General features: G+C 57.4%; 4 protein-coding genes and 1 long non-coding RNA gene across 15 annotated transcripts; 3 read left to right on the forward strand and 2 right to left on the reverse strand.

Moving 5' to 3' along the window:
- Positions 1-1041: 1041 nt before the first annotated feature.
- On the forward strand, positions 1042-58167 carry LOC122471728 (coronin-7). Its single transcript, XM_043560688.1, has 28 exons — positions 1042-1205; positions 3764-3860; positions 4629-4703; positions 8407-8477; positions 8920-9103; positions 11744-11820; positions 23097-23147; positions 29339-29425; positions 29874-29956; positions 50056-50110; positions 50487-50544; positions 50663-50808; positions 50891-50983; positions 51140-51271; positions 51725-51851; positions 52068-52243; positions 52756-52864; positions 52973-53059; positions 53139-53281; positions 53359-53463; positions 53543-53628; positions 54374-54515; positions 54610-54699; positions 55532-55648; positions 56158-56293; positions 56721-56812; positions 57342-57428; positions 57541-58167. The coding sequence occupies exons 1-28, from the start codon at positions 1146-1148 to the stop codon at positions 57544-57546; spliced, it is 2772 nt and encodes a 923-aa protein (XP_043416623.1). The 5' UTR covers positions 1042-1145; the 3' UTR covers positions 57547-58167.
- On the reverse strand, positions 34345-45569 carry VASN (vasorin). Of its 2 annotated transcripts, none has more exons than XM_043560689.1 (2): positions 45428-45569; positions 34345-37016 (listed from the first exon to the last, which is right to left on the reverse strand). In XM_043560689.1, exon 2 carries the CDS (start codon positions 37004-37006, stop codon positions 34973-34975), a length of 2034 nt encoding a protein of 677 aa, XP_043416624.1. In that variant the 5' UTR covers positions 37007-37016; positions 45428-45569; the 3' UTR covers positions 34345-34972. The 2 variants fall into 2 exon arrangements, with proteins under 2 accessions (XP_043416624.1, XP_043416625.1); XM_043560690.1 differs by lacking the exon at positions 45428-45569 and adding an exon at positions 38962-40344.
- Positions 58168-59867: 1700 nt separating the features above from the next.
- PAM16 (presequence translocase associated motor 16) lies at positions 59868-69151 on the forward strand. 4 transcript variants are annotated; one of them, XM_043560702.1, is made up of 6 exons: positions 60035-60170; positions 65452-65536; positions 66389-66525; positions 66921-66986; positions 67452-67587; positions 68401-69151. In XM_043560702.1, exons 1-5 carry the CDS (start codon positions 60168-60170, stop codon positions 67536-67538), a joined length of 378 nt encoding a protein of 125 aa, XP_043416637.1. In that variant the 5' UTR covers positions 60035-60167; the 3' UTR covers positions 67539-67587; positions 68401-69151. The 4 variants fall into 4 exon arrangements, with proteins under 4 accessions (XP_043416638.1, XP_043416637.1, XP_043416636.1 ...); XM_043560701.1 differs by lacking the exon at positions 60035-60170 and adding an exon at positions 62317-62405; XM_043560703.1 differs by lacking the exon at positions 68401-69151 and having other exon boundaries at positions 59868-60170; positions 67452-67608.
- GLIS2 (GLIS family zinc finger 2) lies at positions 68287-89193 on the reverse strand. Of its 7 annotated transcripts, none has more exons than XM_043560695.1 (8): positions 89116-89193; positions 74170-74412; positions 73189-73361; positions 72479-72655; positions 72264-72397; positions 72033-72154; positions 71203-71403; positions 68287-71092 (listed from the first exon to the last, which is right to left on the reverse strand). In XM_043560695.1, the coding sequence occupies exons 2-8, from the start codon at positions 74339-74341 to the stop codon at positions 70293-70295; spliced, it is 1779 nt and encodes a 592-aa protein (XP_043416630.1). In that variant the 5' UTR covers positions 74342-74412; positions 89116-89193; the 3' UTR covers positions 68287-70292. The 7 variants fall into 7 exon arrangements, with proteins under 7 accessions (XP_043416630.1, XP_043416629.1, XP_043416627.1 ...); XM_043560694.1 differs by lacking the exon at positions 89116-89193 and adding an exon at positions 77886-78347 and having other exon boundaries at positions 71203-71400; XM_043560692.1 differs by lacking the exon at positions 89116-89193 and adding an exon at positions 77886-78347.
- Positions 89194-91440: 2247 nt separating this feature from the next.
- On the forward strand, positions 91441-92640 carry LOC122471733. The gene is made up of 2 exons (XR_006294255.1): positions 91441-91519; positions 92187-92640. It is a non-coding gene; the product is annotated as an uncharacterized LOC122471733 (long non-coding RNA).
- Positions 92641-111636: the final 18996 nt, after the last annotated feature.

Genomic DNA, 111636 nt, shown 5'->3' on the forward strand with positions numbered 1-111636 from the left:
CGTGGCTCTTTAACTCCCTTGGTAGGATACAGGGAAGTAGCCTTTTAGTCCTCATAGTTTACCTGTAAACACCGTAAAAAGGAACTTGCATTTGTGGGGTCCATTGGTGCCCTCCACCAGGCCAAGCCTTCAGAATCACCCTGTAGGCCTGTAACTCCAGCTAGGCAGCTAGGCCGTTCTCTAACATGGGCTTAGGAAAGGTTTTTTTCGCGGCAATCATTCACATTCCTCAGATCAAAGTCCCTTTTCCAGACACGCCTGAGCAGGTGTTCTGTCTGTTAGCAAGCAGAAAGCGTGTTCTGGAATCATGGACTCGATTTTCAAAGCGCAAACAAATGCTTGTGGAATGAATGGCCCCAGGTGGAATGAAGCTTGTTCTCTTTTCTTCCTGAATGACCCGGGGACTAAGCAAGCCGCCGGTGGGGTGCATGTGCTATTAAAGGTATTCCCCATTTCCCTCATCTTTCTCCCTTTGGGTTTATTTGTAAATCATACATTGATTTCCTTGCAGGGGTCAGTCCTGCCCCGTCGCGCCCTGCAGCCAAGACGTGCCCTAACTGCCGGGACGCTGAAGGCCCCAGCCCGGCCTTCAAGTCCACCCGGCCTAGAGAGGGCCCCGCGGCTGGGATATGCCTCAGACCCGGGTTCCCGTTCCTCCCCCAACTGCCACTAGTTAGCTGTGTGACCGCGGCCAACGCCTGCTCTGTCCTGAGCACGGTCCCAGTATCCGAAATGGAGCTGGTCCACGTCTGCCACCTCTCCGCCCCGGCCGCGCCCCGCATACCCCGGAGCCTCCCGTGACAAACCCCTGACTGCAAAACCTGGACGCTGCCCCCCGCCTGGGAGCACGCCCCGCAGAGCCGGGGACGACCAGACCCGCACGCGGCACGTGACCTTCTCGCCCGCGCGGCTAGCCCGCCGGCATCGGGGCGTGGCCTCACAGGGCAGCTCTGCGGCGATTGGTCGGGGGCGGGGCCAGGCGGGCCGGAGCGGGCTGTGATTGGCCGGGGGCGTTTCAGGGCGTGGCCGCGAGAGGGGTGGCCGCGGGCGGGGCGGGAGGCGGCGGGAGTCACGGCTGGCTGTCCGTGCACCTGAGAGCCGACGCCCGGGTCTTCGAAGCTGCGCCCGCCGCCGTCCCCGTCGCCATGAGCCGCTTCAAGGTGTCCAAGTTCCGGCACATGGAGGCCCGGCCGTCCCGACGCGAGGTGAGCCCTGCCCGCAGGACCCGCGCCCCTGCCCCTCCCCCTCCCCAGACCCGCGCGGGGACCCCCGAGCCCTCCTGCCCCGGGGCGCCCCCTTCAGGCCTGGGCCCGGCGTCCGGGTTGTTCCGTCGCACCCGGAGGGCAGAGTCCGGCGCTGCCTGACCCGGTGTCTCTCTCTCTCCTCTCGAGAGACCCGCGGTTCGCCAGCTCCCCCGCCTCGCCCTGGGACCCCCAACTGGTGTAACCAGCCCGACCCGGCGGAGGCCTGAGGCCTGCGAGGCTGCCTGCCTTCTCCGCTTCCGGTCGGCCTCACTGGGGAGCCGCGGCCGGGCGCTGCTGGCACCAGCTCCTCCCTGCCGCCCCGATCGGCCCTGCCCGGGGCTGGGGTGTGGAAGGGATGCCTCTCTCCCCTGGCCTCCGCGAGTCCGGGTGTGTCAGCTGAAGAACAGGAGCCCCTCAGACAGAGGCGCGCCCCTCCCTCGGGCTTCCGCCGGCGCTTCCTTCTCTCGTGGCTGGCGCAAGAGCAGCTCTTCTCTTACTGGGGTGATGCTGCCAGGGGCTGGGTGGGGTCTGGAGAAGCCCAAGGAGGTGGAGCCCAGAGGAAGAGCTGAGCCAGGTGTTAGGGGGCGTCTCAGACCCCCGGAAGGGCAGCCGGCTTGATGAGAGGTATGCTTTAGAGATGATGCCAGTCCTGGTCTGCTGCTCCCAATGTTATTTGGAAGGCTTAGGAACTGACCTCTAGTAACCCCATCAGGAGCAAAAGCACAGCAGGGTAGCCTGGGGCAGAAGCCCAGTTTTCATCCTCTGGACGATATTTCCTCTGTACTTCCCCTCTGCTCCTGAAACCACCACTGTGAACACGACCGCACTTTCCTTCCTCTGTACTGCCTACACCCCTGTGAGGGAGACAGCCAGCAAGCAGACAGGCCTTCAAGGGCTCTGCAAGTTGTAGTAAGTGCCCTGAAGAACACAGGAGCTAAATGGCCACGTGGAGGTCATTCTCAGTACAGTGGTCAGGGTCAGCTGCAGGGAGGAGGTGACATTTAAGCTGAGACCAGAAGGGTGAGAAGCAGCCAGATACAAGAAAAGTAGGGTGGAATAGAGCCTAGCAGAGGAATGGAAGGTGAGCCCTGGGTGGATGGGGGGCAGTGTTGGGGAAGCAGGATGTGTCACATGAGTCCAGAGCCGTCCTGCAGAGCTCAAGGACCACAGGAAGAAGTTGGATGGTTTTCTTTAAAAAAAAAAAAAAAAAAAGCTTTTAAAAACGTTTATTCGTTTTTGAGAGAGAGAGGCAGAACACAGGTGGGGGAGGGGCAGAGAGTGGGAGACACAGAATCTGAAGCAGGCTTCAGGCTCTGAGCCTGACGCGGGGCTCGAACCCACGAACCGTGAGATCATGGCCTGAGTCAAAGTCAGATGCTTAACCGACTGAGCCACCCAGGCCCCCCCAGTTGGGTGTTTTCTGAGTGCGGTTGGGAGCCATTAAAAGGTTGAAAGTGGAGAGCATTGGGTAGAGATTGGCTCAGATTTGCATTAATACCGTCTTTCTGAGTGCCATCAGCGCTCCTTGAAAGGGTCTCGAGTATACTTGATGGGCCTTGGGGCTTGTCCCAGGTGGGCCTTAGTCCAGCAATGTAAACAGTCAAGCATGGGACCAGGGATTACAGAGAAAGCTTTAAACACTTTAGGTTAGGGAGAGGGGAGGACAGGTGATCTGTTCTCCTTTTCAGAGATATTCCCCATCACTCTGAACAGTAAACATGAATCAGGAGGAAAAAATAATGCAAGAAGGTAATGTTCTACCCACGGCAGGTGAACACTGAAATAGAAACTTACACGATGGGGGTGGTTTCCGGCATGCTGTGGGTGGGTGGGCTGGAAAACAAGGCCGCTCGGGTGTCAGGAAGCAGGCAGGAGTGTTGTACAGTGCTCTGATACCAACAGAGAAAACATGTGGGCCTTGTTGGTCTTAGTTTCAGAAAAAGTGCTCCTCTGCCCCCCGTTTGTGGGGGTGTTAACATTATCATCTTTTCGTGGAGGTGCATTGCTCACCTTTCTATGAGACTTTGTGGAGAGGCCTTGGTTCTTCCCCTTTCTGAGCTTGAGTGTTATCTCCTGGGGCTCGTAGGAGACACCCCCTGTACTTGGTGGAGGCCTTCAGCAGTGCCCTGGAGGAAGTTGAGTCTATCTTCTGTCTTAGGTGCTCACTTCTGCTTTCTCTGCTTCTGTCTCTCCCTTTTAACAGAAACAGTCCCCTGACCACACACACTGTTCAGTTGGCTTCTTGACTTCATTTAGCCTGAGGTCACTTCTGACAGCCTTCTCACCCTTATTAGAGATTTGATTTAATAGACAAAATTGTTCCTTCCATGACTTAGGTTATTATTTCAGGAACATTTTGAATATTCTAAGGGAGTGCGTGAATGGGGACAGGGTTGGATCTAAAGGAATGCATTTCTAGTGGTGCAGCTTTAAGGTCGAGTTCCCTGCATTATAACCCACCCCCTGCTTTAGTTACGATCAGAGTCCTGTCCATCCCAATTCTTATTCTTTATTTTCAGGCCTGGATCGGTGACATTCGAGCAGGAACCACACCCTCGTGTGGGAACCATATCAAATCCAGCTGCCACTTGATTGCGTTTAACTCTGACCGTCCAGGTAGGAAGGTGGACATAGATTCATACATTGTCATCCTAATTAGAATGGGGCAGAAGGGCAGACTCATTTCAGGTTGGAGGCTTAGGGGATCCTCATGGGGCTCAGAGGTCAGCACCATGAAGGGCCTTAGACCCCTACAAACTGGTCAAGTGCAGTAATCAGATTGATTTTGATTAGGGCATGTGTGTATACTTTGTATAAACTACACTGGCTGTGGGTTTGTTTTTGTTTGTTTGTTTTCCCCCTGGCTGTGGTTTTTAAGAGATTGGCCAGGAAGACACCGAGGGGACTGTCCCCTTTGTTTTTTGTTGCTAGTGTTAACTCAGACCTCAAACTGACAAAAATCGGGTACCTCTTTAGCTCATATAAGTAAAAGGTCCAGAGGCTTCTCTAGAGGCTCACATATGCTATTGGCCCTGACCTGTGTCCTGTCTTTTGGCCCCGGTGCCCTTGAGTGATAGCTTCTTTCTCAGGTAAAGCTGGGAAAAGGGGCAACCGGTGGCCCTAAGCTGGCCTCGTATGACCCACAATGCTAAAAAGACCACCTTTTCCCCAGTGTCTTCTGTACATCTGATGTCACAGAAGGTTCTTGTAGGGGGTAAGAACCTAACTTTGGACTGACTGTGTCCAGAGGGTTATGATCTTTTGATTGGTGGAGGCTCTGGGAAGGTCCAAGGCTGAGCTTTGGGTCTCATGTCCTCTGGGAGCCCTGGGCAGCAGACAGTTCCCATCAGGCCTGATGTCGGAGCCTCCATGTGTGTTTGACAGGTGTGCTGGGTATTGTGCCTCTGGATGGCCAAGGAGAGGACAAGAGACAGGTGGCCCACCTGGGCTGCCATTCAGGTGAGTGGAAACTGGACCCAGGAGGTCTGGAACTTGCTCCTCCCTCCCTGGGTGCAGGGACTCCTACGGTCCCATGGGTTCCCAGTCCCTCTTGCTGTCTTCACTGTGCATTTGTGCAGATGGTGTCCATATTGGAAGGCTGGGTCCTGGCTGGGAATTCCACTTGGGTGGAGAGAAGGGAAGCTGAGTGCTGCAAGTGGTTAAGCTGAGAAAGGGGGTTATGCACTGGCCGGCCCAGGCTCCAGGCTGATGCTGGCTCCCAGTCACTATAGAGGACTCAACCCTGTGGAGTTCTTAGCCCCTTGTGCTCTCCTGGAACCCAGGAGGCCACCCCTCAGCACCAGCCATCCTCCCCAGCAGGGCTGCTTGGGGCCCTTCAGGGAGGGGTCTGGCTGGGCTGCAGGGCTGCAGACAGGCCCTCACAAAGAGAGCTTTTGTCTGCTGCAGCTGCTTCTGGGGGCGCCCGGCAGCCCGCCTGGCAGTCCGCCCACTCCAAGAGAACGGCTTGCTCTCCCCGGGCTGCGGCAGCCCTGGCCCAGCTGCCTCCTCTGTCCCTCTGCAGCTGCGGCGGAGGCTGTGGGCCAGTCCCTCTGGCTTGCTGACGTTCCTGGCCGCCTGGCCGGCGACCTCGGCTGACAGAATGGGGCTGACCCTGGCTCCCCAGTCTGAGTGTGCAGCTCAGCATAGAGGTCCAGACGATGATGACGGCAGCTAACAGAGTGACGGTGGCCAAGATGGGTCAGGAGCCGTCTATGCACTAAGAACCTCGTCCATGTTTTCTCATCTAATTCTTTCTTAAAGCTCTTTACAACTTTACTGAGGTATCATTTATATTCCATTGATATTACTTGTTTTCAGTTAATAGTGTGATTACTTTTATTAAAGTTACAGAGGTAGGGGCGCCTGGGTGGCTTGGTCGGTTAAGCGTCCGACTTCTGCTCAGGTCATGATCTCATGGTCCGTGAGTTCGAGCCCCGCGTCGGGCTCTGTGCTGACAGCTCAGAGCCTGGAGCCTGTTTCAGATTCTGTGTCTACCTCTCTCTCTGCTCCTCCCCTGTTCATGTTCTATCTCTCTGTCTCAAAAATAAATAAACATTAAAAAAATAATAATAAAAAAATAAAGTTACAGAGGTAGGTATCTGTAACCCAGTGTTAGGACGTTTCCGCAAAGGGTCCTCGTGCCCCTTTGCAGTTACTTCATTTCCACCTCTGGTGCCAGTGGATCCTCTTCCTGCCCCTGCTGCCAGGGTCTTGGAGCTCCCTCCGCTGCCCGGCCAGCTGCTGTCTTTGTAAATAGTCTTGTGAGGACGTGGTCACGCCTCTTCATTGACATTCAGCCTGTGACTGCTTTCTCCCAGCAACTACACAATTGAGTAGTTGTGACAGAGACCGTCTGGCCCTCAAACCCTGAGATAGTTACTGCCTCCCCCTTTGCAGAAGACGTTCGCCAGCTTTTGCTCTACAGCGCAGCCTTTTCTGGACACTTGACATAAATGGAATTACACCACACGTAGTCTTTAAAATCTGGCCTCTTTCACTGAGTTTCGTGATTTGAGGTTCGTCTGTGTTGTAACACGTGGAAGAAGTCTGCTTTCTCATCCACTCTTACACCTTTTTGAAGTAGATTTTTAACCGTTTTTTAGCTAAGAAAACTGAGGCTTGAAGAGATCGGGAACCTGCCAACACCGGCACCGCGGTTGGCTGAGCCAGACTCGGAACCGGGTCTTGTGAGACCCCCGTGTGCTTGGTCCACTTGACCCATGGGGGAACTGCCCCGGGCTGCTGGTGTCTGTAGGTTGTAAGGCCCCGTTACTGGGAGGGCTTTGAGGAGAAGCTGGACCAAGCCTCTTCTGAGGGCTGGTAGCCTCACCACGGCCTCAACTGTTGACCTTGCTGGCACACTGCTCCCGGGATAACTTTGGCTCCTGAGAACCTGCTTTGGAGACAGTGGCACACTCTGTCCTCTTAGGTGCGGTGGTGGGGGGCACTGTGGTGGGCTGGCCTCTGGCTGCCTCCCTGCCTTTGGGGGTGCTTTCTGCCTCCTGGCTCAAGGCCAAGCGGCCTTCCAGGAGAGCAGACGGCTGGGAAGCGCTGAGAGAGTAGTCCTGCGTTCTGGGCTGTGGGGCGGCTGGGTGCTTGCTCCGATTTGGGAGAGGCAGTGCGGTGGTATGCTGAGGATGTAGGTTCTGAAACCAAACTGCCCTCACAACCACGAGCCTGGCCCTTTCTTAGCTGTGTAACTCTGGGCTGGTTACTTAACCTTTCTGTCCCCATGCTCTGCTTGGGGATGATGCCACAGTGCCATCCCGAGGGGTGGTTGTGAGGATTCGGTGAGGTAAATGTACGTACGGAACACTGGCCTGTCAGCTCAGCTGTGCACTCAGGTCGACCCGGTCGCTGCTTCTCATCCCCTTGGGAATGCCAGGTGGCTCTCGCTGGCCACTGCCCTGTCCAGTGTGGAGCCCACAAGCAGGGTGGCAGTGTTCCAGGAGTCTGGGCCAGGGCTGTCCCACAGGGTCCTTGTCTTCACTGCTCCTTGTCTTTGTCTCTTTCGGCCGGGGTGCCCGGAGTCTGGCTCTGGCCTGAGGAGGAAAGCATACCTGCTTGACCCCACTGGGGCGGCAGGTAGCAGGGAAAGTCACCGTGCGCCTTGCTCTGGTGATGCAAGCCTGGCCATCATGCTCACACCCCCTGCTGGTTTCAGGAACTGTGGGTTTCCTGTCTGCGCTGTGGCTCACTCTGCGTGCCCCTATCTCCCTCTCCTGGCCTTCCGGAGCTGAGCAGTTCAGGTTCTTAGATTGCAAGGAACTGAGGCCAGCTCCAACTTGCTTTAGCCAAAAAGGGATTTGGAGGAAAGCTTCCAGAACTGAAAGCCTGGGGAGCTTCCAGAGCTGAAGGAGCAGCTGGATGTACAGGCCTTAGGAGGGTCCTGGCTAGGACCTGACGGCTCCTTCCCAGCTGGCTGCCCTCCCCCCAAGGCTAGTCCCTGAGGCACCCTTTCACCAGACCTCACTTCCTGGTTTAATTGCCTTATGAGAGCAGCTGGCTGCTCAGGCTCGGGTCAGGTGCCCTCAAGCCAAGTGTCAGCCCCGGTGGGACCTGAGGAGCAGAGAGCTCCTAGCCTAGGCCCGTCATCCAGGCTCTGCCTCCCAGATGTTCTAACCTGTTCTGGTCCTTCATATTCCCCAGGGCTCCCCGTGCCTCCTCCACGAAGCTGTCCTGACCCCTGACCTTGGGGTCCCCCTGCGTGCTCAGTCCGTGTTTTGCCACGTCTGCAGAGACGTGTGTGTGAGGTGGTGAGGGTCTCCTAGGGCTGGGTGGCAACTGTCTGGTTTGTGAATACCTCGTGGGCCCAGAGCAGGGCTGGTACTCGCATTCATTCACATGTTGATGTGCTGAACCCCGCATTGCATTCTGGGTTTTGAGCAAAGGCAGGTGCTCAGTAGTTTGAGGAGCTTTGTGTCTGTCATCCTGCTAGCTTCCTGACGCAGGGCTTTGCCCGTTCTGGGGCATGTATATCACAGGCAGGGGTTTCCAGAAGTGCCTTTCCTTGTGGGCTTTCAGCCTGCCACCGTGTGGGCCGAGGTGTCCTGTGTGAAACCCTAGGCTGCGGTTCTCTGCCTTGGGGAGACATCACATTGGGCTGGAAACAAAGTTCTGGTGAGTTCTCATGAGGCCCATGTCAGTCGTTGCTCTCCCACAGACCTGGTCACGGACTTGGATTTCTCTCCCTTTGATGACTTTCTTCTGGCCACGGGTTCAGCCGACAGGACGGTGAGTGGAGCTGCTGGACAAGTTGCTCAATGCGTCTCCCCCTCCCCTCAAGGGCCCTCAGCCCCTCCACAGGCCTCCAGGGCTGGGCTAGCCCATATTCTCAGTTCCTTGATCTACACCAGCTCCCGTGAGCTTCTGTGTGCTTGCTGGAAGCTGTGGCCCTGACTTGCCATTCTGCTGCTTGGCTGCCTAAGGAGAGCAGGGCTGGGGTGGTGTGGGACATTGAGGAGACAGAGCAGAGCCCCACTCCGTGGCTCCTGTCTCCCCCACCCCCGCCTCTAATTACACCCTATGATCCTGGGCTGGATTACCCTGGCTTTCCTAACACAGGATACACAGCCTCTATGTCCAGGTACAACCCCTGGGGTTGGGGGCAGCCCTAGGCAAGACCAGCTGGAGGCTCTCCCCAGCCCTGGGCTCACCGACCTGCTGTTTCCCGTAGGTGAAGCTGTGGCGACTACCGGCCCCTGGCCAGGCGCTGCCCTCGGTGCCGGGGCTGGTGCTGGGCCCTGAGGGCGTCCAGGTGGAGGTACTGCAGTTCCACCCCACCGTGGACGGTGTCCTGGTGAGTGCGGCGGGCACCGCCGTGAAGGTCTGGGATGTAACCAAGCAGCAGGCCCTCACAGGTACGGGCCGCGCTGGCCTTGCCCACCCTGGGCGGCCCCCCGGCTGGACGGCACTCCGTTGCTTTATGTTTTTGCTAACGTGAATTTTAAAATCTGTGTTAAAGTTTCATGTGTTCGTGGTTTGAAAGGTGGTAAGATTCCGGCAGACGTATTACACATGCTCCATCCGTCCCCACTTCCTGTAGGCATCTGTTTTCATTTCATGTAGCTGTTTTTCTTCCATATGTCTAAATAACTTCCTCATACTGTTATTTCTCGAACTGTATGTCACTTCGATTTTGAAAACAAACGTCTGGCTGCTTCTCTGCCAGGCGGGGATTTTGCTCTCTTACAGCCCCTTCCCCCACGCTTCTCTCGATTTCACGACCTAGCCTGTCTTAGTCCATCCCGAGTCCAGCTGCTCTAACACACCACCACAGCCGGGGCGCTCATTTCTCGTGGTTCCGGAGGCTGGACGTCCAAGATCTGGGTGCCGGCAGGTTCCGTGTTTGGTGAGAACCCACTTCCTGGGTCACAGATGGTCGTCCTGGTGGTGTGTCCTCACGTGGTGGAAGGGACGAGGACACTCTCAGGGCCCCTTTCTTAGGGGTACTAATCCGGTTTGGGAGGCTTCACCCTTGTGACCTAATCACCTCTTTCAAGCCCTGCCTCCAAACACAGCGGGAGTTAGGCTTCAACTCGTAGGGTGATACAAACATTCAGACTACGCGTAGATGATGACAGTCTAGAGCCCGATTGCTCAGTGAATGGTTACGACCCTGCACTGTGACCCCCACGGAGCCCTGGCGTTCTCTGGTGATGCCACTGAGTCGTTTCTGCCGAGGCCCTGACACGCTCATCCCCTTTTTAGGGAAAAGACGCGAGGCTCAATGAGTTAAAGGACAGCCTTGCCTTCTAGAACTGTGCAGGGTGACCAGGGCGGGACACCAAGGTGGTGTCCCCATCTCTGGGGCTGGGACCCAGGGGCCAACCAAGGGCCCCCAGTAGCATAAACTATGCACAGAGAGCTCCTGGTACAGTCAAGGAGACCAGCTTAACCTTTGGAGCAGAGGTGAAGGTTACCAGGCAGGATGTCACTAGGGGGTCACCCAGTTGTAACTGCTGCGTCTCAGGTCCTCTCGTGCTGCAACTGTGCTGAGGGTCTTGCATGTTGCAGATGAGGTTAAACAACTTGACCAAGAACAAGGAGCAAGTGGGTGGCAGGGCTGGGATTGATCTCGGGTCAGTAAGCCCTGGCATAGTGGTCCTCTGCTGCTGCAGAACAAGTGATCACAAAACCTAGGGGTTTAAAACAATTAGGAGCATCTGTTTATGTCACAGTTTCTGAGGGTCCAAGATTTGAGAGCTGCTTAGCCGGGTGGTTCTGGCTAAGGGTCTCTTACGAGGCTACAGTTGAGACACTGGCTTCGTCATCTGAAGACGTGACTGGGGCAGGAGGCTCAGCTTCTCAGAGGGTTCATGGACACGGTGCTGGCTATGAGCAGGATGCCTCAGTCCTTGCCATGGGGCCTGTCCCCGGGCCGCCTGAGTGCTCCCACAGCATGGCGGCTGGCTGCCCCTGGTGGACGGTCTGGGTCTCTCTCCTTGCGTCCAAAGCCTCAGGTGTCCCTTGGCTTGTACGTGGCGTCTTCTCCGTGTCTTCGCATCGTCTTCCCTCTGTGCACATCCAATTCTGTGTCCACGTCTCCCTTTTCATGAAGACCAGTCATATAGGACTAGGGTCCACCGTAATGATACCAGCTTAACTTGATCTGCAAAGACCCTGTTTCCAGATAAAGTTATAGTGCAGGTGTTGAGGGTTAGGATGTCAGCATCCTTGTTTGTTTTTTTTTAAGTTTATTTTTAAATAATGTCTGCACCCCACAGGGGCTCGAACTCATGACTCCCAAGATCCAGAGTCACATGCTCTTTCAATATTGCCAGCCAGACGTCCCAGCATCTTTTCGTGAGGGAGACAATTCAACCTATAATAGGAGGAGCATCAAAAAATTTGTGGATGTATTTCAAAAAAAATTTTTTAACGTTTATTTATTTTTGAGAGAGAGGGAGAGGGTGGAGGAGGGGCAGAGAGGTAGACACAGAATCTGAAGCAGGCTTCGGGTTCTGAGCTGTCAGCACAGAGCCTAATGTGGGGCTCGAACTCATGAACCGCAAGATCTTGGGCTGAACCGAAGTTGGATGCTTAACTGACTGAGCCCCTATGCCTATGTGGACATATTTCAAAACTGTCACACTGGGGAAGGAGCAGGGGTGGCCCAAGCAGAGTCCAAGGTGGGAATGTGGCTCAGCCACGGGGTGGTGTCACTTAGGTGGGGTGTGTTGGTGAGTGACTGGAAGTAACCCTGGGTGGGAGCTGAGAGCCCGTCTGAGGAGCAGGGAGCCTCAGAAGGTTTTTGAGTGCAAGCGTGGCCTGCTGAGGGCAGGGCTAAAGGGAGAAGTCCCGGGTGCAGTGCAGCGTGTCTGGGAGGACATGCACCTCGTGCTCTTCCTGCAGGAGAGGGGCCCTTGCAGCTCCGGCCTGCGCCGTGGGAAGTTATCCCCAGCCAGGTCCTCCTGCACCCGCTTCCCTGGTGCTCCCATTGCCCAGGGCAGGGTGGGGAGACACTAGATGCCCTCCTGACCTTGGCTGCTTCTCTACAGAGCTGGCGGCCCATGGGGACCTGGTGCAGGGTGCTGTCTGGAGCCGGGATGGAGCCCTGGTGGGCACGACGTGCAAGGTAAGCAGCTGGACAGTGAGACTTGGCTCTGTGGGGGGGCCAGGGGGACCAAGGGCTTCTCTGAAAGAGAAAATGTGGGGTCTGCATACCTGGGAGATCCTCTTTCCAAAATTCTTTTCTCTGCCTTCTTGGAAGACCCATTTTCCAGGTGGGTTTTTGTTTTTGTTTTTGTTTTTTTGGTGTCAAGTTTTATTTCCCATTTGGTTTATTAGACAGTAAGTTCCAGGTGTTGGCCTGTGCTCTGCAGTCAGCGGGGCCACTAGCCCCCAAGCAGCCCCTGCTGGAGGGCAAGGTGGTCGTGCAGCAGGGCGTGGTTCGCTTGCTCAGTCTCCGCTGGTGCACGCCCCTTCCCAGAGACAGCGAGGTGGGGCCTCCCTCGCTGAGGAGGAGGGGACAGGCAGAAGCACCAGCTGGACAGGTTGGGGCTGTGACCTCCCCCTCCAATGAGAAGCCCTCTCTGCCCTGATTTGCATGCCCTTAGCTCTTCACAGAGTGAGGTCGAGAGGGAGGGAAGGAGGAGAGTGGCAGGAGATAGTCACCACCGGGAGTTTTTACTTTATGGTTACCAGAGGAGCGTAGTTTGTGCCTGTTTTACAAATTTGGGACAGGAGTGGAAAAGTAAAAAAAAAAATCACCTGTAATCCTCCCCTGCCAGGGGCGATGTCTGTCACCATCTTGACATCTTTCTCTCTGAACTTTTCTTAGGCATGTTTTCCTGTATGTGTTGAGATCGCACTCTCCACGTTACTCTACCCTGTGTTTTACGTTCTGTGTAATATGTATGTTTTCCAGTTCATCAGTAATTGAATGAACATCGCAGAAAATATTCTATCATTCAGATTTACGAGTTCACTTGAGTTATGCTATTACAAGTTGTAACATCTGAATATATTTACATACAGATCTTTTGGGGAGTTTTGTTTTTTGTTTGCAATGTGACTTTCTTAAAAAAAAATTTAAGATTATTTATTCATTTTGAGAGACTGTGTGCATACACATTAGGGAAGGGCAGAGAGATGGAATAAGAGAGAATCCAAAGCAGGCTCTGCACTGTTAACACAGAGCCCAACGTGGGGCTCGAACCCACGATCCGTGAGATCATGACCTGAGCCGAAACCAAGAGCTGGACGCCTAGCCGACTGAGCCATCCAGGTGCCGCTCAACATAACTTTAAAAAAGATTTTTTTTAACGTCTATTTATTTTTGAGAAAGAGGAGGAAAGAGAGAGAGAGAGAGCACACGCATGAGCCAGGAAGAGGCAGAGAGAGAGAGAGAGAGGGAGACACAGAATCCAAGGCAGGCTCCAGGCTCTGAGCTATCAGCACAGAGCCTGATATGGGGCTTGAACTCACGAACCGTGAGAGCCAAGGTCAGACGCTTAACCAACTGAGCCACCCAGGCGCCCCTCAATGTGACTTTCTTAGCTTAGAAAGCTTAGGGGCCGGCAAACTTCTGTAAAGGACCAGATGGTACATACTTTGGGTTTTGCAGGCCACACTGTCTCTGTTGGTGCCATTTTGTAACAAGGAAGCGGCTACAGACAAATGTAAATGGTGGGCATGTCCACGTTCTAGTAAAACTTTATCTGCAGAATCAGATCTCGGGTTGTGGGTTGGATTTGGCTGACTTGGCCTGAGGGCCTTAGCTCCCTCTCCCCCCACCCGCCACCCCGGGTCTAGATTTTTACCAGGGACATTGCTGGCTTGGAGGTTGTGAAGGTTTGTCAGCTGGTTGGTACATTTTCCCTAGTTGTCTTCCAGAGGAGTAATGCCAGCGTCCTGGGGCTGTGTGTGGAGGTTGTGGTTCCAGCCTGGGCTTTGGGAGGGGACTTGGGTGTCTGTTCCGCCCTCTGAACCTGCTGCTCTGCCGCTTCTCATCCGAAACGTGGGGCAGCAGGAGCACCGGTCCCGCAGGCGGAAGCCCTGCCGCTGGGCCCCTGCCCTTCTCTGGCCTTAGAGCTCCTCCAGTGGGTGCCTGAAGGACTCAGATCTGCAGCTGTGACAGAGGATAGTGGGAAGGTGCCTTGGCTTCCCCAGTAGCAGAGCGGCCCTGAGCGGATGAGGGCAGCATCCTCACGGGAGGTGCAGGTGTGGTCTCCACCAGTATGAATGTTCTGATGTTAACGGCCCTCGCCCGGACCGGCCTGCCTGGGGTCTGGCTGTGGGGCTCAGGGCAAGCCGGGGCCACCTCTCTTAGAGCTCTCTCTGGCCACAAGGCTGGATGGCTTCCTGGTGAGGGGGATCCCGCCAGTGTCCACCCATGGCCTGCAGGTGTGACTTGGATGGTCCTTCACTTAAGAGCTGCGGCCCACAAGGCCAGTCCAGGCTGCAGCCTGGAGGGAGGTGGCTTCTCTCGGTCTTGCATCCACTGCCCCGTGTCAGCTCCAGGCCCCCAGCCCAGTTGCAGGTAGGATGTCTGAGCTTCAGGTGTCTAGAGGCTTGACATGGGTCACTTCCTGTGGAGCAGTCAGAGACACCCCCCTCCCCTCCACAGAGCTCACAGCCCAGCACAGTGGTTTCTGGTTTCTGTGAGGCTACAAAGAGTTGGATTAGGATGCAGGCTTGTCTCCCAGGGCTCCTGCCATGTGAGGAGGCAGCCAGGTGAGGAGTGCCAGCAAAAGGAGCTGCGGGCGACTGCCAGCGAAGGGAGGCAGGTGGGGCGAGGGCGAGTATGAGGCCAGCTGAACTGGGGATGGGACTGGGTGACCGAGGGCAGGGAGGAGGGCCTAGAGCGTGGGAAGGAGGGTGTTAGCTCTGGGGAGTTAGCAGAGGGTTTACTGAGGAAGTGTGCAGCTGTCCAGGCACTCCTCCCCAGGGGTCTGAGCCCCATTTGCCTTCCAGTTTGAATGGTGGGGTCGGGGGGTGAAAAGTGACCCGGTCACAGAATGCCCCTCTGTGTCCTGCCGCCTCCTGTCGGCGTGATGAGTCAGCTTCCTATAGGCTGTTGTCTCCTGAGGATGAGTGAGTGTGATGAGGCCACAGCTCGGTCCGATGGAACTCTCCTGCGCCTCTCGACCCAGGAGCCTGAGATTGTGGAGTAGGAACCACTGGTTCCCCACATGGGTGGCTGGAGTAGAGCCCTCCCCCACGCCCACCTCTGCTTTCCTGGACCTGGGTGCTCTACCTGTGGGGACACAGCACCTGACATTGCCGCGTCTGGGTGCAGCATCCTGGAGGGGACGCTGTCCTACAGGGTGTGATCTCCACTCCGAGCTGTCAGTGGTGGCTGGGGGCCACCGCGGTCCTGAGTTTGCTGCTGCCCTCTCCTGTCAAGGGGCACCCTCAAGATCCTGGTCGGGGGTCTGAAATGCCAAAACCTTTGGGAAATGGTCCTGGGGAGGGGCCACCCCCATGACTGAAGGTCAGGAGGAGGTGTCCGTGGGTTTGTCCTGAGCACGTGGGGGAGCCAGTGAGGGGCCTGCCCTCCACAGGAGGGAGCTCTGCTCAGACAGGGGTTGCAGGCTGGGCTCTAGGTTTATACACAGGACTGCCTGATTTGGGTACAGCGTGGGGGACACTCTCCTTCCTCTCGGGGCTTCCCCCTCTCCACACCATCTCCTGCTGGCTGTCTGGTTCTGCCTCCCAGGACCCCTGATTTTACCGCAGAAGCCCCTTCCTGTTCTCTTCCCAGCTCCTCCAGCTGAGGGAAATGCAGCCAACCACTAGGGGGCGTGTCGGCCTCACGGATGGGCAGGCAAGCTGCGATCCCGCTCCATGTGGTCCGGTTGTGTCTGTGAGCCCAGTGAGGACATACACCTTGGCCACCCAGGGCCACCCCCTCTGCCGTGGCCCAGCAGGCCAGGCCAGCCTCCAGTGCCAAGTCTGACCCCTGGTGTGGATCCAGTGTTGAACCCCCTGCATTTGGTGGCCCAGCTGCCTTTGGGGAGCACCCATGTGGCAAGAATTGAGACTCTGACCTGTGAGACGTGTTGCTATCACTTGTCCTCGTCCTACCCGGGGCTTAGGGGTTTGCCCAGGTCACAGAGCCCGTAAGTGCTGGAGTTGGCATCCAAACCCAGGCCATCTGTCTCTCCACATGGCTCCTGGTGGGAGTGGCCCCTGTTGCCAGGAGACTTTCTCTCTCTCTCTCTCTCTTTTTGAAGTTTATTTATTGGGGTGCCTGGGTGGCTCAGTCTGTTGGGCATCTGACTTCAGCTCAAGTCGTGATCTCATGGTCACAAGGCTCATGCGTTCGATCCCTGTGTCAGGTGCACTGCTGTCAGCAGAGAGCCTGCCTCTGATCCTCTGTTCCCTTCTTTCTCTCTGCCCCTCCCTGACTCACGATCTCTGTCTCTGTCTCAAAAATAAATAAACATTTAAAAGTAAATAAATAAAATTTATTTACTCATTCTGAGAGAGAGAATACAAGAGGGGGAAGGGCAGAGAGAGAGAATCCCAAGCAGGCTCCTCACTGTCAGCCCAGAGCCCAACGCGGGGCTCAAACCCACCATCCATGAGATCATGACCTGAGTCATGAGTCAAGAATTGGACGCTTAAATGCCTGAGCCAGCCAGGCGCCCCAAAGAGGCATTCTCTCTTGCCCATAGTCTCTCAAGATCCTCTGTCTCTCGCTGTCTCTCCCTATTGTGTGTCTCTCGCTGCCCTGTTTCTCCTCGATCTCTGGTTGTCCTCTGTCCCTCTGTCTCTCTGTCTCTCTCTCTTCTCTCCCTGTTCTCTGTCTCTGTCAGTCTGTGCCTCTCTCCATTTGTCTCCATCGTTCGCTCTTCTCTCGGCCTGTTTCTGTCCTGTGCACCTCTAGACAGCGTCCTCCTGAACTCAAGGCTGTGGGTGGTGCCGCACAGCACGGCTGATCCTGGGGTCGGGCCTGGTTCCCGCATGGCACGTAGCAAGTGCTCTATGAACTGCGGCTGGGAAAACTTTGACAGGAGTGACCCAAGGACCCTGAGACCCTGCCAGCATGTCAGGAAGTCCTGGGCCTGGCCCTCTCTGTTGTTCACTTGTCCACTTGTCCAGCACTCACCCGCTGCCCCCTCCATTCCCACCGTCTGGTCTCCTGGCATGACCTTGTCTTCCCCTTCATGTCACGTGTCAGCAAGTTCCTGTTTCCACATTTTTGTTCATGCATTTCCACCTCCTTTGAATACCTTTCCCTTCCCAATGCAAGCTCTGCCTGTCCTTCAAGGTTCATCTCAGCACCCAAGTGGGAACCAGGCAGAAACTGAGCAGCTAGTACCTGGTACCTGGGGTTCTCATGTCCCTCCTCCCTGTCTGGTCTCGTGTTGGTTGGGGTGGTGCATTTGCTGTAGGTAAACCGCTGTTGCTGCATGAACTGAAGGTCACAGTTTACACGAGGGCTCACTCTGGATGATGCATTGTAGGGGTTTTGACGAACGCACGACATCACGTCCCCACCGTGACAGCATTGTGCAGAATAGCTTCGCCGCCCTAAAGTGCCCTGTGCTTCACCCATTCACCATCCCCCTCCAAACTGCTGGCAACCACTGATTCTTTTGCTGTCTCTCAAATGTTATTTGCCTTTTTGCGGATGTCATGTAGTTGAAATCATACAACACACAGCCTTTCCAGATTGGCGTCTTTCCCTTAGTCAGGTGCACTCGTGGGCCCTCCATGGCTTTTTGTGGACGAAGAGCTACTTCTTTATGGTGGTAAAAACACATCATAAAATTTGCCATCTTAACCATTAAAAAATTTGTTAACACTTACTTTTGAGAGAGAGAGCACACGTGTACATGAACACGTGTAAGTTGGGGAAAGGCAGAGAGAGGGAGACAGAGGATCCGAGGCAGGCTCCATGCTGTCAATGCAGAACCCACCGTGGGGCTCAAACCCACGAACCGGGAGATCATAACCTAAGCTGAAATCAAGAGTTGGCCGCTTAGCCGACAAGCCACCTAGGCGCCCCTTGATCATTTTTTAAATATACGGTAATGTTAAGTTTATTTACATTGTTGTGAAACAGGTCTCCTGAACCAAAACTCTATACCCATTAAACAACGTCCCTTTGCCCCCTCTCCCCGCTAGCCCTCAGTAACCGCCATTCTGTTCCCCGTGTGTGATTTGAGCTACCTTAAATACCTCGTGTAAGTGAATCATAGACGATTTGTCCTTTTGTGGCTGGCCTACTTCATTTACCCTAATGTCCTGGAGGTTCATCTGTGTTGTGCTATGTGACAGGATGTCCTTCTTCAGGCTGAATACCATCCCATCGTATGTGGGGACCACATTGTGTTTATCCGCTCATCTGTCAGTGGGCTCTTGGGCTGCCTCCACCTCTTGGCTGTTGTGAATAATGCTGCAGTGAGTGCTGTGAATAATAATGTGAATAATGAACATGGCACCCTCTTGGTGACCCTCTTCCCGGTTCTCTCAGTATACGCTAAGAAGTGGAATTGTTGGATCATAAGGTAATTCTGTTTTTACTTTTTTGAGGAGCTGCAGCTCTCTTTTCCACAGCGACCACACTGTCTTATGTTCCCACCGACAGTGCACAAGGCTCCCAGCTTTTGCACTTCCTCCCCGGCCCTGGGTCTTTGATAGTAGCCTCCTAATGGATGTGAGGTGGTATCTCAGTGTGGTTTTAGTCCTCATTTCCCTGATGATTAGTGATGGTGAACGTCTTTTCATATACTTGTTTGCCATTTGTATATCTTCGAAGAAATATCTGTTCAAATCCTTTACACCATGTTTACTTTTGAGAGAGGAGAGAGAGAGAGAGCAAGCGCACATGGGTGAGGGGCAGAGAGAGAGGGGGACAGAAGTATCCGAAGCAGGCCCCGCAGCAAGCCTGAGGCGAGGCTCCAACTCACGAACTGTGAGATCGTGACCTGAGTCAAAGGCAGATGCTCACCTGACTGAGCCACCCAGGTGCCTTTGCCCATTTTTTACATACAGGTATTTGATTTTGTTGTTGTTGTAGGAGTTCTTCATGTATATTTTTTTAAGTTTATTTAGTTATTTATTTTGAGAGAGAGGGAGTGCGAGTGGGGGAGGATTAGAGAAAGGGGGAGAACCTCAAGCAGGCTTCGCGCTATCGGCACAGAGCCCATGTGGGGCTCGAACTCATGAAACCGTGAGGTCATGACCTGAGCGGAAACCAAGAGTCAGACAGGCGCCCCTTCAATATATTCTTTTTTTTTTTAATTTTTTTTTTTTAACGTTTATTTATTTTTGAGACAGAGAGAGATAGAGCATGAACAGGGGAGGGGCAGAGAGAGACACTGAATCTGAAACGGGCTCCAGGCTCTGAGCTGTCAGCACAGAGCCTGACACGGGGCTCAAACTCACAGACCGTGAGATCATGACCTGAGCCGAAGTCGGACGCTCAACCAACTGAGCCCACCCAGGCACCCCAATATATTCTTGATATTAACCCCTTACCAGATCTGTGATTTGCAAACATTTTCTCCCATCCCTTAGGGCAACCTGTCTTTTGACTCTGTTGATTGTCTCCTTTGAAGAACAGAAGTTTGATGCAGTCCTGTTTGTCTGCTGTTGGCTTTGGTTCCCTGTGCTTTTAGTGTCCTATGCAAGGAGTCATTACCAAATCCGATGTCATGAAGCTTTTCCCCTACGTTTGCTTCTGGGAGTTTTTTTTTTTTTTTTTTTTTTTTTTTTTTCAACGTTTATTTATTTTTGGGACAGAGAGAGACAGAGCATGAACGGGGGAGGGGCAGAGAGAGAGGGAGACACAGAATCGGAAACAGGCTCCAGGCTCCGAGCCATCAGCCCAGAGCCCGACGCGGGGCTCGAACTCACGGACCGCGAGATCGTGACCTGGCTGAAGTCGGATGCTCAACCGACTGCGCCACCCAGGCGCCCCATGCTTCTGGGAGTTTTATGGTTTGGCTTCTTCCTTCTTTTCTTTATCACGGAATAGTATTCCATTGTACGAATGTGCCGCAGTTCATCTGTTCACCTGTTGAGGGACCTGTTGATTGCTTCCATTTTTTTTTTTGCAACTTTTAAAAGTGCCGTGAACGTTGATACCAGCATACGTTCTTAACTCATTCGGATAAATTCTTAGGAATGTAATCGCCGGATCATACAGTTAAGAGTTATCTGTAGCTTTGTAAGAAACTGCCAGACTGCCTTCTAAAGTGGCTATTACGTTTGCATTCCCATCAGCAATGAGTAAGAGTTTCTGTTGCTCCCTAATCTCTCCAGCATTTGGTGTTGTCATTTTGTAAAAAAAAAATTTAGCCATTCTAATAGGTGTGTGGTGGTAACTTGTTTTAGTTTGTAATTCCCTAATGAGACATGATGTGAAACAGGTTTTCCTGTATTCATTGTTCATCGTGTGTATCTTTTCTGATGAGGTGTTTGTTTAGGTCTTTTGCCCATTTGTTCATTCGGGTTATTTTCTTATTTTTAAATAGAATCTTACTTTTTAAAATTTTTCTAATGTTTTAAGTGTTGTGTATTTGGGATACAAGTCCTCTCTCAGATAGGTGCTTTGCAGGTAGTTTCAGCCTGTGGCTTGTCTTTCCTTTTTCTTTTTTAAATTTTTTTTTCAACGTTTATTTATTTTTGGGACAGAGAGAGACAGATCATGAATGGGGGAGGGGCAGAGAGAGAGGGAGACACAGAATCGGAAACTGGCTCCAGGCTCTGAGCCATCAGCCCAGAGCCCGACGCGGGGCTCGAACTCCCGGACCGCGAGATCGTGACCTGGCTGAAGTCGGACGCTTAACCGACTGCGCCACCCAGGCGCCCCTTTCCTTTTTCTTATCAGTGTCTCTATAGACCAGAAGTTTATGATTTTAATGAAACCCAGTTTTTTATTTTTTTGGTCACGTTGTATAGATGCAACACCAACACTTTTGATATTGTATCTAAAACTTCATTGCCAAATCCAAAGTCACCTAGATTTTTCTCCTGTGTTATCTTCTAGAGCTTTTGTAAGTTTGCATTTCACATGTAGGTCTGTGATCCATTTTGAGTTGGTTTTTGTAAAAGATGTAAAGTCTTTTCACATGTGAATGTGCACTTGTCCCAGTGCTGTTTGTTGAAAAGACTGTCTTTTCTCAATTGTGTTGCCTTCAGTCCTTTGTCAGAAATCAGTTGACTGTATTTGTGTGTGTTTGGCTTTTGGCTTTGTCCAGCAAAGCCGAGGATGACAGCAGAAAGGATTACTCAAGACTCCGAGCACGAGGTGAGAGGGAGGCTAGGGGAAGTCTTCCTGCACCCCTCCCAACTCCCCGGCTCCCACATTTATCAGGCATAACTATAGGGAAAACATTGTGCAGTATGCCAGTGGCTGCGGGCAAAAAAAACAAAAACAAAAACAAGAAGAAACAAGACAACAAAAAAACAAGAAAGCGGGCAAAAAAACAACAACATGGCATTCCAAAGACTACAAAAGAGCAGATGCTGAAAGCAAGGTGGAGAATAAGATAAGATACCCCGTTGATAACAGGGTCTAGGGAATTCCCGAGCCCAGGCAGGACCCACCCCCTGTATACAGATTAACTAGATACACGTCTGCTGTTTTCAGCAAGGCCAGAAAGTACTGTTCTGCTTTGCAATTCATTCCCTTTAATCTCCTTAACCAGGACATAGCTATTTGATTCCCCACATTTGTGGGGGTCTGTTTCTGGGCCTTCCGTTCTGTTCCTTTGATCTATTTGTCTATCCTTATGCCAGTACCACATTGTCTGATTAATGTAGCTTTAAAGTTGGGTACTATTGGTCCTACTCACTTGGTCTCCTTCAGTATTGCCTGGGCCATTCTGAATCTTATGCCTGTTCATATAAACTGTAGAATCAGTTTGTCGATAAGCACAACATAAGTTGCTGGAATTTTTACTGGGATTTCATTGAACCTGTAGATCAAGTTGGGAAGAGCTGACATCTTGACGGTATTGAGTCTTCCTGTCCATGAACGTGGAATATTTTTCCGTTTATTTAATTCTTTGATTCCTTTCATTAGAGTTTTGTAGTATCCTTCCCATAAATCTGGTATGTATTTTGTTAGACGTATAGCTATGTGTCTCATATTTTTTGATGCTGATGTGAATGGTATTATGCTTTTAATTACAAATTCCAGTTTATTGCTGCTTCATTGTTTTTCAAAATATGAAAATATGAATCCATGCTGATTGAAACAAAGTGAAACTGTGCTAAGATGGAAAAAAAAGTAAAAGCTACTTACCCTCCGCCTTCCCCCTCCCCAGCACCCAGCCTTAATGCACAGCCCACACTGTTTAAGACCTTTCTCCTTGCTTAGCCAGCTCACAAAAGTTACAGGAATGTGGTCAGATACGGATTTTTGTTTATTTTTACCACAGCAGAATCACACCACGTATGTTATTCTGCACCCTCTTTGTAGTGCTTGATAGTTTGTCGTGGCCAAGGCGTTAAGTAGGCAGGGAATGCAGGTTCTACTCCTTCTCTTCTCCGGTTCTTTATGCATGGATGTTTGTGGGCTCTTAAAGGGTTTTTTAATGTTTAGTTATTTATTTTGAGAGAGAGAGCGCACACGTGCACACGTGGTACACAGAGGGAGGAGCAGAGAGACAGGGAGACAGAATTCCAAGCAGGCTCTAAAGTCAGTGCAGGGCCTGATGCGGGGCTTGATCTCATGACAGTGAGGTCATGACCTGAGCCGAAATCAAGAGTTGGACACTTAACTGACTGAGCCACCCAGGTGCCCCGCTATGCACGTACCTTTGTACACACAGATCAATTATTCTACAGGAATAAAGTCCTTATTATAAGGGTATGGTACTTTATTACAATACACATACATATCTTTTGATCTACTCCCATCTCCACCCTTAGGTAACCTGAGTCAGTAACTGTATGCTGAGTGATGGTTAGGATGTGTCAGCTCACTGTCCTGGTTAGACACCAAGTTCTTTAAGTGTAGAAATGACATCATCTTTTACACCTCTCTGGGCTGGGCTGGGTACAGGGCAAAACATTTGCCAGCTGGTAGCCTAGAATTTGGTTTAGTTTCTTTATCTATGAGGGGGTCGTGGTGATAGGACTGTTTCATAAGATGTTTGGAAGCACAGAGAGAGATCATGTGTGTTAGCGGGCCTGGTACATAGTAGGTGCTCAGGAAATGTGAATTCTCACTGAGTTCTCTATTGTGGGTGACTGGGGCAGGAAAGGGGACCTGCCCCCTGCAGTGAGAAGAAGGAACCAGGCTGGGGAGGTCTCCCCTGGTGCGTGATGCCAGCTCTGTGTACTAGGGTGTGGGACCATGACAGCCTGTGGGTGGAAGGGACATCTGGCCCCTGAGGACGCTGCCTGTCCTAAGTGTGCTCTATTTACTCCTCTCTGCTTTCCCAGGACAAGCAGCTGAGGATCTTCGACCCCAGAGCGAAGCCCGGGGCCTCCCAGGTGAGTTGTGGGGGCAGGGGGCTGGGTTGAGGCCCTAGTGGCTCCAACAGGTGCCACCGGGACAGGCTCTGCCTCTTGGCAGAGATTCTGCCACACCCCACGCCCCTGGCCAAGGCCTTGTGAGTGTGAAGGGGTCACCTGGGAGGTGGGCTCCTGCTGTTGGCAGCTCTTTCCGGGAGGCATGTTCTGAGTCCTGGGAGTACCTGGCTTTGATCACAGGGTGCGGTGCAGCCAGGCTGTCCACAGGCATTCAGTGGAGGCATCCTGTGGCTTTAGGAAGCTAATTTCAGAATCCAGCTTCCTCTCCTCCTTTGAGACCCCCATCCCCCCTACCTTTCCTGGCACAGTTGGCAGAAGCCAGCCTCAGAGGAGCCAGAAAGACACAGCTGCCCACCTCGTACCTGTCCAGTCTCACAGCCAGTGGACTCTCACTCTGCTCCTTTGGGTCTGTGGGATCTAGGCACTGAGCATGTTTGGTTTGTGTTTGTGATGGTGGTTGGGGTGCATGTGGCCCTTTGAGTGCTGAGCGGGGGTCTGGGTTCTGGGTTTATGCTATAGCCAGTGAGCCACTGAGGAATCATTCATTCATTCATACATTCATTCATTTGACATTGGCTCAGTGTCGGGCACGTGACGAAGGGGGCCTGTCACCTGGGCTATGGGAAGCCATTCGAGTTTTAAGCTGAAAGTGAGGTGAGCAGATTTACATTTTAAAAAAATATTTACTTATTTTTGAGACAGAGCATGCGCACACACAGGGGAGGGACAGAGAGGGGGAGACGGAGGATCTGAAGCAGGCTCCACGCTGACAGCAGAGAGCCCCATGTGGGGTTCGAGCCTACGAACTGTGAGATCATGACCTGAGCCAAAGTCAGACGCTCAACTGACTGAGTGCACCCAGGTGCCCTGCTCAGATTTACATTAAAAAATTTTTTTTCTAGGGGCTCCTGGCTGGCTCAGTCGGTTGAGCGTCTGACCTTGGCTCAGGTCATGATTTCACAGTTCGTGGGTTAGAGCCCCACATCAGGCTCACTGCTGTCAGCCTGCCAGCTCAGAGCCCGCTTCGGATCCTCTGTCCCTCTCTCTCTGGCCCTCCCCCGCCTTGCACTCTCCCCCAAATAAATAAATATTAAAAAAGAAAAAGTATTTTTTAGAAGTTGAAGAGGCTTCTTTCCTGAGGAAGGTAAAGATCAGGGCCCTGCTGACAGCTCAGGGGAAGAGCTCCGCAGCAAAGCCCCAGGCCCATCACAGATACCCTTTCCCCATCCCTAGGACTTGTTCCCTACCAGGGGTAGAGGGCACTTTGTCAGCCTACACCTGACCAGCAGTAGCCAGGAATGACAGGGCTTTCCTCCCCCACCCCCACCCTGCACCTGTAGCACGTGTGTGTGCACACGCACACACGGAATCCCCTTCAGGTAGGCCGTAGCAGCTTTTGGCCCCAGACGGCCCAGTCTGTTCCATTTCTGACTGGCTGAAGAGCGGACGGAGGTCCCGTCCTGACAGGTGAGCCAAGCCAGGCAGGAGTGGTTTTAGCCCACTCCCCACTCCATTCCCCAGCGGCCCTGCTTCCCAGGGAAGTTGGCTTATGGTTTGTGGCCCTGTGGCTGGCAGGGCAGCAGAGTCTCAGAGCAGTGCAGGTATGATCAAGGGGCTTCGCTGGAGCTTTCTGTGCTCAGAAAGGGGGGGTCCCAGGGCACTGTGCGTAGTACCCCCGTTCCTGCCCTGACTGGGCATTGAAGGGCCAGCTCCCCCAGCCTGAACATTTTCTTACTTCCCTGCCTCCTCCGCCAGCAAAGGGGGGTGGGGGACCATGATGGTGCCGAGGTGGAGACAGAGTGGCTGCCGTCCAAAGGGCTCCAAGTTCCTAGAAGAGGGGGGAGAGGATCTCGTTCTGGAGGAAGCCCCCCTGAATGGGGCTTCTGGGCCAGGGAGACCTGGGAAGAGCGTGGGTGGCTCCTGCCCCCTCGCAGCTGCTGGGCTGGTGCCTGTGCTCTGCCGCTGGTGCGCTGGTGCGGGGGCAGTAGGGCCTGGAACGCTGCCCTCCTCATGGCCCTGCCCCCCACTTCCGCCCAGGGCATCTGGCCCACACCTGGCTTCTATTAGGAAAACCGCTGCTGGCGGCCAGGGTCGGTGTGAGCTGAGGGGCCAGCTCAGGGGAGAGGCCTTTGGGGAGCTCCTTCTTTGGAGATCCTCCTTCCCCACTAGAAGGGGGGCTTTGTTGGGGGAGTCACGGGAGGATGCGCTGCCCTCCCTGCCCTGTTGGCTGTCACCGTAGCATGGAGGCTGGTGGGGAGCCCTGGGGGGGTCCACCTCCTGCTGCCTCCTTTGGGCCCTGTGTGACCTGAGTTTGAGTCAGGGGATGCTTGGGCAGCTGTCTCCTGTTCACATCCCCTACTTCATTTCTAGATTCCATTTATGACCATTTATCATACTCCGGGCCCTTGGCACACACAGTCTTTTTTCACCCTCATGATTGCCCTGTAAAGTTGGCCCATTGGTCATTTCTGTCCCAGGGTCACAGCTGGGTGGCCCAGGCAGGCTCCGTCTGACACCAAAGCCTGTTCACGGTGCCAGAGCCCAGTGGGGGGGTGTGTGTGTGGAGGGGTGGGAGGGCAGGCCCTGAAGCCATGGGCATGCCAGGGAAGTAGCTTGCAGCAAAGCGAGTGTCCAGGGAGTTGTGAGGCTTCAGCACCCTCACCAGGGTTAGGACTGGCCTGGAGTGAGCCCTCTGATCTCTGGCGTGGCCTGGTGGCCCTGTGCCTTTTGTGTGCATCAGGCAGGTCCTGGGGCCAGTATCTGGAACCCAGGACTGAGCCTGGCCGGGAAGGAGAATAGGTGGGTGGTGGGGGTCTTACACCAGAGAAGGTCCCCTGGCCCTGAGGAAGGACCCCAGGAGCCCAGGGCTGCTCCTCCAGCTGCCCTGCCCCACACAGGAAGTGTTGCCATGGTGACAGAGAGGTGGGATTTGGCCGTATGGCGGCTGGAATGCTGCTATGTGCCTGCTCCTGGTGCCCCTGTGCTGGCCAGTCAGCCCCTCCTGTTCTCTCCTTGGGGCCAGGTGTGGGGGAAACACGAGGGGACTGTGGGGCTTCTCCCTAAGCACGATGCCCTGCTGCCTCATCCCCTGTGGCTTGCAGGCTGGGAATTACCTCCTGCGGTTCCCCTCAGAGCCTCCTGGGACAGTGCTGAGGCTGCAGGGCTCTCAGGCTGCCTGGGGTCCAGCTACAGCCTCCCCTCTGCCCCAGAGAATGACAGTCTGGGGATCTGAGAGAGGGCTCCTCCTCCCTGGTCCCGCTGAGGTCAGGGAAGAAGAACTTGCCATTTCTGAAAATAAAAATTACTGTAGTAATCTGGAGATAGGGATGGAGGGGTGGGTGGCCACCCTTCTCCCGCCCATGGGGCTTCCTGTGGCCCCTGGGCACACAGAGCCAGGTGTGCCCACAGTGGGCACACTGGGCTCTGTCTAAGCTCTTACCTGGTCTCAGCTTCCTTGGTGCCTTCAGTGTTCTCAGAGACCAGTGCCCTGCTCAGAGACCGTCACCACCCTGTGGACATCCTGAGTCCCTTCTGGTCCCCGCTCTGCCTTCCAGCTGCTCAACTCTTCTCACCACAGGTCCCTTTCACGCAGACCTAGAATAGTAACCTGGCCCACGGGGGGCAAGAGGCTCAGGTAGCTGACAGCTGTCTTGCTGGGTGACTGGATGCAGGTGGCTGCTTCTCCCTGAGCCTCTGGTTTCTCCATGTGTGAAATAGGAAGGTGGGAGACGGGCCAAGTTATGTTCCATCCCCAGCCTGTGGCTCTGACGCGCATGCCCTGCAGGCTCAAGGGCGCCCCTCTCTCCCTCGCCCCGTACCCCCTGCATCTTCACTGGCCTCTGCCCTCCCTGGCCCAGACTCTTCACAGGTGCCGGTTCCCCTGCCTGGTTCACGCCTTCTGATCCTTCCCATCTTATCTCCTATGTTACATTAAAATCTTTTTTTTTTTTTTTTAAGTTTATTTATTTTGAGAGAGTTCGAGAGTATGTGCGCGAGCAGGGGAGGGGCAGAGAGAGAGGGAGAGAAAGAATCCCAAGCAGGCTCCGCACCACCAGTGTGGAGCCTGACGCAGGGCTCAAACCCATGAACTATGAGATCACGATCTGAGCCAAGATCAAGAGTCGGACGCTCAACCAACTGAGCCACCCAGGAGCCCCATCTGTTACCGTGTTTTTATTTTTTTTTTTTTTTTATTTAAAAAAAATTTTTTTTTCAACGTTTATTTATTTTTGGGACAGAGAGAGACAGAGCATGAACGGGGGAGGGGCAGAGAGAGAGGGAGACACAGAATCGGAAACAGGCTCCAGGCTCTGAGCCATCAGCCCAGAGCCCGACGCGGGGCTCGAACTCCCGGACCGCGAGATCGTGACCTGGCTGAAGTCGGACGCTTAACCGACTGCGCCACCCAGGCGCCCCCTGTTACCGTGTTTTTAAAAAACATGCCTATTGGATGTATATCAGACACAGCCCTGAGTGTTCGCCAGTGTTGACACTTCCCACAACAGCCCTCCAAAGGAGGACCCAATACAGTCCTCAGTACTCTTTCTACAGTTGAGGAAACAGGCACAGAGACGTTGGGTAATTCATGCTGGGAAGACATGCTTAGTGTGGCCGGGCAGGTTTTCACCCAGGCAGTGACTCCAAAGCTTGTGCCCACAGCCTTCCCTTTGCTCCTTCCTGGCACTTACAACAACGTGTAGTGACATAGGTATTTCTGTTTGGTTCGCCTCTATCTCCCGACTTGTATATTCTGTGAGTTTGGGGACCCTTTCTGTTTTGACCATGTCCCCAGTGCCCAGTGGAGTATGCAGTTTGAACACTCCACTCGTATTATGAAAGAACAAATGAATGAGCAGCCTGGTCTCCCCCATGTGACCATCCACCTGAGAACCAGCCAGCTCCTTGCATGGTACTTGGCCTGGGGAAGCCTCGAATGTCTGTCGAATGAATGAATGATGCGTGATGCTTTGCTGGCCATCTGTTTTGCTGCTTACACGGGATGTTTGCACACTAATGAGAGGGAGGGCCCATGTGACACTTCTCACTGACTCTGGGGTGTGAGGGCAAGGCTGATCTTGCCCTGGCCCCACAGCCCCCTCGTGTGGAGAGGGGTGTGGGGCCCTGGTTCTCAGGCACCAGCCCCAACTTCCTGTGCTGGCTGCTGGGTGGGAAGGGAGCAGTGAGAAAAGCCCCTTAAACAACACGGGCGTTCCAGGGTCTCCCACGCTGGGGTCCGCCTCCGCAGGCTGGGGAGGGGGCGCTGGGCCAGCTCCTCCCAGGCCACCTCCCTTCTCTCATTCATTCCCAAGGAGATCGTGGGAAGCTTGGAGGAAGCTGGCCACAGTTTGGGGTGAGCTATTTTTGGTAACAGGGTCTTTGGTCTCAGGCTCCAGGGGCCGAGGTGACTGGGAGGGAGCTGTTTGCATTTCCTCTGGCCCCTTCTGCTCCTCCCTGCCTGGGCCCAGGAGACAGGGCTGCCTGGGGTGTGAACTTGCCTCTCCTCCCTGGGCCCAGGAAGCCTTCCTGCTGGCAGCTCCAGCACCGAGGGAGGGCGAGGAGGAGCACTTCTGTGCGTTCTCTGCTCTCCAGGGACCATTCCCTAGAGCCTGGCATCAGGCCCTCTCCCCGGCCCCTGGCACTCAGGAGGCAGCTGGGATGCTTGCTATCCCTTGATCTGTAGTAGGCCGGCTCTTGCATGTAGTGTTATTTGGTACTCAGACAGCCCTGGGAAGTAGGCAGCCCAGGCAACACGCCCCATTCACAAGTGAGAAAAATGAGGCTCTGAGAGAGCACAGGGGTCCCCAAAGGCTGGGGTTGGTGACCGGCAACTGAGTGCCTCCCAGTCTAGGAACCTGCAAGGACAAGGATGTGCTGCTGGCCTGGCACCGTCACTGTGGCAGGACAGCCCAACAGTCCCCTTTGGAGGAGGGAGACTGAGCCCAAGCTTGGTGACCGGGTGGCCCTCTGGGTGCAGAGCTTTCCTCAGCCAAGGTGAGGCTGGGGTCCATCCTGTAGTGATACAGTCTTCCCTGTCCCCAGCTAGCCTCTTGGGGTCACCATCCTGGCCCTTCCTGCCCTCTGTAGGGCTCTCCGCCAGGTGTCCCCCCTGCAGGAGGACCTGGTGGCTCAGCACCATCTTTTGTGTCCTCCAGAGCACAGAGGCCCACAAGAACAGCAAGGATGGCTGGCTGGTGTGGACGGGCACCCAGGAGCACCTTGTGTCCAGTGGATTCAACCAGGTAGGGCTCCTCCCAGATGGGCGGGGTACCCACACCAAGAGGGTAGGAGTGAAGCCCAGGGGGAGGTGGGGGACGGCTAGCCAGCTCTAGGCTTGTCCATATACGGCCCTGTGTGCAGCTGGGTCTCAGAGCCCCAGGGGACCTCCAGCTGCTGAAAACTGGCAGATTCCATTTGCAATAGCTAAGCCTGACCCTGGGAACCGTGGCAGCCCCCCCCCAAGGGACCAGAGTCCATGGAGGGAACCGCCCCTTGTCCCTTGTCACCTAAGGGTTCTTAAAGGGGCCGGACATGCAAACCCAAACCCTCCCTCCCTGCCATGACTCACCCCCCACCGCCACCCTCCAAGCTCTGCTCTGGGGCAGGTGCCCTGGTGTCAAGGCTGTTTCCTCAGGCATTGGGTTCCCGGGGATGGGCCCCTCTGAGCCCCTCTTGGCTCCCTCCCTGCAGATGCGTGAGCGTGAAGTGAAGCTCTGGGACACCCGGCACTTCTCCAGCGCCCTCACCTCCATCACCCTGGACACCTCACCCGGGTAGGAGCAGCTGGCATGTTGGGATGGATCGGTGGGGAGGGTCAAGGGCTAGATGGTGTCTTAAGTCCGGGTCTGTAATGGACACCATTGGGGAGGGTTCCAAATGTGCCCTGGCAAGGCCCCCTGCGTAGTGGAGGGGCCCAGTCCAGCTGGAACAGGCCTCACCTAGTTCAGGTCTTGTCAGTGAGGGGCTGAGCACCATAGCGGTCACAGTGCCTGAGCTGGGCTGTGGGGTCGCCTGTTGACCCCATCTCACGTGGACCCTAGCCACAGAGTGGGCCCTTGGCCGTGCAGGCCTCAGCCTGAGGGCTCATGTCGGCGTGTTTTGGCATTTGGGGGAAGGACTGTGACCCGGCAGACACATGGGTGGGAGACATGGACATGCCCTTGATTTTGCTGTGGCTGTTTTGGTGATGCCGAGGGTCGAAGAGACCAAAGCTTTGATAGGGTGGACGTGGTGGGGAGGTGGGGGGGACATTCGGGCTGGCAGGCTTACAGGCTTTATGGAAGCTCCTTAGCCCGGGCCACACGCCTGTCTCTGGTGGTTTTGGGGGGTGAGTGAGGGGGTGGGTGCGCCTGGGTGGCTTGGGACTGCAAGTGCGCCTCATCTTTCCATCCTCATGGCAGTGTGTGCAGGAGGTTTGTGGGGTGCTGTGGGTCCAGGCCAAGCCAGTTCCATGCACGGGGGCCTAGGCTCACTGTGGCTTAGGCACAGGAGGCTCTCAGAGATGATTGCCTGTCACAGTGAGGAAACAAGGCGTAGGAGAGTGGGGGACCAGTCTGGCTGGGATAGGAGGAGGCAGGGGCCCGGTTCCCTTTCAGAAGCCTCAGCCCTGCTCTCCCATGACTCTTGGAGGGGTTTGCTGCTCCCCAGGCAGAGATCTGTGAAGGTCAGAGTCAGGAGAAGGTCTTGGTCCCTTGGCTATCTATCCAGCCCCTTCCTCTTCCACTCATGACTGGGGAGACTGAGTCACAGAAGGGGGTGGTGACCTGTCCAAGCTCCAGGTGTGGCATGGACGTGTTTGGGAGTGGGGAAGTCTGATGCCATAAGAACTCTTGCCAAGTCACCCCCCACCTGAGAGCTCCCAGGGAAGGGGTAACAGCGGCAGTGACCCTCCACTCCCACCCCCCTCTTAAAACTCAGGAAGAGGCTGGGGAGCTGGTGAGGCCCATTTTGCAGATGGGGAAGGCAAGGCTGAGTGAGATCCAGTGCCTTGGAACCACACAGTGCAAGGCCTCTTCCTACTCTGGGCCCTGGGGTCCTGGTGACTGCCCCCCTGCGCTGGAAGAATAAGAGCACCCAGGCCCTGAGGCTGCATTGGTATCTTAGCCCCCATGCCTCCCCGGGCCAGATATGTCCTTCCCTACAGGGCTCCCCAGCAGGAGGGAGCTGGACCAGCCAGGAAAAGGGACCCAGCACTAGCCATCAAGTCCTCCTCCACCCACCACTTCCTGCCTTCTAGGCTCCACCCCTGGCTCCTGATGGGTCCCCCTCCCCCGCAGAGCAGCCCCCGCCCCTCCCCAGCATTGCCCCTGGAGGAGTTAACGATGCCCAGACCCCACGGTGCCACTGGCCAAGGCTGACCCTGTAATTACAGCGGTTAAGAATAGCTTCGCAGGGCCAGCAAGGCCTGGAATTTCTCAAATCACTCCCAGATGGGTGGCCAGGCCAGTGTCCCGCCCCCTCCTTCCCCCCACTCCTGGCCCCTGCCCTGCCAGGCCACACCCTTGGCAGAGGAGTGGGGACTCTCCGGCCCTCCGTGAAGCTGGTGGACCAGGGTAGTGGTGGCACATGCCCTGCCCCCTCAGGCTCCCTGGAGGGTTAGGCCTCCTGAGTGACTGGGACTGAAGATGTCCAGGGTGTCAAATGTGGGGATAGCCGTGGATTTCCAGCATACCCGCCCTCCTCTCTCCCACTCTCAGTTTCTTTTACAGCTTTTCCATCTCAATCTGAGCAAAGCAGTGTGTGTTCTTATAGGAGCTAGAGGGGGCCAGGGCTCAGGCACTCACCTCTCCCGGTCATCTCCTAGGAAGAGCCCAGGGCCCCCCCCCCTCCCCCGCCTCCCAGGGGCCCCTGTCACAGCCCCCACCATCACGTGTGGAGCATACCTCATCAAGAGTAGGGGAAGAGCAGGACATCAGGGGCCTATGTGTGAAGCCAAGCTCAAGCAGCAGGTCCCTCAGATGTGCCAGGGGCTGTGTTCAGTGCAGGGTGAAGGTGGGAAGGTAGGCAGCAGGGCCTGGCACTGAAGGAGCAGCTCACATTGTAGACTGGGAGATGTAAGAATGCCACCTGCCTCAGTCCAGTGCTTCTGGATGGCGGAGTGGTCAGCCGTACCCATCGTCAGCCACAGGCAGGTGGGGATGTCTCTCCTCCGGTTACTTCAGAGGCAGCGGAGGCCAGAGAAGTCGATCCTCTGTTGAGAACACCCCAGCAGCCAGGCTGTGCAGGGTGGAGGCTGGGGTTCAGTTTCTGCTGCTTCCCACTGCGGAGCTTCTGCTGTTCACAGTGGCCCTGCCCCTCTCCTGGACGCCCACGTGGCTGGTCACCCCATCCTGGGCCAGGGAGCCCATGTTGGGATCCTATCCCTGCCTGCGGTGAGCAAGCTGCCAGCTCACCTTTCCCAGGCTGTGGTTCTCTTCTGGAGAGGATTTGCTGGGCATTAGTGGGAGCGTGTGTAGCCCGTATGGCACAGGGCCTGTGGCAGCAAAAACCCAGCAGTCAGAATTGGCGTTTCCCTACATCTGTCCCTGGACCCTGTCCCAGAGCCGTGGGCATTGTCCTGGGTAAGGGTTGTATCTTGGCTTGGTCTCCCACTCTGCCCCTGCCCCCGCCCCACCCCTTCATCCCCTAGCTCCTGATCTGCTGGGATACCCCAAATCCCTTTTTTGGGAGGGCTGGAGTAAGCGTTTAGCCCCTTTCTTTAGGTCCCGCCTCCCCCCCCCCCCCCCCCGCCATCCCACTAGGCCAGGTTTGGCTTTGCAGTGAAAACATTTATTCAGCAGCCACGCTGTGTTCAGCAGCGGCCCGTGGGCCCACAATGGCCCCTTTGACAGGGCTGCCGAGGGGGAGGGCAGGCCTCGCCATACTGCTCCCCTAATGGGACCCAGGCTCACAGGAAATCCACCTGGGCTGCCGCCGCTGCCTCAGGAAGAAGGGGCCCCACCCAGGCTCACTGCCACCATCCTCTGCTGCCCGACACGACCCACCGCCCACCTCCTCCCTTCCCATGCCAGAACCCTCAGCAGCCACTAATTGAATCCAGAGCCTCGCGTGGCTGGGCCTGACTCGGCGCTGACATCAACGCCCTGAGCCACAGGGCCTGCTCCCCAGACCTGACTGGGCTGCCTCCTTCCAGCCAGGGTGAGGCTGGTGAGGCCCAGGGGCCATGACCCACAGAGGAGACACAGGCACGGGGCTTCGGGGAGGCTCGCTCAGCAGTCACAACACCTCTCTGAGGCCTCAGGGCCCACTTTGCCTCCTGTCCCACGGTCATGGGAGAAGGTGCTATGTATCTGTCCCTGTTCCCAAGCTTCCGGCACCCAGTCTGGGCCAGAACTGCACTCTACATCCTTGGCCCTGCCCCCACACAGCCTGCAGCTTTCCTGGAAAACACTCCCACTTCCGGGGTTTCTGGAAAGCCTGGGCACATCCCAAATGCAGAGAGTAAAGGGGCATCACAGGGCTACCAGGCCTTCACAAGCCAGGCTGAGACCTTTTGTCCTGTCCCTGGGCCACCTGCCCCAAACAGCCCTGGCTGGGTCCCTTCACAATCACCAGAGGATTCCTGCCTTTCAGGATCCATGCTGCCCCTCCAAGGTGCCTTTCTGCAGCTGGAACAGGAGGCCGGGAGCAAGCTTTCCCAGCCCGAGCCCATGCGGAAGGGCATCAGGACTGCAGGCAGGGCTGGGCTGTGTGTTGTGCCAGGCCCTGGACACAGGCTCCTGCTGCAGTAGGCGCACTCCCTCCGCAGAGGAAGGTAGGCGGTGAACTGCCTGTCAGGCCCTTCCCTGAGGAGGAGCCCTTGCAGACCCTCTCGGTCTTTCGGTCTTTATCTGCTACGAGCCCTCCCCAGCTTCACAGGGGCAGTACAGTTCCTGCTGGCTGACCACTGGGCCTGGGCAAGGTAAGGCTGCCCTCATGTTCCTCTTCTTCAAGGTTAGGAGCTGCCCAGCTCCTGTCTGGCTCCGGCCTGCATCCCAGTCTCAACAAGAGACTGAATCAGGCACCCCAGCTGAGGCTGGGCAGACACAGCCCAGGGCAGGATCCCGGGAGGGCAGGCCACCCTGGCATAGTCCTCAGCGGCAGCCCTCCCACCCTGGGGGTTCTGGCCTCCCGCTTACCTCCACACCCACCCAGGTACCCTGGGCCATGCCAGAGAAACACACTCATTTCATCTTTTATTTTTCTTACAAAAGGCCTTCATATCATTGTTTGTCTTACAAAAACCAAAGTCCTTGTCTCTGAGTTTGAAAAACATTTTCCCAGAATAAGTGGGAAAGAATCTCTTATAAATATATTTTTAAAAACCAAAGCAAAACATGTTCCTAAGCGTCTGTCTTTCCAGTTTCTTTTGTTCCTTTGCTCCTTGGGGCCGAGGCTGGGCCACATGCCCCATCCCCAGCCTTTCTCTCCCTCTGCTGTCTTTCTGGGGGCTTCCTTCACTGGCCCCCAGGATCTCCTGGGAGGGGGGCCTGGCAGCCCTGGGCCTGTGTTACCAGCACACGGCAGGGCCCGCCCCACCCTTCCCCAGGGAAGGTGCACGTTGCAGAGAACCGGGCAGATGCCGTCCTCGTAGGCACTCAGGCATAGCGCCACCTTAGAGGTGGTCACCTGCGTCCCAGGATCTCACAGATGAGGAGACTGAGGGGCAGGATCTTGCTGTGGTCACACAGCCCTCACCTTGATGTGTCCTCTTTGTAGGGATCCGAGAACTTCCTTGGTCTGGCAGCAGGAGGGTGCTGGCGGGTCCAGCAGGGCTGAGAGCCTGGCCTGGCAGCCTGTCACTTCCGGGCTTAGATGTAGGGCTTAGTGGGGAGGGGCCCCTGGGGGCTGGCCCCCGGGTAGCCCATGAGAGGCACCTCACACTCTGGCCCACTGGGTGGAGCTTCCCCACCGCCCTCAGTCGCCTTGGGGCCTGGCTCCAAGGGGGCCTTCACCCCCTCCAGCTCCAGGGGCCCAGTCCCTGGCCCCACCTGTCCTTTGCCGTGAGTGGCAGCCGCTGCCGTCCGTCCCCGCCGCACACAGTAGACTGCCCCCACGGCAGCCAGTGCGGCCAGGAGCACTGCAGCCAGGGCGGGAGCGATGAGGAGCGGCAGGTTGCCCTCCCGGGCCTGGGTGACAGGGGCATGGTTGGAGCGGACGGCTGGGGGTGTGCGGGCCTCCCCACAGGCCTCTTCGCCCTCGGGCACCCGCCCGGCCCCCAGAAGCCTGACGCAGATGGAGTAGGTGGCGTTGGGTCGCAGCTGGGTGACTGTGTACTCAGCAAGCGAAGCAGGCAGCCGCAGCGTCACCGGCCGCTTGTCGGGGCCTGACAGGTTTCGGTAAGTGAGGCGGAGGCTCCTGAGCTGCGCGGTGCTTCCCTGCAGGTAGCGCTGCAGCCCCACGCGCAGGGAGGTGGGGCTCGCTGGCTCGATGCCAAGGGGCAGGGGCTGCGGCGGCTCCGGCGTGGCCGGGGCGGGGCTGGGCTGGGGCCCCTGCCTCACCCGGCTCTCGCAGTAGAGGCCCGTGAAGAGCTCAGGGCACAGGCACTCCAGGTGGCCGTGCACTCCCAGGTGACAGGTGCCCCCGTTGAGGCAGATGGACGCTGGGCAGTCCTGGGGCCTCGGGGGAGCTCCCAGAGTGGGTGGGGCGGCAGGCGGCAGGCTGGGGGCCTCCGTGGCAGGCTGCGTGGGGCTGAGCCAGGTGGGAGCTGGACTGGAAGGTGAGAGAGTGGGCCCCCAAGCCATGGGCTTTGTGGTGGGTGCCGTGGCTGTGGTGGTGGTGGCTGGGCAGCCAAAGTCAGCATATTCAAGGTCTAGGAGCAGCCGGCCAGCGTTCTTGGGTGGGAAGTGGCAGCGTGTCTCCTCCGGGCTGGCCAGTGCCACGCGGCTCTCCCGCACCCAAGGGCCAAACCAGCTCAGGGGACACACGCAGTTGAAGGGGTTGCGGGCGGCTGCCAGGAGCCGCAGGCGGGGGAAGAGGGTAGAGAGCTCGTGTGGGAGCGCCTGCAGGCTCAGGTTGCTCAGGTCCAGCTCTTGCAGGGCCACCAGGCCGGCCAGGCTCTCGGGCCGCAGCTGGGCAATGCGGGTGTTACCGGCCAGCCGCAGGCGCGTCAGCCCCCGGAGGCCCCGGATGGCCGGCGGGACTCGCTCCAGCTGGTTGTCGGACACATCCAGGTCGTGGAGGTTGCGTAAGCGGCCAAAGAGCCCCTCGTCCAGCCGCCGCAGTCCCAGGCCGGCCAGCCTCAGTGCCTCCACGTTGGCAGTGTCCAAGGTGCCAGGCTCCAGGGCCGGGAGGCTGTTGTGACTGAGGTCGAGCAGCAGCAGGCGCGGCAGGTGCAGCGGGGGCAGGGCCCGCAGCTCGTTGTCCTGTAGCTTGAGCTCCAGGAGGCTGTCTAGTGTGTCAAAGGCTCCGGGCTGGATGTGGCGGATGCGGTTCTTGCCCAGGTAGAGGCGCTCTAGGCGCCGCAGGCCGCGGAAGGTCTCGTTAGTGATCTCGCGCAGCCTGTTGGCAGTCAGGTCCAGGTTGCTGAGGTTGGCGAGTGGTTGGAAGACCCCGCCGGGCAGGCTGGCGAGCTGGTTCTGTGACAGGTCTAGGAGCTGCAGCCCTGGCAGGCTGGCAAAGCTGCCTGCATCGAGTGTCGTGATGCCGTTCTCGAAGACGTAAAGGCTTGCCGTGTCAGGGGGCACGTCCCGGGGCACTGTTGTTCCCTGGCGGGCGGCACAGAAGACCGTCTGCGGCTGGTTGCACTGGCAGCCTGTCGGGCAGCACTGCACTCTGGGGACTGGGGCCAGCAGCAGCAGCAGCAGTGGCGGCAGCACTGGGGGCAGAGGGATTCTGGGGTACATCTTCTGGGTCCTGGGAGCAGAGAAGTGGTAGAGACAGGAGACCATGAGTCAGGGACCCAGGGGACAGCCACGCCAGGAAGGACCAAGAAGGGAATTCCCAGCCCCCTTCGTCACTCCCTGCCCCCAAATCTGACAGCACACAGTAGTTATGAGTCAGGTCCCCAGTGCCCCGGCCTCATTCCTGCCCCGGCCCCATCAGTCTCTCACTGAGTGACTTTTAGCAGTCACATGACTTCGTTAGGCTATCAGTTGCTACTTCCTGCGCTGTCACCAGGGTTTAGTGGGCTGATGTGTGCACAGGGAGGCTGGCCCCCAAACACTCAGTGATCATGAAAATCCCCTTCTCCTTAACCCCAGCCCTCTTGCCTCTGTGGCTCAGGGAGAACACGTGGTCAGAAAGCATCAGGCTCTGTGCCCTCCCTGCAGTTCCAGCCCCACCCCTCCTCCCCCCCTCGCCTCTGCTGAGGTGGACAGGCCAGGAGGGAGCGTGGTGGGTCCTAGAGCGGCAGCCCCTCCCCACAGCGTCTGGGAGAGAAGGGGCGGGCAGCCAGCGCGTAAGCAGAGAAGCTGACTGCCCCGCGCCGCTGGCCCCTGCCGCCACGCTCTGTGTCCTCCAAGTGAGAGAGACTGTGTCGGGAAGACTTCACACGGAAACTATGGGATCGGTGTTTTTCCACTTATGAAGTCAGACCTGCCCCATATGGGAGCTGAGGGCCCGCCAGGACGTGGCCAGGGTGGGGGACGCTCCTAGGGGAGGGGGCAGAGGAGGGCCTAAGCCCTTGGCAGGTGTCCCCTGGTCTTCAGATCTCTCATCTCTGAGGTGTGATGACAGATCTAGAGGTGTGGGTCCTGGCCTCCCCAGACTGACCCGGGGCAGGTGGAGGGACACTGGTTGCGGGGTGGCCCCAGAAGCAGGGCTGGGCCTAGAAACATTCTGCAGATTGGTTTGTCTGCTGTTTCTTGGGGTGTGCTCTGGCCAGAGCACTGAGAATGAGGAGCGGCAGGCAGCTCTTCCCCTTGTTGGCACACTGAGCATTTATGGTCCCCTCGCGTGGCACCCCCAGCAGCCACAGCAGGTGGAAACTATTCTCATTGCTCCCAGATGGCAGGAGAGAGGGAGGCTCCAGGAGGTGCAGTGATTTGCCGTCCCACTGCCGGGAAATCTGAGCCGGAGCCCAGGTCCTTAACCATGTCCAGGTGCAGCTAGGCCTGCAGTCCGTGATGGTCCTGCCCTCCTGATGTGGGGCCCAGTCCTGCCCGGGGTGGGGTGGGGGGGGTGCTCCCTCTGCTGTTCTGGGCCCCAGCTCGTAGTTGGAACTGCTCAAGACAGAATGGGGCCACAGCACGGGCCCCCCTTCACTCAGGCTCCTGTGAGGAGCCCAGGGGCCACCCAAGCAGCAGTCCCCACTCTCTGGGCCCCTAGAGTCCCTGAGAGGCCAGCACTCCTCCCCTCCAGGCGCCTTCTGCTCACACAAGGGCCTTTTGTGCTGGGCCTCAGCCTCCCCTTCCCCCATGCCTGCCAGCCATCAGGCCATGGCAGGTAATGTGCCCCCCACCCCAATCCAGCCTGTGTTCTGCCCCGCTGCCCTCCGTTGGGCTCCTCCCCCAGGAACATGGGCTCCAGCAATGTGAGGCAGAAGAGGGGGGGCAGATGGTCCCAGGACAGACTAGACAAGTCACTGGGGAGACCAGCTCTAGGTAAAGGCCTGCTACCCAGGTTGGGCCCGCCCAGGCCCGGCCTGCCTGCAGGGTCCCCTGTGCCAGGGAAGAGGGGCCATCGGCCTCTGCCCCCCTAGTTAACACCGATGACCACCTTTCACAGGCCAGCCAGGGAGGCCTTCCTCGACCTCCAGCTGGTGCCCCTTCCCTGGCTGTCTAAGGTCCTGGCTGTACCATTCCCACCCCGAGGGGAGACCCTGCCTGCTCCCGTGTGTCCCAGAGCATGCCTAGCTCACCTTTGCCAAGTGAGTGCTGGGGCAGGGCCTTGTGCTGAACCTCAGATGACGCTGGGACCAGAACCTGGAAGGCTTTGTGCCCCTGCTGGCCCTGCCGGCACCGTCCTGAGGGGGCTGCGTGCACCGCACCCAGCCTCCTCCCCGGAGTGGACCCGTTCCACCCTCACTGACTCAGAAGGCAGTGGGTGTGGCCTGGCCTCCAGATGTGGGCTGTGTGCGACCCCCACCCCCCACATCCACGTGTGGGGTGAGCCGCTTCCCCCTGAATCAGCCCTCCCCGTGGGGCCGGCAGGGTCAGGAAGGGAGCAGCCAGGCTCCAGGATGGGAGGGGACCCTACACGTGGCCACCCCTGTGGCTTCAGCTCCCTCTGGGTTTTGTATAAGGTCGTAGTTGAGAGCTCATGCTCCAGTCAGGCAACCTGGGCCAGGGGCATCCCAGCCATGAGGCCATAGACTGCGTTTTTCTCTCAGAGCCTCTGTTTCTCCGCTGTCTGCCCAGGCGTTTCAGGCAGCATCTCCTACGACTGGAATCGCTTAAACACAGAGCAGCCGGGCGTGGCCCCTGGGGGCCTGGGGTGCATGCTGGAGGTTGTTCCCCAGTCTACACAGAGGAGGCATCAGCCTGGGCTCTGGGCTTCCCTCCAGAGTCTGTTGGCCCTTTAATCAATAAAGTCATCACGGGGGAGGGAGGCAGAGACGCTTGCTGTAGGTCCGTCTAGCCATAGAGCGGCAATCTGGCCGAGTTGGTGGGGAGCAGGGGCTGGGTCACAAGAGCAATTGGCATCTTGGGCTGGGAAGACCCCAGCAGGCAGCAGCTAGGATGTAGAGCCCTGCTCCACCTGCCCAGTGAGGAGTCAGCATGGGGGCTTTGGGAAATGGGAAGGTGGGTGCTGGCGGCTCTGGGGGCTCCGCCGTGGGCTGTCCTGGCACCAAGAGGAGACCACAGAGTCCCCAGAAGGGACCCAGAAGGTGAAGACTGACCATGGAGGGGGTGGGCAGTAGAGCTACAGGAGATAGAGACCTGAGTGTAGGCCCAAGTTCAGCCCCTAAGTAGCTTCCCAAGTCCCTGTTCACTTCTGGGCCTCATTTTCACCCCAGCCCTGCCTCACCCTCTGGAGTTGTTCTGAGCACCCAGAGTTGTAGTTGTGTGTTGTTCTGTTTGTTTTTAAATGGGGAAGTTCTTTTAACAAGTTCTGGGAGTGATTCTGCCTGTCTGGGCTCGTTCTGGTGTGTGTGTGCTTTGGGGGTGGGGTCTCTCATGGGAGGTCACGGCTTTCCTGGCCATTACAATTCCTGCAGCTCTGAAGGACCAGGGGCCTGGGCTTTGATATCTGATCTGCTGACCCAAGGCAGGGAGGTAGGACCTTTCCCTCTGCAGAGGGTGAGGGGAGACTTTTGGAGGCAGCCCTGAGGCTTTGGGGGGTGGGGTGGGAGGAGGGCAAAGGGTCCAGGTCTCTTCTCTTAAACCTGGACTCTGCAGACTTGCCTTGACCTGGCCCCACCGTGGTGTGATGGGAAGAGGCAGGAAACAGAGGCCCAGGCTCTTGCTGCTGGCCTTGCTGCCCTCCAGGGGACAGTTGCTGGGATGGGGCTTTAAGGTCCCACTGTCCGCAGTCCCAGGCTGGCTGTATGAGAGCCTGGCCATGGCCCTTTACTTCCCTTCCCATCTGTGAAGGCGGGGAGTTGGGAGGGGTCCTGGTTATAGCGCCTCATTGTCAGGGCTGTTTGGTTTGTTCTTGGAGCGCATGCTAAGTGCTCAGTAAACATTTGTTACTGAAGGTGTTACCCATAAAACCTGAGCCCTGCCTTCTGCACATACAGGGTGAGGATGCCATGGTGTGAGGGGGGTTTTGTGCCACTTTCAGCACAGACAGGAGGTCCCTTGGGTCCAGGGGAGGCTTCCATGCAGAGGCTGCCCTCTGTCCTCCACCCTTGGGTGTGGGAGAGTAGGAATTGGAGAAAGCCGACTGATGAGAGGGGTGTATTTAGTTCTGGCAGTGGGTGAGGGAATGAGCTGACCTTTGGCCAGCCCCCCTTCAGCCTATGACCTGGAGGTGGGGAAAGGGAGCAGAGGGAGGAGCTCTCAAGGGGATCCTGGTGCCCCCACCCACCTGTGAGTGTAGGGGACACCTGGAGGCACCCACTCACACACAGGCACTGGGTCAGGCAGGGACTGGTGAGTGGGTGGAACCCAGGCATTTGTGTGACCACATCAGACCTTAGGCTGCTCATCTCACTGCTCCTGGGGAAGGCCACAAGGCTGGTGAGGGAATAGGGTTGGACAGATGAACAGATGAGGCCAGCACAGCCCCTTCCTGTGCCAGACACTGCAGAGTGGGCGCAGGGGTCAGGTGCTGCAGGTCTGACCCTGAGACCCTGAGACTCTGGGCCTCTGGCTCCCAGTGCTTCCCCCACCCCCCCCGCCCCAGGCTAAGTACTGCTGGCCAGGCCTGGCAGCAGCCCAGCCCAGGAGTCTGCCAACCCCCCAGGCAGGCGGGGACCATGCCGGCGGCCAGGACGGCTGGCTCCGGTTTCGCTGACGTGTCTGAGGAGGCTCAGAGCCTAGGCTGGGTCCGCCTATCTCCCCATCCCTGGGGCACAGCAAAGCCGAGAGGTCAGAATCTCTGTCCTCGGCCCTCAGGGGAAGGGGCTGAGGTGGGGCTGGGGGCCTTAGTCAGACCCTGTGATGAAGCTGGGAGTCCGTACTAGTCTCCGCCTCTCTGCCTTACTCTGTGTACCTCCCCAGCCAGCTCTGCTCATTCTACAGATGAGGCCCAGACACCACTTCATGACCCCATCCAGTTTCCTTCCCTTTCTGGGTTTCTGTTTCCCACCTATAACCCAGAGGTTTCTCAACCCCAGCTGCACATGAGCATCATCTGGGAAGCTTTGGAAAGTTCCTGATGCCCTCTGCCACCACCACTACCACCCCTCCCCTAACCTGGGGCAATTAAATGAGAACTTCTGGGATAAGGCCCCAGCAGAGTTGTGTAGGAGAGGCTCCTTGGGTGAGTCGCCCCTACAGACATTGGGGCGCAGAAGGTTGCAAAGGGGGACAGTCTGGGTGTCAGTCTTCTCTCCCTGTCTGGGGAGGGGTGTGGATCCCCAACAAATGTGGCAGGTGTGGCTGGCTGGCAGCGCTAGAAGAGCAGGAGCTGGGCCCTCCTCCCCACTGCCCCCACTCCTCCAGGGCAGGAGCTGCCTGGCCCCAAGTGGCTGCCTTCTTTGGCACCATGGATGACTTGGCAGCTACCAGACCTGTCAGCCCAGGGCTGGAAGACCAGTGACTAAAGCCATTCTGCTCAAGTGGGCCCTCAGGGCAGCGAGATATGTCATTTCAGTCAGGAGAGGTGCCACTCTGTTGGGAGAGGACACCTGCTGCCCCAGAAGCTATTTGGTGGCTGCAGCCCAACTAGAAATGGGCCAGTCCAGATGCTACCATCCGCACACGCAGGTGTGATGCCACGGGGGCTGGGCCCAGTCAGATGCAGGGCTGCCTTGCTGCCCTGTCCCCACCCAGGGCCAAGCATTCATCAAGGAAGGCCCTAACCCTGCAATTAACCCTGAATTTGCCAGAGGAAGACCTTAGTCACCAAGGGAGGTCACCAGCCCAAGCCAGCTGGGCCCAGGTTGTCTGGGGCCTGGGCAGGGACTGAGAAGTAAGTGGCCCTAGAGGGGTCTTGCCCTTCTCATTTGCTGTGCCCAGGGTACTCAGTTTCCCTGTGGCAGAAATGGCCTTTTCTGGGGTCCACGAGTGGCTCAGGGGAGCCACAACCCGGTCCCCTGTGCCTGGGTCTCTCAATTCTTACTGCTGCCCGTCCAGGCCCAGGGCCAGTAGGGGCCCCAGTGACTGCCCCAGCCCCAGCCCCTTCTCAATGCAAGCCAGTTCTCTCCTCCCTCTTTAATTAAATCTCTCAGGCAGCCGCGGAGGAATGTCAGAGCCTTATTGCATTCCCCTGGAGGAGACTGGTTGGGGGACCATCCCCAACCTGGAGAACTGGCCCCTTGCCTGCCTCTACCCTCCAAAACCAAGGTGGCTCAAGGAAGCCTGCTTCAGCCTCCTCATACCCAGAGAGGCTGGAATGAGGAAAAGTGGGGGAGGCTCGAGGGCCTGGCCGGCCAGGCGGACCAGCCAGCTGAGGGAAAGCAATCCGGCTGACTCTGGAATGTGGAAACCGATAAAAGGAAGAAGGCTGAGCCCCTGTCCGCCTGTGGTGCACTCAGACTCCCGCAGCACCCTTGCCCGCCCCCAAACACAGCCCTGTTCAGTCACGCGCGCGCAGACACATGCCCACGCCAGACACACGCCCATTGGGCTGTGCTCTGACACACACACACACGCGCGCGCGCACACACACACACCCTCCCCCTTCTCCAAGAAATCTTGCAAATTCCACAGCAGTGAGGGGAGCTGGTTTTCTTGGCAGTGCAGAGCCTTGGGCTCCCTGGCTCAGGGAGGGACTCTTAAGGGGAGCTGAGGGGGGCTTATAGGAGGGGTCACTAACCGGGTTAGGTGGCACTGGTGCCCTTTCCAAGAGCTCAGGGCCTGCCAATGGTCAGGGATGCTTCTGTGGGACAGACTCACCCTAGCCTTCTCTCTGGTCCCCAAGGGGGCTGGCTGGCTGGCCTGCTGAGGTGGGAGCTGCCTCCTGGGCCCACCTGAGACACCATTTTCCTTTTCCCAGGAGCTACCCAGCTCAGGGATGGGGTTCACTTATAAGACCCCATGGGGACTCAACTATCTTTACGTGGGACTTGTTCCAGCCCCCCCCCCCCAAGGCATTAGTAGGGGTGTCAGGAATGGGAGTCAAGAGACTGTGGACCCGTCTCCTGCCCAGGGCATCTCCATGCCTGCCGGAGGAGGCTTCCTAAGGAGAGCACGGGTCTGGCTTTTTGTGTTCAATCCCTCCTCCCCCATTTCCAGAGTGTGGAGAAAGCAAATGCCCTGGGACAGCAACCCCCCACTGACCCCATCTGACCCTCTGGACCCACAGGTCCCAGGGTAGCTGTTTCAGTCTGCAACTGGGGGAGGTGGGGACAGGCAGTGCCCAGGCCCCCAGCCTGGCACATGTGTGCTCATCCCCCCTCCCTGGGCCAGATAATGGTCTGGAGGGAATCCAGCTGGGCTGCTCATTACCAGAGCCCTCTTCCTGCCTCTGACACTCTGTTTACAGAAGCTCTGGGGGCTGAGTCCCCTGGGAGAAGACAGCCAGCCCAGGGGACTGCTCTCCCATCCCCCCCCCCCCCCCCGCCTGCTTTATCCCTTTTGGGCCTTGCCAACAGCTGGGCCCATGCTGGACTTCGCTACCCTCTGAGTCAGTTCTAATGGACCGCACTTGGAGGGCACCCACCTAGCTACCCTTCTATGCTCCCAACACTCAAAGTCCAGCTGACTGGGAAGGAGCCTTTAAATTTTAGTACAGTTACCCAGCCCCAGAAGCTTTAGGCCTGGAGAAGAGGGCTCTGCGTCCTGGTGCCTCTTCCAGAACCTCACTTGCCCTTGCCAAAAGGCAAGAGGGGGGGACACTGGGACCCTCAGAGCCATTTCCTCCTTCCCACCTTTCAGACTCCACCCCTGGGCCCCAGCAGGAGAGGCAGTCAGTGACCCTGGTGTGGTAATCTTTAACGAATGGGGGCAAGGCAGAATGGTTGGCACCAATTGCCTGGCCTGCCAGTGACCACAGGGGACCTCAGCAGCCCTCAGGCCCCAGAGCTGCCAGCCCAGGGACACAAAGGACTAAGCTGGCTCCAGGCCATTGGGTTCATAGCCCAAGCAGAGCCCTGTCCATGGCAGAGGCAGAGACAGAACACCCTAATATCTGGAAAATGAAGGGCCCGAGCCAGCCAAGGTCTGTCCCTCGTGCCCCATGGGGCGTCAAATACCTCGTAGCCACCCCCGACTCCTCCTCAGGGTTGCATGCCTATTGGCCCCCTGCTCTGCCCTGGGTGACAAGGGTCCTCAATACCCAGGCGGCCGATCTGCCCAGATCTGCACAGGGGCACGGAGGGCTCCAGGCCCAGAACCAGAGTGTCCCACTCCAGGACGTAAAAGTAACCCAAGACTATGGCTTGGCTATCCCCTCAAAGGGGTTTGATTCATAAAACTGGTCATGCCGGAGGGCCCAGCCGTGGGAGGAGGAAGCGAGGGAGGGGGTGTTTATTTTGTCTGCTCGCAGCCCTGCCGGCTACTGGCCCGTGAGCCTGGTGTGCGCGCGCGGGTGCGCGCGCGGCCGTGGGGTTGTCCGGGACTACAGGAGGAGGGGTCGACTCGGGCGCGGGCAGGGGGTGCACGGGGCCCGCCCGCCCTGCGCCCGGGTGATCGTGCGGGGCTGGGGTCCAGGTGTCGGTCCTCAGTGCGTGTGCGCGCGATAGGGGGGGTTCGCGCGCGTGATCGGCGCATTGCACAGCCCGCCCCCTAGCGACCCCCCGTCTCCGCCCGCAGCGCCCCAGCCCGGCAGACACTCACCGGGCGGCGGCGGCAGCGGGAGCCGGGCGGGGTGGGCCGGCCGGCCTGGAAGCGTCCTTGGTTCCAGGGTCCCGAGGCAGCAGCGTCGGAGTCTCCCCGCCCGGGGTTTGGGCTGCGGAGTCGGCTGGCTAGGAGGCGGGTCGCTCTTTAAGGGCCGGGGGCGGGGCCGCTCCCCATGGGGCGGGGCGAGGCGGGGCCGACAGAGACCCGCCTCCTCTCTCCGCTGAAGGGGTCGTTCCGCTGGGCAACCTAATACTCCACCTCCTGACCGAGGGAATCAGGAGTCCCGCGCTCCAGTCTGGTCTGCCACTAGTTCGCCATACAACCCTGGGCGGGCCCCTGTTTTTCGTGTGAAAAAAGAAGAGAATATCAAGGCCAAGAGTCCCAAACCTGGATGCCTGTGACACAACAGGCAGGTGATATAAGAGTAATACAAACTTGAGGAGCTGACCCCAGAGTTTGTGGGGACCTGGAGAGGCCGGAGTGGGTGGGTGAGGGTTGGTGTAAGGGCTCAACCCCTATGACCTGCCCCAGTCTGTGAGAGTTGCAGGTTTTTCAAGAGAAACTGGGAATCTGTTTTTTGGTTTTTTTCTTTTTTTTTTTTTTTTTGAGGTGAAATCTGTCAATGTGTTATTGTTGGTAGCTAATCCCAATTTCAAAAACTTTTGGGCAGGCCACAGAGAGCCCTCTGAGAGCCTCTTAAATACAGTCTCTAATGCCAAATCTGAGTTTGGGGGTGCTTTTAGCCATGAGGGCTTTCAGGGAGGTGAGCATCCCTGGACCACATTCTCCACATTTTAGATGAAGGGACTGAGACACAGGAAGGGAAGTGACCGTCTGCCCAAGGCCCCACTTTTACCATTGTGCTGGACGGGGTGGGATGAACTGGGAGCTTGGGCCTCACACTCAGTGAGTGGGGCCTGGGTGCAGCTGATGGTGGCCCTTGACAGGCAGGAGGGGTGGGTGCCAGGGACTGGACTAGTCCAGAAAAACTCCCTGCCTTGGAGTATTCCAGGAAAATTCTCTGCCCTCTTGCTCCATGTTTGTGGTCAGAATCATGCCTCAGAGCCTTTGAGGACCAGCTCAGCTGCCAGCTTCCAGAACGCCTTGGGGTACCCACCATCCCCTCCAGCCTGGCCTGTATTGCATGCTTGTCTTGGTATGGAGATGTGGGGCATGACTTGTGAACCTCTGCTCCTGGGCCAGTGCTGGATCTCTGGTGTGTTTCATTTGGCTCGTTTGGGACTTTTTAAAACTTTGAAGCCATTGCCAACATTGAAAAATCCGGTGGTTTCGCATCAAAACGGGACTTCCCAGCTTGCCCTGCAGTAGGAACTCTGGGCCAGGGCCGAGGAGTAGCTGCCCCCTCTGATGGAAGCCGAGGCTCACTGGCCACCCCTGTCCCCACAACTCCCAGGTGTCTTCCACCAGGAGCACTCCACCCGCTCACATTCCTGAAGCATTTGAGTTTGCAGTGGGTACTGTGTGGCTTCAGTGAGATGGCCCTGTGTTCCCTAGAGCCCTCAGGAGGGTCCACAGATGCCCCTGGGGGGTGGTGCTGCAACCTAACCCTCCCTAAGGAACAGGACTTTGTGACAGGCCCCCAAGCTTCTCACCTCCCTGTCTGGTTGTTGCTGATGGAGAGAGCCCACACACCTGCCTAAAGGGTGCATCCCTTACCCCAGTGCTGGGCCTGGGCTTACACATGCCATGCTACTACTCACGCAGAGGTTCACAGGCAGCTTCCAGGAGACCCCCTCCCCAGTTTTTCCATTCTCCCCTCATATGGCATCAAGGTACCCCTCCCCTTGCCCCGCTTAGAACCTGGTTCTAAGGGAGTGTGGGGCTAGGCTTGGCCCAAGGGGGTCTCGGCTGCCCAGCCTGGGTGACACAGGAAGATCCAGGAGATCTGGACTACTTTGGACCAGTGGTGATGCCAGGATATCTAGGTTGGTGGGTCTGAAGGGGAGAGATGCGCTGCCAGGGAGAGCCGGAGAACTCTTAAAGCAGCTTTTCCTGGCAGGCAGTACTTCCTGTGCTAATTGCAGGAATATTAGGAAAGCTGATGAGATTATTAGGCACCAACCTCTCCCTCATGTGACCTGGTATCTGCATCTTCTGGGACTTGGGCCTGGAAGTAGGGGCCCACTCTAGGCTGTAGACCTTCTATGACTTTGGGTCTGGGGCAGACCCCTGGACCTGGGCCAGAGCCCTTTCCAGTGGCCAGCCCAGATGCCAGCCCTGCCCCATACCGTGACAGCGGGAGAGGTGCCAGCTCTTACCACCTTTGGTGGCCCTCTGCCAGGCCGGAACTATGTTCTGCATTCCAGACCCAGACCTGGCTTGGATCTCTTCACAAGGCCAGGGGTCAGGCCCGTGCCAGCTGTTGGCCAACCCTTGGGGCTGGGTGCCATGACCCCATTTCCTGCCCTGTGCCCGTGGATGGCTCTGCCTGAGGCAAGGAAGACTGGCCTGACCTGTTGGGGGAGCCAGCCCTGCCCTCCTTGACTTCCTGCCCCCGCGCCCCCCAGCACCTGAGTCAGTGGGCCGGCCGTTGGGGCTGACGGGGTGAGGGTGCAGGGAGGCCAGATGGAGCATCTCGAGGAGATCGGTGTGGAGCACGGATGAGCCGTCTGTGCCACTCACAGGCCCGTTCCCCAGTTCCTGCTAAGGTGACAGGGGCAGGGTGCCTGCTCTCTGACGGTGCCTGGAGCCCATCATTCTCATTTCTGCCCTCTCCTGTCCATCTCCACGTGGTGGTCTCTGTCCTGTCCCCCTTCGCTTGAGACATGCCATCAGCTTCTTGTTGCTTGTCCATTGGAGGGAGGCAAGATTCCCCTCCTCAGGTGGGGATTCCCCTCCTTAGGCCGCGTTCTGTCTGGCCCCAACTCACCCCATCTTGAGGCTCAGCCCCTCACCATCACTGCCCAAGCCATCAGCCACATCGTCCTTTGCCCTGTTCCTCACACCATGAAGACCGTGCATCTGCCTACCACACCTGCAGGGCCTTTGCACATGCTGCTCTTTCTACTTGGAACCCTCCCCGCTTGGTTGATTCCTCCTTACCCTTTGGGGCATAAGGAACACCCCCCTCCCCTGTGGCCAGGGTCTGGTATCCCGGCTCCCTGCTGGCTGTCCTCAGGGAACTTTGCCTTCACGTGTTTTGTGTGTTGGGGGGGAGAGGGAGCTGCATCTGCCTCTCAGGCCAAGCTGTGAGCTACTTGAGGACAGAGGTGGGGTCTTTTGCACTCACTTCTGGTCACACCTGCAGGCTGAGCCAAGGGCTGGGCATGGATAATTTGACAAGGGAATGAATGGGAATGGATGAGTGAGTGAATGAATGAAAGTCTTGTTGGGGCTGCTGAAGGGACTTGCTTCCATCCCCACTGGAGCCAGCATCAGCATGGAGGGCCATCCTAGGTCACACACCCACCTTGTCCCCCTGCCCACCTGCTCCCCCACAGAGAAGGCAATAGACCAGGTCAAGAAAGACAGTTCTGAGCCCAGCTCACCCTACCGGCTCAAGGTAATTAGAGCCCTTGTTACTCACAGGTGGCCAGCCCAAAGCACTCCAGGAAGCCGTGGAGACACCCACGGCCCCACCCAGTTTCCCAGCCCACTCTGTGGCTCCCAGCAGGGTGGGGAGGGGGGGTGGGCAGCTGGCCAGAAGGGGACAGACGGGTGGGGTGGGGGAGCTTTGTTGCCTGGGTGAGGGTTGGATGCAGCTGCCACAGCTGGTGACCTCTGACCACTGGAACCGTGATGAGGAAGGGGCTCTGTCTGAGGGTGAGTGGCAGCATTGGAGTGAGAGTCCAGGCCTTCGGGTCCAGGGACATGAAACTAAAACCAAGAGAAGAAACAAATGGATGAAGGCACCTGTCAGAGTTCTCTTGGACAGTGACAGCCCATTGGCCACAAAGTGGCAGGGACGCTGGGGTGTATATTCCCAGCCACTGCCCCCCCCCACGCAGAGCCCCACCTCAGGAACAGAGTGGGGACAGCAGGGATGCACTGTGGTGAAGGAGGCCCTGCTCCCAGCCCCTGGCTTAGGCTTGGGCACAGGGGCTCGAAGTCATGCCAAGGGAGGTTCTGAGTCTCTAAGATGTCATCAGGAGCCTGGGATAACTGAGGAGGTGGCCCCCAAACCTTTGCGCAGGCCTGGTGCGCTCAGGCCAACTGCACTGGGCAGGGTGTAGGTAGTCCCCGGTTCTAGCACGCCTACTCCTCTTCCCTGGGAACTCTGGCCTGATGCCCAGGTTGGCCAAGGTGGGACCAGAGACAGAACGTATGTGGTGAGCCAGGGATGGAGCTTGGGACTGAGGTGTGGAAAGAGGGGCCTGCTCCCTTATGCCCAGGGTCCATACAAGTCCTGGGATGAAAAGGGTGGGCAGATGGAGGGTGGGCAGGGCAGGAAGGTCTCGGACATGGGGATGTGCTTGGCCTGTAGTCAGCACAAGGAGAGAAGAGTAGCCGGGACAGGCTATATGCAGCTAGAGGGACCGTCTCAATCCTAGCCAGTGGGGTGTGTGGCCTGAGCCCCTGTCTGGGGTCATGAGGCCACCCCCCCCCCCAGCCGCCCCTCAGGCACAGTGGCTGGCCACATCCTGCCTACCAGCCCTCTCTCTTAGGTCTCTGATGCCCCTCCTGGACCCAGACACCGGGCTCCTGGTCCTGGCAGGAAAGGTAAGTGAGAAGCTGGAGTGCCCACCCACATCAGCCCCCAGGGTGGCCAGGCCAGGCCCCAACCTTCGACCTAGCTGGCCTGCTGGGAGATAGCAGGATGCCCTCCACCTCTGCCAGGCTGAGTGGCCTTCAGGTTGGCGTGACCGTAATTCCCAAGAATGTCAGCTTTGTGGACAAGGCCAACAATCAAGCAGTGTTAGCTCACAGCGGGCGTTCTGTAAGCCCCGAAGCCGCCCTGTTCTTACTCTGTGTGCAGTGAAGTCTACCGAGGAACTCAGCCCAGAGCGCGGGGGTGGGAGCCGGTGTCTGATCTGGAGCACATGCGAGGCCACCAGGGCGCGGGTGGCGAGTGGCGCTCAGTCTGGGCTCCTTTCAGGGTGATAGTCAGTTGTATTGCTACGAGGTGACCCCGCAGCAGCCAGCGCTGAGCCCAGGTAAGCCCTGTTCCCTCCTCCCCGTCCCCCTGCCTTCCCTCCCCTACCTCCCTGACTCTCTTCCCATGCTCCCCACCCCTGCATCTCCCCACCTGTCTTCCCATGCTGTCCCCCACAGTGATGCAGTGCCTCCTTGAGAGTGTGCTGAGGGGCGCGGCTCTTGTGCCCCGGCGGGCGCTGGCTGTCATGGGCTGTGAAGTGCTCCGTGTCCTGCAGCTGAGCGACACAGCCATCGTGCCTATCAGCTACCACGTGCCTCGCAAGGTGAGGGGGACCTGGGTGAGGGGCTGGGAAGGTCTAGGGGGCCTAGACCTGACTGGCCACGTACGTCCCCATCTGCCAACAGGCTGTGGAGTTCCATGAGGACCTGTTCCCGGACACCGCAGGCTGCATCCCTGCCTCCGACCCCCATGCCTGGTGGGTGGGGAGCAACCAGCAGGTAGGGGCCCTCACCCTTGCCCTCCAGCTTGGCTGGCCACTCCCAGCCTCCACCTGCCCCACGCACGACCCCACAGTCCAGCTGTATGAACTCAGCTGCCCTGTGTCTCCCTCCTTGTCCCTATCCCCTGCCTGGGACACCACGTTCTTCCCTCAGGTGCAGAAGGTTAGCCTCCACCCAGCTCGGCGGCCCCACCTCAGCTTCACTTCCTGCCTGGTGCCCCCTGCGGAGCCCTCCCCGGACCAGGCCCAGCCTGCAGACACTCCTGCGGGTGATGCGGATCCCAGCGTGAGTGCCAGGGCGGTCTTCCTTTCCTCTCCATCCTGCCACCATCATGGTGCCTAAGTCAAAGCTGCCAAGTGTGTTCGCCTGCCTGAGGGTCTCTGAGCCTTTTGTAGTCATCATCAAGCATAACAGAGACAGAAACATGTGAAGCACAAAGAACTTCATGCTGTTCTCCAAATTGAGCAAACCCTTAAAAAGCCAGACTTTCACAGAAAAATCTAGGTTTCTGGTTTCTCTTGAAGTACTGGCAGATGTTAACCATACGGGGCCTGCCTGTTCTCCTACCAAGCCAGGAGTTGGCAGCTGCCACCCACTGTCCCCACCGTCTGAAGTTTAGCTTGCCCTGCATGTCCCATAGCCTGGGAGGTGGGGCCCAGAGTGATGACCCCAGTGCCCCTTTCTCTCTGGCCAAGAAACTGGGGGCCTGCTGGCTGACCCAAGGTGTTTCTCCCCCAGGAGGGCTTCTCTTCCCCTCTCAGCTCGCTGACCTCCCCCTCCACACCCTCCAGCCTGGGGCCCTCGCTCTCTAGCACCAGTGGTATCGGCACCAGCCCCAGCCAGAGATCCCTACAGAGCCTGCTGGGTAAGTGCATCAGGGCAGGAGCTAACCCAGGCTACATCTGCTCCCCTCCTGGTGGGGTCACTTGTCCTTGTGGGATGGAGTAAGTCTGCAGTAAGCGGGCAGCCTGGATGTTCTCTGGAGGCCTGGGCACAGGTCGTGCACCATCCTGCTGTGATGTGAACAGGCAGGCCGCTGGGCAGGGCATTCTCATGTGGCTCCATCCCTGCCGCCTGCCAGGCCCCAGTTCCAAGTTCCGCCATGCTCAGGGCACCGTCCTGCACCGAGACAGCCACATCACCAACCTCAAGGGGCTCAACCTCACCACGCCTGGCGAGAGCGATGGGTTCTGTGCCAACCGGCTTCGTGTGGCTGTGCCCTTGCTCAGCAGTGGCGGGCAGGTGGCTGTGCTGGAGGTGAGAGACCCCACTCACGTGGTGCCCTCCCAGGGCCCTGCAAGAAGTTAAGGGCATTGGGTACCCACACCAGCTCATACTCTCTGAGCACAAACTATGTGCCAAGCACCTGCCAGCATCCCCTTTGATCTTCCCAGCTGTCCTGCGGGGATACCACTCTTATCCCCATTTTACAGATGGATGAAAGCAGTGAGGCACAGAGAGGCTTAGTGACCTGTCAGGTCACACAGCTGTGTAAGTGGTGGAGCTGGGATTCGAACCCAGGCTGCCTGAGCCCCAAGCCTGAGCTCTTTCCACCACTCCACGCTGTCCCCCTCGCTTTCTGGGACACAAAGTTGGCGCTTGGGGCTCAGAGCACAAGGCGGCTGAGGCAGAGAGCTTGGGCCACCCGGCAGTGGGGCATCAGCTGCAGAAGGTGGGGGGCCCAGGCGTGCTGCTTGCCCTGCAGACCCTGGGGACCGAGCTCTCCTGCCTGTTACTGATGGGCCTGCGGGTGGGGTTACCTCCCACAGCTGCGGAAGCCTGGCCGCCTGCCCGACACAGCACTGCCCACAATGCAGAATGGCGCAGCTGTGACTGATCTGGCCTGGGACCCCTTTGACCCCTACCGCCTCGCTGTGGGTAAGGAGGCTCGGCGCTAGGCTCAAGGGAGGGCCCAGGGGTGTGAATGAGGGTAGGGGGAGCCCAGAGGTCTTGGGCACAGCAGTGATGAGCCAGCACTCTCTTCAGGTGGGGAGGATGCCAGGATCCGACTGTGGCGGGTGCCCCCAGAGGGCCTGGAGGAGGTGCTCACGACACCTGAGGCCGTGCTCACAGGTCAGGTGGGCCAGGGTGGGGCTGGGAGACAGGCAGTGGCTCCTGAGGAACTCAGCATTACTCCCTGCCTCACCCCCAGGCCACACAGAGAAGATCTACTCTCTGCGCTTCCACCCGCTGGCAGCCGACGTGCTGGCCTCCTCTTCCTATGACCTGACCATTCGGATCTGGGACCTTAAGGCCAGAGCTGAGCGGCTGAGGCTGCAGGGCCATCGGGACCAGGTAGGACATCTGTGGGAGCAGGCGCCCAGCCACAGGCTGAGAGGCCGCCTCTCACATCCATCCACATCTGCCTCCAGATCTTCGGCCTGGCCTGGAGTCCCGACGGACAGCATCTGGCCACTGTCTGCAAGGATGGGCACCTGCGGGTCTATGAGCCCCGGGGTGGCCCTGAGCCCCTGCAGGTGAGCAAGAGGCAATGAGGACAGCCTTCAGACCTGACTGAGTGTCCGCTGCTGGCCCTCATGTGCTGTATCCCAACAGGAAGGCCCAGGGCCTGAGGGGGCCCGTGGAGCCCGCGTTGTCTGGGTGTGTGACGGTCACTGTCTGCTGGTGTCCGGCTTTGACAGGTGAGGACTCAGGACTACCATCCCCACACCCAGACTTAAGCAGCTAATTGTGTCCTTTTTCCCCAGACACGCATACACGTGTTAGACACCAGAAGCTGTTCCTGCTACTCACTTATTGGGTGCATGGATGGATGGATGGGTTGGTGGGTAGGTTAGTGGATGGATGGGAGGGAGGGAGACCCAGAGGGATGAGAGCCATACCTACTGCCTGGAGCCCATGCCTGGCATGGACCGGGTGAAAAGCATGAAACAACCAAGCCTAGTGGAGAGGCCCGAGGGAGAATATTTGGCACATTGGAAGAGGGATCAGGGAGGGCCTCCTAAGGTAGATGTCATCTGAACTGAGTCACAAAGGAGCTAGTAGCCAGAAATCCAGAGGAGAGGGCATTCAAGTGTGGGTGGAAAGGCTAGGAGGCTGACCAGCCTGGCTGGAGCAGAGAATGACAAGCAGAATATGGGGAGAGAAGTACAGACAGCAGGCCACAGTGGCCACGAGACCCATGCTGGTGGAGGATTGGAGAACAGCAGAGGGAGCATTAGTAGGGGATGAGGCCAGCAGGTTAGGCCACTGTTGCAGGAGACCGGAGACAGTAGTTCTGAGAACTGGATCAGGAAAGAGAAGGGACAGAGGCACTCCTCAGGTGTCGAAGCCTGACAGGATCAGGGTCCTTGCTAGAGTCCTTTCCCTGACTCAGGTCCCTGCAGCTCTAAGGACCTGCTTCTGCTCCTGGGGTCTCCCTTGCAGCCGAAGTGAGCGCCAGCTACTCCTGTACCCCGCCAAGGCTGTGGCCGGTGGCCCTTTGGCAGTGCTGGGGCTGGATGTGGCTCCCTCAACCCTGCTTCCCAGCTATGACCCGGACACCAGCCTGGTGCTACTCACGGGCAAGGTGGGCTGGAGCGTGCAGGCGGGGGTGGTGGGCAGGTGAAAGGTGGGGAGAAAGGCAACTTTAGCTGGCTGCCTCACTCTTGCCACCCACCCAGGGCGACACCCGTGTGTTCCTATACGAGCTGCTCCCAGAGGCTCCTTTCTTCCTGGAGTGCAATAGCTTCACATCGCCTGACCCCCACAAGGTGAGCCTGTGCACCCTCACTGGTCCTCCTGGTGGGTGCGACACAGGGCTCCCCTGCCCTCTCCTGGCCAGATGGGGAAGTGCAGGGGCCTGTCGGATCAGCAGGTCACTGGGCCAGGGTGTGCCCAGCAGCTGTCAGGAGCTGGTTGTTAAACTCCACCGTTATTAGAAATTAAACTATAAAACCTTAAGTTATATGAACCTACAAGTAAATTACATTGAAAACCTGGGCAGTAAACATTCAATGTATCACTTCTTAGTTATTTTACCTGATTTTATGGTTTTTTTGTGCCGTCGAGGCTACTTACACCTGTGGGCTCTGCCAGTGGATAGACTAGATGCTGCTACCACACATGTGTTCCCCATTCTGCATTCAACAAGTCATGTTGGTGGTGAGAAATCACCATGGTGGGTTCTTACAACATGGAAATAGGCTAGTCAGAGCTACAAAACGGCATTTTTCCTCCAGAGAGCTACTTGTTAAAGATTTTTTAAAAATGTTTTTTATTTATTTTGAAAGAGAGAGAGAGTGTGTGCGTGTGTGTGTGAGTGGGAGAGGGGCAGAGAGAGAATCCTAAGCAGGCCCCGCACTGTGTGCTCAGAGCCCGATGCCAGGGCTCGAACCAATGAACTGTGAGATTGTGACCTGAGCCGAGATCAAGAGTTGGAAGCTTACTGACTGAGCCCCCCAGGCGCCCCTCCAGAGAGCTAGTTGTTAAGCATCTGCTAGCATGCTCCCATTCAGGGATGGGCCTTGGTTCTGGTGGTCCTAAGTAGGGGTGTTGGCAGTCTGTGGGGGTGCAGGTGTCCACTCAGATCCCCCTGCTCTCCAGGGTTTCGTCCTCTTGCCCAAGACAGAGTGTGACGTCCAGGAAGTAGAGTTTGCCCGATGCCTGCGGCTTCGCCAGACCTCCCTGGAGCCCGTTGCCTTCCGTCTACCGCGAGTCAGGGTGAGGTTGGGAGCCTGACACCCCAACACCTAGTCCTCCTTCCCAGTACCTGTAATTTTTCTTTTAATCTTTATATGCATATATTTATTTTTGGAGAGAGAGAGAATACATGAGCAGGGGAGGGACAGAGAGAGAGAGAGTCACAGAATTCAAAGCAGGCTCCAGGCTCTAAGCTGTCAGCACAGAGTCCAACGCAGGGCTTGAACTCATGAACCGTGAGATCATGACCTGAGCTGAAGTCGGACACTTAACTGACTGAGGCACCCAGGCACCTCCCCACCCCCACCAGTCCCCATAAAAGGGGCTTTGGGGCCCGACTGGCCCTGTCACCAAACTATCCCACTCACTGCTCTTTGGGGTGCCTGTTCCCTTATTCTGCTGAGATTCTGAAACTGGCAGAAACCCCAGAGTGGGCCCCGGATCTTACCTTACCCCCTTCCGAAGGGATGCTGATGCACCTTGGGCCTCTGGTAGGTGCCCCAGGGTAGCCCCTTTGTTCTTCCCTACAGAAAGAGTTCTTCCAGGATGATGTGTTCCCAGACACGGCCATGAGCTGGGAGCCGGTGCTCAGTGCGAAGGCCTGGCTGGGAGGTGCTAATGGGCAGCCCCGGCTGATCAGCCTACAGCCCCCTGGCATGACCCCAGGTAGGCTGAGGAGCTGGGGGGGTGGCAAGTAGGAAGCAGGGAAGTGAGTGGTGGGGGGGGGGGAGGGCTGGAGAAGGGGTCGAAAGGTCAAGTCCAAGATTCCCACCCACCCCCCCCATCTCCCTGTCACACAGAAACCTCTGATGTTTCCAAGGATGGGGTGTTTGCATTTCCAGGCTCATACTCTGAGCCTTTCGAGGGCAGGGCCCAGGGTTTGTGTTTCCATCACAGTTCCCACCCCTGATGTGCACACATACGCTACATGGTGCCCACGGCAGCCTTGTGAGCAGAGGATGGGGCAGCTGTTATTACCCTCTCTGGGGTCTCCGCCACAGGATTCCCTAGGGAATGGTACCAAAGGGTTGGGCAAGGAGTCCTCACCGAGGGGATTCTCTGATGTCTGATGCCTGTCCCTGCCCTACCCCAGTGAGCCAGGCACCCCGTGAAGCCCCTGCCCGTCGGGCCCCGTCCTCAGCACTGTACCTGGAAGAGAAGTCAGATGAGCAAAAGAAGGAAGAGGTAGGTAGGCAGGGGAGGGGGTTGACCAGTATGGCCCACACAGAGTCCTGGCCGTACCTAATGACTGCCCTTCGGTTGTCTCTCCGACCCAGGCTGGGACAGGAGCCAGGGTCACACACCTCTCTCGATTGGGCAGCTTACTGGGGGAGACCTTCCAGAGCCCTGAAGTGGACCCATGGGGCACGGGACTCAGGAATCCAGGGAAGGGCAGAAGGAGGCCCCCCTCTGGCCTGGCCCATCCCAAACAGAGCCAAGGGTTTGGGACCCAAGTGCATTTGGGGCCCTGGTGCACATTTGAGCATCTGAGCCAGTGTGCAGACTCCAGTGCTGCATGGCACAGAGTCTGTCTCTGGCTCCCTAATATTGGTCGAAGTGTATTTTTTTGTGAAAACCATCCCCTTTGTCAGGGCTCTGATGAGCATGGCTCTTTCACACCCTTGACCGGGTTCAAACTGTGAAGGCCTATGTTCCTGGGGGTAGCGGTCCTATTCTATTCCCTTGCCACCTCTTCTTCTGTCCACTCTTCTAGCTGCTCAGTGCCATGGTGGCAAAGCTGGGGAACCGCGAGGACCCGCTCCCTCAGGACTCCTTTGAAGGTGTGGACGAGGACGAGTGGGTGAGTAGATGAGAGGGCCCTCGCATCCCCTCCGTCCGTCCCTCACCCTGCAGCCTGAGACACCCCCCTTCTCAGACCTCTCAACTCCCTCCGACTTGGTTTATCTCCCCAGGACTAGACTGCCCACCAGCCACCTCTGGCCTCACCTGCTGCCGCCACCTCCCAGAACCACCTGATGTGCCCGCTGCGCACCTCCGGTCTCCCCCTCAAACTGGAAGATGCCTCGTGGCCCTGGCACACCTCCTCCCCAAAGCCCTGACTTCCTTTGGGCCTTGGGCACTTCCAAGGCCTCTAGGTCCCGCTGCAACTCCCATGGATTGTCTGCACCTCTGCTTTCCCTGGGACTGGCTGCTTCTCCTCAGCTGCCTGCTAGCATGTGGAGCCAGGGGCATGGGAGCGCGGTGGGCTGGGAGTGCTGAGGGGTTAGTAGACGTCCCTGGGCTGGTCCCAGCCTGGGCTGGCTTTGCCCAGCACCTTCACTTAGCACGGGCAACATCCCATCTTGCCTGCTGTCCCCACTTCCAGGTAAGAGCCTTGGGGGCTGGCCCCCTGCCAGGCCGTTTGGCACAGCACCAGCCTCATGGGCCAGGGACCAGTTGCCCTCCTCCCCAGGTTTGAAACCAGGAGAAGGGGGACATCACGGAGCTGATGGCCCAGTTAAGGGCGGGGTGTGAGCCCCTCAGGGACTGGCCTGAATATACCCTGGATGTTTTCAGCAATTAAACTTTTCTGAGCTGGCTACCTCTTGTGCTGCTGTGGTCTCTTGCTGACTGCGAGAGTTCGGGGACAGGAGTATGGGTGAAGGCGGTTTGGCCCTGGGTTCCCCCTTGTTCCAGGCCTCACTTTGCTCCTCAGGCCTTTTCAGCTGCTATGAGTTGGTTCATTCACCCAACACATAGATACCCAACAGTGGTCTGGATGGTAGATACGGTAAGGGACAGGAGAGACCAGGCCTCTCAAGGCACTTGTCATTGTCCTCCTGTGCAGGGGAGCCAGACTGTGTGCAAGTAAGCAAACTATGAAGAGAGACATAAAGAAGACAAATTAGGGGCACCTGGCTGGTGTAGTTGGTAAAGTGTGCGACTCTTAACCTCGGGGTTGCGTGTTTGAGCCCCATGTTGCGCATAGAGATTACTCAACCACAAATATATACATAAGGAAGACAAATTATGTGAAACAGAGCAGCAGAGATACAGACGAAGCAGGGTGTTCAGTCTGAGAGGTGACCTTTATGCTGAGAGCTGAGACCTGAAGGTCAGTGAGCCACAGAGCCATGAGAATGTTTCAGACGAAAGTCAGGTGGCCACAGCACTGAGGGAAGAAAGAATTTGAAGAGTTGGAGGAAAGGAAAGGGCAGTGGTCCGGGACATAGCACAAGGCAGTCTGACTTAACGTTCATTGAACAACCATGTGTTGGATACCTTCCATGTGCCAGCCACCCTTCTGGGTGCTGAAGTTCAAGAGTGGGGAAAAGAGAAAAGTCCTGCCCACCAGGGATCCACATTCTAGTTGCAGGAACAAGTTATAAACAATAAACATAAAGTACATGAATTATGCCTGGGTGGCTCAATCGGTTAACCGGCTGACTTCAGCTCAGGTTGTGATCTCACAGTTGCTGAGTTCAAGCCTCAAGGCCAGCTCTGTGCTGCCAGCTCAGAGCCTGAAACCTGCTTGGGATTCTGTGTCTCCCTCTCTGCCCCTCTCCCACTCCTGTTCTCTCTCTCTCTCTCTCTCTCTCTCTGTCTCAAAAATTAAAAAAAAAAAAATTATTTAAAGATGATTAAGAACTTCCAGGAAAAAAAATAGAGGGGACCAAGAATGGTAGTTTAAGTTAGACACAAAAAGCCACATGTAGTTGGATTCTCTTTCCAGGAGATGTTCAGAACAGACAAATCCATAGGGACGGAACAAAGATTAGTGGTGGCCAGGCGCAGGGGGATGGGGCAGGGGTATTGGTTGCTAATGCGCAGGAATTTTTTTGAGGGGTTGATGAAAATGTTGTGGTGTCCTTGTGGTGATGGTTGCACAACTCTGTGACTATACTGAAAAGCACTGAATTGTGCACTTTAAAATGGTGAATTGGATGGTGTGTGGATTTTATTTCAATAAAGCTGTTACTATAAAACAATGCAGGACAAGGTTCAGCGTTGGTAGGGATCGGGGTGGGCCTTGTTGAGAAGATGACACTTGAGCAAGAACTTGAAGGAGGGGCCAGTGAGAGGTCCTTCCCAGAGTAGAGGGACCCTAGCGTGAAACTTATTTTGAAGTTTCCTGTTTTCTTATATATTTGTGAGACTTTGGCATCCTACTCCTTATGATCGTGGGGGGGTATGTTTATTGCATATCTTTTAGTACCAAATATTTTGGCAAAATCAAGGGAAGAAATTGCTCTGCATTTGACAGATGTATTTATTCTGTGGCATCTGGCACAGCGGGTAAGGGCGAAGGGCCGGGGCGAGGGCCAGGGTGAGTCCTGGGACCGCCCATCGCCCGCCCATCGCCCGCCCATCGCCCGTCCCCGGTAGTCTTGCGAACCGGAGGCCGGGGCCGACTCCGCCTCTGGTTCCGCCTACGGATTACGTCAAGGCACACCCCGCCTTCCGGAGGAACAGTACGCATGCTTTGTGCGGCGTCACGCACGCGCTCTCTCCCTTGACCTCTGACCCGCCGGCCGCCCTTGAGCTGGGGGCCGCGGGGCCAGGAAGCAGCAGCTCACGACCCCGAGGCAGAGCGGCCACCATGGTGAGGCCCGAGATGGGCGCTGCCCGGGGGCGGGGGGGCCGTTTCGGAGCCGGGTCAGGGGCGGCGAGCTGCGGCCGGGCTGCGGGAGCCGCTCGCCCCCTCGTGCCGGACGGGAAGCGGGGTCCGGGGGCGTCGTACCGGGAGGACCGCTACGGGCGCTGGCGGCCTCGGGGCGACGGAGAGTCGTTTGGCCGGAAAGCAGGGAGGGCCTGGCCGGCCGCAAAATGCCCAGCAAGTGCGGTCGTGGCCTCCAGCCCATGAGCGCACAGCCCCAGCGGGAGGCTAGGGCCGACCCGGGAGCCCCTGCTTGGCCCCGCAGGTAGTTGGTGGTGTCGCCCTATTATTGTTCCCCCCTTCGCAGCTGACCAAACGCTCTCCGAGACTTTGCCAAGGAAGTGGCAGAGCTAGGGCTTGAACCAGGCCCCTCGACACCGAAAACTGAGCGTTTCTGCGGTACCATTGGCACTTAGAGCCAATCCACAGACCTGGGCCACGCTGGCTGCGACGGGTGCACCTGGGGACCCTATAAAAATGCATGGTCCTGAGCTCTGCCCTCGGAGGTTCTGTCAGTTCCCCAAGGGATTGAGGCAGTCAGTTTGGGGAACCATTTCTTACTATTAAGGATAAGGAAGCGGCTTGCAAGTGCCAGGCCCTGAGCTGAGGCCTTACGTGGGTTCTCTCCTGTAATGCTTATGAAGTTCGTACTGTCATTGTCCGCATTTCACAGCTAAGGAACCTGCATTTCAGAGTTGGATTCTAGGGTCATTCATGCAGCAGTGTCTGGTTTTGAGCCCGGTTACTGCCATTTTTTGAGGACCCACAACGAACGGTTGAACTGGGTCCTTCTCATTTGTGCGTGTAACTTTGAGCCATCCTCAAGAGCAAAGTAAAAGGTTGCTCTGGGGGAGTTTGTATCCTAAAGGAGGAATCAGGCAGGTCTGTGAACTAGAACAGCATATTAGTAGGAAAAGATCGTGCTGTGGGAGGACAGACATGGTAGGAGCCTGGGAAGGTTTCACTTGGGGGGATGGGGGTAACGTGTTTAGTGTTCTATTTATTTTGAGAGAGAGGAGACAGCATATGAGTGGGGGGAGTGCAGAGAATCTCAAGCAGGCTCCACACTGCCAACACAAAGCCCCACATGGGGCTCGAACCCACGAACCATGAGATCATGACCTGAGCCAGAGTCCAGAACCAGACGCTTAACCAGCTGAGCCACCCAGCGCTCCAGGCTGTGTTAAGTTTTGCAGGATGTTGGGTTTTGACTATCACGGTAATAGGGTATTCAAAGTTAATGGCTCTCTTTTTTGGGGAGGGGTGGTGAAAATGTTCTGGAACTAGTAGTAGTCGTCCATGCATTTTAGTGTATTTACAGAGCTACACGAATACTCTAAAAAGCACTGAACACTTGACAAGAGTGATTTGTATGGTGTGTGAATTGCGAGCTGCAGACATTGGGGTAAAGAAGTCAGAGAGCTTGATCTCGAAGTAGGTGCGGAGAGAGGTGAGGGGAGAGAAGACCAGGGAAGTTGTTTGTAGCCAAAGCTGAGAACGCCTGACTGAAAAGTGGACTGAATTTGCCGGCAGTGGCAATGGCAGAATTGTGTGTGTCTTGGGGGACAGCTGAAGCCCTCCAGCAGAGGGAGTGGTAGGCGTTTGGAAACCCCGTCTGGGGGCATGGCATTGTTGCCGACGGTGACCTGTTTAAGTGTCACGTTGATTCACATACCAGTGGGCTGCTGTGCCGGCCATAGGCGGGGACCCCAGGCGTAGATGTTCCTGACTGCCCTCCTGCTTAGTTGTGATGCCAGCAGCTGTTTGCAGGGGCTCTGGGTGAACAGAGCCCCCCTCCTATCTCAGTGGATCCTTGAGAAGGGAGTGAGTCTCAGTGACAGTCTCTGCCCGCCAGCCCAAGAACCTGGAACTGGGCTTTGAAGGGAACATTGCACATCGGTCTGTCTGAAAGCCAGGTCCCTTCTTGATGCACTTAACATGAGATAAGCCACATTCCCGTTGTCCCCAGATGCTTTCCTGTGGCCTTCTGCCCCACCTGCAGAGCTTTGGTCCTTCACTGGGCTGTGTTCCTCAGATGAGAAAATGTATGTGTCCTCCACAGTGGGTTCCAGGCTTGGCGACCTGTGGCTCTGATCTCTGCTGCTTACCCTGAAGTTTGGCCTCAGTCGGATGCCATGGCAGCTGGTTGTTCTGGCCCAGGGTCTTCAGGCCCAAGTGTCAGTGAGTGGACTCTGGGATGTTTTAGGACTTTCTAGAAGAAACCTCACCCAGTGGCAGTCTTCTCCACCTCTTGTAGCTGGCAGAACTGTGAGCACATCTGACCCACAGCTGGCACTGGGTACTGAACAGGTGGATGAGAAACTTGGCTGTACTGCCTGGTCTCTAGACCACTGAGCACCAAGCAGGGTCTGGTCCAGAAGCAAGGTAGCTGCTGGGCTGCTGTGAACCTGCCACTGACTGTCCGCTTGGTTTTATGTGGATTGCCTCCTGAGGACCTTGCAGCCCCCCTATAAGGAAGGTATTGTTCTCCCCATTTTGCAGATAAGAGAATTGAGGTTCAGAGAGGTTGAGTAATTGGCCCAGGACCACACAGCTAGCAAGAAGACAAGCTGGGAGCCAGATTAGAGCTGCAAAGCAGCCCTCTCCCTCTTCTTCCATCCTGCTTTCCAGCTCCTTAGGAGTGTAGGCTGGCTTTTTGCAGCCTTTTCCTGTGAGGAATTAGTGGATCTATCAAATGAGTTGCCTTTTTGGGAAAAGCTTTGTTACTCCATAATGTCTGACCATTGTCAGGTTTTGTGAAACAGTGTATAATAAATGGAAACCAACATTTATTGAGTACTTATTGTATCAACAGGCTCCGTGCCAGGCAATTTACAAGCATTATCTCATTAAATCCCTGTGACAGCCCTATTTTGTCCCCATTTTACAGGTGAGAAAACTGAGGCTAAGGGTACCTGAGAACACATTAGGAGCACACAGCTGGGATTTGTACACGGGTGATCCCAAAGCTTGCCTGTATGAGCGCACATCATCCCCTGGAGATGCCCCCCACACGAACCTTGGTAGCCTCAGTGGACCAACCAGGCAGCTCCCTTGGTCAGTCAGGGTACCCTCTGAAACTAGAGGCTATCCCCACCTTTTCTGCAGCCATGGAGCTCTGGCAGCAGAAACGACAGGGATACCATGCCACTGTGGTTTGAAGCCTGCAGGGGTGGTTAGGGGGGCTGCCCAGTTACACTCTGAGTTTCTAAGGTTCGTTATTGAGCAACAGCCACCATCCCGGGCTGAGAAGTAAGTTGAAGGGCAGTGATGGGTGGAGCAGTGGCCTTGCCCCTAGGCGTGTGGCAGCAGGTGAAGGTGTGGTCTGAGGCCGAAGGGTGTGTAAGCCGTCACCTACTGGCCTGTCAGCCTCACTGTACCTCAGACAGACCCAGCCGTCTATCTGGGAACCTCCAGTCCCACCTGGGAAGGGCTTTGGGCCTGGACGGAGAAGTTGGGAGGCTTTCCTCCCTCCAGTGCACACAGTATTGGTCTTGACTCCTCCTTGCACGCAGCCCCGCCCCTCCCTTTGATCCCTGGACAGAGCTTTCACTGAGCTTTGCTTTCTGGCTTATGAAATTTCCATTTACGTGTGAAATCCAAACCCACTTCCATTTTTTAATTCCTGCTAATGTCCCAGAACCAACATCCCGCCCTGCCCATAAGGGCAAGTCCACTGGAAGCCACACAAAGCCACTTCTGGAATCCACATTCCCCTGGCATCTCTCAAGCCCCTCTTTGGCCTCTGGGTTGAGTCCTTGATCCTTGTCAGGTTGCTGAGTTGCCCTCCCTGCAGGATCCTCTGTGAGGTGGGCAGCCTGAGGATGCCATGGCTGAGAGTACCAATGTCAGGGTTTCCTGCCCACGTTCCCCTTGAGTACTAGCCGTGTCCTTGGGCTCGTCATTAAACCCTGCTGTGCCTTGGTGGCTTGAGGTCTTGGGTTAAATGGCACAGTGCCTGGCACCCAGGCTCAGTTGATACCTGCTGACTGATAGAACATCTGACTACCGACAAGTGCAAGAAAGAGTAAGGGAAACCACGGGCATGTGCCCCCTGAGCAGTGTCGGCCTGCAGTGAGGCCTGTCTGGGCCCTCTGCCCGCCCTCATTTGTACCATCGCACACACCGGTCATTTCCGGTGTGCTGTCTGTATCGTCTTTTCTCCATAAGGGCTGTACGTTTTCCCATCCCGGCCACCGTCTTAGTCTTCTCTCCAACGACCTTACAAGTCCCCTGTGCTCTTGGCTGCTCCCGGGACGGCCTTTACACTTTTCTCCTGGTGGGCTCGCCCTGGTTCCTCTGCCTAGAAAGCCCCAGTATTCCCATTGTGATCCTCCCTGCCCTCGAAATCCAGCGCAGTAGAAATCTCATCTTTTTCCAATGTCTCCGTCTCATTCCTGAGGTTTCCTTCCATTGCCTTTCTATACTTCTGGTCATGCTTAATGAGGCTGTGTGCCCCTGTGGTGTGTTGAATCACGAGGTCTGGGAGTAGAAAACCACCATGCTGTGCCCTGTAGAGGCTCCCCCTGCCAGGCCAGGCCAGGCGCCGTACGGGAGCTCTGAGGGCACCGCAGGGTTCCGTGTGTCCTTGTGCTAAGCAGAGCTTAGCCGACTGTGCTGGTGTTTGAACCAGTGGAGGAACCGGTGACCAGTCCTGTTTTCCCTCACCAGTTAGTTGTCTTAAATGCCTCCCTAGTGGGCTTTTTGCTGCTGAAAGGTGGAGCCTCTTTTTCTCTTTTGTTGTGTTGATTGCAACCTTCGTGAAGTGTCTTGGGAGAATTGGGGTGGCTCCCGGCTCCCTGAGTTTCCTGCTGGTAGAACAAAGGTTGGGACCTCCAGCCTCAGAAGCACTGGGTGAGTTAGTGGCAGTGGCTGGTCTGGGACCAGCCCCTGGTTCTGGCTCCAGGCCATAGTGTTCCTTTGGAAGCTTCTGTGCCCTGCAGCCCCTTTGTTTTAGCTGTTCTGTCCTCGGGTCTGAAGGCCAAGGGAGGGTCCCACTTGCCTCTGGGAACACCGTCAGGTCCACCCCAGCCAGCTCTCCAAAGAGCATCTGAAGCCACCCAAAGCAGAAGCCTTTTATCAAGGTAATTTGGATTAAGTTGCCTGAGGCTGCTGCCCTGGACTTCATTACCTCAGATCTCCAGAAGCCTTGCCACTCAGCAGCCATTTCCAGGGTCCCATCTCTGGAAAATGCAACCTGCTAACCAGGTACCTGCTTTGCCCACAGGCCAAATACCTGGCCCAGATCATTGTGATGGGGGTGCAGGTGGTGGGCAGGGCCTTTGCCCGAGCCCTGCGGCAGGAGTTTGCAGGTAAGTTTGAGCCCCAGTCTTCCCCCTGGGCTGGGAGCTCCTGCCCAGGTGAAATTTTCCTCTTGTGTATGGCCCCTCACCAGGGGTCCATTGTGATGCAAGGACCCTCTTCTGGCTGAGGTTCTGGCAGTCTGGGGCATTTCTAGGGGGTGGGGGTGGGGGTATTCTTGGACTTCCCGACATTCTCGTGAAAGGGAAAGCTGGTTGACTTGAACATTAAGGCAGGAATGGGCAAACTGGTTCACCTGACCACCTGTTTTTATAAGTAAAGTTTTTATTGGAACACAGCCATACCCTCTGGCTACTTTCAAGATTCGAGCAGTTGCAAACCCAGATTTTAATTGGTGCGCAGAGCCTAAAATATTTATTCTTTGATCCTTTAAGAAAAAGTTTAGTGGACCCTGATTCTAGGGCCATTGAAAGGGAAGAGGTCACCTGAGCCACCTGCTTTGCTGGCCTAGGTAACTGATGGGCAGCCAAGTCTCAACTGAGCTATTCCTGCCTCTTCATACCTGTGCGGCTTCACTCTGCTTCCCATTGTAGCCTAAAGCTCCCTAACTTGCTGTGCACTGGGGATGACAGGGCAGGGGAGAGGAGAGGAATAGAACCATCTTGTGGTCTAGGTTGGGGACCAGACCCTGCCCCTGTCCTTCAGTGGAGTAAATCTGTCCTCGCTTCACTGTCCCCCACCGCCCACTCCCCACAAAAAGCCACTCCTGGAGAAGAGATGTACCCTGTCCCTTGTGTGTGTCTTCTCCCGTGCCACCTGGCAGGCTGAGCTGCCCACTCGGAAGGCCCAAGGGGAACCTCTGGGCTGCTGAGGGCTGAGCACTCACCCATGTGTCCACATAGCCAGCCGGGCAGCAGCTGACGCTCGGGGACGTGCTGGACACCAGTCTGCAGCTGCCTCCAACCTGTCCGGCCTCAGCCTCCAGGAGGCACAGCAGATTCTCAATGTCTCCAAGCTGAGCCCCGAGGAGATCCAGAAGGTGAGGCCACTAGGCTGGCTCTGAGACAGGTCTTGCCTCAGAAGACCAGAAAGGGGGAGATCGGGCGGGAGGAGTCAGGCTACAAGGGTCTTCCAGAGTGAATGTGGCCTGGTAGAAAGGAGCAGGTGCTTGGACCCCTGAGTTACGGCAGCCGCTGTCACTCATTTGTTTTTAGGCCCAAAGAAGGCAGTGGCAGGGACAGAGCAGTTGTTGGTGGTAGACAAGCCCCTTCCCTCTGTGGGCACCTGTCCACCTCTCTGTCCCCCAGCAGTCACATGGGCATGCGGGGCGGCAGGGTTGAACCCTTTGGCTTTCCTTCTTTGTCATTTCCTAGCTCCCCCTGCCTCTGTAACCCAGAGCCTGCACACCCTCTCACCGTCTCCCCTCCCCTGCAGAACTACGAACACCTATTCAAGGTGAACGACAAATCCGTGGGTGGCTCCTTCTACCTACAGTCCAAGGTGAGTGCTCTTTGATGCTGGGAGGGGACAAGTCCAGGGCCCTTCTCACTGGGGGGGTCCCTCATTCCCAGGCCCTTCAGAGCTTGGCAGGCAGGCAGGTGTGCCGGGCAGTCCCTGGTGTCCCAGCCTCAGGGAGGCCCCCCCTAGGCTGCCACTCCCTCTGGCTGCCTCAGCTCCCTGGGGCCCAGCCAGTTGGGCTGAAATGTCTGGGCCCTGTGTCACTCTGACAGTGGCCCTCCCAGCAGCCATGGCTGTGAGGGAACAGGACCACTGGCTGGTGAAGAGCAGGGTGTGCCTGGGCCCTGTCCCCCTGGGAATGCTGGGCACCCTTAAAGGAGGCACTTGTGTTTCCCAGGCTGTTGGCTCAGACGTGCCCAGGGCTCTGCAGGCCCTCGAAGCTGGAAGGACTGCGAAGGGCAGAGGCCCATCCCACTCACTGCCCTGTCTGATTCTACTCCCTTCCAGGTGGTCCGAGCCAGGGAGCGCCTGCAGGAGGAGCTCAGAATCCAGGCCCAGGAGGACAGAGAGAAGGAGCGGATGCCCAAAACGTGACCACTTAGCCTCTCCTGCACCCTGCCCACCACCTCTAATTTATAGCTCGGTAATAAATGTCTTTTCCGCATTTCTCAGTGCACACATCCACATTCCAGAAGGCAGACTGCTCTTCCTGCCAGCAGGGAGGGGGGAAGCCAGTAGTACCGCATCCCTGTTAAAATGACTTTGACACCCCACAGGGCTGGGGTGGGTGAGGTTGGCAAGAAGCCAGCCCAGCCCTGCCCTGCCTGCTGAGCTGTCACGTACTGGACAGGGCCACTCCTGCCCTCACAGCTCCAGTGCCAGGCCCCTCCTGCCATGAGCATCCCCGCCCTCAGGCCTGCCCTAGCCCTTCCCACCGGGTCCAGAGCCCCAGGCCCACGGCTCAGTCACAGGCAACCTCTCCCTGAGCTGGGTTTGACTCTAGCATCTCTGGAATCTGGGTGGAATGCTCCAGTACAGGGAGAGAGAGAAGCCTTTGCCAGACTCTCAATGGACAAGTTGTGTCTTCCCAGAACTAAGGCTCTTATCAGGGTCACAGCAGGTGGTGGTAGGACCAGGTCCTGCGTCATCTAGAATCTTCCATGTCTACTCCCTCAGCACCTGCCCCCTCTGGCCGCTCCCTCCCCGAAGCACCCACAGGGTGGGAAGGAAGCCCCAGAACAGGGCTTCTGGGTGCTGCGTTCTGGGGGTGGGTGACCCAAACCAGGCACAGGATGGTTCCCAAGCAGGGTGGCTCAGCTCGTGGCACGGCCAAAACAGAAACTGTCTTTGCAACTCAATTTTATTGTTTCTTTATAAACTTCCTCTCACATGGAGGAATATATTGTTATAGTCATTAGCTTATCTCTTTTTTTTTTTTTAAACTCTATGCTAACAGCAATGGAGCCAAGAGGAGGAAAAACATAAGCTACGATAGAAAGGCACTTAGAACCTGTTAAAATACTGATATCCTGGAATGTGCAACAACAAACCCACAACAACAACACGTACACCAGCCCTTTCGAGCCTGGTCTATCACCGAGTCACATGCTAATGTCACCTTCCAGTGCCCTGTTCCTCTGCTCCCTGGGCTTGAGTCTCAAACCCCTCACCCCCAACTGGGGATTTAAGGCCTGGGTCCTGGGTGGGGCCTGAAGAAAGGAGACCAGCTCCCTCCTGCTTTGCTCACAGCCCCTTCAAGGGGCAGAGCCAGCACTGCGAGGCCCTGTCAGGGCAGGCCGGGTCAGGGTGACCCCTCTAGGACAGAAGGGCAGTCCAGGAAAGGGTGGGGTCTGCAGGCTTGCTAACCACCCCGCTGCTGGCCTGCAGCTCCCAGTCCTACAGCAGGGGAATGGAGTGCTTGGTCATGTGGCCAAGGACCGGGCAGGCCTTGGAGCCAGAAGTCCTGACTGCCAGGCCAGCACCTCCCAGGTGGCACCAGGCCACCTCCAGGGAGGAACAGCAGGGGCTCAGGGTGGGGAAAGCATATGTGCTGCGGCCCCAAGGCCTGCTAGGGTCGGGCTGTGGGCTGTAGGGCATATGGAGCACCAGCATCCTTAGCTTATTCTGGCCCATGCCAGTGAAAGTGGGGGGCAGGGGGGTACCTCTAGGATAGAGGCTCAGTTGGGAGGAGCCAAAGCCAAAGGAAACAATCATGTTTTAAATCCAGGCACCTTCCTCCAGCTTCCCCTCCCCAGGCACAGAGTTGGGGCCCTCCCATGGCCATCCCGGTTCGCTTTACCACCCCCAAGCCCGGGGCTTTCTGTCCATGGCCTCTGGAAAGGTCCCATGCCCAGCACTGGCCTGGAGCCCTACCCCTCCTGTGTGCTGGCTGTGACTTGGCACCCCCAGAATTGGGGCTGTGTCCTAGCCTGGGGTTGTCCCCAGCCAGCCTCCCATCTCCTGACACCCTGCAAGCTTCCATGGTCCCTTGTGTGGAGTGGCACTGCCCTGGGCCAATCCTGGTCCCACTTGCCCCCTGAGCCAAGCAAGGGCCCAAGGTCCTGGCATCTCTCTTCCTCGCTTAGGGCTTTGCTCCCCACATCCCCAGGGCTCCCTGAAAGGAGAGGGAGAAGGCCCAGTAGTGAAGGGGCAGGTGAGTGGTCAATGGGCCCCTCACTTGGGAGAGTGTCCAGCCTGGACAAGGAGCTGACCCTCCATGCTGGCTCTTTCCGGACAGGCTAGTGGTGAGGGGCAGCTGGCAGAGCGGGCCTCCCTCTCGGAGTTTGGAGGCGCCTTGTCATAGGGATAAGGTGGCTTTTTCCTGTGGCTTTGCCTGCGTCTGTCTTGCTCTCCCTCTGGAGGGTGGGCCAGAGGGAAAGGGGTCCAAGAAGCCCCCAGAGCAGGGGCCCAGAGAGGCTAGGCAGGACGGGAACATGGCTGGCGGGTGGTCATGGCAGGGAGGGGGCAGGTGACCTACCCAGGCTGGTGACTGGATGAGGGAGGTCCTGAATGAGGGAGGATGGTGGAGGGCCAGGGCATCTGAGGACTAGGTGAAGGAGAGGGCAGGGGGTGGGCTGGAGGTGAGCGAGGCCTCAGCACCCAGGAGCACAGCTCTCCCTGGCTAGCAGGACCAGCTTCCCCTCCGGAGCCTGGGACACCACCAGTGACCTTCTAGCACCATCCTTGCTGCCCAGCTTGTCTGGGGCTGGGTCTGCCTGGGGGACACAGCCAACCAGGCCCCAGGGGCAGGAGGACATTATTGCTATTTCGCAGAAGAGTTTCCGTTCGTCGGGGGCAGGGGGCCGGGAGCTCCTAGCTGGGCCGCAGGTAGCTGCCCACCAGGCGGGTTCAGTTCACCACAGCCGGCTTGAGCAGCACGGAGCCTGGAGGGATGACCACCCAGCCCGGAGCGAGTGCCTCTGGGCTGCTGGCCGCCGAGCTGACGCCCGTGGACAGGTCCAGCACGGTGCCCGGCAGCAGGGGGAGTCCGTCAGGGCTCGGCCGGGAGCGGCTGTTCTCAGTCCTCTCGAGGGGTGTCTTGCGGCCCTCCACGCCCAGAGACCTGGCTGGCACTGCCACGCGCCCCTTCTCCCCCTCGGCCTTACCGCCAGCGGAGCCAGCGAGGAGGGAGACCACAGGCAGGCCCAGTCCACCAGCCCCAAAGGGTGAGGGCAGCAGCGGGTTCTTGGCCAGATTGAGGGGCAAGACGGGGCCCGGCAGCCCGGGGCCCATGCCCCCTGCACCCCCACCACCCCCGCTATTGCCACACGCCAGGGCGCTGAGGTCAAGGGGGCCGGGGGCCAGGGGCAGGGGCAGGCCAGGCAGGCCGGGGCCTCCAAAAAGGGCAGCAGGGTTGGGGATGATGATCTGGGCTCCGCTGACATAGGGGCCGCCATCGGGGGTGGGCAGCGGTGGCTTGGGGGGTGGGCGCAGTTGCAGGAGCTCTTGCTGCTCATGAGACACGAAGTGGCCGTGGGCCTTGATGTGCTTGCGCAGCGAGCTGGGGTCTGTGTAGCGCTTGTGGCAGCCGGGCATCTTGCAGTAGTAGGGCTTGTCCACGTAGTGGGTGCGCGTATGCTTGAAGCGGTCGCTCGAGTTGGAGTAGCGTTTGTTGCAGCCCTCGTAGGGACACACGTAGGGCTTCTCACCTGCAGGGCAGTGCCGGCGTGAGGGGCCTCTCCCCAGCCCAGCCTCCACACTCCCCCCCCCCTCCCCCCGGCCCCAGAGAGCTCCCGGAGAGTGGTGGCGTCCCTGGCACCTGGCACGAGATCTCTTCCCAGCTGGGGGCAGCAGGGCACAGGCGCTGAGCAGCCGGCCTGGTCCCTGGTCACACCCCAGCCCTGCCTGTGGCCTGGTGGTGTGCCCTCGGCCTCGGTCCCGTGCTTCAAATTGTGGGTGACAGCGACCACCTCCACCGGCAGGACCACACATTTGCTTCCACACTTCCAGGAAGACCCTGCTGGGACGTGGCCCACCGTGAGCGCTGCAGGAAAGCTCCCCGGGCTGTGTTCCGGCTCTGGCTCCGGAAAATGCCTCCACATTTACTAAACGTTGGTCGGGGAGCCACTTCTAGGCTCTGAGCCTTTGCAGTGTGGCCGGCCCCAACCAAGGTGTGCTGTGAGCGTAAAACACACGGGGTTGGGGGGGAGGGAATACACACCAGATTGTGATTCCACAGACTTCGTGCAAAATCTAATGTCTCATTGACAGTCTTTTAATATATCGGGTTTGAGAAAATACGTCATTGCAATTCATTTCTTTCCTTTGTACTTTGTGTAATGCGGCAATGAGGATGGGTTTTTTTGGTGGTTGGGAAATTTAAAGTCAGGTATGTGGGCGTGTCACCAGGCTGGCCCCACCGTGTGCTTGGGCAGAGCCAGGAGGAGGCACGCGCCGCCTCACAAAGCCTCACAAACAACGGTGCTGAGTGCCTCTGAGTGCGGCGCCTGGAGATGTGTCTGTGCCCCAAGGGCGGATGCAGAGGGGACCCGCGGGAGAGGCTTCGCCCAGAAGTGGCACTCGCAAAGCGACAACTGCACAGTGAGATGCGTCCCTCACCCCTTGACTGCCCCGGGCCCAGCCACTCACCTGTGTGCGACCGGTTGTGGATCTTCAGGTTCTCCAGGCGTGAGAAGCTCTTGCTGCAGGTGGGGCAGCGGTGTGGCTTCTCATTGGTGTGCGTGCGGATGTGGATGAGCATCTTGTACCTGCTCCAGGGAGGGCACGGTGCGGGGGGGGGGGAGTGGGGGGGGGGACCTCGACTCAGTTCGCGGGACTCCGGAGCCCCTCTCCCCCGGCCCCCCTCTCGCCCTCCCTCACCTGGCATTGAAACCGCGGCCGTGGCGGGCACAGCCCTCCCAGTGACAGCAGTACCCTGCGTCCTTCTCGGGCTTGACGTGGTAGTCGTTGACGTGATCCACCAGGTCCTGCAGGAGCTCGAAGAGCTGGTTACACTGTGGGGCCGGGGAAGGTTCTGAGTCTACGCAGGGCTGTGCACACTGACCCCGGTCTTCCTGGCCACCCCCCCCACTCACCTTGGCCCAGCGACACACCAGCTGCTTGGGCAGGGGTAGCTCTGGTGAGAGGCACTTGTCCTTGGGGGCAGTGAGGAAGGAGGAAGCAGGCAGGTGCAGGGCCCCCCCGGAGCCCAGAGGCAGGAAGAACTGGAACGAACTGGGGACGCCATCCAGATAGCGCAGCGGCTGGAAGTCCTAGGGGGAGAGGGGAGAGACAGAGCTGGTCAGCGCGCCCTGCTGGGCCAGCAGGTCCCCACCACCCCTGTCTCCTGTGGCGGGTTGTGTCCCCCATGAGGACATGTCCCAGTCCCAGCCCCCTGTACCTTGGGTGTGACCTTAGTTGGAAATAGGGTCTTTGCAGATGCAGTCAAGGTCATACTGGATTGGGGGCACTAAATCCAGTGACTGATGTCTTCATAAGAGAAAGGGGGATTTGAACACAGAGACACAACAGAGGGAAGAAGGCAAGGTGACACCAGAGGCAGAGATTGGAGTGACACAGCTACAAGGCAGGGAACACCGGGAGCCAAGAGAAGCTGGAAAGAAGCGAGGAAGGATTCTTGCCAGAGCCTTGGGAGAGAGCACAGCCCTGTCGAGATCTCGATTTCAGACTTTAGTTTCCACAACTGTGACAGAATAATACATTTACGTTGTTCTAAACCACCCAGTTTGTGGTCCCTTCCAGGAAACCAATACACCTCTTTCCAGAGCCCTTATGCCCTCCTCACCGGGGCGGTGGGCACTGCAGGCAGGTCCCCATTGCCCTGGCGCTCAGGGGACAGCGAGCTGCTGCCATTGGGGGAATCCAGCCCAGATGGCGGTGACAAGCTGAGGTCCACCAGAGGGGCAGCCGAAAAGCGTCCCTCTACCTTCTCGGGGAACTTGGGGTTCAGCAGGAAGCCTAAGAAAGAAACACTGTTCAGAGGTGCTGGGGCTGAGGGTCCTGTGAGTCTCCCACCACGACCCTGGAAGCAGATGCCACCCTCACACCCCTGGACCACCCTGGGACCCCAAGCATCTAGCAGCAGGCTGCGTACCTGACCAACGTGGCCCGCATCACCATGAGAGTTCAGACATCGGTCAAGATAAAGAGTGGAAAGTACCCACTGAACAGGAACTTGAGGCCAGACCCCTGGCTTCCTGTCATACTGGTAGGTAGGGACCTTTCGGACTTTTCCTGGGCCCCTTCCTGATTCACTGCTCCCTTCTGGAACACCAGGCGTTGGGGCCAGGATGCCTCCAGAGCCTTACAGCTCACATGGGTAGGTCGGGTTTTCAGGGTTCAGTGGAGACAGAGTGGGAGTCCTGAGCCCCCAAGCACCCCCTGAGAAGATCTTGCTGGGCTCGGTCCCAAATCTCTACTGACCTGACCTCAGAGCCCAGGAGTTGGGTCACAGGGCCTTGTCACTACTTGTGAATCCCCTGCCCCCTGCCCCCACACCCCCCTTACCGGCCCCTCTGTGTCCTCCCGGAGGCCTAGTTTGAATCCTGGCTCTGCTGTGCCAGCTTCATGAACTGGGCAGGTCATTTGCCTCCCCCTGGGGACAATGTCACTTCCAGAGACAAACTGCTAAGGATAAATGGACAGAGCTCTAGGCTGAAAGCTGCTAGGGGCTGTGGACATCCTGGTGGACACACCCTAGATATTCTTCCCACTGCCACAGCTTCACTGGGACCCGAGACCTCCCTGCCTACCGGGGGTGCTGTACCTGAGGGCGGGGAGCCTGGAGAGCCTGGGGTGGGGCTGTCGTCCACCAGGCCGAGCTCCCTGTGCAGAGCTCGGTGCCGGACTGCACTCAGCGCCCTCTCACGCTTTTCTCTCGCCGCCCGGAGCTTGGTGATGCTCAGCTTCAGGTCGAGCGGCTCGTCCAAGGAGTGCATGGTGATGGGGGGCTGGGTAGGAGGTGGCTGCAGGCAGCGGGGGGATCCCAAGCTGGTTTTCAGGCAGGAACCTGGGAGAGGACAGGAGCTGTGTTGTGAGACTGTGACCTCAGGCTTCTCCTCGGGCTGCACCCGTTGAAGCCCACAGGGGACGGAGCATGGATGTCCCGCAGTGTGAAGGCCATCTCCCTGGGAAGGGAGGCCCTCTGAGTGGCTCTGGTCCAGGGGGCAGAAGGAGAGCCAACCACCTACGGACAGCTTCCATGTCCGCTGCCCTCAGGTCTTTTCTGGAGGCAAAGCTCAGAGAGTCCATTCAGCCATGAAACTGAGTTTTAGAGACACTGCCTCAGGTCACAGAGCTAGAAAGTGGCAGAACTACCAGGTTCCAGGCCAGATCTCCCTGGAAATGGCCAGCCATGTCCCAAAGGTTATTTCTGACCAAGGGAAAAGTTCTCGGGATCACATGCCCGGTTTGAGCCTGAAGACCCAGAACCAGACCAGAAGAGCAACAAGTATCTTCCAAGGCAGCCGGGAGTGGTCCCTTAGCTACCAGTTGCCAAGGGCCCACTGTGCTGGGCCCAGGCAGCTGTGACCACCTGCAAGGGAAGGAGGCTGAGAGTGTGTCTCGGGCAAGCTGCAAAACCTGGCCCAAAGGATGGGGGTGCAGACAGGTGGCCTTGCCTCCCAGGTGAGGTCCAGAGAGGTGCCCATGGGCCTGGGACCCAGAGGGCTCTGGGCCGCCACCAGGGGGCAGCTGGGGACTGTGATCCAGGCAGGCTAGCCAGGGACAGGGTTTGGAGGGAAGTGGACCAGCGCTGGTGATTAATAATTATATATATATATATACATACACACATATACACACACACACACACTTTTTCAGTGGCGATGATATTCTTTTATTGTAAGTTCTCATGATGTTATTTTCACTACTTCCTTACAAATTCTCAATGGTGTCATTTTCTTCACGTACAAATGACAGGAGAGCAAGATCAACTCTCTATTCCAAACTCAACCTTTTTCCAGGGGCAACCTTTCGCATGTGGTCCAAAGTGTTTCCTTGCATTTGTTCATTGAGAGGATCACACCCTGAAAATCTATCTGCTGAACAAGCTAACACTGTGAGACACTCTACATCATTCACCAAATCCATGTCTGCATAATTCAACACAGGACATCCCTGTAACCACCACATGGTAAATGACCGTATATTTCAGTGTCTGTCAGTCTCTGCCTGGGAATCGGAGTGGCCCACACATGTGCAGACCTGCTTGATGCAGCAGGAAGGAGGAGGGCAGCCCCCACGTCCCCACTCATCCTTTTTCCAGGCCAGGCACCTCAGCAACTTAAAACAGTTTTCTCTGTTTTCATGTGTCTGCACTGACATGCTCCACGTCTGCCAAAACCCTCCAAACACACAGGGAACAAGGCAGCCCCCTCCCTCGATTAGGACCCTCTGCTTCTAGGACATCCCAAGACCCCACCAGCACATGGCTGATAGCAGAGCTCACAGAAGGGCAGCTGCACTTGGTGGTGGGGCCCCATCTGTGACTTGACTTGTCCCAGTTAAACTGCATCAGGTGGGAGCAGTCAGATCTGTCTGGATTTGCCCCCCAGGCCATGTAGGGCCAGGGACTCCCAGTGATGCAAGCAGGGCTGGCATCAGGCTGCCACCCTGTCCTTTAGGAGTCCCAGACCCAAAATGGGCAGGTGGGTGAGTGACAGTGATGGATGGATCTGGGCCCCTTCCACTCTCCCTCTGGCTGGACAGGGAGCTGCCCTCTGCCTGACCCCCCTCCCCCAGTTATGTCTGTCTGTGTGTCTGCCTGTCCCTCCACCTGTTTATTTTTAGACACAGGCCCAGTCCAACCTCCCTGAAGCTCCTCTGTGCTGGGAGCCTGGAAGGGGAGGAAGGAAGTAAATATTTATGCTGATTAAGAATTCAGGAGCCAGGAAGGGCTGGTGGCCTGGTCCTTCAGCTGGCCTAGGGCCACAGGCCTCCCCACAGCCTCTGTCTCCATCCCCCACCACTAACTGGACCTTCTGGAGAAGGGGACCATGAGGGCAGGATGGTTTGGAAACTGGGAACTCAAACTGACACTTCCATTGGTAACCCTGCCCAGGTAACATCCTTTGGCATCTGCTTCTGCCCCAGGCCAGAAGGGGTCCAGGGAGGGGCCCTAACCTGTGGGTCCCGCAGTGACCTGCGGGAGTCACTGCCTCAACCTAGAACTGGGGAGGGCCCTTAGAGGAGCCTGTTTCCCACAGCTGGGCAAGCACAGCACCCAAGGTGGGAGTAGGGACTCCAGCAGCCCCCTTAATCAGCAGGCTCAGTCCCCAGAGAACCACCTCCTGCGTGCACGCGCGCGCGCGCGCGCACACACACACACACACACACACACACACACACACACTTCCTGCCCCCAGAGGCAGGGGTTCATCTGGATGGAAGCCAGAACCCAGCCCAGAAGCCCAGCCCCCCACTCCTGGGGAAGGAGCGAAAAGCCACCCCACAAGCCCACACTTCCCAGCACACCTAGCCCCAGGCTGGCCCCACCCAGAATTTTCCTCCGAAAGGTGGTCCCACACCAAGGAGAAGACCCCCATGACCGGTCTTCCGTCCTGACCTTGATCAGCCTCAAGGTGTCCCCTGCCACTTCCCACCCCAGCTTGCAGGGGCCATTTCTGAACTGGGGCTCTGCTCTTTGTTCCGGGGCTGCGTGGAGTGGGGAAGGTGAGAGCCAGGGTGGCACGCTCCCGGGATTCTGAGGCGGTCGGCATGGCCTGGAACCCTGGGGGCTGACGCCGTGATCACCTCCGGAGGCCAGCCACGCCAGCACCCGATTCGACGCTCTGGACAACCAGGTGGGCTGGGGAAGCGGGCCCCCGACCCGTTTCCCAGAGGCGGCCAGGGACGCTCCGAGGGGTGACGTGCCCGCCTCGGAGGGAGCAGGCGAGTTGCGGAACCAGTGGCGGAGCCCGGAGCCCGCAACAGCGGGGCAGCGACGCGGCGTCCGGGCTGCCGGGAGCGACCCCCTCCCCGCGGGCGGGCGGGCAGAGAGGCGGCGCCGAGGTGGTCGCGCTGCCGGGCGCCGCGCCGCTGCTCCAGCTGCGCAAGGAACTAATTAGAGCCCAGGGAGCTGGAGGAAGCGGGGCGGCGCGGGGACCACCGGGGCGGCGGGGCGGGCGCGGGACCCCGGCCGGCCTCCCCGCGGGGCGGGGGTCACCCCGAGGGTGGGCCGCGCGGGACCCCCCGGGGCCCGGCCCCCGCCCGCCGCGCCCGCCCCGCCGGCCCGGCCCAGACAATGGCCGCTATTGTGCGCCCGCCGGCCGCCGCGCGCAGACGGCCCCCAGCTGCAGCGCCAGGCGAGCGCCCCCGCCCGGCCCGGCCTACCTGGCGGCCGAGCCCACCCGCGGCGGGCGGGGCGAGCGCGGGGGGCGGGGTGGGGGGGGTGGGAAACGGACTCCACCAGGGAGCTGTGGCCTGGGGTGGGACACACGCTGGTTGGGGGTGGGGGGCGGTCAGCATCCGTCCAACACCTACCATGTGTCAGGCACCGGCTGTCCATGGATTCTTGGAACCCTCTAAAACCCCTACTGGGAGTAGATGCCCACGACGACCATGGGGAAACTGAGGCTGGAGCTCACCAGGCTCGGGAGTGGGCTGGACTCTGCTGTGGATAAAGCCCCTCCTTCCCTCCTTGGAGGAGGGCGGCTGGTTGGCCGGGGAGCTTGGAGGGGTGCCTGTGTGGGTGGAGGGGATAGCTAGGCATACCCACCCTGAGAAGCTCTCAGGGGCTCCTTGCCGAAGCGAGAGAGAGAGAGAGAGAGAGAGAGAGAGAGAGAGAGGTCAGAACTCTCTGTACGTTGGGGGCTCTCCCTGCGCACGCCACAGCAGCCTGGGGCCATGTAAGAGTTACCCCTTATTCCCAAGGCAGTCCTGAAGCTGCCCTTTGGTCAACCATGCCCATCTAGCTAGAGTTTAGGGACAAGGGCCCAAGATGCACCTCTCAAAAGTCCAGTGGCTTTCTTGATATCTCATGAAAAGGGAAAGTAAGTCCCTCCCCCCCCCCCCCACCACCACTTGCTCCATGGGTTCCCTGGTGTTCGGTGACTGGGTCATCACTATCAACATGCTGTTCTCATAAATGGGGAAACTGAGGGCTGGAGGGGGAAGCAAGCCCACTGCAAGCCATGAGCGAATATTACATTACAACAGGACCAACAGCCAGCTGTTGGTGGTGAGGCAAAAAGCCAGCACCTGTTAAAGCAGGTGCTGGTCATCTCTATTTTACGGATGCAAAACCTGAAACTCAGATTAAGTGACCTGTCCAAGGTCACACAGCTTGTCGGTGGAAGGACTGGCTTTCTTGCCCAGGTGAGTCCAGAAGCCCATGTTCACTACTGGCCCCTCCTGTGCTCACTGGGGGAGGGGAGGCGGGGGAAGGCAAAGGTGCTCCAGCTGGGCACACCCTCCCTGCCCAGGGGTTTGTGGGAGCTAGGTACAGAGCCTAGGAGGGGCAGCAGCAGTGGGTGGGCGTTGGAGGGGCCAACTCTGGTGGGGGGGGGTAGTGCACAGGGAGGCTTGGAGAGCTGAGGGCAGATATGCTGCCAAAGCAAACGGCCCCACATTCCTGGGAACTGCTCCGGCTCCCTCCCTGCTCTGGCCAAGAGCTCCACCCTCCTGGCAGCGGCAGTAGGGGCTGGGGGCAGGGGCAGAGCCCATGTCTCAGCACCCCCCCTTCCTGACCAGGCAGCAGAGCACGCTCCAAGTACGGGTCAGACCACCTGGGTCTCCAACTTGGCTCTGCTACTTCCTGCCCATGTGTCTTAGGGCAAGTCACTTCCCCATCTGAGCTTCATTGTCCCCACCTCTGAAATGGGATGACAGTAATAGTAATAAGACACCCCTCACTGGGTTTTGGGTAATGATGCACACATTCTATAATTTCTTAATGTCTCCCATTATTATGTAATAATCATCAGTTAAAACAGTGCTGGGCACATAGTAGGTGCTTGATCAGACTTGTTGAATGAACTGTCACCATCGCTGAAACCTCCAAGCTTTGGCTGGTCTGGAGCTGTGAGGACAGCTGAGTGGGGATCATGATCATCCCCGCTGTACCCAGAGACACCAGAGTCTCACTCTCACCTGGGCCCACATGGCCTTCATTTCATGGTGCAACTAAACAAGCTTGTGCCTCTTAGAAAGCTTCAGGCCTCTGCTGTCCTGTGGAGTGGCCACAGCTGACCCTAGCCACCTTCCAGAGCCTGACTGCATCAGAGACGGAGGGAGGCCCTGGAGAGGCGGTGTGCGGTCCAGGAAGGAGCAGGCCTCCTCCCGGGACCCAGGGGAGGGGCTTATCCTGAGGCCTCTAGCAGCAGGCCCCGGGAGAGGGGCCAGGGCAGGCAGTACTTCCTGGAAGAGCAAGGGGGTTGCCCTCCCTGGGAACCTCACTCAGCAGGCAGGCCCCTCCCCCACCCAAGGTGGGCCCTCAGCCAGCCCCCTCCATCACCCCCCCCCAGACTCCCCTGGGTGGGCAGACCCCACCCAGGTGGGAGTGCAAGTGCCCCAAGTGACCCCGCCAGGGATGAGGTCTCTGCCCTCAGCTCTGGGGGCCTCAAGAAAGCCCTCAGCTGGGCAGCACCTGAACAGGAGTGTGTGCCAGGATCCTCACTCCGGCATGTTTAGATAGTGCTACCCAGAGCCAGGCTAGCTGGTCCCAGTCCCCTGAGCTCCCACCCCTGCTGTGGGGCCTCAGATGGGTCCCTGCTGCCCCCTCTGAGCCTTGGGTGGAAACATAGGTACAGTATAAGGTGCCCAGCTCACTAGGGAAGGTGGGGGCTCGAGACGCCCCGCAGGGAGAGCCTGGCCCAGCACTTGGTACATGGGAGGTGCCAGCAACCAGTAGCCCTGAAGATTCTTGTTCCTGGCTCTGGGCTGGGGGTGCCCCATGCAATCATTTGGCCTGCCAAGCTCACCCAGATAGTTCAGGCAGTGCTGAAGCTGGAAGGCTCACAGCTGGCTCCCCCACCAGCAACGCCCCTCACCAGTCCTGGCTTCCCAGAAGATGCACTTCCTTCCCCAGTGCCACCAGGCTGGGGGGTTAAGGAGGAGCAACTCCCACACGGGCCCGGCCCACATGTGCACACTCACACAGATGTGCTGGCCTGCCCAGCTGCGAGAGCCAGCCTGGCACACAGGCCCCCCAGGCCTAGTGGCTTCTAGGCCCCCATCTCACAGCCTCCACCCCCTACTGCCCGCCCGCCACCTTTGCACAACTATGTCTGGTATTTTCCTGTCTGCCCAGCTTGCGGGGTAAGGGGGGGGGGGGTGCCTGGGGCTATGAGCACTGCCTGCACCTGGGCCTCAGCCAGGGGCGAGCCCGCCAAGCAGCCCCCACACCCGCCCCCGGGGTTGGGAAGGGAAGGGCTGGGCCCAGGCTGCCCAAATCCCTGGGAGGGGCTGGCATGGGGCTGGGGGAGCCAGACAGGGACACACACCCTTTGAGGCCTAGGCAGGAGGAGGCCAGGCCCTGCTAGGGAGCACTGCCACTCATGGTGGACAGGCAGGGCTGGGCACCCCGCCAGAACCCTCTGGGGCCAGGAAAGGCAACGGCCAGTGTCCCATAGGACATGGACGGGCACCCAGTGCACCCAGACATACAGGCATATGCATGCGTGTCACACCTGTGCTCTAACACCGTACACACAGGACATAGCACGGGACCGGCGTCAGGGGCTGGGACCCAGGAGTGAGGAGGAGCAGCGGGGATGAGGCCCAGTCCCGAAAGGGAAGGAAACCCTGCACTTCCCCAACTGAGTCTGGCTGCAAGACAACCCAGTGAGTACCTCCCGAGTCTGGGGGGCGGGGGGGGGGGGGGGGGGGGGGGGGGGCTCCTGCCCATGGCCCATCCCTCCCGCTACCCTGGGATGAGCACCAGGTCCACTGAACAGCACCTGCCAGCTGCGGGCAGAGGCGGGCAAGGGCAGAGGCGGGCAAGGCGGGCAAGGCGAGCTGGACTTTGGCCCTTCCCTCCCTCCGCCTCATTTACCCCATCGCTCAGTTACGCATTCCAACACCAGGCCCTCCACCCAACTCAGTTCTGGGGCCCACAGGTGAGCGAGGATGAAGGGCGCCCCGACCTCGGTGGGGGCAGGCTTGGGGTGGGCTGCTCCCGAGAAGAGGGGATGTGGGGCGAAGTGGTGGGGCAGACGGAGCGTCACATCCTAACTTGTTTTGTTTTTAAGTTTATTCATTTATTTCTGAGAGAGAGAGTGCGAGTGAACACAAGCAGGGTAGCGACAGAGAGAGAGAAAGAAAGAGAGCGCCACAGAATCCAAAGCAGGCTCCAGGCTCTGAGCTGTCAGCAGAGCCCGACACAGGGCTCAATCTCATGAACCATGAGATCACGCCCCGGGCCAAAGTTGGGCGCCCAACAAACGGAGCCACCCAGGGGCCCTCTAACTTGTTCTGAGAGCCAGACAGGCCAGTCTGCCGCCCGCTCACCATCTCCATACACCCTCCCGGCCCTGCAATTTGGCTGTTACCCTTCCCATTTCCCAGAGAGGGAGGTGGAGGCTTTGAGAGCTTCAGTCATCTGCTGAGGTCACAGAGCTTATAAGGAGCACATCTTGGGGTTCACTTCCAGGCCCCAAAGCCCACACGCTTTCTGGGCCCAATGCTGCAGAGGCCTGGGGGGTGGCACCGGCTGACCTTCAGCAAACCTGCCTCACCCAGAAGAGGGGGCCCAAGAGGGAGGCTGGGCCAGGACCTGGAGGGCACCGGGGAGCCACAGAGTGTTCCACACAGAAAGTGCCCTCTTTCTTTCCAGCCCAGAGGCTCCTGTCCCCAGGCTCTTCCCTGCAGCACCTCCTTTTTCAGGATTCCCTTTCTCCCACGAGCTCGATGCTTGCTCACCTCTTGGGTGCCAGGTTCTGGTGACAACCTTCCACATTCGCATATTCTCCTCCAGCTACCCGCCCCCTCCTGCCCCCTCCTGCAGCAAGTCTTTCCTGATTCACCCTGGCCAACCTCAGACTCTTGCAGCTGTACATGGGCTGTTCTTCCAGGTGCTGGACAGCTGAGCAGAGGACCTACTTCTGTCCCCAGGCTGCTGAGGGAAACGTTCCAGCCCTGTAGCGGCCCTGTGCTGCCTGCCACATTCATCTGGGGTCCATGTCCTCACTACTGCCACAATGTCACCAGCTTTTTTTTTTTTTTTTTAAGTTTATTTATTTTGAGAGAGAGAGAAAGGGAGCATGAGTTGGGGAAGGGGCAGAGAAAGAGGGAGAGAGAGAATCCCAAGCAGGCTCCTCACTGATAGAGGGGGCTTGAACTTACGAACCATGAGAACATGACCTGTGCTGAAGTCGGATGCTCAACTGACTGAGCCACTCAGACGCCCCAGTGTGAACGGTGCTTGAGCACACCTTGGGTGCCTGGCCCACACACAGAGTGTCATATGCGCTGCCCCCAACCTTTGGCCCCAGGCACTTACCCCTGCACCTGTCATTCAGAGCCTCATTCCAAGAAGGGAGTCCTAGAGCAGGTGACGGCCTCACGGAACAGACAGACCACGGCCCCCACACCGAGCTCACTCCTTCCACCATCGGGAACGGGGCAGGGATACAAAGTGCTGGGGGTGCAGAGCCAGAAAACAGGCCTGCCCCACTCTGATGTGGGCAAGGCTCTGAGCCTCAGTTTCCCCACCCAGGAAGGGAGAGGGCTGGCCTAAAGTGAACTGGAGCCCCAGCACCCTAAGCACTCCCTGAACAGCACCAACACACCTGCCCTCTGCTTTTCCTGAACACCTGGCACTCAGTGACCGTCTCCTGAGTGAATGACTCCATTTGTGGTACCCACCAGCCAGGTGAGCTGGGTACGTATGGAGGGGCTGAGGCTCAAAGCAGGAAGTGGCTGGCCCAAGGTCAAGGTGAGGGGCAGGGCCTGGGCCTTGACACAGAGGGTTCCTTCTCCCTGTCCAGGGCAAAGGACCCGGGAGCAGACCTGGACAAGGACGGGGTACCAGCAGTGCCCTGGTTCAGCTGGGATGACTGGAAGGGCCTAGCACCCCCAGCTTCTCTGCTGCCACTTCCACCCGGTGCCCGCATAGAACCCACCCCAGAGCTGCCTTCGAGCAGGCACAGCAGGGGCCCTGCGCTGAACTCTGGACTCCTCCCCCCTCCTTCCTCCCTGCCACCGCTGCCCCCGCCCCTCCCCACTTGTTCACTCTGGGCAGATGAGCAAGTCCAGAAGCTGGGGGGTCTTCAAACCCAAAGGGAAACATCCACTGAGTAGGGGCCTCCCGGGCCTGGCCTCCTTTGAGCCCATGTCCGCTCCTAGGACCATGCAGGGTGACCACTAGGTATCCTGAGGTGGTGCTGGGGGCCTGGCCTGAAAGAGGGTGGGGCTGGCAAGCAGACAGAACTGGGGGTGGGGGGGGACTTTAGAACAGACAGGACAATAGAGGGCCCCACAGCCTAGGGGGAGGAGGACATCACAGCTCAGGGGCAGTCAGCCCGCAAGTGTGGGGATGGGGGTTGGGGGGCTCTGGATGCAGGAGGCAGTAGCCCAGGGGAGAAATGGCTCAGGCAGGCTGGGACTTGCCAGCCAGACCCAGATGGACGATGGGGAGAAGGGAGGGAGAGAGGCTTCCTCCGGACGCAGCTGCCCCCACGTCATGCCCTCATGCCCCTGCAGGGGATGGGGGTGGGGGTGGACAGGAGTGGAGCTGAGGGGATTCCCTGGTTGAACCGGCATGTCCGGGGCCAGGGCCTGACGGTCTTAGGCTCTAGTCCCCCTCTGTCCCTCCCTGACCCCAAGTGACCCCAGGCCAAGCCCTCAAATCTCTGAGTTTCAGTCCCCCCCCACACACACCCAGCCCCCACCGGCAGCCTCCTCACTCCCAGGGTCCCAGCGGGGCACTAGCCTGTGAGTGCATTTGTGCAAAGGAGACAAGACCCTCCTGTCAGCTGGGCAGGATTGTTTTCCCAGGGCTGACTCAGGCAGCTCAGCAGTCTCCTGGGGCCTCTGTAGCCTCCCACCCGCCCTTGGCCATGACTGGAGGAGGGGGCCAGGGGCCGGGTCAGTCCCCTCCCCAGACAGCCATCTGCCAAGGCGGGAGTACGTGTACACACACATGTCACATGCTCCATAGTGGGGCCCTCCCTGTGGCGAGTACTACCTGGCTTCCCAGGCACTGAAGACAAAGGGCCTGAGGAAGCTCCTGCCTCTCCCCTCACCCCCACTGGAAGATTCTCAGGCCATCAGCCCATCCCCCACCAGGGGCATCTGGAGCAGATGGGAAGTCCTCCCCCCACCCCAACACTGGAATCACTTCACATCCCTGTGCCCCCCAGGCTCCTCCCAGCCTGACCACCAGTTAACCAGAACCTTCCAACCCATCTGGGAGGGGGAGAAGGAGCAGAAGGCCAGAGCTCCCGCCCCTCAAGATGCCCAGAGCCAAAGCTTCCGCCCTGCCTAGCCTGAGGGAGCTTAGAGAGAAGCATCCTAGCCAGCATGGGAGGTCAGGCCTCCAAGGCTCCCCCAGGACCAGCTGTTTGGAGGACCCCACCCTGGGAGGGTCCCATAGCACCAGAGCTGGAATGGGAAGAAGGGCCGGGGACCCCTATGGACCTGGGCCAGACCTCACCTGCCCCGTAGAGCGGTCTGCAGCTAAGGCCAGAAGGGTGCCAGGTAAAGGGTGGAGTCTTGGGGCCCATTGTCCACAGCTGCTGGGGCCAGCTTCAGCTCCCCTCAAGAGCAGGGTCCCCTCTCATCTCAGGCTGGGAAACCGGCCACAAGATAGCCCTCCCCCCAGCCATGGCAGACCTGGGAACTCGGGCCCAGAGGCCCACTGGCCCTTGTCCATCCTAAGCTCAGTCCCTTCACTTGTGAAATAGTGAGCACAGGATCCTCCTCACAAGATTAATGCAATTTCAGGTGACAAACGTCAACACCTGCAAAGTTCGCTGGGCCACTGGAGGCACTGTGCTGATTTTTTCAGGGAGTTGTTCCCCCTGTGAAGTTCTATCCCCCATCCACTTCACCAATCCCACCCCCACCTCCCCAGGGACCGAAGCTGGCATATTTTTATTAGTTGCAGCGACAGCAGGGGTTTCGAGGGCGGAGTTGGAACCCAGAGAGAAACCTGGGACTTTTCTAGGCTGAGGCCTTACAGAGGAACCCCTAGCAGCACATCCTTTCCTGCTCTGGCATCAAAGCTTCAACCCCAGCCAGTCAGCAGAGCACTAGAGATCCTAGGAGACGTTGAAAATGCTGAGTCCCTGCCCCTATCTCCACCTGAATCAGAATTCACCAGGGTGATGCTGGAGCCACTGGGGCAGATGTGTCCCAAGGGCCTTGCAAAAGCTGTGGTCCCCCACACCCAGGCTAGGTGGCAGGCCGGGGAAAGGCTATGTGTCCCATCTCAGAGAGGTGAAATCCCAGACATATGTCCGGGCCGCCCATTTCTATGACCCTTTCACAAGGGAAGCAACCAGGCACGTAGGATCTGCATCTTTCTGGCTGGCCCTTAGGTGCCCCCTCAGCCGCCAGCAACACTCCCCACCTCTGGGTTAAGGTGGGGGGACCACCTGGCACCTTCCACGGGTCACCCTCTGGCCTCAGCCATCTGTGTGAAATATAAAATGACAATAATAACCCTGAATGGAGGAAGGGGTTGAACAATAATCCTGAATAGAGGGAGGCTTCTCGGCAGCCTCGGAAAAAGCAGGGCCCCTATTCCACCCGGCCCAGGGCCTCTCCACTGCAAGCCCAGTTCCCCACTCGGGTGAGGGGCCTCCACAGTCTCCCCCTGGGACACAACCTGGAGAGGCATCCGGTGCGGCAGAGGAGAGGCGAGGGCAGCCATCTTGTCCCCTCAAACCCCAATGTGCCTCCCAGCACCAGGGCCCCACCCCAAATGCCTCCCAAAGAGCTTAACTGCAGGCCCCAGCCCCAACATCTGGTCCCCCAGCCACAGCTGTCGCCACCCTCCCTCATTCTGGGATTGCCCCAAACTCTGCCCGGCACCCCGTCCCCACCCCCTCGCCCAAGTGGGAAATTCGGATTCCAGGCAAGTCAGGGTAGCTGAAAATGCACATGGGAAAACACATTCTTCCTTCTATACCGCGGTTCAGACCCTGGGAGGATTAGGTGGCAGAAGACACTCCCACCGCCTGGGGCCAAGGCCAGGCCAGGGAAGGAGGGGAGAGGAGAGTGGGGGCCGCAAGGTGTGGCTGAGAGGGGTCTAGGCTCCCCAACAGGCCCCGAGGAGGGGCCCTGGCAGAGCTCTGTCTTCCTGCAGGCCACTGTGCCCTCCAAGGGCACTCCCAGCAAGGGGAGCCCAGGCTGAAAGCATTGCTGTGGCTACCCGTTTGCAGCTGGCTTTTGAGAAACAACAAAAGCTTTGGGGGGACGCGGTTCACACGATTGTTTGAAATGAGGTTTTTGGATGTCTGTGGCATCCAGTTATTCATACTGGCTCCACCCACGGATAATTGAGAGTTGGCTTTTGTTGGCCTGACCCCCCCCTTCTCAGTCCCCGCCCCCCCCCCAAGTCTTCTCAGGGACTCCAGCTCGGGAAGCTCACCTTGTCTGACCTCTTTCTTGGTTTTGCAGATGAGGAAACTGAGACCCAGAAAGGGGAGGAGCCGGCCCAAGGACCCCAGGGAGTTGGTGGCCTGACCAAAACTCAAATCCAGGACATCAGATTCCCAGGCCAGGGGCTTTTCCCACTCATCCTCCAGGCTGTGGCCTGGCTCCAGCGAATCCCCCAAAGCCACTGACTCCAAAAGCAGTGGTGCCTGGAAGTGGGGTGACTCACTGTCTGGCTTTCTGGGGCACCCCCTCCCCATCAGTGAGGGAGGGACTGGCAGGTGTCCCTGCTTAGAGAGCCAGAAGCAGGGAGAGGCCCCCCAGGGGACCTGGGCCAGGGTCACCCAGGGGCCAAAGAGCCCCAGCTGGAGGGATTTAACACCAAAGGTCAAAGGTCACAGACAGGGAAGGGCGGGCAGGCACTAGGGGTCAGAGGGTCAGCGCTAATGGCAGCTCCGGAAAGGAGGGGGAGGGTAAGGAGCTAAGGAAAACAGGGCTGCTTCCAAGGGGTCCCCAACCCCCATAAACTGTGCCCCAACTCCCTGGCATCTGCCTCTGCTTGGCTGGTTGCAGAGAGGGCCAAATAGAGCTCTGGTGGGGGGTTGTAAAATGGGCTGGGCTGGAGCTTGGAGAGGGGTGTCCTGGGAAGGGCTCCCCAGGTGCAGCCCCTCCCCCAGAGTGGGCCAGGGCCAGCTGGGAGGCCCAGCCCAGACCCAGAGGGGAGAAGGAGGAGCAGAGGGGGGAAGGCTCCGAGGTCACGGGGAGGGATGGAGGGATGTGTGGGTTGGGCTGGAACAGCTGTGGCACTGTGGCACAAGGAGTAGGGCTTGGAGAGGGCTGGGTGGGTGGGCAGACTTTAGGGGCCAGTCTCCCCTTCCCTGCGTTTGGGAGCTGAGGAAGGCCCGGGGGGGGGGGGGGCGGGGGGCGGCGCAGAATGTCTCCTAGCTGCTTTCTAGCTTCAGCGAAGCCCCACCTTTCCTCCAGGATGCCAGGACCAGGCGTGTGAGACCCTCAGGATGGCTGCCTCTAAAGACCACAGCTCGGCTCCTGTCCCTGGCCTAAACCAAGAGCCACGATGAGAGCCCAGGCCTTGGCCAGGTCCTGGGCTTCCCTGGCTGCCCCCTTGGTGTCAAGCGTTCCCTTCAGAGCCAAGATCCCAGGCTGTGATGGCCGGGGGCCCAGGGCTCCTCCCAGGATCTCTTCCCGCTTCCCAAGCCCCAGGGCAGGGCCAGGATCCCTGCAACCATCACCGCCTGGGGGTGGCCAGGCCAGGCGGGCCCTCCTGGCCCCGGGGACAGGCGGCATGCTGCCCTGCTGTGGCCTGAGTACCCGACTGGCCAGGGCAGAGTGCCAGGGGCTCCAGGTGCCAGCTTGGATTCCAGCCCCACTCCAGGGGGCCTGCGGGGAAGCAGGGTGCCGGCATCTCCCTCCCTCGGGATGCACCTGCCTCACCCCTCCCCCACTCCCTTCAGACCCTCCTTCAGGCCGGCTGGATACCCCTGCCCTCATCACTTTGCCAGGCTCTTCTGCTTCCCCCTGGGCGGCGGTGGATGAAAAAGTGCCATACAGGACTGCAGTGTCCCAGTCCTGACGCGGCAGTACCCCCTGTCCTGACCCCCAGGGACGCCTTCCTTCCCCTGCCCCCCCCCAGGAAGGGCCGGGGCTGGCCAGGGGCAGCAGGGGGGAGACTTTCCGGGACAAGGGAGGAGACACCTTTCAAACCCCGTCCTAGAAACAGCCCCAGCGCAGCCGTGGGAAGGGGCGGCTGCCCGGCTGCCCCAGACAACTTCGTGCCCAGGCTCCGGGGGCCCCCTCTCACCCCGCAGCGCGCCCCCACCGCGGCCGCCCAACTTCCCCGCCGAAGTTTGCTCCCGCCCCGGGCCCGGCCGAGGCTCGGCCCGGCCTCCGGACGGAGGGAGGGAGGGAGGGAGGAGAAAGACGGAGAGACGGAGGGACGGGGCCGGGGAGCCGGCGAGGGAGGGAGCGCGCGAGCGAGGGAGCGAGGGAGCGAGCGCAGGGGCCCCGGCGAGGGCTCACAATGGCCCGGGGCGAGGCGCCGACGCGGGAGGAGGAGGCGACCCTCGGGTCCCGCAGCCCCCCGCAGCCCCCACGCGACAGCCCAGCCCCCCCGCCCAGTCCCATCCCCACCGCGCGACGCCGCGGGGCTTCCTACCTCGGCGGCGGGGGCGGTCGGGCTCCCGGCTGCGGGCTCCGGCGGTCTGGGGGCGGCGGGGGAGCGAGCGGGGGAGGGGCCGGGGCGGGCGGGGGCCGGGGCGCGAGGCTCACGCGGCGCGGGCTCCCCTGGCACGGCCGCCCGGCGCCCGGCCGCTCCGCCACATCTGCAGCTCGGGCAGGGAAGGTGGCCGCGGCGGCCGGGCCGTGCGGGGATGTCTTAGAGAGGGAGGGAGGAGGGAGGAGGGAGGCGGCGGGGAGGAGGGCCCGGCGAGCCGCGGAGGAGGGGGGAGGAGGAGGGGCGCGGGGGGCGGCCTCGCTCCCTCCTCCCTCCCCTGCTGGTTCCCTCGCGCCCGCCCTCCCAGCAAACCCCTTTCGCCGCCGCGGCCCCAGGCCCGGGGCGCCAGCTGCCAGGCGGGGCGTGCGCGTCGGGGGGAGGGGGCGGACGGGAGCCGGCGCTGGGCCGGGGGAGGGGAGGTAGGGCGGCGGGGCCGCGGGGAGCGGGCACCGGGAGGGAGGGGGCGGCGGGCTGCGGCCGAGCGACGCGCGTCCTCCTCGGCCCCATCCCCGAGTCACCCCCCCCGCCGCCCCGCCCCCGGCCCGAGGGCAGCGCTGGGACACGGCCCGGAGGTGGCCTGGGGGTGGCGCGGGGCGGGGGGGTGGGGGTGGGAGGGATGTCCCGCCCTCGGGGAAGCCCGGGGAGGGGGCGGGCGCGCCGATGACCGGAGGGAGGGCGTGCGGGCCCAGAGGAAAAGCCCCGAAGACCGGGAAGATGGAGGAGGTCCCTGCGGCCGAGGGGGCGGGGGCCCCTAGCCTCCCTCCCGCGGGGTCACCTTGGCCAGGCCCCCCGCGGCCACGGGCGGCGGGGAGGGCGGCAGGAATGCCTCTCCGCAGGCCCTGATTTCTCCGCCCAGCCCAGTTCCAGGAACGCGCGGGCAGCGCCCGGCAGGCAGAGGCCCCGGCTTCGGATTCGGGGAGGCGCAAGCCAGGGTTCGAGGCCGGGATGAGCCCCTCCCTCCCGTCCCTCGCCGGGCTGGTCCCCGCCTTGCCCTCGGCCTCAGTTTCCCACCCGGTGGAATTAGGACGAGGTCGGGCCGGGAACAGCCCTGGCTTCCGCTCGGCCCCAGTCTTGGTCCCAGCATTTGGGACAACCTGCATCCCCAGCCTGAGCGCCGCGGGGTCCTTGCTCGCTCTGGGACCTTCCGCGTCCAACGGCGGCGCCTGCGGTTAGGACGCGCGGTGGGAGTGGATGCCGGCGAGTGCGAAAGCCCGGCACCCGCACCCGCCTAAGCTGTTTCTCCCTCCTGATGTTGAACCCAGGCTCTGAGTTCCTGAATGTGTGTTGTTTGGGCCAATCTGGAGCCCCCGCCCAGTTATCTTCCTGCTGCTCTGCTGTCAGGTGGCAAATCTTGGTTCAAAAACAGTCCTCCTGCTATTGGCCAGCCTTGCCGCTTCACAGTTGGCCTTGAGGAGCCCAAGAGACGAAAAGCATCCTCTATAGGTGAGGCATCTAACTCCGGGTGTCATTACGCCTTCGTTCGTGTATTTGATGCTGCTGTCTCCCGCCACAGCCCGAGGCCGGTGGGTCTTGATCACGCAACATCCTCAGCTCTTGGTACAGAGCTTGGCACCTAGTAGGTGCTCAAGACGTGTTGCAACGGATGGTCATAGGGTAGGTGCTCATTATATATTAAGCGAATGTACATATAGTAGGTGCTCATGACTGTTGCGTAAAGGGACACAGCTGGTGCTCTTAAACTTTTGCATGGACACATGGTAGATGCTTATTATATTTTAGGCAAATGGATACACAGTTGATGCTTATGACGGTTGCATAAATGGACACATAATAGGTACTCACGATTTATGTGAATAGACAGAGTAGGTGCTCATGAACTGTTGGGTAATACATGAAAGGCCTGTAGGCCGAAGAGTGGCGATTTAGAGGTGACCTCCTCTGCCCCCACCCCACCCCACCCCACCCCACCCCGATTTCCCTCGTGTGGATAATGTGGAGCGAGACCGGGTTAAACATTAGCTGGCAGATGGGCCTGGGGGCAGGCCAGCTTTGGGACCTAGCACCTTTCAGGAGGGGGCTGTTAAGGGCCGACTCTCGCGGTCCGCGGATCAGCGGGTGCGTGGGAAGGGGTGGAGGCTGAGGGCCGCAGAGCGCCCCCTCCCGGCGCGCCGGGGATCGCGACTATGCTGCCCGCAGGGCGGCCTTGCATCCCGGGGCAAAGTGTTGTTCGACCTCGAAGGGAGGGGGAGGATGCGGGGGAGGGGAAGGATGCGGGGGGGGGGGGGGGGGGGCGGGGCGAGAGTGAAGACAAGAGTGACCACCTCAGCTGTCCTTGCCCTCAGGGTAAGACTCTTACAATCCAGTAGGACCTGAATCCAATGACCAGGTAAGTCCAATGACCTCCGCACCTTGAGGGGCACTTGACCATAAGAAACCTTCACCCTGGGAGGGCCTTTCTCAATGTTTTTCTACACACACTAGTTTTCATGGACAAGCAGGTTGCTCGCAGTTGGAACTCTGAGCTGGGATTTCCCACCTTGCTCCTTTCTAAGGTTGTTTTGGAGATTAAATGAGGTACATTCTTAACACATATTAGCCATCACTACCTAGTGTCCACAATTGCAGGACCCGGATGGAGTCCCTTTAGCTGCCAATAACCCCCTAAATTTGGCTTTTGCAAATCCCACAAGAGTGAAGAACTATATAATATGGGTGGGGCTGACCCGACCCAGAAACCCCCAGTTCTCAGCCAGACGAGTTTTTTTCTCTGTACTGGATGGCTCACTTTTATTATATTCACTGTAACCCTGAGGGTGTGTCCTATTATTATTCCCATTTTATAGAGAAGGAAACTGAGGCACAGAGAAGTAACTGGGCCAAGGTCTTAGAAGCTAGTGAGAGACATGGTCCAGATTGCAGTCTCAGCTGAGCTGATTCCAAAGCTTGTGTTATAACACACTATCTCCATCAGAAAAGTTATGGGGTGGGGGTGCAGGACATCTGAGAGGGCAAGGCTCTGGAAGGATTTTTTGTGGGGGGTTGTGCTTTTCCAGGAGGCAGCGCCTGCTATAGCAGTCACACCAAGCTTGGCTTCCTCCTTCTTAGTGAAAGGTGGGTAAGAGGGGGTGTCCTCCCCCCCTCCTATCACCCAGGGCTTCCTCCCTCTAAGAGTCCTTGTTCTGAGCAACCATCCTTTGCTACCTGTTCCCCTCTCCCGTGTTATGGACCGTCACCCCTGCTAGTACTAAACCAGAAGTTCCCCAGCTTACAGCAAGAAGGCAGCCATCTGCAAGCCAGGAAGAGTGTCCTCACCAGGAACTGAATCTGCCAGCACTTTGATCTTGGACTTCAGCCTCCAGAACTGTTGGAAATAATGTGTGTTGTTTAAGCTACTCCATCTATGTTATTTTGTTATAGTAGTCTGAGCTAGGATAATTGCTGAAAGATATATTTGGGGGGCTGAATCTGGTCCCTTAAACTTTCAACTATAAACATTTATTGAACATCTCCGAGGTTCCCATTCATTCAACAGATGCTTATTAAGCTCCTATTATGTGTTTATTCGTCAACATTTACTGAGGGCCTACATTCTGCATTGGGCTAGGTATGCCTATCCATGTCTTCAAGGAAATCTCTCAGTCTGGTGGGGACCCCTTACCTATCAGTATCCAGAGGGGACACAGCTCACTCATTCACACACATGCACACTGCAAGAAGGGTGTCCTGCACAACATAGGTGCTTAAATGACTTCAATGAATACACATGCTAGATTCAGCGTTTTACACCACTGTGCTTATGCACAGTTCCTGTCTTTCCAGAGCCTGTAATTTATTCAAGGAGCTGAAAGTAAATAATACAAGACAACAACATAAAGAAGTGAGCCCTATGACCTACGCTGTAGCTGGAGGAGAGACCACAGGAACCAGGATGGATGAATGGCAGCAAACCCCAAACTCCGGCCCTTGACCTTAGGTTAGCCAAGCTGGATCTCTCTGAACCTTAGTTTCCCTTTCTGTGAAATTGGTGATCCTCATGCCTATTATGGGACAGCGTGAGCCTCAGTGCAGAGGGCACTGCTTGGTGGGATGAAAGAGTGCAACAAATAGTAGCTACCATTGTTATCAATGAAGCCTGCAACCACTGTGAGTGGGGGCCCAGGCAGAAGGATAGAGTGATGGAGGGGGTGAGATCAGGGTGACTTATTAACCTTGAGCTGGGGCCTGGTGAGCTCTCTCCCCTTGGCGCTGGCTTGCTGTGCCTGCAGGGCTGGGGCTGACTGTGGGTGGGGTGTTTATTCTGGGAAGCAGCCCGGGCTGCTCCTCACACCCTGCTCCAGCAAGAAAAGAGGGCTTCGAGTCAGAACTGAGTCCTGTGCTGGGCCTGGCATGTATGAGCCAGCCCACCTGTCCAGATGGCCCAGGGCTGAGAATGTCCAGGAGGCCCAGCCTCAAGGGCCAGCTGGGTGTTTCAGGTTTAGGACACACTGTCCCCACAGGACTCACCAGATCCCCACGAATCCAGTTCTAGATGGCCTGAAATGCTCAGCTTTTGGCGCTCTGGACGCTGAGCCCTGGATGCCAGTGTGGAAGTGAGGGTCCTGGGCTGGGGTGTAGGGGTGAGTGAGGTGGCATTGGAGGTGGGCGGTGGGGGTATCCCTGCTGGCTTCTCAGCCCCTAGAAGAGCTGCTGAGCTACTTCATCACGCAGGTTCATGGACATTCACCTATGCAGTCCTGGTACTCAGCAGGGTCCATGTTTGGCTGAATATTCTGCCATCACCCTCTTGAAATTCTTAATCATTTTGGAGTACAGGGCCTGGAATTTTCATTTTGCACTGGGTCTGGCAAATTGTGTAGCCTGTCCTGGCTTCAGGCTTTGGTTTCCTCCAGTAGTAGCTTCTCCCTCAAATGGGACATTCAGGTGCACCCCTCAGCCACCCCCAGCCAGCCATGAGTGCTTTAGGTAAGCCCAGTTCCTAAAAAGTGGTGGGGGACAAGCTTCTGCCCCTCGAACCCAACAGTACGAACCTTTCCGAAAAAGCTCAAGGCCAGCAGTGTGATAGTGGGTAAGTCACTCTTTTCCGAGCTTTTGGGCATGATAATATAAAAAGCACAGTGCCTGCAACAAAACGAGCACTCAATAAAGTATAACTATTATTTTGTTTTAAAAATGAGGATTATTACAAGAGCTAAATTGGAGGAAGGGAGAAAGGGAAGGGTCAGCCCATCCCTATGGACCTGCCCCAGGAAGGAGGAGCCGCCCCTCCCCTGGCCCCGCCCTCCTTGCTCTCCGAGGGTGGAGACCCCCCGCCCAGGGCAAAGACGAGGGGGCGGAGGAGCGGGAGCGACACATTTTTGAGTTGTGACCAAGTGGAAACTCCCTCCCGGAGGCGGAAGCCGGGGGCGCCCCACTGGGGCCGGAGCCTCCGCCGGGGAGGGATCGGCGGCCCGGGGGCGGGGCGCCGCGGGGACACGGGACACGCCCCTCGCCTGTCTTTATGAATATGAATGAGCCGGCTGGGCGAGCGGAAGTGCGAGGCGGCTCCGGTCCAGTGGCCCCGCCCCCGCCGTGGCCCCGCGCCCTGGGGGCGTGGTCTGCCCAATGACGCCCCGCCCTCCGCCCCGCGCGGGGCCTCCTTCCGGCCGGCGCGCCCGGGATGTGACCTCGCGGGCGCGCGCCGGAGCCACCTTGGGGGAGGTGCCCGCGCGCCCCCCGCAAAGGTAGGGCCGCCCTTTGTCCTCCGCGCCGCCCCCGGGAGCCCGCGTTCCGCAGCCTGCTGAGGCCGGCGGCCCCCCGGGCGCTGCTCCTCTGGCCTGGGCTGGGCTTGACTGCCCCCCAGGGCGGGGTCGGCCCCAGGGCTAGGCTCCCTGGATAGGACTCCTTCATTCACTCCTGGCGCTCGCCCCCTGGATGGGCCGTACTGCGAAAGCCCTGCCCTCAGAGGGCTTACGTTCCAGGGCGAGAGAGGCCAGGGGGGTGACTCAGTAGGATGTCCGGTATGTCCGAGAGAGTGTTAAGGCGAGGATGAACAACGAACAACGTGGGGGGGACCGCGTCAACCAGACGACTAGGCAGGAGAAGCTAGGGAACAAACCTATGCCAGGGGTTTTGAGGAGCCCCAGGGCACTGAGGCCTGTGTGGCTGGAGTGGAGAGAAGGGAGAACAAAAAAGGTGGAAGAATGATAAAATAGCTCAGGTGTGGAACGGGTAGCGGGCAAAGCACTAGGTGCTTTATGCATATAATTTCCTTCATTCCTCGGGACAACCGGGACTTGGACAGTACTATTATGTGAGAGGAAATGAGGTTCAGGAAGGTTAAATAACTTGCCCAAGGTCACACAGCATTGGAGCCCAAGGAAATTTAGGTCATTGCCTGAAACACACCCAGGAGACCCAGGGTGGGGTGACCTTGCCCAACACAGGTCCTCTATGCCGGACCTCAGTTTCCTCCCAGAGTCCTAAACGGAAATGGGGATGACTGACCTGGAATGAAGGATGGGCAGGCAGGGCCGGCTTTGCCAGCAGTTGGCCCTAAAAGCCAGCCTGCTGTAATGTATACCCAGCAATTGGGGCTCTGAAACCCAGCCTCAAATCAGTGCACAGGACAAGGGTGCAGTGGGCGCCTCTGAGCACGTCTGGGAAGCACTTGTCACCCCTCCAGGCTCTGGAGCAGGTACCAGTGGCTTCAGAGAGGGAGGGTGGAAGGCTGAGAGCCTGGGGCGGTGGGGGGGGAAGGGGGGCAGTATGGCCGAGTGCTCCCAGCAGTAACAAAGGCAGTGCCTGCGGTGCCAGGCAGGCAGGCCGAGTGTATTCACCAGTGACTGCAGACCACCAGAATCACTCAAACCTCCCTGTGAGCCTGCAGCAATGAAAACGTACGCATGAAACCCACCCAAGTCTGCCCTGGCACGCAGATTCCCTGACCACTGCCCATGGTGGGGAGGGTGGGGGGAGGGCCTCAGGGTTGCCAATCTGAGTTCTCTACGAACTGCTTTCTCTGCTGTGGGAAGGGGGGAAATGTGGAAAAAGGAGGTAGGTCTGCCTGTGCCTCTGATTCCAGGAAGGCATGTGGGTTTCTACTGGGGGCAGGGATGGCGAATCATGCAATTTACTCCTTCGGCTGGGCACACCTTCCAGTCTTGGCCCTGGGGCTGTGGCGTGAAATGTAGGCCTGAGGTTAGGAGTGGGTCCCAACCCTCTGTGTCCAAGCCTCAGGTCACCAGTCAGTCAGAAGTCCTGATGGTATGGGTCCACAGGGGGACTTACTCTTAGGTGCATTTCGTAGAGGAGAAAGAGGCTCCGAGAGGTTCAGTGATTTGCCTGAGAGTGCACAGCTATAAAGTAGCCAAAGATGGGACTGTTGGACTCCCGAATCCTGTGCCTCAGGGAGCTGATTCATCCCCACAGAGGGGATATACTTTACTTTTGGCTTGGAGAACAACCCTCCCCCCCCCCCCCCCACACACACATATTCTGTGGGGATCATGACCAAAGGGGACAGAGATGCTTTGAGCTCTTCTTTCCTCTCTGCTCTGCAGTCCTTCGGCCTTGTCCCCAGGCCTTTGTGTCTAGGCCGGATGAGTGGGTCCTTTCTCAGGAGGGACTGGTGTAGGTGTGGCCAGAGACGCCTTAGCAGACGCCTGGCAGGGCCATCCAGCTGGGGCTTCCTCCTTGTCAAGTCTGGGGCTTTGGTTTTGGAGCTGGGCCCATCAGGCGAATGAGTCCACCTGGGCACCTGGGACCCATCTGCGTGCCCTGGCCTTGAACTAAGGGGGCAGCTGGAGTTACGGCCACTGACCAGGTGGGCTGCAAGTGTGAGGGTGCCCAGGTGGAGGGAGATAGGTCTGAGACTCATGGTGATAGCATGCCAGGACATGTGAGCAGGTCCCCTCAAGTAACCCCCAGGGACGGGGGCTTGTGGTGAACAGTCGCTCCCTGTGCGTTGTTTCCTATTGAGCTGGTCCTCCCCTCCCTGCGGACTTGTGCTTCTCTGCAGTATTCTGAGTCTTAGAGCCCCAGCAGGTTCCCAAACTTAACCAGCTGACCCACTAAGTCTGAGGCAGAGCCCGGGGGTCTGCATGTTTAACAGGCTCCCAAATGGTTGTGATGCATGTGGTCCTCTAACTTGGCCTGGACCTCCCAGCCGGGCAGCCATGAGAAACCCCTTCCCTTCCAGCGCTTTCTAGCAGAGCGGAGCCTGGTGTGGGCTGGATTCCATGACTGGATTTAAATGCATCCTAGTCTCCGTTGGAGCGCTGTCATCAGCACAGCTTCTCCCCTGTTTACAATAAATGATGGCGTCTCAAGCGATAGCCCTGTCTCCAGCCCTCCCCTGCCAAGTTTCCCCCAAGAGCCGAGCCGTCCGCCCTACGTCACCCACTTTCTTCTGAGCTCCCTGTCCTGAGCTTCCCTCAGGCAGTTCTTTGCACAGAGACCTCTGAGCTGCTTCTCCACCAGCCCCAGGTTGTGCCTACCTCCTCAGCCCTCTGGGCTCTATACTGGCTTCCAGTCTGCCTGTGGTATTCCCTAAGCTTCCATCCTTGGACCTCCTTTGCTAGACGTGTGTCAGAGAGGCATAGCCAGGGGCGCCTGGGTGGCGCAGTCGGTTAAGCGTCCGACTTCAGCCAGGTCACAATCTCGCGGTCCGTGAGTACAATCTCGCGGTCCGTGAGTTCGAGCCCCGCGTCAGGCTCTGGGCTGATGGCTCAGAGCCTGGAGCCTGTTTCCGATTCTGTGTCTCCCTCTCTCTCTGCCCCTCCCCCGTTCATGCTCTATCTCTCTCTGTCCCAAAAATAAATAAACGTTGAAAAAAAAAAATTAAAAAAAAAAAAAAGAGGCGTAGCCAGGGGAACACCCATCTCTATTCAGGACAATCCCCAGTGTTTCTACTCAGTCTCTGGGGTGTGCCAGGCTGATTTTGCTATGGGCTGACCTGAGGTTTCCCCTAGGCTAGCCCACTGAGCTGTTCCAAATAGACTCTGATTTGAGGGGAATCTGGCCACACCTTCATCCTAAGGTGGTCTGGCTGGTGTGGGTTCTACATGGCTCCTTCCCAAAGCAGCACACCCTGATAGGGGAAAAACTACCTGCCGTTTTTAAAAAATATTTGTTTATTAATTTTTGAGAGAGAGAGGGAGGGAGGGGGACAGGCAGAGAAAGAGGGAGACAGACAATCCCAAGCAGGCTCCACGCTGTCAGTGCAGAGCCTGATGCGGGGCTTGAGGCCACACACCGTGAGATCATGAGCTGAGCTGAAATCAAGAATCAGAATCGGACACTTAACCACCTGAGCCACCCAGGTGCCCCAGCACCTGCCTTTTTTTTTTTTTTTTTTGCCATCAAAAAAAAAAAAGTTTATTTTTGAGAGAGAAAGAGAGCATCAGTGAAGGAGGGCAGAGAGAGAGGGGGCAGAGGATCTGAAGCAATCTCGGAGCTGACTGCAGAGAGCCCGATGTGCGGCTCCAACTCACGAACTCAAGATCATGACCTGAGACACCCAAGCGCCCTAGCACCTGCCATTTTTAAGGGAGCCATCCAGTAGCCAGGCTTTCCTGCTGGAAACTTCTGACTTCTGTATGCTTTTCATGATAAAAGGATTAGTACCCTCTCATCTTCCTGACCGTGCCATCTACCTGGCACCCCAGGCACTGGTCTCTTTGCACCTCTGTCTCCCATGTCTACTTTTAAAAAATTTTTTTTCCTTAACATTTATTTATTTTTGAGAGGCAGAGAGAGACAGAGCATGAGCAGGTGAGGGGCAGAGAGAGAGGGAGACGCAGAATCTGAAGCAGGCTCCAGTCTCGGAGCTGTCCGCACAGAGCCTGACACAGGGCTCGAACTCAGGAACCTCGAGATCATGACCTGAGCCGAAGTTGGACACTTAACCGACTGAGCCACCCAGGTGTCCCTCTAACTACTTTTTAAAACTATTTTATTTACTTATTCTTCCTCCTTCCTTCCTTCTTTCTTTCCTTCCTTCCTTCCTTCCTTCCTTCCTTCCTTCCTTCCTTCCTTTTCTTTCTAAATGTTTATTTTTGACAGAAACAGAGGATGAGCAGGGGCAGAGAGAGAGGAAGATACAGAATCCAAAGCAGGCTCCAGGCTCTGAGCTGTCAGCACAGAGCCCAATGCAGGAGAGCTCAGATTTTAGTGGGGTACAGATAGATGTGTAGGGCCTCCTGTCAGAACTTGCCTGAGGACCGCTTTCCTCCCTGTCTGCCCTGAGGGCACACACCGGGACCCCCCTCTCTCCTCTCCCCTGTTTCTTGTACTTGAAACCTCAAGTGGTAGACATTGGCTGAACTGGGCTGGCTATAGGTTTGACCCTTACGAGAAGGGAGGTGGATCAAACAGGACCTGATGTAGGGTTTGAAGGGACTGGGTTACTCAGGGGTTGGGGCAGCATGAGTATGGAAGGAAAGGGAGAGCTCAGGGCACCGCAGGGCAGGTTTTAGGGAACTGTAAGTCAAACCCACAGTGAGATACCACTTTCCACCCCCCAGGATGGCTATAACAAAAGAGGAACGATAGTTAAGTATTGGGGAGGATAGGGAGGAATCGGAGCCTTCACACACTGCTGGTGGCAATGTCAAATGGTGCAGCCACTTTAAAACAGTCTGGCAGCGGGGAGCCTGGGTGATTCAGTCAGCTAAGCATCCAACTTCAGCTCAGGTCGTGATCTCAGTGTTCAGTTCGTTAGTTCCAGCCCCACATCAGGCTCTGTGATGTCAGTGCGGAGCCTGCTGGGGATTCTCTCTTCCTTTCTCTCTGCCTCACCCCACTTGTGCTCTCTCTCTCTCAAAATAAATAAATAAACTTAAAAAAAAAAACAACAGTCTGGCAGCAACTCAACATAGAGATACCACTTGACCCAGAAATTGCACTCCTAAGTATCTACCCAAGAGCAATGAAAACATATGTCCATGCAAAAACGTGTAGAGGTATTCACAGCAGCATTACAACAGCCAAAAGTGGAAACAACCCAAATGTCCATCAACTGATGAATGGGTAAATAAAACATGGTCCGGCGCATCTGGGTGGCTCAGTTCAGTGTCTGATTTCAGCTCAGGTCATGATCTCGTGGTTCGTGGGTTTGTGCCTCACATTCGGCCCTCTGCTATCAGTGCAGAGCCTGCTTCACACTCTCTGTTCCCCTCTCTGTCTCTCTGCCCCTCCCCTGTTACCGCACGTGTGCTCTCTCTCAAAAAAAAAGTAAATAAATAAACATTAAAAAAAAAACCAACCACGTGGTCCATCCATACAGTGGAGTATTATCAGCCATAAAAAGAACAGAAGCACTGGCACCTGTTCCATCACCGATGAACCTTGAAAGCATAAGTGCAAGAAGCCAGACACAAAGGGCCACATACTGTGATTCTGTTGACAGGAAACACCCAGCATAGGCAAATCGACAGAGGCAGAAAGCACACTAGCAGGTGCTGGGGACTGGGGGTGTGGTGATGGACAGTAAATGCTAGTGGGTGCCAGGTGTCTTTTTGGGGTGTTGCTAATGTTCTAAATTGATTGTACACAACTGGAAGCCGTTGACTTGTATACTTAAATTTTTTTTTTAACATTTATTTTTGAGAGACAGAGAGAGCATGAATGGGGGAGGGACAGAGAGAGAGAGGGAGACATAGAATCAGAAGCAGGCTCCAGGCTCCGAGCTGTTAGCACAAAGCCAGACAAGGGGCTCGAACCCACGAATACTTGTATACTTTATACTTTGTATACTTTAAACCGGTAAATTGCATGATATGTGAATGCTATCTCAACAAAGCTCTAATTAAAGCAATAGAGGCGGACCTCCCCATATTCATTCTGATAGAAACCTGAGGAAGCGACCTCAAGAGCTTGGTGAGTGGGGGCACCTGGGTGGCTCAGTCAGTTAAGCGCCTGACTCTTGGTTTTGGCTCAGGTCATGATCTCATGGTTGTTGAGTTCGAGCCCCACGTCAGGTTCCACAGTTGGCAATGTGGAGTCTTCTTGGGACTCACTCTCTCCCCCTCTTTCTCTGTCCCTTCCTTGCTCTTGTATGGTCTCTCTCTCAAAATAAATAAAATAAACAAAAAGAACTTGCCGAGTGCCAGGGGTTCTCTGGTCCACAATGCTGTAGTTCTCGTGAAATGATCACTGAGAAGTGCTTTGGAGAGGACGTTTCAGACCTCTGCTTATGAGTCACCCCTGAGAGAGGCCCCCCACCCCAATACCCTCCCTCTGTCACTTGTCATCTTTTGCAGCCCTTCTGTCTTTCCTTTATAGTTCTTCCCACCCTTGGAATTGTTTTCTGTATGTGGACCCGATTTTGTCTGACTCGGGCTGAGTTCCCCGACACCAGGGGCTTGTCCACATCTTGTTCGTCCCCATAGTAGGTGCTCAAATACCTGCTGAATGGATGAACCCGTGACTGCCGCTAACAGCTGGGGGAGGTCTGGGCTGGTCAGTGCTCACTGCAGGAGAGAGAGTCAGCAGAGCAGACCAGAGCAGAGCAGATCAGGGTGTCTCCCGGCCCCAGTGGCTTTCTTTTTCTCTCTGTTGCAGTTCCAGGAGAATGTCTCTGGAAAGGAAGCCCAAGGCCTGGTCTGGCTGGGAAGAGGCGAAAGGGGAGGGGAGCAGGAGTGGGGGCCGGGCGGGCGGGCGGGCCTGGGGAGGAAGTCTGCAGCCCCAGGCTGCTGAGGGTGTGGCGTCTGTGTTTGCACCTTTGGAATGCAGCTGATTCACTCGGGGGGAGCCTTGTGCAGCCACTGCTGCCGCCTTGGAGCTGACATCTGGCGGCTGAATTCCAGGAGGAGAGAGACAGATTCCTACAAGCAGATGCCAACTCTGAAGGTCAAACTAAGCTATGGAGCTGCTTTAGGAGGAGGCCCAGAGAGTCCAACACAGCCCCACCCCAGGATTCTGGGAGAGAGGTGAGGCCCCATCCCCAGCTGAGACCCGGGCCCTGAACTACCAGATCCTCTGTGGGAACAGCCTGGGGCAGGGAAGCCTGAGGTCTGCAGTCAGAGCTGGGTTCAAAGACCAGTTACTTAACAGCTCGTATAACTGCAGAAGCCAAGGGCCTTAGCTGGTCCAGTGCTCAGCAACAGCACCGGGACACTGGCTCGCCTCCCCTGGCCCAGTGTCCTCTGTGTTGCTCTGCTTTCCGGCCAGTGCTTCCTGAAGCCTGAGAACTCCCAGCCTGCCTCTCCCTGGGGCTCCTGCAAAGTCTGGAGACTCCGGGTCCCAGCTCACCCCAGATGCTGATTGGACAAGCCTGGCTCAGGAGCTTGCCCCGGGATAGGGCCAACACCCCTAGAACCACATGGAGAAAGTGGGAGTGAGGGGTCCCCCAAAGGAGCCAATGCCAGGCGCTGGGCAGAAACTGCACACTCGCCCACCCTGCTAAGCTCCCTCTATAGGACCGGCTTCTGGGGCACTGTGCTCAGCTTTCTGTCTTTTACCTACTGGGTGTCCCACTGGCTAGGTTCCTTAGGCTCTCAGAGGCTCATTTTTTTAGTCTTTGAAATCTCATAGGATTCTTTTAAGGATTGAAGGAGACAGTGCGTGCAAATCCCTTGACACCTTCCTGGCGCAGACAGAGGAGGGGCCGAGGCTAACTGGTTCCCTTTATCTTCCCTGTATGTAGGTTCTCTGTGATTCCATCTAGATCTCTGTGGTCTGAAAGGGCACTGTGTGTGTGTATGTGTGTGTATGCACGTGTGTGTGCATGTGCGCACAGTAGGCCTGGCCCTTTCTCTTCTCCAAGGCATTTGCATTGTTTGGCTTCTCCCCAGAGAGGGTTGGGGACTACACAAGGACAGAGGATGGAGGCAAGAGGGACTGGAGAGGGGTGGCAGGAGGAAGGGAGAAGCCTGTGGGCTCAGAACTGCGTCTGGAGTCCCCTCTGCATGCCCTCAGCTCTGGCTGTGGCTGGAAGAAGGGCCCAGTCTCTAAGGAGTAGCTGCCTCCGTCCCTCCCGTGCCACATTATCAGTGTGTCTGGTCATTTGACACTGGGCGTGAGGGGTCCTGCCCTGAACTAGAGTTGCTGATCTCGTATGGTCTCTCTTCTGCAACCCTGGAACCTGGGGCCAAGTGTCCGACTTGGTCTCAGCTCATGATCTCACGGCTTGTGTGTTCGAGCCCCATGTTGGGCTCTGTGCTGATGGCTCAGAGCCTGGAGCCTGCTTCATTATTCCATGTCTCTCTCTCTCTCTCTCTCTCTCTCTCTGCCTCTCCCCCACTCATGCTCTGTCCCTCTGTCTCTCTCCAGAGTGAATAAACATTTTAAAAAATTAAAAAAAAAAAAAAAAAGAGAGAAGAGGAAGCCTCGTGCCCAGAGCAGTTCAAGCCTCTTGGACACTTGAGGAGAAATCTGGAGCTTCTGGGAGGGCACAGAGCAGGCCTCCTGTAAACTCTGCACCTGCTTGTGACCTGAAGTAAAGCACTTCCCATCACCTGCATGGGGCGTGCAGAGTACTAGAAGGGCTGTGTCTCCCTAAGCTTGGCACCCTCCACCCCTGCGAGCCCTCCTCAGTGTCACACCTCTGAGCCTGCACAAGTCCACGTGTGCCCTTGTCCCCACTGAACAACTCAAGTCCTCCAAGTTGTGGCCTGTTCACTTCCTCTTAGGGAAGAAGTGTTTCCTGCCAGCCTCGTGCCCCTGGGTTATTCTCATTTTCACAGCCACGTGTTCAGGGCCTCTGCGTAGAGCTGACATGGCAGTCGGTGGCTGCTACCACTGGTGACTCGTCCATGACCCGTGCGCCCTAAATCTGCTGAGAGTATTCTGCCCAGTTCCCTGCTGGGTGTTGAGCATTTAAAAATACGTTCATCCTGTCTCTTTCATTATGGGACAGACTCTCAGAATTTGAAGGACAAAGTAATGAGAACTACATTTTCTGAGCTCTTACCAAGTGCTTTAAAAAAAAAATTGGGATGTAATTCACATACCATAAAAGTCACCTTTTTTTTCACTTTTCCCTTTTTTTTTTCTTTAACATTTATTTATTATTTTTGAGAGGCAAACAGGGCGTGAGTGGAGGAAGGTCAGAGAGAGAGGGAGACACAGAATCTGAAGCAGGCTCCAGGCTCCGAGCTGTCAGCACAGAGCCCCAAAGCAGGGCTCGAACCCACCAACCGTGAGATTATGACCTGAGGCGAAGTCAGACGCTTAATCGACTGAGCCATCCAGGTGCCCCAAAACTCACCCTTTCAAAGTGTATAATTCAGTGGATTTTAGTATGTTCACAGAGTTGTGCATCCATCAGCACAATCTGATTCCAGAAAATTGTCATCATCCTCAGAAGAAACCCCTGTAGGTTCACCAGTTGCAACAAACGGACTGCTCATGTGGCGGGTGTTGAGGATAGGGGAGGCTGTGCATGTGTGGGGGCAGCGGGTGTGTGGGAAATCTCTGTACTTTCTGCTCAGTATGGTTTATGAGCTTAAACGTGCCATAAAAAAAAAAAATAGAATAGAACAAAACAAAGCCAAAAGGAAAGCCTGAGTCCACTAGCAGGGCCTCTGCCTCCTCCCTCCCCCCCGCCCCTGGCGACCACCAGCCTGCTTTCAGTCTCTGTTCTGGGCATCTCCTGTAAATGGAAGCATACCATCATGACCTTTGGTGTCTGGCTTCTGCCACTGAGCGCCACGTCTTTGAGGTTCATCAACATTGTAGCAGGTGTCTCTATCCCCTTCCTTTTTATGGCCAAATAATATTCCACTGTGTGGCTGGATCAGAAGTTGTTTATCCCTTCATCCATCCATGGACATCTGGGTTGTTTCTACCTTTTGCGAACAATCCCGCGATGCTTTTGTGAAGGAGAAGGCTTTCAAACTAAGTGCTTTTTGAGGAACACCTCATTTAATCCTCATAGAAACCCTGAATGTCAGTGCTGGTATGTTCCGCCTCCGGATGAGGCTGCCAAGGTTCCGAGAGGTGAGTCAAGGTCACACAGCTGGAAGCCCTGGGATTCTCCCGCTCCTGGTCAGCAGGATCCCGTGATGCCTGCGAGGTGTTTCTGTTCAGTTTCAGCGGAGCCTTGCTGAGGACTGCCCCTCAGTAAATGCTGGTGACTCTTCAGGGGCCCTGCAAACCTCAAACCGCACAGCGCTCTGTGATCTGTTCACCTGGTCTGGGGACGCACCCGGGGGTTATGGGAGGTCCCGACTCCCCCAGATTCATCCATAGATCTGGGACCAGGCATTTCCCCTGCCTCCTCTGGATGCTGCTCTCAGCATCAGTCCTTGCTTTCCTGGGGGTCCCGGGGCTGCCTTTCTTGGATTTAGCACATAGACCCGTGTTCACCTGCTGGTGAACTTTGCTTTTCCCACCTTCTCCTGTGGCACAGAGGTAAGTGTGCCAGTCAGGCAAGCCCAGGTTCAAGTCTTCTCTGGCATTCTGACTGTGTGGCTTTGGGCAACTTTCTTTCTTTCTTTCTTTCTTTTTTTAATGTTTATTTGTTTTTGAGAGAGAGAGAGACAGAGTGTGAGTGGGGAAGTGGGGGAGGGACAGAGAGAGAGAGGGAGACACAGAATCCGAAGCAGGCTCCAGGCTCTGAGCTGCCAGCACAGAGCCCGACGTGGGGCTCGAACCCACAAACTGCAAAATTACGGCCTGAGCCAAAGCTGGACGCTTAACTGACTGAGCCACCCCGGGCACCCCTTTGGGCAACTTTCTTCGCTTGTCTGAGCCTGTGCTCGTTGGTAGTGGTGGATACTACCTGTGGACTTAGTGATATGGTGGATGAGGGCTGACCAAGGGAAGGGAGATGAGGCACTCCCTCTGTAGCCAGCACCTCACACACTCGTGGGAAGGGACAGTCTCCTCTTGGTCCTCACTGCACAGGCAGGCTGGCAGCCAGCCCAGGGAGTGGACAGGGAGCTTTGTGTGTCTCCTTGCCCCTGGAGCTGTGGGAGGCTCCTGTGACTGAGTTCTGCTCAAGGAGGGGGATGTCAAGGCCGGGCCTCCGAGGTCAGGACCCCGCCGAACCTTCCCGTTTGCCCGTCTGCCCTCTGCCCGGCTCCCCGCCCGCTGCTCTGGCAAAAGCGGCACCGCAGGGCCGAGTGCGTTCTCTGCTGATTGCCTGGGTACGGTCCTCAGCCCCTTCCCCAGAGCTGCAGCACAGACCTGCTGCCCCCTGGCCCGAGGGCTTGGATACCGGCCATGACTGTGGACCACCCTAAGTGGTGGCCCACGGCGTGAGGCAGGAAGGGCAACGTACTGAGGGGATGTGCGCCAAGGACGAGAGGACATCCTCTGGCCTGGCCGCAAGAGTGGAGCCTCGGGGTCCTGCCAGGGAAACCCTCTCTTCTCACTGCTGTTGTGGCTCAGCCTTTCAGCCTTTCCTGGCCCTGCCCCTCTCCTCCTGCTTCTCACATAGCAGCTTCTGAGTTACTGGCACCACCCTGTGCTGCTGCTTTTGCTGCTGCTGAGGCCACTGCACCAGACGGAAGTTAACCCCAGGTGTGCTGGTGCTGGCAGCCACGGCCAGCGATGAACAGCAGGGGCTCACTGGCCGGAGGTGCTGGAGGAGGAGACCAGCTGCTTTGCGCCAGCCTGGTTCCCCTTCTGGAGTGTTCATCTCTTCTCCTTCCTCTCTGTCTGCCCAAATTTGAATCCAAAGCCTGTCCTGACCCCTGGGAGTTGTTTCTTCCTTTGGCTGTCTGGCCAGTGACAGTTGATCACAGAATGTGGCTTCTTTCTCACCGTGTACTTGACCTTGTCATTTGACGCAGATCACGTTTTCTCCCTCGCAGCCCCATGTCCTTCACCACACCCAGGTAGGCTCCTCTCTTGCACCTGGCCTTATCTGGCCAGGTGAGCCCTCGAGTCCTGAGGCCACTGGGAAAAACCATCCTTGAGGCTGGAGCATGGGCGGTCGTGAGGGGTCTGAGGGAGCCAGACGCTGGCTCTGACCATCTGGGATGATCCTGGGCAAGTTCCTAGGCTATCACGGGACTTCAGGTGCCATAGTGAGGACCAGACAGAATGGGGGTAAAGCCGCCGGAGCAGCAGCTGCCACAGGGGCATCGGCCACTGATGCACACATACACACACGTGTGCCTCTCCACACGCTGGGCTCTGAGCCCACCCTTCCCCGGGGAGAGCTGCTCCTGCAGCCCACCCAGGTCTGCCTTGTCACCAGAGCAGGCCTCTGTCCATCCCCTGACCTGGCCCTGCCCAGCCCATCCTTTTCTATCCTCACATGGGACTTGAAATCCTGCTTTCTGTCCCCCACCTCTGTCCACTCCTTCGGATGAGAGCTGGCTGCCCAGAGGGATGCTGGATACACTCCCCGAGCTCAACAGCATCCTCATTTGTCCACTTCCTGTGCCCTATGCTGTGTACCTTTTCCTTGAACCCCAAATACTCCTTCCTGGATTTTTGTGTGCCTCTGCTCAGCCTTTCCCCTCTTGGTTGACTTGCTCTCCTTTTAATGTTGTCCAGAGGCCCCGAGGGCCCCGTCCCCATTTCCCCCTGAACTCCCCAGTGGGAAGGGCCCAGGCTAGGTGTAAGGTCCCACATTTCCCTGGGGGAGGGGAGGAGTCCCTAACAGAGTGGGGGTGGGGGGTGGGGGTGAAATTTCCCCATGTAGTGTGAGGGAGTGAGCTGGATGCTGACCAGGTCCAGGACAGGGTGCACTGATGGAGGGAGAAGGGGGGTGAGGGCAGGAGCCCGCTCCAGTGCGCTGAAGTGTCAGGCCTCAAGACACCAGGAACCAGACCGGAGGTGGGGATAGGGGTGCATGCCAGAGATGGACTTCGGCCCCAGCCCCCTTCAAGGGCTTGCTTATGAATCAGATTTAGCTGGAGAAAGAAAGCAGGCATTGGGAGGCCAGGGCCTTAAGGCACATAGACAAGCCTGGAGCCCCCTGGGTCTGCAGAGCCTTGGGGGTGTGGGGAGGCGGGTAGTCTGCCCCTCCACCCCAGTACCTACCTTGTATTCCGCCAGGCTTGCACACAAAGCGTCGTGTGGGCCGGGCGCCCCCTAGTGGTTGGGGGACTCTAGCCTCCTTGACCTGGAGATCTCCCTGTCTAGGCTAGTAAAGGAGACCAGGGTATTGGGGAGATACTGGGCTTTGCTCCAAACCCCAGGAGGGCTGTCTGACTCTTACTCGGCCTTCCTGGGAGCATTCAGGATCTTCTCTGTGGCAGGGGCATTTTGCTTCTAAGGAGCCCCATCCCTGCTTTCAACAGCTGGCATCTACCCCCCACCTCCTTGCCCAGCAGGCCAGGGCTCAAAAGGCCATCTGGTGCATTCCCCAGCTCCTGGGCGTATTTGTGTAGAGGAAGAAGCCTCGAATTAGGGTTGGGACCTTAGGTTTCTGTTTGAGTTCATCTGCAGTTCTCTAGATATCCTTAGACAAGTCCCTCAACATTCTCGGGGCACCTCGCTGGTGCTCCCCACTCTGTGGTAGCAGACCCCTAGGGACATTTGCCCTTGGACCCTCCCCTCCCATTGAGCGTGGGCGGGGCCTGTGCCGACGGTGTAACTCCCATGATTAGCTCATGTTGTATGGCACTGTTGACCCTGAGATAGATTAGTCACGAACCCCTTATTATTTTTATTACAAAAGTCTTTTTTATGTTTATTTTTGAGAGAGAGAGTGATGGAGGGTGAGCAGGGGAGGGGCAGAGAGCAAGGGCAATACAGAATCCAAAGCAGGCCCCAGGCTCGGATCAGGAGCCCTTTAAAAGCAGAGATTTTGGGGCGCCTGGGTGGCTCAGTCGGTTGAGCTTCCGACTTTAGCTCAGGTCATGATCTCCAGGTTGGTGAGCTCATTCCCCCCGTCGCGCTCCTGCTGTCAGCACAGAGCTCGCTTCTGATCCTCTGTCCCCATGTCCCCTGCTTGTGCTCTCTCTCTCAAAAATAAATACATAAAACATTTCATTTTTTTTTAGTATTTATTTATTTTTGAGAGAGAGAGAGAGAGAGAGAGAGAGAGAATGAATGGGGGAGGGGCAGAGAGAGAGAGAGGGAGACACAGAATCTGAAGCAGGCTCCAGGCTCTGAGCTGCCAGCACCGAGCCTGACGTGGGGCTTGATCTCACGTTTCGTGAGATCATTACCTGAGCTGAAGTCGGTCGCTTAACTGACTGAGCCGCCCAGGCACCCCAAATAAATAAAACATTTAAAAGCAGAGACTTTTCTCTCCGCTGCCTGTAGAAGACGAAATCAGAGATTCAAAGTGAGAGACGGGTCGTCCTAAGAGACAGCTTCTGTTGCTCAGCCATCTGAGCTGAGGGGCCACAGGGCAAGACCTGAGGGGATGGCTTCTAGGAGCTGAGCCCGGTCACCAGCCAACAGCCAGCAAGACATCAGGGACTTCAGTCCTATAGCTGAGAGAAATGGAATTGCACCAACAGCCGGTGAGCCTGGAAGAGGACCAGAGCCCCAGATGAGATCGTAGCCTCATATCACCTGGATTTCAGCTGGTGAGACCCTAAGCTGAGAGCCCAGTCATGCCTTACCTGGCCATCTGACCTCTTGAACTGAGCGATGATAAGTGGGTGCTCTTTAAGCCAATACGTTTGTGGAAGCTTGTTACACAGCAGAAGGAAACGAACACATCCTCGGTCCAAAGAGAAGAGGAGAATTCCAGACACAGGCAGGATAAAAATTTAAAAATGAGAAAAATCTGGGGCGCCTGGGTGGCTCATTCAGTTAACAGTCTGATTCTTGGTTGCAGCTCAGGTCATGATCTCACGGTTCGGGATTTCAAGCCCGAGTCAGGCTCCAGCTGGCAGCGTGGAGCCTGCTTGGGATTCTCTCTCTCCCCTCCTCTCTCTCTGCCCCTCCCCCGCTCACTTTCTCTGTCTCTCAAAATAAATAAATAAACTTAAAAAAAAAGGCAAAAATCTATCGTACCCCCCCCGCCCCCGCCCACAGGTGCTATGTGGGGTTCAAACCTGCAACAGCCGTCCTGCTGGCTGCGGTGCACATCCCACATCCCTCACGCAAGGTTCCAGCCAGCCTGGGATGAGAGGAGACAGAGCAGTGTTTGCTGTGACCAGGGCTATGCTGGTGGCACTGTCAGCAGCCAGATCCCGCTGTGGCTGAAGAAAGGCACTCTGAAAACCCACGGCGGGGGCGGGGGCGGGGTGTGATTTCTGGAACTCCCTGGACTTGTGGGCATCTTTAGGGTCTGTCTGAATAACAGCTGTATTAGATAGAATTCACATACCATATAGTCCACCCATCTCAAGTGTACGATGGGGTGGTTTTTAGTGTATTCACGGAATTGTGCAACCATGACCGCGATCAGTTTTAGAGCATTTTCTTTTTTTTTTTTTTAATTTTTTTTTTCAACATTTATTTATTTTTGGGACAGAGAGAGACAGAGCATGAACGGGGGAAGGGCAGAGAGAGAGGGAGACACAGAATCGGAGACAGGCTCCAGGCTCTGAGCCATCAGCCCAGAGCCTGACGCGGGGCTCGAACTCACGGGCCGCGAGATCGTGACCTGGCTGAAGTCGGACGCTTAACCGACTGCGCCACCCAGGCGCCCCAAGAGCATTTTCATTACCCCGAAAGGAAATCCCCCTGTACCCTTTAGCAGTCACTCCCCCTTTCCCCCTGACTCCCCCTTATTCCCGGGGAGCCTCTTGTCTCTTTTCTGTCTCTATGGATTTGCCTGTCCTAGGCATTACATACAAACGGAATCCTATGCTCTGGAGCCTTTTGTTTCTGCTTCTTTCAACTCAGCATGATGTCAAGATTCATCCATGCTGTAGTATGTATCTGTACTTCACTCCTTTTGTTTGTTACCTTTATTGAGATATAATTCACATACCCTACAACTCACCCATTTAAAGTGTACAATTCAGGGGCATCTGGGTGGCTCAGTTGGTCGAGTGTCCACCTTTGGCTCAGGGCGTGATCTCACAGTTCATGAGTTTGAGCCCTGCATCGGGTTTTCTGCTGTCAGCGTGGAGCCTGCTTCGGATCCTCTGTCTCCCTCTCTCGCTGCCCCTACCCCCTTAAAAGTGAATAAACAGTAAAAAAATACAGTGTACAATTCAGTGGTGAGCACACTATAACATATAGAGTTGTCCAGTCACTATGTTGTGTACATGAAACTAATGTAACATTGTGTGTCAACTATACTTCAGTAAAAAATAAGTGTACAATACACTAGTTTCTAGTGTATTCAAAGAATTTGTGCAACCATCTAGAATGTTCCATTCTAGAACATTTCATCTTCCCCAAAAGAAATCCTGTTAACTATTAGCAGGCATTCCCCCATTTCCTCCTCCTCCCAGCCCCTGGCAACCATTCATCTACCTGCTGTTTCTGTGGATTTGCGTATCCTGGATGTTTCACTTAATGGAATCATACACTCTGTGTCCTTTTGTGACAGCTTTCTCTCACTGAGCATCATGTTTTCAAGGTTCATCCATGTGGTACCACGTATTGGTACTTCGTTCCTTTTCATGGCTGACTAATACTCTTCTGGATGGATAGACCACACTTTTTGTATTCTGTTGCTGACTCATTCACCCCTTCCACCTGGAATTTGGG

Source organism: Prionailurus bengalensis, chromosome E3 (genome assembly GCF_016509475.1).
Source record: "Prionailurus bengalensis isolate Pbe53 chromosome E3, Fcat_Pben_1.1_paternal_pri, whole genome shotgun sequence".
NCBI lineage: Eukaryota > Metazoa > Chordata > Mammalia > Carnivora > Felidae > Prionailurus > Prionailurus bengalensis.

Coding starts and splice junctions, on each gene's coding strand:
- LOC122471728 (XM_043560688.1), top strand. CDS start 1,146: ATGAGCCGCTTCAAGGTGTCCAAGTTCCGGCACATGGAGGCCCGGCCG. Junction 11,821..23,096: donor TGGTGGGCACGACGTGCAAG/GTAAGCAGCTGG, acceptor CTGCTTTCCCAG/GACAAGCAGCTGAGGATCTT. Junction 52,865..52,972: donor CCCCTACCGCCTCGCTGTGG/GTAAGGAGGCTC, acceptor CACTCTCTTCAG/GTGGGGAGGATGCCAGGATC.
- VASN (XM_043560689.1), bottom strand. CDS start 37,006: ATGTACCCCAGAATCCCTCTGCCCCCAGTGCTGCCGCCACTGCTGCTG.
- PAM16 (XM_043560701.1), top strand. CDS start 62,355: ATGCCATGGCAGCTGGTTGTTCTGGCCCAGGGTCTTCAGGCCCAAGTG. Junction 62,406..65,451: donor GTCTTCAGGCCCAAGTGTCA/GTGAGTGGACTC, acceptor CTTTGCCCACAG/GCCAAATACCTGGCCCAGAT. Junction 66,987..67,451: donor CCTTCTACCTACAGTCCAAG/GTGAGTGCTCTT, acceptor ACTCCCTTCCAG/GTGGTCCGAGCCAGGGAGCG.
- GLIS2 (XM_043560692.1), bottom strand. CDS start 77,910: ATGGACAGCCGGTGCCTGACACATG. Junction 73,362..74,169: donor TCCAGGCTCCCCGCCCTCAG/GTACAGCACCCC, acceptor TTTCTTTCTTAG/GCTTCCTGCTGAACCCCAAG. Junction 72,398..72,478: donor TGGTGTGTCGCTGGGCCAAG/GTGAGTGGGGGG, acceptor CCGGCCCCACAG/TGTAACCAGCTCTTCGAGCT.